A 129,016-nucleotide genomic window follows, 5' to 3' on the forward strand; every position below is an offset into this window, starting at 1 on the left:
CAGGTGCACAGTAACTGCCAGATTGATGAGTTACGGAATTTTTGATTTGGAAGCCAGAGGCAAAAAAACTATTGGTACAATCCAAACAAACAAAACAAAACACTTCACCAAACAAATCAAACTTGTGACCGTGTAGCATGACAACTCTTCACTACAGCCCTTTTGAGTTACAACACATCGGTGATGGCAGATAGGGATCTGGCCTTGGCCCTGTATTGGATAAATGTAAAAAAACAGATGAAAACAAAATAAATATGCTAAACGAATACTGTCTTATAAAAGAAACAGCTGAACAATTTTAAAATAAATGCCTTAGAAGGGAACCACACTGATATTTATGTTTGACGGAAATTATTCATTCATTCATATTCCAATCTGTTTGTTCCCTTTCGGGGTCCCTGGGCTGCCAGAGCCTGTCCTGGCCACTTGCGGGCGAAGGCAGGAGACATCCAGGACAGGTCACCAGTCTGTCAGAGGGCCACATATCACACACCAGTGCACAGTCACACTCACACCTATGGACAATTTAGAGCAGGGGTGTCAAACTCATTTCACCGAGGGCCACATCAGCATAGTGGTTGTCCTCAAAGGGCCAGATATAAGTTATACATGTAACTAAATGTAATGAAAAATAAATGTAACTACTGCTTAATGTTAAATAACTCATTATTTATTTATTATAACTTTTGAAAGTGACAATTACAGTTGCATGGAAAACATATATTTGCTTGTTACTCTAGCATAAATCCTATTAAATTTGATTCTGTCAGGTTAGGTTATATGGACAGTGTTTAAGCCCAATCTGGTATTTCAAGTCCGATTCCCCCTAAATATGAAAAAATGCACACCAAATTTTTAATTTTAAGAAATTGAAAACTTTTATGCTCTCGCGGGCCACATAAAATGACATGGCGGGCCACATTTGGGGTAACATTTAGAGTAACCAATTGATGGAAATTAGTCAGATCAAATCAAAGTCTTCTATTTACTATATTAACCTTTCTTTTCTGTGATGACCTTAAGTTTTCATGACATTTTTATAGTTACAAATGATACAACTTTGTAAATGCAGGTTAGGCTTTTTTATCTTTTCTCCCTTAAATCAACTAGTAGAATAAGGATGAACATTTTTATACATTTGAGTAAAAGCATGAATGTGAAATTCTTTGTTTTTTTTCCTTTTTGGAAAAGCATTGTTCAACTGGACTGATAGGATGTCCCACTTTGATGCAGTTGTTGTATTCTGTCATTTAATCTACAACAGTAGTCAAAATATGACACTGCATTTACTATGTGTTGAGAAAAAGGCAGCAAATAAATATGTAACCAAATTTTTTCATATTTTCTAATGTTGATGCCATTCACAGGGGCTAGCTGTTCTAATTAAATTAATTTCCATCAATTATTTGAAGGTATCAAGAACTGGAAGAGTAAAGCCTGCTCACACTGACAAGTTCAAAGCCAGGTCTGAATGCGAAGCTTATCTCCCTCTGCAGGTTGCAGAAATCTGCCATAATGAAGGCAGGAACAATCAGTGGTTGTTGACAGCTCTTAAACACCTTCCTTTAAACCTTCAGTAGTTGTTTGTACTCAAGAATTATGGGTGAGTTACAAAACTGGACAGACCTGCTGATGTCAGAAGCCTTTAAAGACAAGGTGATACCTGCAAGTCCTATCAGAACACAGAGATGGACCCAGCCACCAGAATCACGTTTACCTTGATGCTTCTCTTTCACAGTTCAATGTGTTCTGCTGAGGAAGATGAAGAAGGTTTATTCTGTCCAGAAGACCAGAGGGGCTTTGACGATGCCTGCTATGAGTTTGTTGGTTTTCAGCTTTCGTCTCAAAAAGCCCAGGCGTGGTGTGAACGAGGCGGAGGCCACCTAGCTTTCATCCTTAGCGATGAAATACAGCAGTTTTTTCAGACTCATCTGCACCCGGACAAAGACTGGTGGATTGGGCTGGCACCGGTAGCTGCAAATCTCACCTTAGACTTTTCCTCCACTGAAGGTGAGTTAGTCCACAGCTTAATAATGGACATTGTGATATAGTCTAGGTATTAAATAATAGTGTTAAATATCCTATACAGTTGGTGGTAAAATCTCTTGCAAACATTCTACAATATGGTCATTGGTGGAACACATTTTAGAATAAGATTACACCTGAAGATGGGAAGAAATAAAATCTAAAATGAACCAAGATCAAGTCAGGTGTTATCTCAGCAGTGACCTTAATTGTGCTCTTTAAATAGCTGTGATGTGTTTATTCAGTGCAATTTGTAGGCAGTGGCACATCTGGTTATCTCAAACAGCAGGTGTAGTGATAGATAAATCTTTATTTATTGAGCTTTACAACGGCGCAGCCATCAAGTGGCCTGATTTACACATGCTCTTTTATGTCCCTTCAAAGGGACTTGATATGTCAATCATTTGTCTTGTCCAATTACTTCTTTATTTTACTGTTTCTTTATTTTAAGCACATTTACTGGAAGGAAGAAATTATATTTTATTAAAAAAGGCTAAATCTGCAGTGCTTTAAGACTTGTCTGTTATTTTCAAGGCTCTTTGGCATGGTTGGATGGCTCAGATGTCAGCTATGACAACTGGGCTAATGCACCCGATGCAGGTGCAACTTGTGGACATATTCTGAGGCACTCAGGTTTCCAGTGGGAAGCCTCACAAAACTGCGGCCAGGAATTTAATTTTATTTGTCAATTTGGTGGGTACTTCTATCAAAATAAAAAATTAAAGAAAGAAATATATGTATTTTTTTCTTGCTGAATGATTTCTATCCTTTTTGTGTCATTTTCTGCAGATACTGGAAAAACTATAGCATGTGAAAACCAAAATGCCACATTAAAATGTGGCTCCGGCCAAATGATTGAAATTGAAGATGCTTTTTATGGGCGAAAAACAGTCCATTACTGCCAATCAAAGCAGAACTCAACCCCCTCACTTTCCCAGCAGGAGTGCAGCTGGATAAATGTGGTAGATTCTGTAACAGGTAAACAGTTGTTTTAGTATTTAATGTAAATGGGAATTAATGCAAAATACCTGTCAAAAATTTGGATACACTTGTTCATTCAATTGTACCAACTTGATCTTTTCTTTTTGGTGACATTTAAAAAAGAAATTGATAAAAAATGCTTGAAGACCACATATTGTGAATTTGTACTACATACCGCAAGTACTAATTCTTTAAAAATCATATCAAACCTTATTAATAAAGCACTTATCATACATAGGTAACACATAGTGCTTTATGTAATACAAAAAACCCAAAAGCAAAACAAACAAACAAAAAAAAACTACAAAAATGATTCAAAACAACTAACGAATGAAGCTCTTCATTGAGAAAGTATGAATTTTTCATTGAAGATACTAGTTAATTTTGGATGGAGAAAGGTTTTTAAAACCTATTAAAAAGCACTTGATGTATTTCCTGTTTCCTTTGATGTGTTCTTCCAGCTCACTGCCATGGACAGCAGGCGTGCCAGGTTCCAGTGGATCTGAATCTATTCAGTGAACCGTGTGCTGTCCTGGGAAGTTACCTGTCCATTGAGTACCACTGCAAACAAGGTCATGATGTGTACTTTTATTATCCATTTACAGTGGACTTTTTTTCTTTCACTTTTTCATTAAATATCCACAGGCAGTTCATTTTCAGCCTTTCAAAAGATCATTGTATTGTATCGTGTTTATTGCTTTATTGCCTCATAGTTTATCTATAAAGTTCAGAAGTAGTATGCAATAACGTCCAACTAGGTACATAACGTTTTATCATATTTTCTTATGGCTAATCTTCCTATCCTTCACCTATCCATCTCCTGGTACTCTTTAACTCAAAGCAAGTGCAGATTGAAAACATACTTTTAGTTTGCTATTGTTTGGCAGGAAATATAGTTTTGATATCCATGAATTCTCTGCAGGACTTCACTTACTGATTAGCAAACTGGCATCTATCTCTGATGATGTCACCATCACTGTGAAATGGCTCCTTCATCCATTTCAAGGAAACTTAACTTGTGCAGTAAATGCAGGAGACGGCTATATCATTGATCCATACATCCCCGAAGAGTGAGCGTTGCACTACACTTAACAAGATATTACACACGTGTCCTGAAATGCATAACAGCTTTTTATTCTTGATTGGTTCTCATAGGATGGAGAGCACAGTTATTCATAAATTTCAACATCCTGGTGTTTTCACGGTAGAGGTGGAATGTAGCACCAGTGACTGGCATGTTTCTGCTGAAAAATCAATAACCATTCAAGAGCCTGTTGGAGGTTTGAGTGTGACCAGATGCTATAGCAGGGATGTAGCAACAGATGGCACTAAATGCAATGCACTTCTCAGTATGCCTGTCTACATCCAGCTTCAGGTGGAGGCAGGTGAGTCAGTCTTGACACTTATCAGTGCATCAACACCACTAATTGTTGAGTAATCTGTAATTGCAACATGATCTGATTCCCCATTTGCTCTGCAAATAGGTACAAATGTCTCCTACACAGTTCATCATGAAGCCCACGTAATTGCAAATTTGTCCGTGGATAATGGGATTGCGCCCACCAATGCCACGCTGAATGCAAGTGTGGTGCAGAGGCTTGGACAAGGTTGCCACAACTTGTCCGTAACTGCATCAAACAGAGTTACAAGCCGTACAGCATCCTCTGGTCTGGTGCTGTGTCTGCTGGAGCCGGTGGAAGGCTTGCAGGCCTCTTTGATCACTGAAGAAGAACTGTGTCCAGACTCCACTGACCTCATCATCAGTGTCTCGCTGGAGCAGGGAACGCCCGTGGAGTTGTTATTTAATTTCTCTGGAACTGCGGACACGCTCACTGAAATGAGGCACATGTTTAATAAAAGTGGGCAGATGTATACATTCTCCAATCCACTTGAAGGTACTTTGACTTACTGTTTATAAGATACAATAGTTTAGTGCTTTACTGAATTAAGGTCTTCAAATGAATTCTCCTGCGGAACAGGGCTTTCAAAAGTGATGATTAGAGCCACAAATGCTTTTTCAAGCTCTGATGTGGAAGTAGACTTGGTGGAAGTTCTCCGGGTTTGTCAGAACCACACTGAGACTTTGCTAAGTCAAGATGGACAAAAGGTGTGTATCAGTATGGATGGCAATGATTGCTTAATGTTGTCCAACCTGTCAAAGTGAATCCAGGTTCGTTTTTCCTCCAACAGAGAAGTAATGAGAGCATCAGCGACTTGAAAATAACAACTTCTCCTGACACTTTGGTTGACTACAGTCAAAATCTTATCTTGATGGAAAGAGGAACTGAGTCACTACCCAGCAAATCACTCGCATATGAATGGAAATGCAGTAAGTTTGATTTTTCTATGCTCTGCTAAAAAAAATCATCATTATTTTAGTACAAATCGAAAGTCTTGGGATTTAAAATAACAGTGTTAAGAAGTCTGATGCTTTCATGTAAGTTTAAAGAAGCAGAATAATCAGGAACATGTTTACCCACTATCTGATTTTTGTGGTGAATTAGCCTGATGGTTGTGTTTTCACGCATTTTTTTGAATGTTTTCTTTTGACAATAGCACAGCATATATGATTGCATGTCATTCTATTACTGTGTACACTAAGGGCCCACTATTTATTTATTTTTTTGGAACAGTGCAACATTAACCAGCTGTCTTTCTTGTCCCTTCAGAAGAAAATTGCATGTGCAGAAACATAACAAAAGAAAAAACTCATGTCATTGAAAAAGATTGCCTTCCGAAGCCTTTTGAAATTGTTGAATACACCTTAACTGTGAGGAAAAGAACTTGGTTTAGGAAGTGGGTCAGCCTTGCTTCAGCATCCAAGTGCATCACTGTTACTCCCTCAAAGGTCTTAGCTGGTGTAACAATCAGGTAAGAATTTTAAACATCTGATAAATTAAGAAACATTATAAACTAAATGCATTTTGAAGCACCACTGACCTTTTATGCATTTTTTGTAGATATTTTGATTCCAAATGAGTGCAGTTACTCATATGTTTACCTTTTGTTCTTTCAGTTGTGAAAATTGTGCATCAATTAATGTAAATGACCAAGCAAAATTAAGACTCAGATGTGTAACAGTCTGTCCAGACGTGGTTTGGTTTATCGAAGACCCCAAACCTTTGAGCGTAAGTCAGATGGAACACTTCACATATTAAAACTTGGCATTTTTGACTCAAAGTATTAAGTGATCATTTTTCCTCAGGGGAGCCTTGCTGAATGTTACTTTAAAGCAGGAAGAAGGCCACCGATTGAGTCGCAGGACAGTCACACTGAATATGTTGTTCCCAGTCGATATCTAGAAGCCTCAAGAAGGATGCTGCACAACATTACTGTTATTGTTTATGGTTTGTCTTCACTGTAAATTCTGTTGTTTATTATTGTATCTAACTAATCTGTCTAATTTCTAAAGTTTTGATTTTTAATCAATTTCTTTGGAATTAGGAAAGACAGTGCCAGGCTTTGTAAACTACACTCTTCCAGTGCCAGGTTTTCACCCAGAAGTGACATTTGATCCCCCCGCCGTCCCCTCATGTAGCATCTCTCCACCTTCAGGAACTGTGCTTCAAACGTTTGACATCACCTGTGAGGCAAAATCTTTCTGTGAAGCAGGTTGTCTTTACTGCTTTAAGACCAGCACAGGTGACTATCCACTAAACTCCCATCTTTTTAAAGGTCATATAAATGACAGATCTGACTTACAAAGCAGTCATTTCAGACGCTTGTGGCTGAAAAATAATGACAAAGAACCTATTTGGTTTGATAGCTCTAAAGTAAGCATAACTTCAGTAAGCATATCATCAATAACGTGATACTTTCTCTTTGGTTTTAAAGGGAAAGATTTGTGGTGCACTAGTGCAAATAAGGTGAAATCCATTTTCCTGCCTTCTGGAGATGAGACAAATAATGACACATTGACTTTGATGGTGACTGTGAAAAATAAATACACAACTATTAATACAACTGTTGCCGCTCAGGTTAGTGACCCGCTACTTGTTTTACTTCTTAAAAAGAGATCAGAGACTGGCTGCTAAAACTCAGAATTTTTGTTCAGGTTCGAAAAGGTAACTCCAGTACCACAGTAACAGTTTTGGGGTATGCAGTGGAGAAAAGTGTGAGTCAGTTAGAAGAGCAAGGCTTGCTCTCCTCTGAGGCACTTGGACAAATATTTACCTCAGTCTCTGATATCCTGAATTCAGAGTGGGGCCAAGAACAGAAAGACAACAGGTCTAAGGTGAGAGATGCATGTTCTTTGGGCACGTGTAGAGCATCATTATTCAAATCTATTTCTATCCTTTTAGCTAAGGGAGCGAATGCTGACCAAAATGACTGGAGTTCTGTTGAAATCCCCCAGCAACACAACCCAGGAAGTGCAAGTGATGGCCAGAGCTGTGGCTGGACTCACGCAGAGCTCAGATGAGCTCAGCGATGTTGCTCAAGTACAGTACATTACCTCACAGTCAGAAACTATATCAGGGTACATACAGTACAGACCAAAAGTTTGGACACACCTTCTCAGATAGATAGATAGATCGATAGAGAGACAGACAGACAGACAGACAGACAGACAGACAGACAGACAGACAGACAGACAGACAGACAGACAGACAGACGGAAATACAATTTCTGATATTTCTGGTATTTCAATGGTAAAAATACTATTAAAATACTGGCACATTTTTCAATATTTATTGATTTTTTAATTTTTTTTATAACTTATGATACATTAATATAAACAGAAGCAGTCTGAATAATTCACATAGTTTACAAGTTAAGTTTCTGCCACCAGTCTGTCAAAGATAACCTAATCTTATAAAGCTGGTCTTGGTTTACTCACACTAAACCCAAGAGCTTCAGGCCTTTTCTTTGTTCGGTTGGCTCTGGGCTCACACTAACAAAACACATCCCAACTGAACCTAACCGAAGATAAGAAAGTTACTTGAAATAAATCAAATGCCCATCTGTTTCGGGCAGTAATAAAAACATGTATTATAAATAGTTTGTTGCTAAGAACCGATCATATTTTAAAGATCTTTGGAGTAATTATTGATATACTTTATCAGTAATGTACATAGTGTGTGCGGTAATTGGTTTGTAAATGTTTTGACTGAAATAATTGTGTTTTTTTTTCCTTGTGGTAGGTGTATGTTGTTTTACCTTTTTATTTAAAATCATTAGAAAATTGAAGGTTTAAAAACACATGCAAGAAAAAGGCACATTCTGCTTTGCATGAATATGAACTTGCGTCCAGATAAGCCAGCTATCTGTTGCTATTGTTATAAGTGTAAAGAGTATGCCAATATTTCCTTAACAGTTTTATCCTTCAATTTCTGCCTATTACTCTATAATTTTTGTGCAAATATTTATGATAATTTTATCTCAATATATCAAGACTTTAATGCCAAGCAGGTTTCATTCTCTCTGCATCTTCTCCACAGGAAAAAGCCACTTCACTGTTGGTAGACCTCAGCTCCTCCCTCAATGTTATCACTGTCAATCAGCTCGGCGGAGATGATGAAGTTTTACAGGCAGCCACGCCAATAATTGAATCAGCCAGCAATGTTTTGAATGTTTCATTGTCAAGTGTAAGGACAGAACCATCACTGATCTTTTCAAATGCCATTCTTCAATCTTCAGCTACATCTAACCAACAAGATATAATGTGTCCGCAGAGAAAAGTCTCAGATTCTCTTCTCACTGGGATCAAAAACATTCAAAGCGCTTTGCTGAATAACAGAAAGATGAATGGACAGCCAGCAATCATTGACTCTGGTCAAATCAGTGTGTACGTTAATAGGTGAGATATGAATGGCTTTTGGTGGAACGTAAACTCACACAAACACAGTTTTCTCTGAGCGTGCTTTACTTATATCTCTCCTCTGCAGAATATCTCCAGATTCTATTCAAATGCAGAATATAAATGGTGTAAGGAATAGCTCCTCCAGATTTTCCTTCCCCTCACTGCCTGCTGACATTCTCTCTGTGGAGGACCCAGTGGATGTCAGAGTAAGAGCAGCCACTACAGAGAAAAAACTCCATTTACACTTCTGTTTGGATAGATTTAGCAAACTTGATCAAATTTTTTTATGAATTTTTCCCTAGGTTTAATTAAATCGTATCATTTATTGATAAATGGCAATGGCCAAAGTCTTTGAACTTATTCCACAAAATGATCATGTATTTATTTTGAAATGTTAAAAATGAATTATTTCTTTGTCTTTTAATTATTAATATTATTTTATTCACTATTCTTATTTGGTTTAAAAATGCCAATCAATGCAGATACCTGAAACAAATTTTTAAAAATTACATTTACAGTGAAGGTCATGATAGAATTACCTGATTTTCCTACAATGTCCACTGATTTGCAGAGAGTGTTGATTATTCTACAGTTAGTGTGTTCTTGTCTTCTAGATGATAAGTTTTGAAAAAAACCCATACTCTTGGATGGAGGAAAACATCACTGGAACTGTGGGATCCTTATCCCTCACCAGAGCAAACGGAACAGTGATCCCAGTTGAAAACCTACCTGAAGAAATTGAGGTAACGTTTCATGCTTGAGATGATCGTCTTGAGATGATCGTGTATGTCATTTGCAGAATAAAGTATTCTCCCTCATCTTAGATTTTTCTACCAAGAACTGACATGGGACAAGAGAACAGTACAGTCCTTGATCTCGCCTATTTCAGCACCCTAATGATTGACGTACCATCACCTGATGTGACCCTGGTCCTTAAATTGCAACCATCTGAAGATCTTTCCTTTATCTTATTGTTGGGTTATAAGGGTTATCCAAATTACACCAACTATGTTGCCAAGACTCAGTTCCCTCTAGAGAATATAAATGAAGGTCAGTATTGAAACTGTTTTTGAGACAAACATGCATATCAGGGCTGTTATGACACTTCTTCAATCTGCAGAACCCTACAAGGTTCCTAAAACATAGTTATTTTTTCCTCAGATAAAATTTGTTACAAATATTGACAGAGCAACACACAGCCTAAGGAACAAGTCTTTTCATTCTTTATTTACAACTTACATGTTAGATAACTGCAATTGACAAGCCTAATATCAACATTTGCACTCCATCACAGCCTGTCTCCCAAAAACATAATTTAGTCATTTTGTTTATTACCATGTTTGACAGAGGAGAAATTCACCTGGGTGTTGAGGCCCAAGGACCGAACACGTGATGTTGGAGTTCACTACCTTGTCATCAAGCCCATTGTAGAGCCAGGTGTCAAATCCATCAATGCCACAGTCACTGTCATATCTGTTGCTGCTCAGTGTAAATACTGGAATGAATCAACATCCTCTTGGAGTGAAGACGGATGCAGGGTTGGGAAAAAATATCACACTAACATTGTTTTCATTTATACCTTCTTGACCTGTTACAAACCCATACCTGTGTGTTGTTGTTCTTTTTACAGGTGGGGCCACTCACCACTCCATTAGTGACTCAGTGCCTCTGTAACCACCTGACCTTCTTTGGCAGCTCTTTTTTCGTCATGCCAAACTTGGTGGATGTCTCACGCACAGCGGAGCTCTTTGCAACATTTGCTAATAATCCTGTAGTTGTGTGTTTTGTGGCGACCATTTTTGCTGCATATGTGCTTGTAGTTTTATGGGCACGCAGAAAAGACATCCAAGACTCAGCCAAGGTCATTATTCAGACACTTTTACCAGATTATAGTCGGTTTGGATCCAGACAATTGACACTTATTAAACTACTTAGTGTACATTGATTCAACTGACTGCCTTAGTTACACAGTTGCCTTGATCATTTTCCTGTCCAGTGAAGAAATATTATTTCCCTGCAGGTCAAAATAACAGATCTTGGAGACAATGACCCTCTGGCTGAGTACCGTTACATGCTGACAATTAGCACAGGGCACCGCCGTGGCGCATCCACTTCCTCACAAGTAAGTCAGGCCTGAGAACTTTTGTGTTAAGCTACATACACACACCCCTCGGCAACGCGCATTCAAGTGGCCACTCCCAATGAAAAGTCTGTGTAAACGTAAATGCGTGCGTAAATGCTCAATTTCGGTCTTTCGCATTGAAAACCATCGCATTCATGTATAGCTACACATGTTTTTACAATTGTTTTTGGGCTCTATGCACAAAATCCATTGGATGCACATTGCCTGCTAAACCAGGTCGAACTTTGACCAATCAGGTCCTCGGATTTGGTAGTGACGAATAGATGACAAACATTCCTTATAATTCACAGAGGGACCAACCGTCAAATCTGAAAATGGAGGTCTGATTATGAAGGACTTAGATCGTAATTGGCTTATCTGGTGAACTTAGACACGGCTATGAGCCTGGCGATGATGAGAAAAAGGAAAAGAAGAAGAAGCCCTTCCCTGCTTATCCAATGTGAACACTATGAGTTAATTCACGTTCAAGAAAACGTGTTTAGTTAATTCTTAGTGTCTTCTTGAACCCGCGTCAATTGCCCAGTGTGTACACAGCTTTAGATGCAAACGGGATTCAGCCAAAAAATAAAAATGTTCAATACACCCACTTTTATTCTAGGTGACCATAACTCTGCAGGGAACAGAGGGAGAAAGTGAGCCCCATCACTTGACAGATCCTGAAAAACCAGTGTTTGAAAGGGGAGGAATGGACATGTTTCTCCTAACTACACACTTTTCTCTTGGGGAGCTGCAGAGCATAAGGCTGTGGCATGACAATTCAGGAGACCACCCTGCATGGTGAGAGGAAGCAGTTTAAGCTAACTTTGAGTTTATACAGTAAAAACGAACTTAGTAAAGAGATTTTCATCCCTGTGCAGGTATGTCAATAACGTGATGGTGCAAGATCTGGAGTTAGGCCACAAATGGCACTTTCTGTGCAACTCATGGCTGGCTGTTGATGTGGCAGAGTGCACTCTCGACAAAGTCTTTCCAGTAGCTACCGAGACAGACATGAAGAGATTCAGGTAAGAGCAGCCACAGTTACAAACAACACAAGACATTCAGTTTGCTGTTGGTTTACCACAATGGCTTTCTGCAAATTTATCTCAGCAACCTGTTCTTCATGAAGACAGCAAAAGACTTCAGAGATGGCCACATCTGGTTTTCTGTCATAAGTCGGCCTCCCTGCAGCACTTTCACACGTGTGCAGCGGGTGTCCTGCTGTTTCTCCCTTTTGCTGTGCACCATGCTGACCAGCATCATGTTCTGGGGCATTCCCACAGACCCCTCTGAGCAGACCATGGATCTCGGTAGGCAACAAAATCATAATCATTAACTGTATAATAATAAATATTTTTCTGAATATTCTTTTACTTTCCACTTGTGTGCATGCAGCAATAAAATCTAATGTTTTCATGAAATAGGAAAAGGGATTTGTTATTTTATCTGATGTCAACGTTTCCTTCTTTTTTAGGACACATTGAGTTCACATGGCAGCAGGTTATTATAGGAATTCAAAGTTCAATCATCATGTTTCCCATAAATCTTCTCATTGTGAGTATATTCAGAAACTCTCGTCCTCGAGAGAAAGTCACCAAAACAGATGTGTCAAAGCAGGGAAACACTGTTCGAGTTTCTCCCTCGGAGACTTCATCTTCACAAATGGAGATGAAGAACATCACCCCAGACACTGTGATCAAGGTAAAGATATTCGAATCCTGTGTATATCTTGGATGCAGTTGCTATATAGCTTATCAGATCTAAACTGTTGGGGTTCTTATCAATAGGACATAAAAAGAATGGCTAAATCTCTATCAAAAGCAATGAAGAACCCATTCCCGCACTTGGAGCTTGGTCCTGATCAGCACGCTGACATCAACACTCTGCTCACTGTCCTGGAGAATATCATCAGACAGCAGAATGAAGCAACAGAAAGCTTCTACTCAGATACCTCCAAGACAGATAATGCTATGATCCTGACTTTAGGTTCAGTAAATCTACAAGGTACATCACATTTTTTTTCCAAAGCTTTGTTTCATCTGTTCCCCATTTTTACTGAATGAAATGCATGATTTGTTCTCTGTTACACGAACAGAAAACTCTGTTTGGAGCAGCCCAGTAAAGACTCCTAAAGACTTTCAGAAGATTAGCAACAACAGCAAATACCTCTACAGACAGCTGCATCATGTTGAGAAGGAGCTTGGTCTCTTGGGACCCTCTCGCTTTCCAAATCCCAACAACTACAACAGAGCCATGCAACAAGTTCAGGGACTGAAAAGTCATTTGGAGTCCAGCTTGGATGGAGATAAGCCCAGTCCAGAAGGAAGCATCAATGGCAGCACTAAAAAGAAGCAAATCCAAAGGGGGCTTCCGTGGTGGTTTGTGTTTGTCGGATGGATACTAGTGATTGCAACCAGTGGCGTTTCAGGATACTTTACAATGATGTACGGATTGACGTACGGGAAAGACAGATCAATAAGTTGGCTTATCTCAATGGTGGTCTCCTTCTTTGAGAGTCTATTCATCACCCAACCTTTGAAGGTAAGAAATTGCTGACGAAATCTCAAACATCCAGAAGATGTATACGTTCTTTTGAAAACTGTAAAATGTCACTACATTTCAATAAAATACTTAGTGAGAGGATGAACAAATGTCCAATTTTGCTTTTTTTTTTGGGGGGGGGGGTGAATACACTCAGTTATATATTACAATGCCACATTCAAAAGTTTTCAAACCATAATTTATTTTTCATTCGATGATTCTGAATGAATGTAATCTTGAGGTGGCTTTCTGTCACAGGTGCTCGGCTTTGCAGCATTCTTTGCTCTTGTTCTGAAGCAAGTTGACCTCGACGAATTCGGAGAACCTCAGATAGAGGAAAACTTTAAAAGAACAGGCATGGCGTTTATTTTCTCTTCTTTATTTCCCTGTTTTTTTCAATGAATTCTTACATGTTGGTTCTAAATTCCTTTCTCAGATGACCCTGAAGTGGTGCCAGCAGACAGAAGAGACAGTACATGTAGTTTTTATCAACCTCCTCCTCCTACTGACATTGAAAAGATGCGAAACAGCATGATTAAAGAGCAAAAGGTCTTTAGCCTCATTAAGGAGATTTTGGGTAAAGTTGCCACTTTGACACATTGAAATAATGGAACAAAAGCTGCAGTTTGTTGAATGTGTGTTTGTAATTCAGGTTACATGGGATTTATGTGGGTGTTGCTTCTGGTGGCATACGGGCAAAGGGATCCCAATGCATATTTTCTCACTCGACACATTCGCCAAAGCTTCAGCAAAGGAATCTCAGACACAATGAGTATCCAGGATGTGTTCACCTGGGCAAACACAACTCTCCTTAACAACCTGTTTGGAGAGTACCCTGGTCAGCTTTCATTGTCAATATTATCCCAGCGTTTGATTAGCTAAATATTAGTTTACGAAAGATTAACATTTTGTTCTTCAATCTTCCACAGGATTTATTACAGATGGGAACTCCAAGCTGGTGGGTAATGCGCGACTTCGTCAGGTGAGAATGCAGAAAGGCTCCTGTCTTGTAGCTCTGCCCATGCAGATATCTGTGCCGGACTGTCATGCTCTGTATTCATGGGAATTGGAGGACACGGGCTCCTATAGCCCAGGCTGGAGTCCCTTAAGTGGGAATAATGCCACACTGAACCCTCACAACCCATGGATTTACAAGTCTCAGCATAAACTGAGAGCCTACCCCATCTGCGGGAATGTGAAGCTCTACAGAGGAGGGGGATTTGCGACGGATCTGCTCCCGGATTTAAAGAACTCCAGCAGGTTCTGTTTCTAAATAAAAACGTCTTTGTTATTGGCATGCAGCAGTATGCACAAAAATAATCATGTTTTTATCCAAATGCTGATAGAGTCCTTCAGTACCTTTATGATAACATCTGGCTTGATGTGTACACCCAAGCACTCTTTGTGGAATTCACTGTGTATAATGCAAATGTCAACCTCTTTTGCATTGTCACCCTCATACTGGAGACCACAGCCACAGGTAAGTCATACTGATACACAGGTTGCATGAGGGAGGACCCATACGAAGTTTTCCGACTGTGACAGAGCGTTTCTTCCAGGAGCATTCCAGTTTCGCAGCGAGCTTCAGAGTGTGCGACTCTACCAATCGACCGGTGGTCTCCACATCTTTGTCATGGCCTCTGAAGTTGTCTACTTTCTGTTTATCATCTATTACATGTTTGTTCAAGTGCGTCACAGTCATTCTTACTTTAACACTACAAAGGCAATAGATAATAAAGTTGTTCCAATCGATGTATGACCCTGGCCGCTCTTTGGTTTTGACAGGGAAAGCTAATGAAGAGACAGAGACTAGCTTATTTTCAGAGCAAGTGGAATCTGCTTGAGTTGGCGATAATTTTTCTCAGCTGGAGTGCATTATCTGTCTTTATCAAGAGGACTTTACTGGGGCAGAGGGATGTAAGTCAATATGAGAACAACAAAGACCAGTGAGTACACACTAAGCTACACTAAAAATGTAGTCAAGGATTTGGATAACAAAAATAAGAGAACAGCTTAGCCTCGTGGAGCGATTTTCCTGACATTTTCCAACTTAGAGCAACAACTAATGTCATGTTTCTATGATGAGCATTAGCTTACAGTTTGAATGCAATTGAGATCAAATAAGTTGGTCCTACTTTTCTTTTGTGCTGAAAATCAGCAACTACATTTTACTTGCCTTTAGGGATCAAAACGGGCAGACTTAGGCTGAACATCCCATGACTGCAAAACTAAACAATTTCTTTAATGAAATTGGACGAGCTCTCGGTCAGCATCACAACTTGTTTTTTGATAAAACATTTTCAACACAAGTTAACCTGCAAGTCTTGAAATAGTATTAAAAAATTGAGGGAATAACAATAGCAACATTTTCTTTTAGCCTATAAGACAGCCAGCAGTTCATTTTCTGTCTCTGTGTATGGAACCAACCTTTTACACGGAGGGTAAAAACAATAATACAGTCAAACTTTCAGCTAGACAAATGGGAAAGGGAAATTGTTTCAAATGATCCGCTGTTATCTATGCAAGACAGTGTATGTTAATTTAGGTAACAGAGTTCCCCAAATGTAAATTGTACACTCTGAACATTGTAGTTTTAAACACCAACATGTTTGACTTCAGTGAACTAAACATGCTACATAGGGCAAAAACTGAACTACAGTCCAAGTTTTGATGAGCCATAAACAGATCTTTAGTGATACCGGCACGAAGCACATTTAGGTCAAACTGGCAAGACCTGAAAACACCCTCATGTGAAACTATAACCTTCTAAAAATAGATGTTGGTGGAAACATGAAATTTGGGCTTATCAGCTATTTTAAAAAATCTTTCTTCCGCTCACGAGATGTTCTGATATTTATTAAATGTTCAACATGACTTTGTTAATGTTATTTTTTTTGACATGCTGCTTCAAATATACCTGTGTTCTCCTATGTTTCATGTCCAGATTTGTCAGTTTCCATGAAACAGCCCAGGCTGATGCAGTGCTCGGGTATCTGATTGCCTTCCTTGTACTGCTGGCCACGGTCAAACTGTGGCATCTGCTGAGACTGAATCCCAAGCTGCACATGATCACAGCCACACTGCAGCGAGCTTGGACTGATATTTCAGGCTTCCTGGTGGTCATAGCCATCATGTTCCTCGCCTACTCTGTTGCTGTGAGGAGTTTCCCACACTTAACATCAACATTCAGTTGGAGTCCCTGTATATCTTTCTATTTTATTCAGAAGTATTTTTGTCCAAAAAAGAAGCTCTCCATCTTTTTTTTTCAGTCTAACCTGATGTATGGCTGGAAGCTCTACTCTTACAGGACTCTGCTTGAAGCTGCTCAAACCATAGTCAGTTTACAGCTTGGCATTTTCAATTACGAAGAGGTTAGTGGAGGCTTTTGCAAACGTAATGCAGAGGATGACAGCTGATCCTTCATCTGTGTTTTCCTTCATTCTGGTTCCTCAGGTTTTGAATTATAACCCACTGCTTGGGGCCTTCCTGATTGGCTCCTGCATTGTGTTCATGACCTTTGTGATACTGAACCTCTTCATCTCTGTCATTCTTGTGGCTTTCACTCAAGAACAGATTCATCATAAGGTAATAAGTGAAATGTCTAAATGTTGAGTCCAAATGAAGAAATTAGAAAGAATTTTAATCTTCAGAAATATAAAATGATGACTGTTCTTGTGTGCCTGCAGCCTTCTGAAGAAGAGGAGATTGTGGACCTAATGCTGATGAAACTATGCAGCTTGTTTGGATTAAAATCTAAGAAAAAAGATGATGCCCTCACTGAGGAAGCACCTATTTCATCTGCTTTAGAAACCAAACAGTTGACAATTTCTACCACTGACGTTCATGACGGATGGTCTGTTAGTCTTGTTAAATAGAAAAAGCTTAGCATACTTTGCCTAAAGCATCAAATAGCTGATGTAATGGGTTGTCATGTTGTGGCTTTGTAGCGTAAAGAAAGTGGTTGCAGTAGAATCTATAGTGTTTATCTGTTCATGAGCCAAATTGTCACTCATGTGTAGAGCGCTGCAATGCTAGCAGGCACTATCACTTGCAAACATGCATAATAGGAACAGAAACATTTCATTTAAGGTTCATAATTTTATGAAATGAATACATTTGCATATTGGTGTCAACTTCTACATGTTGCTGCTTTATTTGCACAAGTGCATTGCTTGCATCAATCTTCTACTTCCAAATTTAATTCCCTTGAAAAGGCCATCTATTATTTTAACTGCTGCATCCATTAAGGTGATAAATGTGTAAAAGCATAGGAAATGTAGGCAAATGATTTGAATTTTGCAAACAGGTGTAACAAATTGTTTCAGTTATTTAAATAAAAATGAAAATGGCTAATAGCTAAAACTCCCCCTAATCGATCAAATAATAAATAAATGTAAAGAATGACTAAGTGAAAACATTATTTTGTGGTTTTGTTTCCCTATAAATGTTACCTGTTTAATGCAACTGGACTGTGTATACAGTCAAAATATTGAGTGGTGCAAATTCCTTTCTGGAGATCAAATTGCAAAGCAATCATTATGCTCCTCAACCATCAGTTGCTACTTTACTCCTTGATCTATAGACTGTTTTTATGTTATGAAAGGAGATTCCTGTCATGCCATTGAATCTTGCAAAGAAATCTTTTGTGTAAGTGAAAAAAAAATGCACGTGTCCACACATGTTTGCTGCAGTCCCATGAATCATTTAGTCTAGATGCATTCAGGAATAATGTCTTGTTTTTGTGGATTTAAAGCTTTGTAATTTAACCATAACATAGCGCCTCTCTGCTGTTCAAGCTGAGAAATACATAAAATAATTACTTTTATGAAAAAAATTGAACACACTATTGTTTCTGCACAAGTGCAATGGGGCATGTGCCAGACTTGTGACTATATTGATTCTGCAAATATTTGTTGTTTGTTAAGAAATGGTCAAAGCATTCTGTGCAATAATAAGGCACAAATAACCAGTCAGACAACAGCAGCAAAGCACTACTGTTGGTTTGTTTAGGTGTAGAGGCTTAGCAGCAATTTAGCCGGTTTGGGCTGTATTTGAAACTTGTATGTTTATTTAAATTACATCAACGGTAAGGAAAAAAAAAATCTGTGGTCAGCAGAAGCTTGGACAGATGGCAGAATTTGAAAGATGGATGGATAATGGCAGAACAGCCATGGACACAAAACCACAATTCTCATTTAATTTTTTATCACAAGCATATAAAATATGAAACATTTTAAAGCATAAGTTCCTTTCATAACACATTCACGTTGTACATTTTACTTTTCATTTGTGTTCTATGCACTACCAACTAATGCCTTTATTTTAATTTATCACTATTTGCCTTGAATTTTATTTTTATTTTTCTGCTTACATAAACAAATTTACTTTGAAGTCCACAAACTGTTGATGAAAAAAATGCATTTTAATGCAGTGTTAAAATTATACATGCTCATCCCCTTTCCTTTACAATTATGGTTTGATTCATAATCATAAAAATATGCTTAGTTCAATTTTTGCAACTAAAACTGAAATTCTTAGTAAAAGATTAAAACTGAACTTTAAAAAATTACAATGAAAAAAGTTAGATAAAAGTAGCACAGATCCAAATAAAAAACAAAAATCAGTAGATTGTTGATATTTCAACCGCTGATACTCTTTTTTTGGTTTTCTATTTTAATAATACGCAACAATAATGGAACTTTGGCATTAGAGTCCCATTCTGATCATCATTTGACCTAATTTTAAATTGTTCCCACTGGTCTTTTAATTATGATTATGCTGTTTTTAGCCAAAATTAAAAAAAACAAAACAAAAAACATTGTTTTCTGGGACATAGTTTCTGCAGAGTGGAAGTAGTTCATTAAAAATTTGCCTCTGAGTTGTGCACAGGATTTTTGGCACGGGGTAACCCTTTCCCAACATCCTTCTGTTTACACACTCTCCCGCAAGCTTACGGCCCCTCACAGTCTCAACCTAACATCACTGCTGCGACAAAAATGGTGGACAATATTGGAGCTATCCAGCCCTCAGTTTTGAGTTAGATGCCAGCTCATATGAGGAAAACAGACGTACATGGATCTATATGTCTACAAGTGGATGCATCCGAGTGGAGCTTGTGGCCTGCCAATTGTAGCTTCTACGCCAGTGTTATAGGTTTTTTCCAACAGGATTTTTTGTGTCTGCACCTGATTCAAAACGATTTAAATAAAGAAATAATTTGAATCTTAATTTTCTTAACATACGTCCTCCATCATGATAAAAAATGCTACAAAAACATGCAAAAAATACCCAAACCATAATTTTCATTGGAGTGGGTATAAGCAATATTCAAGTTGAAAACAAAACAAAAAAATATGCATAAAGAAACCCAAGAAAGACTTTCAATTCTATATCTGAAATTTAAAAAAAAAATAGAATTTAAAAAGTTTCGAACACCAAAGGTGTTTGTTTTGGTTTTAAAAAACTGCTATTTTAAATGTTTTTTATTTAAAAATAAGTTTAAACATGCCTTTCCATAAAAATATATCCTAAAATATGCACACACAAAAATAGTAATAAGAAAAAACAAACAATAACAAAAAGAAATACCTGATGAGCTGTGAATTTGTGAGGCTCTGGTTATAATTTATTTATTTTTTTTTTTTTTATTGATGCAGAACAAAAGTGACATACAGCAAAAGAACAAGGAACAATAAACTGTACATCAAATGTTCAAAATAAACGCCAGGGGATATACAAGCAAAAAAATAAACTTACACTAAATTATACAGCTGAGCAAGGTGATACGTTTTAATAGCTTTTTTGTTTGTACTGGGGGAAATGGAATGTAAGTAACATCTAACTTGGGTTAGTAAATCAAGAAAATTAGGAGCTTTATTGCTGAATTTAGATTTGTGAATATAATACTTGGTTAATAAAATTAGAAGATTTATTAAATAAAATTGAGATAAAAAATGTCTTATCATAATTAATGTAACCAAATAAGATGTTTTTCCAGGTTAAATTAAAATGTGGATAAATTTGAGTTTTTATCAAATTTGTCTGGTTATAAATGATCTCCACGTAGGGTGTGCGTGTGACGTCATCGGTGTGGGCGTAACTCAGATCGGCGGCTGACAACAAACATGAGCCGTAGCTGATCGAAGGGGGACTCACCAGCCTAGTGGCAAAAGAGACAGTTGGCCAACAGTATCGACAGCGTCTTTATGTTTGCGTTTGAGGTGCTCAGCGCAACTTTGAAACATTTTAGTCGTCAGACAGAAACTGGAAGAGCTCCGCGTGACGCGTGCTGTGACTGAAGAAGGTGTCCGGTTTCTTCAGTCTGAGGGATTGCGATGCCCTCTGACTTTATCTCCCTCTTCAACGGGGACCTCGACCTGAATTCCCCCAGTACTTTGTACTCTAAAGGTAAACACTTCACTCAGTGTCTTTACACTTTTACCTGTTGCTTTAAAACAATGGTTTTCCTACAACTTAGTGGCAAAACTGTGCTCATGCGCGGCAGCGTTCAACCTCCTGGTGTCTGTCAAACTACCTCCTCCTGTCACATGCCTGTCTATAATCCGTAGCTAGTTTTTTTTAATGTTTAAAGCTGAAACTCATTGTAAAATGATGCTCTCAGATGCCGCGTGCGCACCGGTCAGACCTGTTTACTATCTCCCTAACGTAAAAAAAAAAAAAAAAAAACAGCGCTATCTATTTTCTATGGCTTGTTTGAATAGACAGTCAATGCCCCCACGCCCCCGCACATGCACTCATATGTATGCAGCCCAGCGCTGCCACAGTGGCGCTAGTGTGACCATTAACATTAACTGTGTAATCATCAGCGAGGGAGCCTCAGGCAACCTGTAGATAGACAAACTGAACTCCACTCAACTCACAACACCAGGTGCAAGGATGAAAAACCGCATTATTCAGCTCTGCCACGCCTTTTCCAAAATACTCCGTTTAAATGTCTTTGTAAACATACAACTGTTTGAAACTCCATCATATAGAATACATTAAAATAATTCAACATTTACTGGTCTCATTAAATGATTGAAGATATCCATGGAAAATGCAGTTGCAGAATGCAGACTTTAAAACAATTTATTTTATTGCTTCCATTTTCTACGTAAATGTGAGTGTCACGTCATTTTAAGAGTGAAAGTTTAGCCTTGGTTCAATTTAAATCAAAATTATATGACAATGCTTTTTTATAAAGAAAAAAAAAAGTTCTTCTAATGTACATTAAAAAGAGACATTTGATCGAATCGTGATGGTGTGACTCTAAAAATCAACCAAGTTTAGTATTGGAGCACTGATACTTTTATTTTGAAACATTTGTGCATATTTGTTGAAGTGTTTTTTCTTAATGATAGTAAAGTATATTGAATAGATATGCAGTATGGCTGGTTGGAGCTTGTGAACAGGTTGGTGTGGATGATTAGAAGGGCGTGAGTCCCCTTGGTGACCCCTAAAGGATCAAAGAAATATCACTGTACAAAATGACTATTTAATTGTGATATTTTAAATGTCTTTTTCACCAAATTTCCTAAAATGCCTTTGAAAGATTTTGCAAAATCCTTACCATTGAAAGGTTGTGAATGAAACTAGGCTATAGAGCGACAGGTGCACACCTTGACATTTGATACTGCTGTAATAGTTTCCTTTAAATAAAGTAGTCTGGGGGCGCTACTATCAGTTATCTGTTGGTCTAGTCTTTGTAAACGTAGTTACTAACAACAGTATCAAATAAGCAGATGGTGCAGAAAACATACCAAATCCAAAACCTTGCAAATACACAAGTTTGGGATTTCCTAACAACCACACCCAGTCAATGTTTGGAAATGACATCATAGATTGCTAGATCTCGGATTCACATTTATGCTCCAAGAGTTGAGCTTTCCCAGGGCAAGGGGTTCCGTCTAACATATTAAACCACACTTTTATACATCTTTCATAAATTTTTTTTAGCTATTCATCTGTCTCGTTTAATCTTGCCCGGAGATGTGTTGATGTTTTGACAGGCCTGAGGATCGCACTACCTCTTTGTTGGAAAATGTACATAATCAAGCAGTCACCCATGTGCTGTGCTTGTTTTGATCTTTGTTCATTCTAAATGTTTGATTATTGTTTTATCTCTGTTGCTGTCAGTAGAGGTTCAAATAATTATTGCCTCTTCTCGATTATGCTGACTTTCGAATATCTGCTGGTGGAGACTGTTACCATGGTTTGACGCTTGTTGCCAGCCATCTCCTTAAGAGTCCAGTTTTAGCCCTGAGGCTCAGGATGATCATGGAAACGCCACCAGACTGATCTGATTAACTGGTGTTACGTAAACCCACAGAGACTGCTTCAGAATCAGTGGGACATAGATTATCCTGTCTGAGTGTGTATACAACAAGTTAACCAATAAATAAATCGTCTGTATGGCTCCATGAAAACTAGCCCCCCCAACACATCACGGCAGCAGAGGTTCTTCGGCTATATTTAGTGATGATGGTGTGGCATGCTAATTTTAACATTCTGGGGTTCTGTGTGAAGCTCAGTGGGACTAGTTTCCATTCTCTGGTCAGTAATCTAAACCTTTTAACTATGACATGATTCTACTCCCCTCCCCAGTGTGTTGTATTGAAGGAATGAATGATCTGATTGTAGCAACAAACACAAAAGGATAGTCAGAAAGACGTTGCAGCAAACAAGCGCTACTAAAAAGACCTTTCTGAAATATTTACTTTGTATCGTTTATGTTGCCCCTCACTGCTGTGTCAAATAGCCCATTCTATGACTTTGCAATACTTCACCCTAATCGTTGTGATTGGAGTAGGAACGGGTCCTGTTTGATAGACGAACCGACAAAACAAAAAAGGGCATGTCAATGAAATATTGTACCTTCAAGTGTGATCCAAGGATCTCTGAAGCTTCAGGGACCTGTCAGGGATCTGTCAAGCCTTGCTCTTGGTTAGGCCTGCACAATATACCGCAAATTTATCGTTATCGACGAATATCGCAATAAATCGCAAACCCAAAATGTGTTAAAATAATCTTCTAGCAGCTTGAAGCATTTAACGAATCAAATAAATCCCTTTATGCTTTGACCAATCAGATGGACGCCTTCCCATTGTTGACCAATCAGATGGAGGCCTATTATGTTAACCCTGGTCCTGAAGAGCCTCAACCCTGCCTGTTTTCCAGCTCTCCTTAACCAGCTTGCTGTTGATTGGCTGACTCAAGTGATTTCACATCCTGATTGACTGAACACACCTGATTTTGGTTATCATTATCGAGCAGTCTAGGGAGAATTGGAAAACAGACAGGGTTGAGGCTCTTGAGGACCAGGGTTAGCCACCCTGACGTTTGTCCCCCATGTCGATGAGGGTCATTTGGAGTATAATTTTTAAACTGTTGCAGTGAAATGGGAATGATGTTTTTGTTTATTTTTCTATTTGTTTATTTACCGCAAATTTATCTTTATCGCAATATTGATCACTAATATCGCATATCGCAAGTTTTCCTCATATCGTGCAGCCCTACTCTTGGCAGTTAAACCCTTTGGAGAAATATCCTGACTGCTACTTTTATCACAGCAATCGGAAAGTGTTTGGATGAACCGTCCAAGTGCCTCACAGCATTTTTACCTGTTTTGACTCTGCAGTTTTTCATGGCACCAAAATAGGAACATACACTGCCTCACTGTCTGGTAATATTGCTTTTAAAGGAGTCATTGTATCCCCCGATAATTTGCGTATCGCTAATGACTCTTGTTCTGAGCTTCTGGTAGCCCTTGGTGCTGCATACTAGCCTTATATAATCAATGTGCAATGTTTTTGCGCTCCTGGGGCGTTGTGACATCACAACGGCTCATTAATTCAAACAAAGCGTCTTTGCGACAGTTTGATTGACAGCTATTCACACAGAAATTCACATATGAATCAAATGCTCAAAACATTTTATCGGAGAGGGACTTTAATTATATACCGGTAGTTTATTTTTGTAAATCGACCATACGTTAAGCTGTATAGTGTTTCGTCCTGTTATCGCCTGTTCTACAGTTGTTTCACATTTATGTTTTAATCTGGGCAGTCTCATCTGGACGAGAACATCATATTTTTAGCATGAGGGTCGTCCAGGGAGTAGCAAGGAAAACAACCCACCTTAACAATGGCAGTTCAGGGTAAAAGGGCATTTTTTTCTTCTGTGTTTTGTGGTCAGAATGGGATTTTGGGATAATGGATGCAATAAAAATATCTTTCAAGCTGTCTCACTGTGAAGATGAGCAGTGTTGCGGCTCTGCATCAGTAGTAGTGAGTTTGTTTTACCATTGTGAGTCCTCAGACTTCAGCATAGGTTTTTTTCTTTACATTTTTTTTATTGACACACATCAAGGCTTTGTCAGTAATTAACTGTGTCTTGCCTGTGTATAAACCTGGCTTTAAATAGCACTCTATTAATATTGACTCTGCTGTGTTAAGCAAACTTAGAGGTATGCACTGAAATACTGGACTCCCTCGAAAACTTGTTGATATGCAATGATTGGAAAAAGAGAATCATGGGAAGAACTTTTTGGACATTAATTGTGTGTTACAAAGCAGCTCCGATATTTGTTGCAACTCTGAAAAGCTATTTGGAGCATTTCAGTTTGTTACACAGTAACCCAAACCTGCTCCATATACTTCAGACTTTCACTCAGCTGTTTTGCTCTGATAGTGCTGACCTACATGAACAAATATGGATCTGTATTCCATAATACTTTTTTTCTATTTTTGATAAAAGGTTGTCATTATAATTCTGACACAATATTTAACTCATACATGGCTAAATAATCCTGCCTTGAGCGTAAATTAGTTTGTCTATCCCAAAAAATAATAAAAACCTAAACAAACAAATATGAAACCAGCGATGCATGAAAACGAAAAAAGCTGAACATCTTCAGTCAAGCACATTTTTTTGTTCACTGTAATGCGGGCTTGTTTATATGGGTTCAAAAGGTTGAAGAACGCTTTGAGCAGCACAGGGAAATACACCTCAATTCTTCGGGACTATAACCAATGATCAGTATTTTTTATTTCGGGTCATAAATGTGTTCTCACTTCTTGTTCTGCACCTTTTGTGGGCTGTGCCCAGCTCTGGTTGGGATCTCAGCATGCATTGGGCGGTGGAGCTTTTATCTGAGCACAGCAGCCTTTCTTTTGACTGAGAGAATTTTCTTTCTGACTGCTGAATCCCAATGAGACAAAATTGAGCCATAATTGTATTGGCTCCATCAGGGTCTTGTGTGGCTCCTGCCACACTTTATAGCTACGCTTTGGCTTGAATTTTTACCAGAATTGAATGTTTACATCAGAAATAAAATCCAATATAATGTGAATCTCTTATTAACTTCACTTAAGAGGCACTTGGAGCTGATGCCTGACTAAGCTCATTAAAACAGAGTATAAATAGCACGATACTTTTGAAAAAAAATGTCAGCAGTTGGATTTATAGCTCATTTGTCCTCTTTTTACCAGAGGTCCTGTTGCTATTTACTTTATAAAAGCTGTTAATCACAAGATTAAGTCCTATTTATATTGGAATTTTGAGCTCAGGGTTTTCCCTTTGTTTTTCTTACTGCTGGCAGATGTTGTCCACTTAACTTCTTCTTAGTTATGATATTGTCTGTTTCAATCCCTTTCTGGCACCAACGTCTTGTCCTAATTCAGAGGAATGTTCTCTTTTAGACTATTGGTCAGGATTACATGATTGGGCGTTAGGGTTACGGATCAACTGATCGTGGACACACGTACAGCTCACATAGATAAATGTCTGTGTGTTAGTGGGCAGAAAAGAAGATATGCTTACAAAAGCAGTGTATTTGTGGCTTGAAGAGAACACTGAGGTAGACACTTGTGAGGTCAACGGTGCAAGAAATGTGCAGAGTAAATGCAGTTCATATACCTTTAAATATCTGTCACATGAAGCATTCCGGCACTATCAAAGCGGGCAGGCTAATTCTGCATGTGGGGGAAAAAAAAGTGTTGATTTGAACGTGTGTGTTTGGACCCTTATCTTTTAGTTAAATCTGTGTAATTAATCATTAACACTAACCAAACTTCAGTAAGAAGTTTAATTGTGGTCAGGTCAAAATATCACCTCCTCTGGTATTTACTGCACACTTGTGACTTTGTTTTGGCGGCAGAAAATCAATCTTTAAGTGGTTTAACCTGTTGAAGCACCTGAACCTGATATTTTAGAGTCCTTCTTGAGTGACACGTGAGCTCTAAACTCTAAACACTTGCATGCTTACATTTTGGAATTTTCTTTTTTTTTCTTTTCTTCAAAATTCTTTTTCTAAAAATGCTTATAGCAATTTAGAATGATAGTTCATTTGTGGATCTCTGTACTTGAAAACAAAAGCTTACATCATTGGCTTGTTTAGTTTTTTAAATAGACAGATTTAAGAATTAACATTAAAATGAAGTACTGAGAAAGCTGCAATGCAAAAAAGCCAACAATGATAAAAATAAAGAGTAAACTGATAAATAAACTGTTAAAACTAGCCACAATCTTAGGCTGTTATCCGTCATGCTTTTTATTATTTAGCATTCATTCAGGCTGCATTCTTAGTCAAACAAAGAATGTTGGGCTGGTTATGTGCATTTATTGGTAAATATGCAACTTTATTGTTTTTTGTGTGTGTGCTACTGAGAACTTTCATCATTTTTTATGATCTACCATGAACACCCTCCAAAAGTATTAAAAATGTTAGGATTGACAGTTTTTTTCCCTGCTGCCACAAACGTTTAAACTTTTTAAAAGAAGAAAGAGAGACCTTTGTCTCCTCGGTCTGTTGTAGATTAGTCCTTTAACAGAGTTTATGCAATAGGTGCTGCAGTTTCAGCTTATTTTCTACACAAATGCTGCTGAAGTGCTGGGTGTCAGGTGTGTCCAAACCATTCATGTAGTCTTGTTTTTGCTCAATTCTGCAGTGTTTGTTTTGGCTTAACAGTAATGTTGTGTCCCAGCACAGAATTGAATGCATCATGGTTTTCACATCTTGCATGTAGAAGAGAAAAAAAGCTCCATTAGTTATTTTCTGTGCCTGATTGTGGACACAGTGCCAGCCTATAGTCGGAAGTGAGGATGCCCGTGACGTCCAGTGGTTTTGCTCGTGTTAACCTGGTGAGAGATTTCCCACACTTGTATAAAAAGCCAAAAGCCCCTGCGAGTTCCAACAGCCACCCCTTGTGCTTCACCTCAGAGCAAGATGATTCTGAAGTTGGACATTAAATATTAAGAGTGGTGTGTCTTGGCTAGCCACAGTTTTTCCACTGGCACCGGAGACACCGCGGTTAGGATGTCAGAAACTCATTATGCGTCCATACAAGATGCTGTTTTGCCAGGGTATTTTCTGAACTAAAATAAGAAAAAGATCATTCGAGTCCAATTATCTATGAAACGTTTTATTAAGAACAAGGACATTTTAGATCCAGGGAAGTCTATTTGCCCTGTAGAAAACATTAAAACAGTGAAGAATGCAAAGAAGTTTTGATTCTAGACAGGACCAATGGTGTTTATTGAGCAGCTTTTTGGTTTTCCAAATGGTGCAGAAGATTTAATTTGCACTCCTAGTAAATATTTCTTTAGGTCAGCAAACATTTAAAGTTGTACTCTTCAGTCAAAGGAGTTGCTGTTTTTGCTAATCTGTTCCTGCAGATCATTTCCAGTATGTGTTGAGATCCTAAGGCTTTAAACAAAACGATGTTTTATTGTCATCACAGTATGTTGATAAGTTCTTCTTTATGAGACAAGAAATGATGAATGGATCCACGTGTCAAAGGACAGGGCTTGCTTGGAAGTAATTTTAAAGCTTTCAAAAATTCAAAGCACTTTTGACTTTAGGCTGTACTTGTTATAGCTCAGATGTTTCAGTGTCCTGTCTGTTTTTGTTTTTCTTTTCTTTTTTCCATTGAGTCATTTGCTGTTTTCTGGACTGACTGGCAGGACTGGACCAAACTTGCAGTATTGAAGCGTCTGAGTTCCTGTCATTGTTTGGACTTTCTCTCACTATGTAAACTCAGGTCGGGTATAAAAAAAGCCTTTAAAAAATCCAACATTGCAAAAGGGGCTAAATGCAACAAAATAATCCCAGACATGTATGAGCAAACCAGTAAAGGTGGCTGCTCGTACTCCTGTTGTAATTCTGCACATTCTTAATATTTCACATTAGATTAGGGAAACAAAACTTTTTCAAATTCTTTAGGCTTGAGTGGCTCCGTTTTTGTCATTGATTGAGCATTATGTTGTTCTTAAAGCCTTTTAAAACCCCAGCCTGTAATTAAGTTGTATTACATTTACCTTATTACTCTTAAGTAGCTAAATCAAAATGTTTAATGCATTCATCCCATTTTCCTTCTTTTTCTCTGTTTTAACTTTGTGTTGAGTTGCTGTGGTGGGGCTGGATTTTCAAACCAAAGGTCACGTTTGCTTTCACTCCCCGCACACAGTGGAAGTGTTTGGCTGCGGACAAGTTAAGACTAGAGAAGCTAAACATAAAAGCTACTAAATAGTTTCCACATCAGTTTGTCTGCAGCAGTTTGAAGAAAAGTTTGACATTTTTGTCTTGTTTTGATCTGGGTTATTGCCTCATAGTTGTTGCTCCGTCATGTTACAGAATTTGGCAAGAGGGGACTTTTTTCTTCTTTTTTTTCGTCAAACGTGCCTAATTAGACTTTGTCAGCTGGAATGCTGACGTTCATACTATCTCAACAAGCTTAAACCTGCTCAGAAAAAAAAATAAAAATAAGAGTGACTCCACAGATTTTCTCCTTCCCTTGCCTTTAGCAACGTTGGAAAAAATATGTTGAAGCACACGAGACTGAATGGTGTATACAGCGTTCTTGTAAGGGTTACAGATGTGTATTCTTTTAAAAGAGGAGGTTTAATATTTACTTATGATCCCACCAAAAGGATTTCTTCTTTTATTTATTTTTGTTATTACAGTCCTTTAAAGCCCAGAACAGCTTTGCTGTTTCATAATTCTTCTGTTTTCCCAGACTGCGTGTTTTTTGCTCAACTAATCAGCAGACCTCCCAAATCCTCAGTTAGACTTCACAGCAAATCTCCTTAAGTAATAATAACTAAGGGTCTTGGCTTCATTTAACCCAACAACACGTCGTCACAAGTGTTTTAAAATGAAAAGTTGAAACAGAAAAGGGGATTTGCATAACGAGGGACGGACGGGCAGTATAGATGAGCTCCGACACAACAGAGGAATTTTGTAAGGCCCGAGCGGACCCAGCGGTTGTTTTTGTATGTAGCGCTGATTGTTTTGAAAGTCTTCTCAGTTTACAAAAAAATCGTGTTTGGTTTCCACATTCTTATTCTCAATTGTTCCTTTGTTTTGTGAATAACTGGGTCCCTCTGGACTCAGTCTTTGTTGGTGAACTCTTGTCGATGATCAAATGCCTTTTTGTTTTTTCTTTAATATTATTATAGTTGGCGATTTGCTTTTCCAAGCAGCTTCACTTCCATTTGTGGCTATTTTCAAATGAGGTTTATTAGATTGAAAGTGGACCCTGCACCACCTGTGGCTTCCCTGTGCAAAAAAAAGTGGCCTAAATCTGTGAGAATTGAGATATCATTTATCTTCTTTTGTAAGTCTCTCCCAGCGGAGTTTAGAAGCAGGAGCTGAGCTTCTCCTGATATTTGGGTGTTGGGTGTTGTTGGGTGGGGTCAAGACAAACTTGTTGCTGCTTGATTGCAAAATAGGATTTGGATGTCAGAAAACGTAACATGCTGGCCGGGGTTTTTTTTTGGGGTGTGGCAGCGTTGGGGAGGATGGTCTCAGAGACTGTCTGCTGGACGGGACTGGGACATCTGTCCTGCTAGTAAGGGGACACACATTTTTCTATTAACTTTTTTTATTAGTAATAATAGAAGCACTATCATTTCCCTTCATAAGCTTCATTTTTCAAGTCTTTCCCGGTACGGATTTGTGTGGAGTGACAGACTGAACCTATTACTCTATTTCTGGGGCCCAGTGATAGAATGGCCCCTCACACACAGAGCCTGCTGTGATAGATATCGATGAATGTTGTTGTTTAAACTCTAATCATTGAGTGGTTGCAATCCAACTCACTTGAATAAAAATCACAGGTCCGAATAGTAGCAGCTCTGTCCTATACCTCCATCACCTACCTGTACGTACATGTCTGCACATTCCTTGTCCAAGACAGTGAACCCCACATCGTTCTGCCAATCAATCCCTGATTTTGAACCTTTTTTTTTTAAATAAATAATCTTAGATGTATTACCCACTGAACTGCACTTCCTATTTATTTTTTGTCCTAATATCTAAGGCGCACATTTCGGTCTGCGATCATACTGGTTATAATCCTTAAAGTCCTCTATTTATTCCCCCAGCTTTTTGTTTTTCTTTATTTTATTGTGGTGATGCTCCTTAAATTGTGTAGATTGTTTTGTAGCAGTGCAGCTCTTACATTAATACACTTATACATGTTTTTGTAGCTAGTTTAAGTGATGTCACGTTGCCCATGAGTGCTTGCGTCCAATGTTGCTCTGGCTTCTTCCTGTTACCTCAGTCTGTCTTTCCTGCAAAGCAGACAGAAAGACGTTTGTTGGGCCTGCTGTTGCTGTTTTATTACAAATGGGTTTTTATGAATATGTATACACATGCAGGAGTGTATTTTTTATTCAGAGGAAAACAGGCAAATACTTTTAGACTTGATTCAAAATGTTTGGCGTGTTTTGAAATTTTCTTTCAATGTTGTTTACCTACAAACATAGGTTTTTTTCAATTTGGTGGCTGCTTATTTTCTCTCCTCTAAACAATCATCTCATTACTTGTTGATGTTGCTCCTTTTACTATGGGAAGTTTTCTAATCCTATGTTTCACTAAAGCTCTGCTAAACTCAGGGCTTTAGTGAACTTAACTTACCTGAGTGGTTAGGTACAGTGGATTGCATAATTTTATCAGAAAACGGAGGAGTCATTTTTTCATAGCAAGTCCGACCTCTGTAGTTTTTGCCATTGTCTTTTTGGGATTAGCTGCCCTGAAGCAGATACGTGGTGTACCAAAAATAAGTTGGGCGAGCACATTTGGAATGGCACAGCACCTGGAGCACACTCTGTTCTGGAATTAAAAAGATTACTGTCGGCATTTGCCATGCAATGGTGAGATAGTGTTTAAAGGTCACATGCGCTGTGATACTTGTGCCTGGCTTTTGTTTTTTTTTATTAGAACAAGTTCATTTTTTTTCTGCAGTCCAGAAGTCAGGGAAATTCTCATTCAGGTTCCCGGTACAGGTGAATTTTGTTGCTTTTCACGGCTGAATTAGTTGCTAAAAGGAAGACTCACGAGTGATGCACAAAGGAAGAAACTTAAAAAAAACTCATTAAAAATCCACGACACATATTCCATGTGAAAGAGGGCGGTGTTTTGGGGACATATATGTGTGTTTAGGATTTTAATGATTTTTACCCAATAAATCTGTATCATCGCATCAGTTTTATTCTTATTTTCCCCTTTTTGGAAATGATCAATAAAATGTAATCAAAATGTTACAAACCTGAACAATGCGGTTTATAAAAACTCACTAAGGAATCAGCCTAGATTCCGATAATAATATTTTAAAAGTTTGTGCAGTGCAAAAACAGACCCCTTAGAAATAAATCCACAAATTCTAGTCACTCAAACACGTTTTCTCAAACTAAAATTATTTTGCTGTTTAAAAACTTCTCAAGATAAGATTATTTTTCTTGAAAGACAGAAAATAAGACATTTCTCTTGAAACAAGAGTATTTGTGCATTCTGCAGTGGGAGCGGTATTTTGCTTCAAAAAGGTGCATTTGTGTCTCATAAAAATGACGGGCTCCTCACCTTCAACATTATGATTGTCATGATAAGAAGAATGTTGTTTAACTGTGGTAACAATGCGAATTATGTCGTCTAAAGGTACTCAGTAAGTAAAAACAAAAAAAACTAGCAAAATAAGGATTTAGTCGAATGGTCTGGTAAAAGCATAACGACCAATCTGCAAATATGTAATTCTTCTAATAATTCAGTGATGGTACAAAACAAATAACAGGGTAATGGGTGATTTGGACATAATCCAATGTTTAGCAGCAGAAAACCTTTATGTAATAGAAATTTGTACGGTTTGTAATGTATACTGTACATATTTTGAGGAGTGCAAAAACATAACTGTTGCAGACTGTTATCTATACTTTTGTTCACCATAATCCTGTAATTTTTCTCTGTTTAATTCTTCCTTTTTGGGTCGGCTACTTATAAACCCGGCCCCTTAAGCTGTCCAGATAAATATGTTATATTTTTTAAATAATGTTACAAAAGTTTGGGTTTTCCGAAGAATTAGGCCTTTGGAATTTTGTCATTTCATGTAATGAAAAAACCTTAACATGTACGTGCACACAGAGCGCACAGATACAGCTACGTGTTTTGACTTGTTATTTTGTCATTTACATCTGTTTCTTTATCAGAAATACATTTTGCTCTTGGTGTCATAACGCAGTCTGAGTGCAATATTGTGACTCAGGCTGTGGCTGCAGCTATTGTACTGTTGGCTGTTCATGCAACATTCTTGAGTCATCATGTCTGATAAAATCTCTTGGCATAGTTTTGGCATGCTGTCAAGCGTTGTGAAAGTTAAGCAAGTTGGTTCCCATACTCACTTGTTGTAGTATGACAAAGCGGGATATGCGTTTGTTTATGCAAAAAAATCTGAAAGATATTCGATCATACTTAGGAAATAGCACGCTCATAGCAAAGTTTAATAAAAAGCTGAATTAGTTAATTAAACTTTCCCCTTAAGTTTATTAGTTTGACTTCTAAAACATTGGTTTTGTTGGAGAGAAAATGTTTTTAACCACATAAGTAGGCCTACTTAAAGGAAGTTTTACCTTAAACAAATGCACATGCCATGTTTTGTTGTTGTTGTTTTGCATCGTGTTGACACACCCTTCTTGTACTCTACAGTAAATCTACAAGAGTAGTCCTATATTACTATGCCACAATCACAATTCAAGCTGTATGTTGCACAATTAAATCAAATTATGTTGAAAGGTAATCATTGCATCCCTGCTGCACACCAGTATGTTTATGTGGTGAGCATCATACATGTGTTGTTCTAAATTTAAGAAGAAATTAGTATTTATTCTATTACTACATTGCACCAGGCTTGGTATAAACCAACTGAATGGTTTTCTTCATTGTTTCTTGTTTTTAGCAAATAAATGATAGATTATTCCCCATTTTTAGTATTTTGTTGTTTTGTAAAACACAAATCAGAAATCAAATCAAATGATGGGAAAAGTAAACCGTTGCATTACCTTTATATACTATTAAACTAGTATGGTAAAGTTTGTAATATGCAGTTTGCATAATTAAACATTAGACATTTTTGTTAATATTATACATTTTTAGGTGGTTTTAACAATATTTTTTCTGATAGAATATAGGTTGGACTTGTTTGTTTTTGGAAAAATATATCTATATTTGGTAAAATAATTTAAAAAAAGAGGAATCAGGCCTACTACATAGTATATTTTGGAATGTTTTTACACTGTTGTATAGTCAACCTTAAAGTTTTTAATGCTATACTTGATAAAGAAGGATCATATATTAACCTTGGACTTTGAAATAATTAAAAATGTATGCCAACCTTGTAAACACACACACACACACACACACACACACACACACACACACACACACTCACACACACACATATATATATAACACACAACACTTAACAACCCTTTTTCAGTGGTTCCATTAAACTTTTACAGTAAAAACGTGCACTGTAAAATAGACCTTGAGAATGGCTTTTTTGGACCAATTCAACATACTACCAGCTATGTTAGAGCTATTTTTTACTTTTCTTGTTTGATTATTTAGTTGTGGTTACTATTGTCCCAGTTCCTTAGTAGTTATTTTAAAACATTTTGCTTTAACCTACACTGATAGCAAAAAGAGACTAACAACCGTGACATTTCTTTTTAGAGATGTTCCGGATCATCCCGGCGAGTTCTGTTTTCTTGTTGCTTACTTTGTGCTTGTTTTAGAAAAACACTGTCTTCATCTCTTCACTTTACTTGTCTTGGGTCATGAGGGACATAGAGGCTCAAAAGACTCATCCCCTGATCTGTGTTGCTATGGAGCCAGTGGCAGCCCTCGTGTAGGCTTGGCTGTAAACATTTCAGGGTTGTTGCACATGGTTTGCTGCTGGTACTTTCCCCCCTCACTGTGTTTTTTTTTTTTTTTTCTTTTCTTGGAATAGTATCTAAATGCTCTATTAGAACAATCTTAATCTTCTGCTCTTAATCCCATTTTCTATATTTTGCTTAATATAGTCAATTCATACGGTGCAAGCATTGGAGCCAGAACTCTCCAGCAACAGAAGCAGTTGTGTTTCTGCTTGACAGAATTCCACATGGCAATACCACTAACCTGTTGAACAAGATGTAGCACAGAAAAAAAGGGTCTGGAGAATAATAAACAAGACAGGGGAGAGAAGTGGGTGGAGCAGAAAGGGGGGAGGGGAGGGGGGCAAAGGGGAGTTAAGTCAGTCACTCAGCCAAAAACCAGTGCCACGCCCCAGGTGCCAGGGCTAGTAGAAGCAAGCAGCAGGAATGTGAGAGAAATGAATGGGAGCGTAAGTTCTGCCATTCACATGGTGAGTCCCTTCTTTTTACCCCCCCCCCCCCCCCTCTCTCCTTTTAGCCTGCAGCACCACCGAGCTTGTTGAAATAATGAGAAGATAATATATTTAGCATTATGCAACATGTCAACCTGGAAGCTTTGATGACAAGTGTCCGTTTGATGTCTATGTGTGTGAAGAAACAAGTTGACAAGTTGATTTGCAGGACGGCCTGAGCAGAAGTGATCCGAACTAACCACATGGTGTCAGTGTGAATGATTTTGGTCCGCTTTTTAAGCTGTTTTTATCACAGATGGCTGGAAAATGAAAGGTTTTGCTCTGAGAGGTCGGCACAACACGACTGTAATCTGAGAGTCAAATCAAAACATCACGTGCTCCATGTGAGTAAATACCGCTTATTTTCCAGCTTCTTTTTATTATTTTATTTATATTTGCTCTTGTGTGAAAGAGACTTTGTTTTTGCATGTAAATAAAGAGTCACACTCAGTCTGCTTGAACGGAAATGAACATTCACCAAAAAAAGAATTTTGTTTTCTGTCTCCAAAAACGTCACAAGGACTATGGAAACACTGAACAGTCCAGTCAGTGATTCGAGACCACTGCCCCTGGAGAAGAGTGCATATTTTCTGCCTGTGCGGTTGGCAATCTGTTTACTGGAAGAGTTTCTAACTCTGTGCACATGTTGATGCATGTGCAGTCACTCAGAGGACCCTGAGAAGACTGCAGAGTTAAAGGATAAATGCAGTGGCAGTGAGTGTTTTTGTGCGTTATGTGTGCATGTGCATGCATACGTGTCCGTGATTTTGTTTACAGAGAGCAGAAAGTAAGCGGTACAGCCTCACTCTGTGTTTGTATGGTTCAGAGGGATTCATCCAGGTTTCCTGAATCCAGTTTTTCAAGCCCTGTTTATGGGAATCGGGACCGCCTGTACCTCTAAACGTAGGCTGGAAGAGACAGGGGGGCTTTGAGAATGAAGAGTCATGGGCTGGTTTGAGTATGTCCCAGGTTCGCCTATTGTACACAGAGACTGGTAACAATGGGGAAGGGGGGGCGGAAAAGTATTTGATATACATACCAAACACTGGGACTCAGCTGCAAGTAATTAAAGCTGGCAGTTGGTAGAACAGAGTCGGGCGACTGCAACGCCCACCCCAACTTCATACCACAACACGTGGAGGATGAATCTGGCTCTTGCTAGAAATATTGACAGGCTGCTGATCCAAGGTTTCACCAAATCTGTTGTGGGAGCTTTATATTACCACATATTTTTTATATGTGTAGGGTATTTGTGATGGCAAAACTTTTGATTTGACCTCTTGAATTGGTTATATCAATTTATATTCTGCTCCCAGACCTTAAATCCTATTTCAGATTGCAAATAATGACTCTTGTTTTCATGGAAATTCTTTTCATGGACCTTTAGAGATACTGTGTGTGGTGTTGCAATGTTCATTCTCAAAAAAATTAAGAAATTATAATTTATTTTATCATTACCAAAACTAAAAATGTCAGCATGTATTAAAGTGTCTGAATTCTTAACTGAAGACCTGATGGTAAAAAAAAAAACATGGAGAAGACCTTTCATAATGACCTTAGGTATTTCAAATAAAGGGATCAGTGCCTCCTTTAGAGTTTCAGGCATTTAGTGAAAACCATGTATCTTGAGTATCGTGTGAAAATGGTTGGACACAGCCTTTGTAGCTGCAGCACAGGGGTTGTGGGAAGCCTTTTAAACTGCCCCAAGTGATGTCACTGAAAACTGCAGGTTTGCAAGTGAAAAAAATAGGGAGTGGCTACAGACAAACAAGAAAAAGACCTGCTGGACCTTTGTAGCCCTCTCATCGTATCTGTTAGAGGCCAATACCTCAAGGCTGTAAAGTCTTGTCTGAGGGTTGGTTTGTTATGTAAAGTCATGACGCTAGTACTGGAGATGTAGAGAATGGTGTGTAGACTAAACCAACTGTTAAAAAAAGAGGTTCTGCAGGAGTCTTTGGTGGGGGGTTTTTCTCATCAGGGTTTTTTTTTTCCGTTTTACAGAAATGATGAATTGTAGTTGTAATTAAGAACCAAACAGTAGTTGTTTGTGTTGCAACGGGAGCTAACAATGATCACACAAATCAAAGGGTCAATTTACTTTTTTTATGTTATGGGCAAAAGTTGAGAGATGTTGCAAGAGGAAACCTGTTTTGCATCTAAGCTAATGAAGGACACATTCTCTCCATAAAGATGTGGTTCAGTGTTTGTTGTTTTTTATCTTGTTTGTTCTGTTTTTGATGTCAACTGTGTCACAGCATTGATTTTTTTTTTTTAAATAGTTATAATTACTTTATAGACATTTACCATCAAATGTTTCCTTTTTTTGTTTCATTTAAAAAAACTATTGCTTTATCAAATACTTATTTGTTTCTGACCGTAACACTTTTTTATCCTGACTTTAAATAGTGCTGTTTTTCATTATTGTTTAGTTTATTGACGCTGTGACATGTAGAAATTTCATTCGCTTTCAATGCTCTCCTAGTGTTGGTAACAGATATTGTGATTCATAAAGACCCTCTCAAAAGAAGATTGTTTTTTTGGGGGGGGGTTGTTTTTAACATGTTCCTGTGGCATTTTTCTCATGCATGATGGAAGACATGTTTAAAGAAAATTCAGATTAAAATAGCATTTCTGATTATTTCTTTTTTTAATTGTTGCCAAAAAGGAGCAGACAAAAGAATGTAGTTGGAAAAAGCTTATAGATGTGATGTAGGACCTACAACAGCAAGCCACACACTCTCTGCTCCACTTCATTCTCATGCATCCGCTTGTAGACAAACAGATCCATGTACGTTGTTTTCCTTGTCTGAGTTAGCTTCTGGCTCCAAACTGTACGGATGGATAGCTCCAATATTTCTCGCCATTTTTGTTGCAACAGTAATGTTAGGTCGGGGTTGTGAGGGGCTTCAAGCTAGTGGGAGAGAGTGTAAAAAAGATGGATGATAGGAAATGGGGGCAGGCTTACTCTGCGCCAGCGGTCCCGCCCGCAACTCGGAGGCAAATTTCTGACGAACTCCTGCCTCTCTGCAAAAACTGTGTCTTAGAAAACGACAACGATTTTTTGATTTTGGCTAAAAGCTGCATAATCATAATTAAAAGACCACTAAGACCACTTTTGCAAAAGATCAAAATGTAATCAGATTGAGACTTTAAAGCATTACTACTACTCACTTTGGCTTTGTCAGCTCAGTCTCTTTTTCCCCCTTTTTTTCTCAATACCCTGATCAATTTTTTTCTATCAGTTTATTTATTTGTAATTTTAAACATAAACTCCAAGAAGATTATTTTGTTACATTTAAGTCTTTTAAAGAAAAACAACAAGAACAAACTTTTCTACCATCTGCTCAATGTTTAAGTTGATCGTGGCGTTGTCTTCTCTCTCCAATGTTGTGGATAAAGGGATGCTCTCACATCCAAGTAGAATTCTATTCATTTTTCTAAAACGTTTCTAAAACGTATCTTCACTTGTCGAAAGGATAGCACAACATTTTCTTCTTTTTCCAACATAAAAGGATAAAAAGGAGCACAACCTGTACATTATATCAGCCTGTGCTGAACCAGTGGATAAAAAGGGATGACTTCTGCTGGTGTAAAAATTCTACACTCGAAAAAGGAAGCAGCAGTGTCGTCTCCTGTGGAGGTTGTGTCGGGCATTCTGCACTGTTTTTTTATTTTTTGGGCCAAACCTGATCAGACTTTTCTGTAAATATGAACAGAAATTGTTGCATATTTCATTTATTCTTTTTAGGGTTTGGTCTGAAGAATAGCCGCAGTGACACAATTTCTTTTTTAAGTTTGAGTTTTTTTTAGTTTAAATTTGTTTTTTCCCTTTTATTGTGATTGAACGAATCCCAATACTACTGCTTTTATTGTCCCCCCCCCTTCCACTCTCACAACAGAATCAGTCTATGACCTTCTTCCCAGAGAGCTGCAGTTGCCTGCTTCTACTCAACAGAACCAGGAAGGCATGAGTCAAACGAGTGGCGGAGAGGCAGATCCTCTCCCTTCAGCTCCTTTAGCATCAGGTAGTATCCTTCTCATTTCTCCTCTGTGAGCCAAACTCGTCTGCCCTCTGCCCCTCCTGCCAAAAGAAACCGCACCTTACTCAGCAGTCTGTGCCCTTAGGCGAACAAACCAATTTGTGCAGCAAGAAAGCCTGTCAAACTAGCGCCCTGCTTCTCACATGTGAGGGAAAGAGGGATGACACCTGAGTCGAGTCAGTTGAACATGCCTGCTTGCCTGTATCTGCTTGTCTGTTTATTTTTTTTATATTAGTATGTTCTTTTCACTTGGAGCAGCCTATAAAAATAAGGAAAAACATGCTCAGACTGTACCATTTTCTTGTTGACATGATAACAAGGACCAATACTTGTGTATTAAACATAAATTAAATCCCTGTAATGGATTAACACAGTGGTTCTTTTGCTGTGGATTAAAGAAGTTTTAAAGTGGATAAAGAATTTACTCCGGAAATAATTCTCATTGATTGATTATTTCATCAAATGCTCAACACTAAAACCACACAGTCCTTTTAAATAATTTTGGGATGATTCATTAAACGTCAATCACAGCTAGATAACATAAAATATAACTAAAACATAGTCTAGCAGTCAAATAAACATTTTGTTTCTGTTGAAAGCAAATATATTTCTCAAGACCTCATGTTTTATAGATCTGTTTGAAGTTCTTGTTGCGTTCTTACTACTTACTTGTGTCCACATACTTTTTGTGGTAGGAATGTGCTCGGGCCACAGATAAATCAGAAACACCAAAGAGCAACTAAGCAACCAAAAGGGCAACCAGGCTTGATATCTGTCAAAAGATTGTATTTAAAAAATCCGCCATATTAAAAAGCACAACTTACCGTGTTTCCTTAGTCCTAACCCTCCAAAACCTTTTGCTCCAAACTCCTTGCAATCTACAAAAACCAAGCTACTAATTAGCAATATCTCCACAATTTTCTTTGCTTGTGAGCAATTTTATATTGAGATGTCAAAACAGTTCTTTTGTTCTTCAATATTTGATGTTTCCATTGTGTTCCTGGGTGCATTTTTAAGTCATTAAAAGTCACCCCCCTCACCAGATTCTGCGTCTTTATTCATTCTTACTGTGTGTTTTGGAAACTAATGAGTCACCAAACAATGCAGAAGGTAAACAGTACTCTAACCTTTTTGTTGTTTGCTTGCTTTTTTCTTTTTTGTAACCGTCTCCAGAATAACCTCGTGTCCCTGTAGTACTTTAGAACTTACAATTTTTCTAACGTTTTAAATTACAAAAACAGCATGTTGGAAACTTTTTACTTTTTTTTTTATTCCTCTTTCTTTTCTATCTTTTCATTTTTACTTCTTATCTTTCGGGTGGGTGGGAATAATTTACTGTTCAGCTTTTATTGCTCATCTTTTTTGTTTCATTTTTATATTCCAGGAGGTTTCTTCTGAAGCAGGGAGTGTCTGCATATAAAATCATCTGCAGTCCTCTGCTTCATAGGTCAGAAACTTGTTTTCCTTTGACTCTGTGGCTATGTCCAGTCCCCAAAATTCACCTGTGCAGCATTCAAAAAGGCATGCATCATATTGACATGAATGTCCCCCATTTTATTATGTTTGCACATTTTAGAACAACGATGAAATGCTAATAGCTAGTAATAATTCCAATAAAAATGATTGTTTGAATTTCACGTTACCTCTCATTTCTATTCTTTTTCCACCCTTTTTTTTGAAGATGCTCGTCTACTGCGCTTCAAATATTCCGTATGTTTTAAAGTCTTCTGCACCAAAGACTTTTATGTAAGATCCAGTAAGAAGAGGGACTTGTGGCTGAAAAACAAAATGCAATAGAATTACCTGGAAGTCAACAGCTCTGTGGGAAAATGACCTGTATTGACTTTATACCCGTTTACATTGTAGATGCCAAGTTCTATTCTCTGACCATGGATGGGCCACGCAGCACCTCCAGCTCCACCATCAGTTCCTCCGGTTCCCTCAGTGACCAGAAGCCTGCTCATAACAGAAATGTGGATCCAGAGGACATCAGAAGTACCCGAGTGGTCCCAGAGGTTATTGGAATTGAGGTTGGGAGTGGGAATTGCAGCAGCGCTGTTAACGGCAGATGTAATGCTGAGCTTGGAGCGGTCAGGGGTGCTACGTCTCAGGAGGCCCAAACGCACCATCAGATGACTCCATCGAAACGCCGCACCATTCTGAACATCTCTCCCCCTCCTCAAGACCTGCTGGATGATAGCCGCATGTCCTGCCAGGATGAAGCTCCGCTGGACTCTGAGCTGAGTAACAGCATCTGGATGGATGACTCTCTGTCTAATTTCAGTGTCATGAGCACGTCTTCGTACAATGACAACACCGAGGTGCCACGAAAGTCCCGCAAGCGTACCCCTCGACAGCGGCCCGGTCCTAAGGCTGCGCCTGCAGCAAATGCCAACACGGATGTGTTTGATGCTGACAGCGCTAACGGGCCCCATTTTGTCCTGTCCCAGCTCGGCCCTGACACCAAAACTGGATCAAAAGGAAGGTTTGTAGTTAGTTTGACATGTTTTCCCTCAATTATGTTTATTTATTGTTGTTCACTGTTCATGCCAGCTCAAGTAACGTTTCCAAAAATGAAAAAGGAAAATGCGCCTTATGGTGTGTGTGCAAAGTTATAAGAATTATGGAAAAATGTCATTGCATTTCAGAATTTGAAGCTTCCAAAGGAACTATGAATAATACCTGTCATAAAATGAAATAGTCTGCCCTTGGATTTGTGATCACTCTTCTCTCGTTCAACTCTTTGAATTAAATTAAGGTCACTCTGTGATCAGTTATCTCACTGGTCAGACACAAAGCTCTTCAAAGTAAGCTGAAGTTCTTAATCCTGTTGTTCTTTTAGGAGCCTTTTAAATAATCTTATTTGTCACTCAGGTATTATCTAGAAAATGTCAAGTTGACATTCACAGACGGATGGGAATCTTTAGAAGACAAAAAAAAACAAAAAACACTCTGGCTCCAGATTTCCCATCGCAGTTTGACTGAAGGAGAGCGGTTAGATCAGAGGCGAGGGGAGGGGCCGGATACTGAACTACAAACAATGGTCAGCCACGGTGAATCACAGAGCCTCTCTCAAAGACCTGGGACAAGCAAAGTAGATTAAACAAACAGATAACTGAACAATTTAAGAGCTAGGATAGAGTACGCACCGCTTATAGAGAGACTATTTGCTCTTAATTTCCCTGAGTGCCATGGCAACCCCAGTGGTTTCACTGTGGTTGCAATGAGCAGGTTTCATTGCAGTAAGCTTCATCATATACATATAAACAGAGTTTCTTATATGGGCCATGATCTGTCATTTTTGCTTGGTTTTTGCACATTCTCAGGACTTGCGAAAGATTTGATCTTCTCGGGTTGGTGTTTGTTGCAGCTCTGAAGATCCTCCGACACCAGTACAGAAAGGAGGAATTCTTTCGATGCAATTCCCACAGAAGTGTGAAGGGAAGGAGCTGAAGATCCTCGCCCAGCCTGAGACTCAGCACCGAGCCCGCTATCTGACTGAAGGCAGCAGAGGATCAGTGAAAGACCGCACCCAGCAGGGCTTTCCTACTGTCAAGGTGACTCTACCATAACACTCTTGCTATAATCTTTCTTTAAGCCCATTGTATAGATTTGGTATTTGCTTGAGGCTTCAATGTCCTAGATGGGGTATCTGGACTCATTATTTACTGTAGTTTTGTAGCTTTATTTTCTTTAAGATTTTTAATTTGCATTTTTTGGTTTTATCATATTTGCTTTTTTTTTTTTTTTAAAGGTTAAATTGTAAAATTTGGGTGGCTTTTTTTGACTGCATTAGTTAAAATACTAGATACTTGCTTTTAGCAACTATCTAAATTAACTCTCAGGGGGCTATTTATAGAATATGTTTACGCTCTTTCAAAATAAAATAATGTAAACGTGTGGGCATGCTGGAATGAAATTATAGGTCAAACTGAGTAACAGGGGTTGCAATAGAAAGGAAAAAAGGAACAAAATACCTTCCTGAAGAAGATGCATTCAGGAACAAAACTAGAGAGGAAATATCTAGGATTGAAAAGATTATATTAAAGATGAGATTTAAGTTTAAACAGCCACAGAAAAATGGAAATGGAACAAAACCATTTAGCTTTTGTCCATTTCACAATATTTTCTGCTGGTTACAAAAAAAATCTGATCTCATGTCCACTCTCTTTGTTTTTCTCTTCGCAGCTGGAGGGAGTAAATGAGCCAGTGGTCTTGCAGATTTTTGTTGGCAACGACTCCGGTCGAGTTAAGCCTCATGGATTTTACCAGGCTTGCAGGGTGACTGGTCGGAACACTACAGCATGCAAGGAGGTCAATATTGATGGCACAACTGTCATTGAGGTGGTCCTTGATCAAAGCACCAGCATGACACTGGCGTACGTACTTTATTTGGTCTGTTTATTTTTTCTGTGTATACTTTGAGAGAATTTTACGAAAAAGTTGCATTGATCTCAATGGCATTTAAGTACTTCTTTCATCTTTTTGGGTGTGTAACTGTAGCCACATGTGTTTCATGCATGCATGTAGTGACAGGTATTTATTCTGTTTAGTGCGTGGTGTAAAGTTTGTTAGGCTACAAGTTGAAACAAGTGCAAGCAACTCCAAGCTGACAGTGTGTTTTTGTTCAGGGTTGACTGTGTTGGGATCTTAAAGCTGCGTAATGCCGACGTGGAGGCCCGTATCGGTGTGGCCGGTTCCAAGAAGAAGAGCACGCGCGCTCGGCTGGTGTTTCGAGTCAACATCCCTCGTTCAGATGGATCTGTGCTCACGCTTCAGGCTCCCTCATCCCCCATTCTTTGTAGTAAGTTGAACAGAAAACAGATAATATCAAGAAATTGTTCTGTTAATCCAGCTGTAGTTGACTTTGAAACCTACCATTTCATTATTACCATTGAAATTCTTCAGGTCCTCTCTCTCAATTTTAACATAGCCAGAGGTCAGTTGATTTTCTTTTGGTGCCAGCATTTGGAGGGGGTGTGGAAAATCCCATTAGATTATTTTCAATGCTTAAAATATATGGGTGTGGTTTCTTTTACAAACAGGAAAGACGCTTAGGCCACCAGAAGGTGCCCGTCTCCACGGATCTATTCGGCAACTTCAATGACAAAAGCAAGGGGTAAAGAGAAGGAAAAGTCGACACAATGGAGGCGTGTAGACATTTATTGTTTTACAGAGTCATCATGAAATCCAAGGAAATGTCTTTCCACAAAACAACAAAAAATAGTAATCCCTTATGGCGTGTATGCAGAGGAGATGTGATCATGCACTTCAGGATGCTCTGAGTTAGACAAAGCCAAAAGGAGAAAATTGTAAGCCCTACAGACTTGCAAACAGTCCATGTGTTTTACCAGTCCAGGCTGATCCTGTTTCAGCCAGGAGAGCCTTAAAGTCAGCAGTTTCTGTCACAGGGAAAGGAAGCAAATGGAAGTAGACAGTAATTTTAACTCAGCAGATGCTGGTTCTGCTTACATGGGACAGCATTATATCACTCCATCAACGCTGGAAGGAAGAATCTAATGCAAACACTGAAGATTGCAACATTTTTATTGTATTTTCATTTCTACAGCTCAGCCTGCGGGATTACCTGAAATACTGAAGAAGTCCCTTCACAGTGCTTCAGTGAGGGGTGGAGAGGAAGTCTTCATCATTGGCAAAAACTTTCTGAAAGACACCAAAGTCATTTTTCATGAAAACAGTTCCGGTGAGAAATCAAACGATTAAAACATGTACAGACCTTTTTGTTGAAAAATGTATTTCAAGGCTGTACTTCCTTGCTGTTATCCAGATGAGAAATCTTGGAAGGCAGAAGCTGAAATTGACATGGAGCTGTTTCACCAGGTAAAAAAAAGCAGGGTTTTTTGTTGTATCAATACATGATTATTGTTAACTCTCAGAGTCAGGAGTTGATGGATAAGTTAAGTGTTGTAGATTTAATTATCCTAAATGGCTGGTTATCCATAGTATTGAGTAGTTTCAATGTGTTGTGATTTAATTAAACTCACTCTCATGGGGCAGTAGGGGTTAAACCTTTGACCCCTTATTGATGCAAATATGCATCAAACCGCTTTGGTTCCAAAATTGCCTTAATTTAACATCAACTTAAAAGCAAAAACATTAGAAAGTTGTTTTTTTTTCATAGCTCGGGAAGAAATGTAGGCATCAAGGGGTTCAAACTACAAACCTTTAAAGACCCACTCCAATGAAAATGTTTTTTATTTAACATGTTACTAAAGCATTTTACTCAAGATTGGATGACGCATTTAAAAAAATTTAAGGTTAAAACTCATTTCCTGAGTAGTTCTTTATTCAAATCAGGTTGAATCAGGAGCAGATAAAAACCTGCGGTCTGAAAAAGCTCAGGTTTGTGACGCAGCAACTGCGATGGGGGGGGCAGTCTCCCTGCTCGCCTCCAATTCTGATGTGTCCACTGTCCTATTCAAATGTCTATTTGTCCACAGACAAATAGATCCATTAATGTCCCCATTTTCTGGCTAAAAGCTGTACGGCTGCATTGCTCAAATATGGCTCGCCCTGTTTTCTTTTTGCTACGCTAATGTTAGCTTGAAGGGCCAACAGTCCCGCCCACAACCTGGAAGCAAATTTCTGATGAACTCCTGCTGCTCTACAGAAATGTCTTAAAAAGCGATACAGGCTTTTAGATTTGAGCTAAAACTGCATAATCATAATTGAAAGACCACTGGGAATTATTTTTGAATGGATAAAAATATAGGGGGACTTTAAATAGTCAGAAATTACTGAACTGGTTGGTGCAAAGTTTTAGTCTCATTTATGTGAACCCTTAAATTGCTTCTTAACATAACTTCTTGATGAAGAATTTCAACAGGGACACGTCAAAAACCTTTTTATGAAACATTTTATCTGTAGTTTTACCATGAATCCTGAGCCCTGACCAGCTGTTAGCAGGTGTCTGAGACACAATACTGCTCAATTTACTGTCAGGGATCAAAGGGTTAGTCATTTTTTAATGTAGAAATATACCTTCACCGAGTGATGCCTAATTTAGATTTTTCCATCATGTGCTAGTCAAAATTCTCTATACCCATGCCCAAAGAATGTTAGATTAGACTTAAAAAAAAAATCACTTCTTCTTTTGCATTTTGTTTGATAGATTTTTCTTTTTTGAGAGCAATTCATAATTAAGAACACTAGCAGTTTTTGGGGCCTGATTTCTTTTAATTTTTCATCAACTTGGTGCCCTTGTTATTGTTTTGTTTTTTGTTTGCTGACGGTTTTGTTTCTTTGCATGGTCATGTGAAAGAATCATCTGATAGTCAAGGTGCCTCCATACCAGAACCAAGCCATAACCTCCTCGGTGTGTGTGGGAGTTTATGTGGTGACAAACGCTGGGAGGTCTCATGACGTTCAGCCGTTTACCTACAGTCCAGATCCAGGTTAGTCTAAATCGGCCCCTGTCTGTTGCTCTTGATCTGACTGGATGAATGCTATAAAGACATCTGGTAGATAACTATCTATGGAAGCGATTCTGTAGCATAATTAAATGTAACAGTCAAAACCAGAAATGCTTTTTCCTTATCAAAATGAAGCTGCATTTTTTGACTCAGAATTAAAATGAAAAAGCAATCAGCCGAAATGCTTTTTCATTTTCTACTTCAACAACGCTTATTCTGTCACTTAATTAAAATGATAATGAAAATAGTATTTGACATTTCTTTTCCAAAAGTTCTCTGGTAAATGTGTAGCTAAATTCATTTAGAAATGTATAATTTGACAATTAAAATGGATTAACAGAAATGCTTTTTCATTTTCAAAATGAAGCTGCATCAAATGACTCAAAATTAAAATGAAAAATCAATACTTCAAAATAATTTTTCATTTTCTACTTAAAAATCGCTTATTCTGTGTCATAATTAATACCAAAATGCAAAGAGGGGATTGCATTTTCATTTTAACATCCACCCTGCGAACATTGTCGTTTATCTCAATTTGACGTAACATTTCCAGCGGGGAGGCCAAGAATTTTATGTTTGTGTGACATATTACTTCATCAAAATTTAGAGATTTTTTGCTCTTTGTTTTTCCTAAGACAATACTTTCCATAAAGTTGTCAGTGTTAGTCATCACTACCATCTACAGTTCTTTGAAATAATTGCAGCCCTTGGTTTAAAAAAAAAGCAACACTTTGGCATTTCTTGAAATGGGATGTTTACTGAGGAACTTTTTTTTTTTTTTTAATCAACACTTTGAAAAAACAAAATATTTGCAAGTCTCATAAACTCACTTAAAAACAGCAGTGATGAAAGTGTAAACAAAAATCAAGACCATCTTAGCCTAGATTTTGCATAAGTGTGGTTGATGCAGTCCAGATAAACATTTGTTGTCTTGCTTTGCAGACAATCTTGCAGTGAAAAATGATGTAGCTGTAAAGACAGAGATGCCCTCCCCGGTGACCACTTGCTCTTTTGATGAGCAAATCAAAGGTATTTAAGAAACTCTGCTTTTATAAATATAATGGATATAATAATATGTTTTAGAAGCCTTTTTGCTTAGAGAACTTGTTGGTCTTTCTTAGATCATGATTTTTTATTTTTTTTATCATCTTGACATAAGGCATCGTTTTAGCCATGTTCTTGTCTCTACATCTGTAGATGGTGCCTTAATGCCTCCCATATTGCCTTTAGTGAAGAGAGAAGATTTCACTCCGATGGAGGTGACGAGTAACCTTCAATCTTCTGGAGTGTTTAAGGTGATTTTACGGGTCGATGCTGTCTCAGCCTTTGATTTTACCCCATGAAAACTGCTTTGCTTGATTGCATATTTTCTCTGTTGCCAATCTTTTTTAGCAGATTGATTAACAGAATTTTCTTTTGTAATAGAGTTTTGTAAAAATTTAAACCAAGGATTTTACACATTTCATCCTCTCTTTTTCTGTTTCTTCAGCAGAGTGTTGATCTTTGTTCAACGCAGCAGAATTCAGACATGACGGCTGGACAACTCAACAATAGCATCGCGTTTAGTAGTAACCTGGCTAATCAAGCCGGTGAACCGGATAATGGCAAGGCAGCTGCGTACACCAACCCTGAGCCTTTAAGTACCATCCAGAAGCAGGACATTGCCCCAAGTTGTGCATTCTCTTTATCTGCTGAGTCCCTGCTCCCACAGGCCCCACAGCAGTTCCTGGTGGAGTCCAGAGATGGTCTTCAGCAGGACATGTCAGTCAGTAGCTCTGAGCCTGTAGGGAGGCTCTGTGCTGAACCTGCACCCCAGCAGCAGCAGCAGCATCTGCCGCTGTTTCCTCAGGATGAAGTAGCTCAGCTGGAGGAGGCAGTGAGACAGCTTAAAGCTAAAGGATACTGTAGTTTGCCGCTTCAGTCTGACAACTCGATAGCTAAACAGCATCAGCAACAGCACATCCAGCACCAACAGCAGATCCAAAACCAGCAACTTCAGCAGCAACAGATCCAGCAACGGCAGATCCAAAATCAGCAAATTCAGCAGCAACAAATTCAGCAACAGCAGATCCAAAACCAGCAAATCCAACAGCAGCAAATTCAGCAGCAACAGATCCAGCAACAACATATCCAAAACCAGCAAATTCAGCAGCAACAGATTCAGCAACAGCAGATTCAGCAGCAGCAGGCTCTAGAGAATTTACAGCAGCAGATTTTGCAGACTCAGATCCAGATGCAGTGTGGATTATTTCAGGACGCCCCACAGGGCGAAACTGCAGAACCCTCTCAAACGCTTGTGACAAACCAGGGATCGCTTTTCCAGTCGGATCAACAGCAGCAGCAGAATCAGTCTGAGCAACAACAAGCAGCTCTTTTTCAGCAGGCAAATGACCTTTGCTCCATGCAGACCAGCTTTCTCCAGCAGACTCCTTCTCATTCATCCCCATCCATGTTCCACAATCCCACTTCTTTGGCCGAAACGCAAGATCCACAGGGGTCTCTTTATCAGAAGGCCTCCCAGGAGCAGGTCCAGGCTGCTCTTTTCCAGAGCACCATGACAGTGCTACAGTCTCAAGAGCAACAACCTGCAACCACTGGACTTTTCCTCCCTCAGAGCTCCCTTCCCACCCAGCTTTCAACTAATAGTTCTCCACAGCAACAGCAGCAGCTGGCCTTCCTCACTGCTCTACAATCCTCTTCACCTGAGCAACAGCCAGTATTTCAGACCCAGGCCCCAATGTCAGCTATCCAGCAAAGAAGCCCTATGGAGCAGCAGCAGGCCTCCCAGCATCAGCCTCTCACACAGCCCACCCAACAAACATCTCTGTTTCAGACTATATCCCCGCACTCGTCTCCCAACAGCCTGTCACCAGGCCAGCAGCAGCAGCAGCAGGCAGGGTTACTGTTTTGCACCAATGGTTTGTCCCCACAGCCTCCAGCATCCAACATTATGTACACCAACCAAGGGCAGATGCCCCCCCTTACCAGCAGCAATTTGGAGCCACAGAAGTCCCAAAACCCATCTCTACCGTTTTCCCAAACCAGCATGGTGACAGTGAATCAACAGAATGGACCAGAGCCCATGTCTTTAGGGAATCCAGCTAATCCCCAACAGCAAGTCCTGTTTCAGGAGCAGCAGCCCATGCAGCTGGGTGGCAACCCCAACAACCAACAGGAGCAGCCCGTGGGCCTCTTCATGCCCCAGTCCAACATCCAATCTCTGCAAGGGGAACTAGCTGCACAGGAGCTTGCACAAACGGCCATGTTTGCCTCTCAGAACGGTGTGACCAGCCTTCAAACGACGACTTCCTCTTCAGTTCAACAACCAGGAAACCTGTTTCAAAACGCGGTGAATCCGCCCAGCCAAACCCAGCAGGCAGGCCTGTTCCTTTTCAGTATTCAAAATGGTAAGAACCTCATCATCCAGCTGCACACTCATTATGGTTGTTGGCATTAGTGTCAAGAAAGGTCACTCAACTTATTTTTTTGGTTTAAAAGAGAAAGGTCGCCGCCACAAGTAGTACTCAGCTTTGATTTTGTTAAATGATTAAAACCTCTGCTTTAAAAAATTATTGCCTGCTTAAAATTGACGATTGCTTAAAAAAATTAGGAATTACTTAACAGCTTTCAGTCTCATAAAAGCGGAAATCTTTAGATTTTCTTTCTCTTTTATCTTCTTTGACCCTTTTTGACTTTAGCTTTAGGCTAGTTCTACACACTTTTGCTGATTTGAGTATTTTGATTTTCTTGTTTGTCAACTCACCTTGCCTTCTTCTTTTGGATTCCTGCAGAATGTGACCAGTTGATGAACACTCCTGGGAACACACTTACAGATCAGATAATAGCAATCAGCCAGTCTGGTCAGAACCAACGAGAGAGTGACGCCCGCATTCAGTCGCTGCTCAGCCAATCCCTGTCTCAGCCTGTGACTGTGCAAAGCAGCATGTCAGCCTCCCAGAACATGGAGAAGATTGATGACCTACTAGTCAGCCTGCAGGAGTCCAATAGCAACTTGACACGATCATTTTAACAGATCTAGTTGTTTGGAGATTAGTTTTCTTATTTTTTACTGTAAACATTGGAAATTGTTTAGAAATTCCCAAAGAAAAACCCCTTCAAACTGTATGTGATATGAATGACATGCAGGTAAACATCTGCAAGACTATTTGATGACCTAATGTTCTGTTTTTTCGATGATTTAGGAGGAAGTGTCCACAGATGGAGATCTGCTGGTCCTTATCAGTCAGACTTTTTGGCCACATAGCTGACATACGTTCAGGTGTAGAAATCATGTCTGAAGTTTCTGGCTCAACAGGTTGACCTTAAAAATAATTCATCTGACGACAGACTCCCTTCTTGTGATTAAAACTTATACCAAAATAGATGCATACTTTCCCTCTGGAAAAAACTAGTCAGCGAGTTTGAAGCCCATCATGTGTTTGTGCTGAAGATGGCGTGGGCAGGTGAGCTTGAAGGATTGGGTGGTGTGTGTGGCTGAACTGTAAGTAGACATGGTGGATAAAAGGTCCAGGCAGGTTAGCAGGATGCAAATAAACATGCAGTTAAAGAATAGTAAAAAGGAGTCAGAAAGGATTTACCGTCAATGCATCTGACTAGTGTGAATGCGTAAGGCAGATTTATTGAATTTCAGTAAGTGTGCTACATAGAAGTTTAAAAATCTATAAATATTCAGATATTTTTCTACAAGTTTGGTTAAAATTGTCTGATGTAGGCTGAAAAATATGGAAAAATGTTGGATTTTTTTATTATTTTTTTTTTTAGTGATGCATGTTTATTTTCCTCTGAGACCTCTCATTTGATAGCAGAGTTTTAATGTACATAAATAGACATTTAAGAAGACAATCAAAATTAATTTCATTCAGATAAGATATTTTTACATAGGTATAGTCAAATTTTCAGTCAATGTGTCAATAAGATGAATTTTATTGTAATATTTTGTACAAAACATGAATAAAAAAACAGAGGCAAGATTGAGATCCTTGTAGCCAAAACAACCCATCTTTGGAATAGCATAAAAATACTGGACACTGAAAAATCTTTCTCTTTCAGTTAAAAACAACTTTTCATTGAATAATTTTTAAAAGATGGTGTAGGGTTATTAGGATATTTGACTCATCCGGTAGTCGAGTTTGTTGTTCTGTCATAGTGAAATGATTGTTTTTCTGTCATTTCTTTTGCATCACTGTCAGGCGAGTGGGAACTGGAAAGCTATCCAGCAGCAAAAAGAAAAAGCTATCTTACTGGTTTTGTAAATGTGAAGGATTTGAAGAGGAGAAGCAACAAATTGTTTGGTTGTAACTCTGCCCGTTAGAAGAGGAGCTCATTTTACATGTTTAAGTTTGACAGATAAAATGCTCTTGTCAGATAGAAGCCAGCGAGGATGAAGACAAAAATTTGACTCAAGTCTTGCTTTTTATAACCCCTTATACCAGGCCAGTTTTATGGCTCACAGCTTCTTTTTTTTTTTAATTAGTTCTGATTTGCAGTTTGAGATTGACATTTTAAAAAAATCTTTTAGCCTGTTGAAAAAGGTTTGTTTCCTGTTTGTTTTTCTGTGCTGTTGGTTCTTTGTTTTCTTTTTTGAGCAAAGCCAAACTGTGTGTGACGTGTTGTTCCATTGTGTGTAGTGAGTGTGTGTGTGTGTGTGTGTGTGTGTGTGTGTGTGTGTGCGTGTGCATAAACACAGGGCTGGTCTCTGATGGTAAAAGAAATGAACTCTGTGTTTGCCTTTACTGGTTTAATGCTTTCAATGTTTCTTAGAAAATACTTTAACACCGTTACAGTTTATATTCACTTTATAGTCACACGTTTTTTTTTTTTATAAAGAAAATTTGTAAAGCTGACAAATGTGATGCATGTGATGATGATTGTGTGGGCAGCCTGGACAGTTTGAGTGTCTTTTTGTTTTTTGATCAGAACCCAACTCCTGAAGGAAACCTGACTTTTGAGAGGAGAGCTATCTGACACAGGCTTTCTACTTGTGAAAAAGAAAAACAAATTGTGTCTTTGTTTAGTATTTATGATTTCTAATGTTTTTGAATGGAGAAATGTACATTTACTTTTTTTTATCTGTAAAAGTGCCTATGCTTTTTTTTTTTTTTTTTTAAACTATATCTAATTTATTTGTGCAATGTTTTTTGTTGTTTTTCTTTTCCCATCAAATTATTTTCCTATAATCAGAATCATAGTAATGTTTCTAGCTCTGCTCCTATTCAACTGCTGGTTCTTTCCTCACCTCCAGCCGGTAGGGCCCTGCCCTGGGACCAAGTCACCAGTGAAGTGGCTCCCTCCTCCTGTTATGACTAAAATGAATGTAGCATTATTGTGCTTCAATTCTGTTGCGTCGAACCAATTGAGAATCTTCCAGGAAAACCCAACAAAAAGAAGTAAAAAAAAACTGTTTACTCACCCATAGTATGTTATTTGCAGTCTGGTTTAAAACAAATTATGTTTGGATTTTGTTCTTCTGATTTGCTTTGTGAAAAGTTTTTTTTTTTTTTTTTGGGAGCTCTTTTTCCAACTGAAATAAATTCTAATTGCAACTTTTTTTTTAAATCCCTCTTTATCATGTTGTGGAATCTCGACGTTTTCATTGTTGCCCCACGGTTTTGCAGCTGTTACTAGACCTGTTCACACTTTCTTTTTTTTTGTGGACAGATCTCCTGATGTTTTGTGGAGCTTGTATAATGACATATGGTATGAATCAATTGCAAATGAATGTGCAGGGTTATTTCTGTAGATTAACCACAATAATGTGACCTTGACCTAATGTTATCAGTAAAATGGCTCCACACTGTCAAACCAACTGAATTCCAGTATTTGTTAACTCAATGTGATTAAAAATGGGGAATGTTGAAATGTCCTTGTTGATTTTTATTTTTTATTTTGCGTTTGGTGATGCACTTAATGGGGAGGTAATTACTTTTTGTAGTTACAGTGTCCTCATCTGTGTTTGTATGTACAGTGTAAACGGAAGTCGGAGATGAATGACTCAATTTATAATCAGAACTGTGAGGAAAAGACGGAGATTTTGTACAAGTTCTCATATTTTTTTCCTGTTAATTACACTTTCTTTATTATTATTTTTACATTGATGGCCAATATGGTACCAATGTGGTAAGTTACTAGAACAATGTTTAGGGCACAAGTGCATGCTGGGTGCACCAACGGTCATCAACTGGAATGTTTTAGGCCTTAATGCAGCAGGTGAGCTTTAACTGCTGAATAACGATAGCTGCAGAGATGAGTTTTAGATGGATGAATAAATGTTAATGTTAGCCATTGTCTTTAATGCATCTAATCGGTTTGTGTTCTAGTGTCTTTAGCGTGTATGTTATTTAATGTAGATGCGGACTGTTGGTTTTCCAAAACTGCTATGCAGGTGATATACTTTATTGTTGTTTTCAAGATTTTTTTATTAAGAGCCTCACTGTTTTCTTCATAATGACTAAGCCAAATAGGTATTTTTCCTTTTTCTTGATGTCTGTTCTTGGGAGAAAACTATGCTTATTCTTAAAATGTATTTTTTTTCAACTTTTTCTTTAGAAAACATAAAAACACATATTTGAACACTTTTTTTTACCATGTAAACAACTTGAAAATTATAATAAAAACAATAAAAAAATAAAGCTTAAATGCAGTTTGTGAACTTGGTTGGGATACTTTTATTTTCCTGTCAAGTGTCTGTAAAGTTGCTACAATCTTTAAACTAGTATACCTGAAGTTAAGTTTAGTTTTATTTCTTGTTTTTGATGGAAGCTGTTGCGTGTGAGGAAGAGCTGTGCTTGCGTGTGTGCGTGACCCATAAGAGCAGCAACTTCCTGTTTCAGTATAAAATAATCATAATATTCCGCTGTATATGCCATTGCTTTCTTAGTACTATACAAACTTTATTTTAATGTGATTTTTTTATTAAAATGATAAAAGGAAAATTGATTATCAATTCAATGTTAGTTATTTTTACTATTGAACAAAATAAAAAAGGAGAATAATATTTTGCCCATCATTTTTATTGGATAAAAAACGTAATTGACTGCTAATAGACTGTTAGGCTATTTGTTGGAAAATATTTGATAGGAACTAAAAACACACAGGTTCTGAAATTACTAGACTTCACAGTCCGCAAATATTTTTATAAAACAAACTGTAGCTACCTTATCAGTTATAGTCTTTGTAGCTCACTGTGCTTGGTCTGTGCCTTTTTGTTTCAGCACATTGCCAAGTGCCATCTCCATAAATACTCAGGTTACTCTGCAGTTTAGAATGGTTTGTTTTTTCAAGCAGGATAAGAGCACAGAGAGCTGGATGACTGCCTTTGTGGTATGAAGTTTAAACAATGAATTGATTGTGAATGTGAACATGAGAAAGAGAAATACTTTGTTCTGATATGATTTTATGTTTTATACCTTTAAGGATATACAACACAGTTCTTCAGCTCTGGTGCAACAATTATTGATGCAGAGGGTGAATTTTGTCTACCACATGTACTTTCAAACATCACCCCGAATCAATGTTTTTGTTATATCTTGTTTTTATTTCTATTATTATTTTCCCACCAGAATCACTCTTTACCTCTGGTTAGATGGTTTCCCACCGTCCACAAACGCACCATGAACCTCATGTGCTTGTTGCGCATGCGTTGCTTGCCCTTTCCGAGCGCAGCATCAAGAACATGGCTGACGTGACTGTGGCGGACGACGGGAAACTCAGCAAAAAGTAAGCTAGTTCATTCTACACATAGCTTTTATTTCTCCACCGTCGCGTTTGCAGGGGTCTTAGAACCACAGTCGCTGCTCCTGTGACCGTAATGACCCCTTCAGCAAAGCCTGCGACAGGATGGGGTCAAGTGGTGCATGAGTCAAATGATGAAAGCGGAGTGAAAGGTCCCATATGGAAGAACTCTACATACTACACGTCCCATCATTCTGTTCGTGTAACCTGCCGGATCTTGTAGTCTGTTTCATCAACCAAGCCCATTTTCTGCGCCGTTTTTGAACTACAACACCCAGAGTACACGAAATCTAATATTCTTGCCACGCTAAACCATTAAAGCACACTTTTCCCTTTGTTATAAATATTGGTTAACCAAAACATTATGTAATAGTTGCATTTTTTCTATCGTGTGGTGGTTCGCAAATAAAGGATTTTACAAGTATATAAAAAAATCGCGTTTTACATTAAAAAACGGAAGCTAATACAAACAGTCATTAGTTCATAGTTATTTGATCCCTCAACAGCTTTCTCCTGTAATCCAGGAAGCCCGTGATGGTCTCTACAATGTGTTTGTACATATGTCTGTTTCTTAGGTCTGTCTGCTGACTGTCGTAGTTCAGCATGCTGTCTCTGGTCAGGCTAGCCAGACGGCAGGTGTGGCAAGCCTTTGGGGTCAGGGGAGAGTGGTTAAAATGTTCTCCGCCATATACTGCTGCAGTCTCATCTCAGTTTCTTGGGAACCGTTGGAAAGGTGACAAAAGGTTGGTGGCTTTTCCATTACTGTGTGAAAAACAGCCAACTTTTTGTCACCAGAGTAGATCTGTATATTTCTGTTTGGTCGTTGTGGTGTTGTTTTTTTAATGGACTTTTGTCTTGTTCACTCTGCTTCTTTTCTTTCTTTCTTCTTTTTTATTTTTATTTACAGTTGTGATACCTGAGTACAGTATTTAGTGTGTTGATGTGGGAGATTACACAGGGTTGTGTTCAATCATTTTTGAACGCTCGCTACAATTTGTTTTGGCAAAAATAGATCAATTTGATAACATTCGACTCATTGTGGATTTCTTCTTTTCTTTCCGACCAGTGAGCTGAAGAGACGAATGAAAGCAGAGAAGAAGGCGGCCGAGAAAGAAGCGAAAATCAAAGAGCATGTGGAGCCCAAGAAGGAAGCCAATGATCAGGGAGATCAGAATGCCTCTGGGTTGGATGAAGAAACACTTGACCCCAACGTGAGTTTTCAGGATAGTCAACATCTATCTGTCTATATCTCTTATCTATGTATGTGAACGTATGTATGCATACATGTACATATGTATATACATATGTGTATAAACACAAACTTGTTTTCTTTTATATCAGCAATACTACAAGATCCGTACCCAGGCCATTCAGGAGCTGAAGGGCACAGCAGAAGACCCATACCCACACAAATACCATGTAGACTTGTCTCTTACAGAGTTCATTGAGAAATACAATCATCTACAGCCTGGAGACCAGCTTACCAATGTTGTCCTCAACCTGTCAGGTACTCAAAGTGTTCATGTATGGCCACTAAAACTTGCATTAGTCCAGTGGAAGACCCTCTGTTCAACTTCAACCATATCTGACAGGTCGCATCCATGCCAAGAGGGCCTCTGGTGCCAAGCTGCTCTTCTATGATTTACGAGGGGAAGGCGTCAAGCTGCAAGTCATGGCAAACTCAAGGTATTAAACCACAACCTGGATTAAACTCCCACTTTAATCATGTTTTGATCTATTTTAAAAAGCGTTCCCAGTGGTCTTTTAATTATAATTATGCTGTTAACAACCCCCCACACACACACACTCTATGACATAGTTTCTGCAGAGCGGCAGTAGTTCACTAGTAGTAGTAGTAGTTCCCTCAGAGTTTTACAGCTGGCTGGGGAGAGTGGGGATCGATCCGTCAGCCCTTCAGTTGTTGGACGACCTGCTCTACCGCCTGAGCTAAACTGCCGGATGTAAAGGCCCGTACACACCGGGACGAATATTCGCCAGGCGTTATTCGCCACGTTTTTTGTGTTCACACCCAGGCGATTTTCGCTGACGATGAGCCGAGCGAACATGCAATTTCATTCCCTGACATTAGATGGCGCTTAATGTAAAACAGGAATACTCCTGTACACAAGGTGGCGCTGCGCAACTTTAGGCTTCTTAAAGTCGCTTTTCACTCAGAAGAAGAGAGCAAGTATTTACACTCTTGTCCGAATAATACAAAGAAAACATGAATATGTCAAGCATCAGTAGCTCCAACTGGTACTTGGTTCGGGGATATTTTAGAATGTCCGTCATTATTTCTTCGCGGCAGTGTAGACGCTACTTGGCGTCTATCTTCTTCGCTGGTATGTGTGCTCAGCAAGGCAGTTTGATGTTTGAGCGCCCCCAAGTTGTGTTTTAATGTAACTTCAGAAGCTCCAGACACGTGTGCAAAAGCGCCATTCTCATTGGTCGTATAGTTTTCGACGCTGCGCGTCAAACCAAAAAAACGAACCCGAGGCGTTTTTTAAAAAAGTGACGCTTTGACGCGTGGCGTTTTTTCGCGTCTGTGTGCACACTCACATTGGTGCCCTTTGTTTAGTCACGAGGCGTTAAACGTCGGCGAAAATCGCGCGCGATATTCGTCCCGGTGTGTACGGGCCTTAAAGCTTAAAAAAAAATACTGACAGAACTTGTGTCACCTGAATTTTTTTAAAGTGTTCCCCTGATGATTATAATAGACTTCATTTGTATAGCACCTTTCAAGATAAAAATCACAAAGGGCTTCACGGTAAAATACAGTAAAACACAGAATACAGAGAAAATTAAGAAAATGCTATTTTAAAAAGATAGGTTTTGGATGTTGCACTTCTTCTTTTCTTGTAGACATTTAGCATTTTCCTGTCCCCTTTTTTTCTCGTCACAGGAACTACAAGTCTGAGGAGGCCTTTGCAGCCATCAACAACAAACTGCGCCGAGGCGACATCATTGGCGTCCGCGGAAACCCAGGCAAGACAAAGAAAGGGGAGCTGAGCATCATTCCCATTGAGATGACCCTGTTGTCCCCATGTTTGCACATGTTGCCCCACCTGCACTATGGCCTCAAAGACAAGGTACCTTTTCTTCGCAGTAGCAGTAGCTCAAGCAGCTGATGGTCCACCCACATTTTTCTCTTTATCCAAACCAATTAAGTCACTTATGGTGCACACACACAACAATACCAGATCATAAATGAGAGAATCACCTTTTGAGTTCTACCAGTAGTAGTTAGATAGAGAAACAGATTATATATTTAAAAACATTTATAAAGACAAGAAATTACTCCATCTTCTGCCTCGTATACAAATTTAAAAAAAGGGCTAGGAAAAGTTTGCTTTCATTAAATATGAAACCTGACTTCTTAAATGCACAAGCCTGTTCAAGGAGTCACATGTTAGTTTTAGAAAATCAAGGCAACGTTTCATTTTATCTGACACCATGAGAACAAAATTCAGATTTGTTTTTACAGCGCTTTGGTTTTTTCTGTTCTTTCAAATGGATCAGAACAACCAGACTGTTACAGTACTGAATGGATTTAACTGTTTGCTCTTAAATTGTTTCACCTGCAGGAAACAAGGTTCCGCCAGCGGTACCTGGATCTGATCCTCAATGACTTTGTGAGACAGAAGTTTATAATTCGGGCCAAAATCATCACATACCTGCGCAGCTTTCTGGATCAGATGGGGTTTTTAGAGGTAACCAGCTGCACTTTTAACCTTTTTAGAATAAAAAACAAAGCAAACTGTAGCAGAAAAATGACTGAAACACATTTGCTTCTGTTTGAAACAGATCGAAACACCAATGATGAACATTATTCCGGGCGGAGCTGTGGCCCGACCATTCATCACGCACCACAACGAGCTTGACATGAAACTCTACATGAGGGTCGCCCCAGAGCTCTACCATAAGGTCTGCTGCTTTCAAAGCATACAACACTTTAGCTAATATGTACTCTATCTAATGTGTGGAAACTGTCCCTGAAGATGCTTGTGGTCGGTGGAATAGACAGAGTGTATGAGGTTGGTCGTCAGTTCAGGAACGAAGGCATCGACCTGACCCATAATCCCGAGTTCACTACCTGCGAATTCTACATGGCGTATGCAGACTACACCGATTTGATGGAGATCACAGAAAAACTGCTGTCAGGTGAGGAATATTTCATCCAAAAGGACTCCAAACATTTTGTTGTTGATTTTCTACAATGCAGATTTTGAGTTTTAAAGGCACAGGGGTGTCATTTATGAGCCTATAATTTTCATTCCCAAGTTTGCTGTTGAAACTGATTCTCCGGTTGTGTTAGGAATGGTGAAGCACATTACTGGGGGGTACAAGGTGACTTATCACCCTGATGGTCCAGAGGGACAGGCCTATGAGATTGACTTCACTCCACCGTTCAGAAAAGTCAGCATGACGCACGACTTGGAGAAAGCCATGGGAGTCAAATTCCCTCCTACTGACAGCTATGACTCTGATGGTAAAGGAGAGCTTCTGGAATAGATTAGCCATTTTTATACTGATCATCTACTATTTTGTCAATGACTTCATGTAACCTTTTTTTTGTTTTGTTTGTATTTCTTAGAGACTCGTAAGTTCTTTGATGACTTGTGTGTCCAAAAAGGTGTTGAATGTCCTCCACCAAGAACCACTGCCCGCCTTCTGGACAAGGTACCATCATTAGAAGCTTTTGTGTTTAGCTTTCAAGTATTCATTTGTTAAATATGTATACTTTTGGCTTTGATAGTTGGTTGGAGATTTCCTTGAGGTCACATGTATCAACCCAACATTCATCATTGACCACCCTCAAATCATGAGCCCTCTGGCAAAATGGTAAAAATAAAACATTCTTGATGTTCATTTATTTGTTTGTTTTTAAAGTTATATTGCATATTTTCTGTGAAATGGAAAGACTCACTGACAGTGTATGTAATGTTACAGGCACAGATCCAAGAAAGGTCTAACAGAGCGCTTTGAGCTCTTTGTGATGAAGAAGGAAATCTGCAACGCCTATACGGAGTTGAATGACCCCATTAGACAGCGGGAGCTTTTCGAGCAGCAAGCCAAGGTGTGCCAGAAGACTCATCTGGTTTTATTTCTTGACTCTGTACACCGTTAGTGCTCATCCAGGACCAAGAAAGGAAAAAAAGAAAAGAAATGTTTGTCCATAATCAATATTTGCAGGCCAAAGCTGAAGGCGATGATGAAGCCATGTTCATCGATGAAACCTTCTGCACAGCACTGGAATATGGTCTGCCGCCTACTGCAGGCTGGGGGATGGGCATCGACCGCCTCACCATGTTCCTCACCGACTCCAATAACATCAAGGTAAAACTGTCAATGGAGTTGAAGTGTTGGTAGGAGCAGCTTTGTTAAAGCCCATTACATCTGATTGGATTTGTGATAAAGAAGCAAAAGGTTCTGTAGTGGGAAGTTACCATTAACAACAAATGGAGAATATTGGAAGCACTTTGACTTCGGTTCCTTTTGCGTCATGCAGGATTATTTTTGCTTTGAGTGTCTTTGGCTTCTAATTTTAAAAACATTCACTATTTTAACTCTAACATTTATAAACATGTAAATGGTTATATTTCCGACTTAAACACATTTCAAGACTGAAACTGCAGAATTATGCTTAAACGTAGGACTGAGCTTTCAGTTCTGTCTTTAAATTAGTTATGTTTTCCTCAAATTCATCAAAATAGGAGCCGCAGTATAACAATCATACCAAAATGGGTTGATGAGTAGCTTGAGTAATTGTCCTTCTAAAACAAACTACTTTTTTCAGTTGAGAAATCTTTTCATTGAGTAGATTTCTCAATGTTTTTCTTCTCTTGTTTCCAGTTAATAGTTGTTCCAGACAGAATAAAAGCTGAATTTCATTTATTTATTTGTCTTATTTTTGTACATGGTGATAGATTTCTAATGCATAAAGAAGTATTTAAGTTGTCTTATGATTATAATTCGGATTTATTCTGTATTCTCCTAAGTCACACCGGAGTATAAGTCGCAGGAGCCAAGAATGCATAATAAAGGAGAAAAAAACAAATACGTGTCGCACCTTTGGGTGGAAAGTGCCACACTTTTGAACAGATCCACCACGCCGGCGTAATGCTGCATTCACACTGAACCAGATTCAGGCGACAAATTAGCGTCTCCTGCCTCATTTTTGGCACCTGTCAGATTCGATTCTTAGTGCTTGTCCAAAAATGTTTTCATAAACGAAGCGGTCTCACCGCGAATGGGAAAAGTTACTGTCAGGTTTTTAGCCTCATTACTATGGAAGCTCTGTCTCCATATGTCAATTACAATGCATGAAAAACACTGATGACATTGAGAGATCAGCTTTATTTCTTTGTAAAGAGCTCTGCAAAAGCATCAGTAAACACGTCTCCATGTCTGGGTTCATGAGATCATTCAGTCTTTTTTTTAATTTTTTCCATCTATCTTTACGTTCTCTACTGCAGGAGCTCCGTCTGAATGGCGGCGCTTTCTGTAACCCAGTTTCATGACTTGCTGTCCTGCATTAGTCCGAGGAAGGAAAAAATGAAGAACAAGAATATTAATGTTTTGATGTAAATTGGAAAAATATAATAAAGTTGAGGTGGGGAACGATGAGGTTCTCTTCCTAAACAAATACTAATACATCTACAGTTCCCTCTAGCGGTTGTTGGTGTGAAACAACCGCAATTGTTAGTTGGCAAACAAAAATAATAGCCAAATAAGAAACTATGCAAAAAGAACAGCTTACACTGGTCATCCTTAATGCTAACAGTCAATATTGGAGGGTTTCCTATTGGTTTCTTTTCAGCATTTTAACAGGTCTGTTGTTGTTTTTCTTTTATAGGAGGTATTGTTGTTTCCAGCCATGAAGCCTGATGATAATAAGCCAACCGCCCCTCCAGACAGTTCCCCTGCCTTGTAAGGCCTGTAGCAGCTTCTGCGGCTCCTCTCTGCAGAAGGCTTTACCTCACTGTGCTCATCGGTGGAGGATGCAGGTCTAGTTTTTGTTGGTGGGGTTCTCAGGAGAAATCCTTGTTCCAACTTGACTGACTGGTGAACAAAATGTTTTTCTTTTGTATTTCCTATATTTCTGTGCCCACGTTTGCACCATACGGTTTTGGCTAAATCAGATGTTTTAATCCACTCTGTCTCCCCGATAATGTTTTTTATCACAAACTGATAAAACTGCTGTTATGGCCAAAGCTTCATCTACTTTGAACTACTTAGGAGTTTCCTTGCTTTGGCTATCAAATACCACACATGGATCCATATTTACTGAAACAACTCTGGTTCTAGTATTTTAAATCTTCTTTGGAAACCTTTTTTTCTCTTTTTACTGGATCTGCATGTAAAACCCCGTCTGCTGTTTTCCATCAAAAACTCACTCAAGTCATTGTTTTTCTGAAGTTCGAACATGGGTTTGTCCAAATAAAATGCATTTATGTCTACTTGTTTTGTCTTTTTTTATGAATTTGCTCATTAGAGAAATATCAGTAAATTACTGAAGACTACATTCTATTTTAGGTCTATATTAAGAACTGCGTAGAAATAGGTAACACATTTCTAAATGTGTGGACTTTAAGAAATGTGTGAATTACTCTCCTTATCTGAGGAGTGTCATCGCTCAGATGATCAATATTATTCTTAGCTCAGTTGAAGACAGATGTTATTTATTCACTATTGCATAAATATAGACTAAAAAAAACTATGGTTGACTTGTACCAAAAACATCCATAGGTCTACAATGGAGACTCAAATTATGATTGAAATTTTACTGAAAATGTCAGTTGTAATTAGTTTGATTCATTTAGACAATTTGATTCATAAAGTTGCTGTAAACCTCAATGACCGTGCTGTATTTAGACAACTGTATTAAAATCTGAAAAAGCACTTTAGAACATGTAACAATAATTACTCATTATTTAAAAGCAAATTACAACAATTGCCTCCAAATGTTTTAATTTTTAATTAAAAAATAATTGATATTTATATTAAACTGACAATACCTCAAAAAAAAAATAAAACTACGAAGATGCCTCCTTGTGAAAGGCATTGATTCATGTAACCATGTAATTGCAGTGTCGGCAAAAAGAAAGAAACACATTTAAACATGTTGGTATAATCACATTTGATAACCAAAGCCAAATTGAGTAATTCACTATAGGCTACTAAAAATATTACAAACAAAAGGGTTTTAGGTCTTATATTAAATTTAAATAATTTGATGTGTTGAATGACGTATTATTGTTGTTTTTATATTCTATTTTCAAATGTTATGACTTTTTAAACTAAAACTGACAGTGTATTAAACTTGAAGATCAATATAAATGCATTACTTGAGCTTTTTTCTTCTTTTTTGCCATCTTTTCATTTACTTAACTGGTATAATTTTATTATTTTTTTTATTTAAAAATTCAATTAAATTAGGCTAAATTGTAGCCAAAAAGGCCAAAACTTAACTAATTTTAATATAAAACTTCAGAAACGGATTGTTAGAAATGACACATTGCATATTTATTTATTTTATTTTTATTTTATTTGACAAAGCCTTTGAATAAGAGGTGAAACGTTCTCAACTTTAAAAACCAAGTCCAGATGACAACTTTCAAACCTTCTACTACTACTGATGAACGGCAGTCTTCACAGACATTTTTATTTTCTTTATGTTTTAAGTTCCCTCCTCTGTCATTCTGCACTCTGCCGGCGCGAGCGCGCTGACAGCGCGGTGGTGCGCGCCCCCGCCTGGCGAGTCAACTGTGCATAGGGAAAACCAGCGCGGCTGCTGCTGCTCACATACACGAACACACATACACACAGTGAGTGAGTGAAGATGGCGATGAGAGCGACGCTGCGGTGCCTCTCTGCAAACTTTTCGCCCAGGCTGCCTCTCCTGTCGTCCGCCGGGCGGGATAACCGCGCGGCTCGGTTGCGGTGGGTGAGCGGCACGCGGCGGACATTCAGCTCGTGCTCAGTACTGTCAACAGGTAAAGGGTTTGAAAACAATCAGAAACTACAGTAAAATCAAGTCACTTTGAACTTTTTTCTGTCAGAGTTATAATTAAAAAACTGCACATGCAGAAAAAGCCCTTGATTTCTTTTTTGTTCCCTTCTTAGTCTTGCATAAGATATGTGGTCCATAGTGCAGCTCTCTGTTCTTTGGACATGCATTTTGGCTTCACTGATTTAACCTCTCACTTGAAGCCTGGAAATGGGGAACATTTTCAAAGACTCATTGTAGCTTCACATTATTTTCGTCTTGCACCTCATTCTTCTAGAGTCCCCTTGTTTATATAAAATAAGTTGTCTGTGGATGTTTCTCTTCTTTTTGCAGCCCTGAAGTTCACTGAGAAACATGAGTGGGTGCAGGTGGAGGGTGGAATTGGTACAGTTGGAATTAGCAGTTATGCTCAGGTAGGTTTGGGGCAGGAATTTGTGTATAGTTGTTCATCTTTTTTTGCTCTTTGTGCAGAGTTGCCCTGATGCCTATCTGAAAACACCCTAAAACTGCCCTTTGCTCTTAGCAGCTCTACTTTTTCAGGGCCATTTACTGCTTAATTACTATTGTTTGAGATGAGTGATGTGTTTATTATCCTTCTATTAGTGAGCAAGACAAAGCTGTGAATGAAGGCAAAAGTTTATTATATCCACTCCATGGTATTGTGGAGCGACTGTTTTGATTACTTTACTGTACATACGAGATGCAGTTGTAAACAAGAAATAATAAATCGTTGAATTTCCTCAATTGGTAAACGTTAACATGGTTTTGCTCACATTTGGTTCTCTTTAGTTAAAGATTTAGTGGGTTTTAGTGAGAGCTAAATAAGTGAAAATTGTAAATTAAAAACACCTTGGCCTTAAGTGCATAGGAGATATCAATTAGAATGAAAATAAACATCATACACATTTTCCTCTTGCTCTTGGTTAGATATTCCATTTAATCTGTTACTAATATTCCTTTTCAGATTTTGCATAAAAATACTCAAATAGTTTGGAAAATGATGTTAAATATAGATCTATAAGGAATAAAATAGGTCAAGCTGGTATCCAGGTGTCTATCTAAAGGTTTTTGCTTGTTGGTGCATTTCCAGTTACCATAAATAATGTGTATCCATAAAAAGGACAAATCTATGTACTTATGTTAAAGTAAAAGCAGTGTTGTTTTAGATCATGTGAATAAAAGCACATATATAACTTGTTTAAAAACTTTACTAAGATAGTTGGATGGGATGTTAGATGATGTTCATTGCAGACTTTCCCATCAAAAGATTAGTCTTGGTCCTCACCTAAATCAGGAATTTCCAAAGACTTTACTGATTCTAAGTTCAATGAGGGTAGACGTAATAATAATAATAATAATAATAATAATAATAATATAAAGCTTTTATTATATCAAATTGCCTTTAAACACTATTTAACAGCTCTGGGGGGAAAACATCTATGTTAAATATGAGCTCACAATTTGTACATTATAATTATGAAAACATATTTGGCACGAACGTACCTGTTGTCACTGAATGCAACTTATTAAGATTATAAGATGTCTTCAGTCAGCTATATGAGACATTTTTAAGTTTTTAAGCATTTTTCACATCCGTACACACTGAATTGGGTTTCATCGAGTCCCTGTTAAATCATCTCAGCCTCAAATAAACAGCATTATGTTGGGTGATACGTGGTGTCAGCACTTGTGGTATAGAAAACTGAGGCAAAATCATGTAGCGAACAAAATTCTCAGTAAACCTCATTCCCTAAAAGGCTCTGTCAGTAACTTGGATAAATGATCTGCTCTAAGTCAGATATTCTTAAAAAAAAAAAATGAATGCCTTTATAGTGATGCTTCAGCTCATTGTAGAGTTCTAAATGTCCAATCACAACTTTTTCATTAACTTTCAATCTGGACTTTGACTTTTTCAATGCAGTACCACCTTTTTTTTCACTTCGATGAATTCTGTTCAAGATTAGCCGCTGTGTGAGAAACATCACACATCCCTTTTGGACTTTCACCCATGTGAACAATAGTCCCCACTGTAACATGGTGGAATCCCAAGTTGTTATGCTTTCAGATTGATAAAAAGTTGTTTTCATCGTTTGAAGGAAACAGGAAGCATGAAATAAAATCATAAAGTGTGAAAATTAACCTAATCAGAGCATACAAAATAATGCCAAAGAATGATATTTTTTCTCTTGTGTCATATGTGTAAAGCTGTTTCCTGCTTTGTCAGTTAAACAGGATCCTGTATATTTTTGTAAAGCAATCACACAAGAACATGCAAGACTAAATCATTTATTTAACGCTTTAAGTGAGTTGTGTTTTATCATTTCAGGATGCATTAGGTGATGTGGTTTACTGTGGACTGCCTGAAGTTGGCCAAAGACTTGAACAGATGGGTACGACCCTGACATTCACCTGCAAAGCTTATTACTACTTTGTCTTGAACTGTTTGTCTTTTTGCATTCCGGCTGCTCTTGTAGATGAGTTTGGTGCCTTGGAAAGCGTAAAGGCTGCCAGTGAGCTCTATTCGCCGTTAACAGGAGAAGTGACTGCAATCAACACACAGCTGGCAGAAAATCCTGGACTGGTGAATAAGGATTGCTACGCAGAAGGTATCTGTCTTGGCAATTTTCTCTTCATACCAAGTATAGAGTCTGGTAAATTTATCAAGTTAATAATTAATAAGTTCATGGTTATTAAAGTAGTACTTGTTTGTCTATTTTCAGGATGGCTCATCAAAATGACCATTGAAAAGCCTGAAGAAGTTGATGCCCTCATGGATCAAGCTGCATATGATAAATTTATTAAGTCATTAGAAGAATGAAAAACAAAATGACTGGATGATAAAAAAGACATGGAGGTTAAAACCACACTGCCTTCTTTGTGGTATTTATTCCAAGACTAATCACGGAGTCGTATACATTTGGAAGTAAAAGTTCCCCTTAAAAAGTTAGGATTTTTCTTGATGTAATACAATTTTTAAGGGTTCTTAATCTCAAGATTTGTCGGCACTTATGGGTCTTGATTGTGCTTCTTCACTTAGATGAACTGGGCTATGGGAAATATACCCCTCAACTGGTTTGATATTCCTCTGTTTGTTGATTTATTTTTAAAAATCAAAGTTTGAAATAAAGTTGATGACACTCTTGTCAGTTATATTAAATCTGTACCAGTGTATTGTCTTGCACATATTCAGTACATGAAGTGAAAGGGCCTTCTGATGATTTATTATTATAATTCTGCACACCTCGACCATTGCCCTTAGTTTAAGATAAACTGAGATTGCAAATACTAGTTTATTAATGATTAATTTGTCAGTGTTTTTACAAACACTGACTAAATAAAAATTTTACTTGCTTTTTGTAGTTGTTGTGTTTTGCCATTATTATTATAAGTAAATTCTTTGAAATTTATTTTGCAGCCGATATTATTATAATTTTTTTGTGCTTGTCACATGTTTGGACACCAATTTGTCCCCTTTCAAATAAACACTTTAAAACTTTATTAGAACTCAATTTTACATATTTATTGAAATGTTCCTGCTTTTAAAATTTTGCTCTTTTCATGCCCCAAAAACGCATTAGTAATTAACAAACTGGAAAAATCACAAATTTTTAAGTAAACTCAAACAGAAATCTTTCAATAGGGTCACTATTGCTTGCAGCAGTCTTTTAAAATAGTATGCTAAAAACTTGAAGTTGAATTATTTTGAACCCTTTCATTTTGTAAGCATCTTCTGAATGCATAGATAGATAGATAGATAGATAGATAGATAGATAGATAGATAGATAGATAGATAGATAGATAGATAGATAGATAGATAGATAGATAGATAGATAGATAGATAGATAGATAGATAGATAGATAGATAGATAGATAGATAGATAGATAGATAGATAGATAGATAGATAGATAGATAGATAGATAGATAGATAGATAGATAGATAGATAGATAGATAGATAGATAGATAGATAGATAGATAGATAGATAGATAGATAGATAGATAGATAGATAGATAGATAGATAGATAGATAGATAGATAGATAGATAGATAGATAGATAGATAGACTTTTCCCATGAAATCATTTTTCTAATTACTCTAATTGATTGATTTCACATTTACAAAAAGTGCAATTTCAGTTACTTCTCCACATCAAGACAAGCTCTGTGGGGATTGGGCCTCTCTCTTTCCGTTAGTCCCTGGACACCTCCCTAGGTGGTCCTGCCACGTACCACTTGGTGGAGGCCCCAGAAATGACCCAGAAGGGGCTGGGGGGACAATGTCTCTTGGCTGGTGACTTTAAGTCCCTCTAGCAGAACTGAAGGAAGTTTCTGTGGAGAAGAAGGACCAAGGCATTTCTGCTTAGACTGGTGCCCCTTTAACCAGACAAAGATAAGCAGGAGATTGTGGATGGATGGATGGATGGATGGATGGATGTTTTTATGACAGAATGTTATAAATTGTAGGAGAGCCCATTACCATTACCAACCCAATACCATTTTCAAAATGTTTTAGACATTGTTCAAAATAAAAACAAAAAACAAAAAAACAAACAAACAAATATCCAAATTTCAAGTGTCTTTATTGTCTTAACAAAGAGAACACAAGGCAACTTGAAATTATATCTTAGGCATTCAACCAAAGGGTAATGGTAATAAATATTTGATCTTAATACTGTATGTGTATATATTATGTTTATATGCCAAACAATTCCCTAGCATCTTAAACATTCTGTAGGTTATGTAAAATCATTCATCTTTCCACTTTTTTATAGATATTATATCAAAATAATTCCACTTTTATGGCAGACTTATTTTTTGTTTGTTTGTTTGTTTCCGTTTTTGCTCATTTAAATGTCGGAGTGATACGTCAAAACAAAATTGAAAGCTTCGCATTAATGGGAGTAATTTTGTAAAATTATGTAAATGGAGCTAGTGAACAGATTTTTTTGTTTTATATTTCTGTAATGAAGCAAGGACAAGAGAACTCCCAATCTCCGCGTTTCCTTCAGACGTGTTTTGTAAATTGTGGAAAGAGTGAAAACTCTCATTCACGCACTCTTTGCTCTACCACCCATTGGCTGGTTCTTTCATATCCCACAATCCACCGCTTCTCAACTTCCTTTTTCCTTTCGGCCATTTTCCTCCCTCGTAGGTACGTTTAGTTATCCTGAGAACATTTTTAGCAATCTGCATCAATCCTCGATTATTAAAAATAATATATCAAATTGGATCATACACGGAAAACTATGTTTTGTCAACTTTTAAATTATGTGACTATTACTTTCCATATACACCTTAAAGCAAATGATTTGGTGGAGATGCTAAGTCTAGTTGCGGCTGTTAGCATTTCCAGACCAAACTCACCCCTTTAGCCTCACGGTTAAACAGTAAATGAATGAACGTCAGCAATAAAAAAGCGTATTTTATCATGTATGACTTAAATGCGGCTTTGTCGATCATGTTGTTTTCGACCAAGACGCGTTTACTGACGTTAGCATGTCAGTTAGCCTAGCATGGAGTGTCGGTATGCCGGTGTGAACTTGCCACGCTGTGTTGCAGAGAGGTAAGCAGCCATGGCCCCCAGCCGGAATGGAATGATCTTGAACCCCCATTTCCACAAAGACTGGCAAAGAAGAGTCCGCACTTGGTTCAACCAGCCTGCCAGAAAGATCCGTAGGTAAGAACCATTCACAGTTGGCTCGTGCTAACTTCATCCAAGTAGCTGCCTGGCTGGAGGGATCAGCCATGTTACAAGGTCCAGATAAAGTAACGTTACTAAAAACTCAGTTTTTCCATGTTGAATTACCATCATCTGTAAAAAGTTACTTGAATGCAGCAATGCTCAAGCGGGTTCATCTGCACAATGACTGATGTTTGGCTTTCTGACTGACGTCACTTGTATTTGCTGCCCAGTCTGTATGGTTAAAGTACAATTGTAGAGTGTTTTATAGTAGCTCGATAAGTAATTTGTGAACCTTAATGGTCTTCAAAATATTTACCACTGCATTACGATAAAATATCTCACCTAAAGGACATTTTTGTTCATTCTTATCAAAATGCCTTTGCTGTGACTTTAAAATGTAATATAAACTTATTTATTCGTTGTCAAGCAATTGTTGGATTAAAATAAGGTTTTATTTCAAGGCAAGTGCATTGTTAGTGATTTGCTTACAAGATTAAATTAACTTGTAGTGTTTTGAAATACAGAAGTTTAAAATATAATCTGTACTGAAGCGTTCCAAATTTGTCTGTTTTTCTTCGCGAGCATGGAACTGTTATTAACAAGAACTTTCCTTCTCAGGCGAAAGGCTCGTCAAGCCAAAGCGCGCCGTATTGCACCTCGTCCTATTGCTGGACCCCTCAGGCCACAGGTCAGGTGTCCCACAATCAGGTACCACACCAAGGTTCGCTCCGGACGTGGCTTCACTCTTGAAGAACTTAAGGTAAAACATTTCTTCTACATGTGTAATGCCAAACAGGATTTTTAAACAGTTGTCCTAGTTTAAAAAAAATAAATATATATAAGCAGACTCGGATATAAGTCTAATAGTGTGAAGCACATGAACTCTCATTCTAGTTTATTTGTTTAAAATGTTCCCAAAAATTATGTATTTGTGAATATTTGTTAAAATTGCCATTAATTTGTTTTGCTTCAACTGACTTGTCTGTTTGACGACATTTCAAATATTTCATAAGAAATTCCTGCTTTACTATGGCTGAATCTGAATTGCTTTCCTACCCTACGGTTTCTCCATGTCCATACATTTAATCGTCTTAGTGGAGGGATAAGAAAAAAAGTGGCTTGTCCGAATTCCCACCCTAATCTTCAACTACTAAAATCGAAATAGTGCGGGACTATGTAGCGTCCTGGATTTTAAAAGCAATTCGTACATCATGCTCACTATTTTTTTTCTAATGGCGAGTATGACGTCATTCATTTCTCGTAGTTAAGTTTTGCGATGATTATTTATAAATCCACTGTTTTTTGAAGATAAAAACGTTGATGGTTTATTAAAAAAAATACATTTACTTTTTTCTGTGGCAAAAATTGTTCCGTCTCGATGCATTGTGGTCTTTTCACCGATCTAGTGGGCATCAGTGCACACTGGGTAGGGTTGGGCGATGTCCCTTAAATTGGCAGTTGACGATGTTTGCAGTAAACCATCGGGATGGACAATGATATGGGGGGGGGGGGGGGGGGGGGGTTCTATTTTTAATTTTTCATTTTTATATAATAATTATTCGTTATTTTACTAAATACATTTATTTTATTTCCCAACTAATGACTCATCCGCGATGATCCAGTCTAAACTGAGGGAAGTGACTTTAACAAAAATAAATAAACAAAATAGAAAAGAAGTAGTCCGCTCCTGCACTTGATTAGTCAGGTGGACTGAGCGCTCGTGTCTCTGAGCAGAACAGTCAGACTTTGTGTTTGAGGGGGAGGGAGGATGCTTTGTTACGGGAGACTTCAGACTGCGATTCGTCCCGCAGCTTTGGGTGAACGAGCTTACGAACTCAGGAGAACCGGGTCTTCCGTTAAAAGTCTGTGTCCGGGCAGAGCTCGGACCGCCAGCTCACACAGCGGCTTTGGGGCGGTGTGTAGCAGAAAGGTCACTCAGTCCTTGGGGGGGGCGTGGCATCACGATGGTGTCTCTCCATTGTGAGGTCAGTCACTCATCACGATGGACGATGGTATCATCCATCGGCACAACCCTAACACTGGGTTTTCGCAGAGATTTCTAGGACCCTCGATTTTGGAATGTAGATTCGGATTATAAAATAGCGAATCCAGTATGTAGTGAGTAGTGAATGAATTTGGACCCAACTAATGTCTTCAAATACGGGCGTTACTACTGTTTGATGATGTCATCCATAGTTGCCAGTCATCTAGGTTAGCGCATAGCTGCCAGCTCTCAGAAATTTCCTAAAAAACATTGGTTTCATAACTTAAAAAGTCATGCAAAAACAAAAACTCCATACTTGCATTTAAATGTAAACATCTGTGCTTCAGAGTACACCTACATGAAGTGTTAGGCTGAATCCGAACTGCTTCCCCATCCTCCTGGCTCCTCCCTGTTTCTCCAATTGTAGGGTAATAATTTGGATTCAGCCTTGTACTGTATTTAAAGTTTATAAAGGGTTGTAGATTAAGGGTAGTAAAAGTTGAAAAAGCACATCATTTAGAAGTTTGGCAAACAAAATGACACATGATGTTCACTTTTTCTGTCTCATGATATGCGGCTACAGCAACAAACAAATGTGTAGTGGGTTAACTTAGTAGTCATTGTGCTTGGTGCTTGGACTCATAGGTTGTATGTTTCAGTGGCAGTCAGATGATGACAAATCTCCGGAATCTCTGTAATGATTTGATGAACACTTTGAACCTATTTTCTGATGACTGCGTTTGATGAAAATGATGTCCCTTTCATGATTCATTCATCAGTGAATGTACCAGATGAGTGGCTTCATTTCTCTTTGTTCTATCATCTACAGGCAGCAGGCATCCACAAAAAGACAGCCCGCACCATTGGCATTGCTGTTGACCCCCGCCGTCGCAACAGATCCACAGAATCTCTTCAAGCCAACGTGCAGCGCCTGAAGGAGTACCGCTCCAAACTCATCCTGTTCCCAAGGAAGGCCTCTGCACCCAAGAAGGGCGACAGCTCTGTAAGTTTGTTTATAATGTAGAAGAAAAACCCAAGGTTCAAATGGTTTTTGAATGTTTTGTTAAATACACATGTATATGCCATTATTTTAACAAACTTAAACCAGGCGTCTGCAACCTTTAGCACTAAAAGAGCCTTTTTTCCCAGTTTTACAGCCCAAAATGCAACTAGAGCCGCAAAGTCCCACTGTACTGTTTAGAAAAATACAGTTTATGTTTTTGTGGCCATTAAGTAATTTACTTATAAGCTTTGAAAATTAAATCGGGTGCAATAGTGTTATATTTATATTACATAGCTTTTGCCAGCAGCACATAAGTTATTTTTCAAATGAAATGTCAACAATTACACTTTAAAAACTTTGTCTTTTAACAGCAGCTAGAGATAAGATGAGTTTAAGCTTACCCTAATTGTAAACCACCAACACTAACTCAAACCTTAAACCATCATTTTGCTTAGTTATCTAATGTGCACATTTCTGAGGAATGGCAAAGATATCTATACTTCTTGATTTAGTGTAATCGTCAGCAGTGGAAAAATTGGTTTATAAAAAGTCAATTTTTACTGTTGTAAGATTACCTTAGTTAAAAAATCTAAGTGTAAATTACAAAATTTGACTAACAAAGCTGTTATTCAAATTTGCATTCAATTCCAAAGGGTCACAATGCATGAATCAGAGCTGCATGCGGCTCTGAAGCCTGAATTTGCAGACCCCTGACTTAACCAGAGCTATTCTAATTGTCTGATCAATGGACTGAACATCTCCATCAAGTCTCGACCAGCAGACCCCAAACGATTATGATGAACAAAAAACAAGCATGTGCATTTCTTTTTTGTCTTATTTTGAAAATATCAGTTGCAGGTGTGTCTGAATTCTCTAAAAAATATCCACCCTATCTAGGTTCTCTTGTTTGATGCTGTCGGCAGATGTCACGGGTCATAGAGACCTGAGGTCTTTCTTTAAAACTCATTAGTTCAGTCCAACTTTTCTTACACTTGTAATTTAAGTACAGAAAGTAGCTTGTATGGGTTTTTTTATTTTTTTATTTTTTATTCCCTGCTTTAAACCCCAACCGTTGGCACTCCTTTTTTAACTGGACAGTTTTTTTCTGTCCAGCTACAAATTTAAAACTGTTTGAATGATCCTGCCAAGACATGCAAATATATATTTTGTCCATCTTTGGATTTAAGTTCCTCTATTAGTAATGACAAGGTACAGACTGACCACCACAGCTTGTTTACCAAATGTTTCAGTGACATGACTCCCATCATTATTTTAATGTTTTCAAAGTTTATTGCTGTAGTTCCATATATGAGAGAATATGAGAGTCAATATGTTCCAGTTTCCTTAAACAGTGGAATAAGTGGAGATCTGTGGTAGTTGCACACAGCTGATGTTCTGTTGGCTTTATCTGTTTCAGGAGGAGGAACTGAAGATGGCTACTCAGCTCAGTGGTCCTGTCATGCCCATCAAAACTGTAAGTTCCTCGTATCACATCCAGGTTTCAATTTATTTTGGCTGTGTGGACCATTTAGGAACATTTGTGTTTTGCTTCTATCACATTTGAGCTAATTAACAGCTTGGTATAGAACTATGTATTGAAGCGTAAAACTGTTGGGTTAGCAGTCATGTGATGACACATCTCCGGAATCTCTGTAGTTCTTTGATGAAAAACTTGAACCTTTTTCTGATGACTGCTCTGAAAATCTCTGAAACGTTTTTACAAATCTAAAACAACTGACACCTGAATGTGTCCATCATTATTGGTAATGGGGTGGAACTGTTTGTCTTTTTAGGTGTACAAGAAGGAGAAGGCGCGCATCATCTCTGAAGACGAGAAGAACTTTAAGGCTTTCGCCAGCCTGCGTATGGCTCGCGCCAATGCTCGTCTCTTCGGCATTCGTGCCAAGAGAGCCAAAGAGGCTGCCGAGCAAGACGTGGAGAAGAAGAAGTAAAAAGCAGTGTGAAACCTGGCAAAATAAAGTCTTTAAAAAGAGTGTGACTGTCATGATCTGAGTATGGTCCTGGTTCTTAACTTTGCCAATCCCTCAAGAGAAGTTCAAAATCTTAGTCCAGTCTTGTTCAGTCAGACGGACCAGAAACGCTTCAGATGAAGATCGTTGTGTTGAAGACTTCCCAGAAGGGTTGAATAGCTGTGGAAAGGGGAAGTAGAGCAGAAGATGCAGCTTCTCTTCCCTTGTGTCATCTTGTGGGGTCCAGATGACCCCACTCCCAAAGAGGCACTTCAACATTCGGAGTGGGGTCATCTGGACCCCACAAGACGGTACGCTGAAGCTTTTTTCTTTAATTGGTGATCTTCAATGGTGTCCATGGATTACATGAAATCTTCACCTTTAGCCACCTTTGTCATGTTAGGGAGAACACGTCAATGTAAGGGTGGGGTCATCTGTACCTCATGTCTGACGACAGCAGAGATCCTCAGTCTGCATTCATCACTGTAGGTAGATGGTTCTGATCCCACACTGAGGATCTGCCAAAGTACGTTTTTCCAATCGAATTCCTTACTAATCCTATTCATAGGAGCAGCAGTAATAATCTGTCAATAAGAAAAACAAAAGTTGACACTAAATATAAAAGTACTTCAGCATTTTAAAATATTTAAAGTCGATGGAGCGTAATTGGACAGTTTTGTGCTATTGCGTTTTATATTTCAATTACAAGGTCCATATGTGACTTGTATTATGCCAACTTTTTAATTCAAAACCTTTGAACAAAGTTTGTCCCTTCAAACTATATACTGAATTCAAACCTACTTGCGTTTGAACAGTGGTAAGGCAGTTGACCTCTGATAGGAAGATTGCAGGTTTGATTCTCTCCTTGCCCACCCATATGTCAATGGGACTGTGACTGTAAAGTGCTTTGGGCTTTTGAGGAAGCTAGAAAAGCGCTATGCAAGTATTAATTTACTTGTATTCTTTATTTTCATTTACCATAAGCATCACAGGTGTGTGAAAAAAATTGTCAATATTACTGAAGTTTTTTTAAGTAAAGCAAAATCCTTTACTTAAGGTTTTTTATATGAGAAAAAATAGACACTGAACTTGTATTGGCAGTGAAAGCTGGAAGGGGAACCTGAAATATAAGAATAACTGCTCTAAGCTGTATTTACCACCAGTAGGGGGCATCAGAGGCCCAAAAATATTTCCTCATAACTAAGACATCCAGGTTTTTTTGGGTGTGTTAAAGGTATACTTCTGACTCTGCTGTAAATGTTTGGAAGTGTATACAAATCTCCAAAATGACAGGATTGATGATTAAGTCAACTGAAAGGGTGTAACTGACGCATGCAGTTTTTAGCCCGATTAGCAAAAGAGCTAGTGTTTTCTTTGTTTTTTAATGGATATATTTAAAAAAAAAAAAATAAGTTGATTATCCTCAGTATTCTGATTAAAAAGTATTAGAAGATGGAGGCCAGGAGAGGTGGATGGTAAAAAAGAAATCCCAGTGGTGCAGTCCAAATGCCTTTTGTTCCGGCAGACCAAAACAAAAACTAAGGTGAAGGTTCTGGACTTTATGAAGAGATATTTACAAGACGGTGTTGTTTATTTTTCCCCGTTTATGGAATAAATCACATAGCATTACATAAATAGGTAAGGGAGTTGCAAAATCTACAATATTAGTCTAGCAAAACAACCCAGAGTGAGACTTTGTGTCCTGTGTTTCTGATTGTCAGCAATATCAGTCGGGACTTTAAGATTTAATAAACATAAAGGACGTGTATGTTTTTTTTTGTTTGTTTTTACCAAAGGGACGGTCAAAAACAAAAATTAATACATGTTCTAAAAAAAATTCAAAGCAAGTTGCTGAGAATTTACATTTGAACGCCTTGAGGATCCCATCACCTTCTTACAGTTTATTTCTCTAAAAGAAAAGCTAAGACAACATTTGGTTCTAGATTTCTAAAAAGTAATACTGTTTGTACAGAATCACCTTCCCTCTGGTGATCATGCTGCAAAAATGCACTGACTGAGTAAACAAAAAAGTGGGTGCTTCAGGCAAATCAAGAGACCCTTCATCTTTGGTTGTTGTTTACTCCGTGTGGTCAGCAGCACAAAGGCAACAGGGAATGTGACTGGGGAAAGAAAGGCAGAAGGATGGGGGACTATGAATAGATAATCCATGTGTAAACGCGTGGAATGTCCTGCGAGGTGCTGAACCGACAGCAGCAGCAGATGGTCGTTGTTTGGAGCTGTGGCGTAACAGGGCTCAGGTGTGTGCACCACAGCAGTCGCCTCCCACTGAAGAAGAGGCAGTGAGGGTGAAAACTGCTGGAAAGACACGACTGAAGGCGATGCTAAATAGTGTGTGCAGATCCCGGGATTCATTTAATTGTTTTCTTGAAAGAATCTTGTTTGCAATCAAACTGTAAGGCAGTCTTTATGTTCTGAGTCACAAAGTGATCAGCGCAACAGATGAACTAATTAAAAAGCAGCAAGCTGAGCTCTGTTTTTTTCTTTTTGTCTTGTTGGAAGACAGTGTTTAAATGGACTTTACATGTCTGGATTCTTCTTTTCCTTCTAAAAAAGTCAAAAAGTGAGATAAAAAAAGGATACATTCTGTTTTCTTATTAAAAACTAGTCCACAGCTAACTACTCAAAGATGCTCTAACTGTATTGAATGAACCTTTTCTTCTCTTTTATTCGGTTTTTTTGAAGGCAGACAGTTTCATGATGTTTTCTTCTTTTCATTTTTAAAAGCTTTGTCTTTCATGGCCTTGTTTTCTATGTTTTCCCAATTTGAAAGCTGCTGTTTTTTCAGTGCATTTTAGGAAAATGTTACGCAATGTCTGGAGTTACATTGATGAAAATAATACATTTGTGGGTGGACTGAGAAAGGGTGCACGGTATAAACATCACAGAGAAACAATACAATGTACAAGGCACATACAGTTAAGAGAAAAAAGTGATTGGAAATCTACTGCTAAGTCATGGATTTCTGTGCAAAATGCATTTGTGCAGCTTCTGCGATATGGCAGAGCATAAATAGGCTTTAAACTCAATGAATTGAATCCAACGGGGATTTTAAACCCTGAAGCTCAATATGTGGATGTGTTTTGGGTCTGTTTGGAGGTTCCACATTAAGAATTGGTTTTGATGTAATTCTGTTGTTTTTTGCTTATTATTTGGATTTGACACACCTCCTTTGTGCTACTTGGAGCACCCTGGTTAGATAATGCATCTTTACCAAGACAGACTGACATGATAGATTCTTTAAAATGTCCATCATTTTTTTATTTTTCTTGGTAAAATTCTGAGTTATCTTGAGATTTTGCACAGCAAAGAGTAAAGAGGGTTATAAGAAAGTGTTCATAGTTTAAGATAATAAATTCTCACCTGCATGCCATTCTAAATCTATATTTAAAAGCCTTTCTGGGAACAGATTAACACTAACCCTTAAAGAGAAAGGATAAGAAAAAAAATGATATGCTTATCTGTTTAACTCAATTCTATGGATTTATTTATGGGGCACAGTTGAAATCACACAAACGCATGTGTGCATATTTCCTAGCATCTCTCTGGGGTTTAGTGCTTTGTGTGAGCTGTCAGATTCCATCCTCTGTAGCAGCACTTCAGCTCTGGCGGTCCCCCTTTCTTTTATAGAGTCGGTTCTGAATTGAGATAATCTCATCCCAGTGAAAAAGCCCCCCCTTGCCTGAGCAGCTGGACTCTCTCTGCTCTCACAAGCAGAGCCTCCTCCTCCTCCCTCCTCCCTTGTCTAGTTTCGGCAACCAAATATTCCAATATTATTAAAGAAAGACACCAAGCAGCGTGCTATGGGAGTGGATTTAACAAGTCTTTTTGGAGCAAGGAGAAACAGCAGGTAGGGAGAGTTTACTGCTTTCCATTGGACTTTCAGCTCAGTTTATTATTTCAACCATGAGCTTCTGCTTTTGAGGAACAAGTGGTGTTAAGAACTGCTTAAATTGTTGTCCTTTTCCTATCAAAACAATCAAAGATGAAGGGGTCTCTTGATAAATCTTCTTAGGTCATTTGGCGTCATGGACCTACAAAGATTTATTGACAGTTATAACTGATTAGTGTTAAATTATTAACTGAACTCTCATGAGCTTTGCCGGCTGCATGCAGGTCTTCTAATGTTGCTTTCACCTCTAGATATGAAGTTTTGTCTAATAGAATAGATGAAGATGCGTTTGGAATCTCGGGGTTTCGTGCAAACAGCTGCGTTTGGCTGACATGTGGTTTCCGCGCTCTCAGCTAGGGAGCAGCGGCGCGGGCGCTGTCCGCGGTGCTGAAACCGTAACAGCCTTTTGTTTTTTTGTTTTTTAATGTGTTTCGCCTATTGCTGAATGAGAAGAACAATGCCCCATCCAGATGAATGTTTACTATTTAATTTTTAGGTGACAATGCTGTACAAATGTTTAGTTTCAAGTTAAAAATATGTGTCATTCCAGTTCATCTACCTGAACAAATCTTTGCAGGCATCTGACCTACACTTCTAAAGGCACATGTCTGTCACTTTTGTTTCCCATCTTTTTAGAGGTGAGATGACACCCCTCACAAGGCAATAGCTCTGACAGCCTGTGCATCAGCTTGGGTTTGCTTCACTCCCCAAGGACTCCACAAGAATCTCTGTTTTTTTCTTTTTCCCTTTTTTTTTGGTGACATCTGTACCAAGTCAAAAAAAAAAAAAAAAAGCCAGTCTCCTGTGAGCGAGCCAAGTCTTTACTGAGATTCCAGAACCAAGCACTTGAGTTTTTTTTCTTCACTCTCATTGCCTGGAGCTGTACCAGCAGCCTCACATCACACTGCTTTGCAAGTTGGCAGCTCTTCTCACTTTGAGTCAAGATGAATGATGTTGATGAGGCCACCTCCCCTGCGACCAGCCTAAGCGGCCCGGCTACATGTGTCTCCAAAGTGGAACTGCGTGTGTCTTGCAAATCCCTCCTGGATCGAGACACTCTGAATAAGTCTGACCCCTGCGTTGTACTAATGGTTCAGAACAATGGGCAGTGGATAGAGGTGAGGCTCTTTCTCTCTTAAATGTGATAAACATGCTGCTGAAACTTTTACAGCAAAGTGCTGCAGATATTTTCATTCAGTCAGGAAGATCTGATATACTATTTTGAAAATCCTTTCACCATTTTATTACCCATGTTCTTTTTAAAGAGTGATTTTAGCCACACCCGAAGAGAGCTACAGAATGTTGAGGTGATCTAAAGATGTTTTTCAGTGTTTTCATGTGCATAGACAGGCACACGATTATTAATGATGATTTCCATCTCCTCTTCCCCCATAAAATTCTAAATTTTTTAGAGATCAGAATCTTGTTTTTCTTCTTTATTGACTAACAAATAAAAAGTGGGCAATGTTTTCTTTACCATTTCAGCTTCCGTGTTATTGCACTTCTGCCATATTTGTAAAACACTGCTTAAAGATATCAATATTGGTCATGAATATAGTTGAAAGGTATAAAATCAGCGTTCTTTTACTTTCAGTATATACGTACACTCCTAAATGTCGAAAAAGAAATCTCTCCTTTCTTCGTTATTTTTATTTTGTTTATCAGTTTAGTCCAAAACACAAATCTTTGTTTATTGAAGGATGTGTTCATGTGGAGAGGATGTCGAATGATATGGATTTCTTTTTAACTTCAACTCTTAATCTGACAGTAACCAGTTGATTTCATGGAAATATGATCTAATCATTTTATAAAGCTCTGCCAAACACCTGTCACACTGGAGTCATATGAATCTTGAAATACTATTTTGTGCAGACACGGTAAATGCAGCTTGCTAATGGAGGTCTCTCTCTTTTTTTGCCTTCTTATGGTGGGAGGTTGTAACATGAGCTGACTGACCTAAGTTCAACGTAGCATGAGTGTATTACTGGCTATTTTTAGCTTTACTTAGTGACGCAAATTCATATGGAGTAACTCACACAATGCAGCATTTCATTTGCAGTGTGCACATAGATCTTTTAACACACCTTTTGTCCATGCAAGTAATCTAAAGGCAGCATTTTTTATTCCTCTGAAGTGAATGAAACAAAACCCCAAAGTTTATTCTGAGAATGATCACACTGAAAAGAGTCATACTGGCTCCAAACAAGAGTGATTACATGTTTGTACGGCTAAATTAGGGTTATTTTACAGATAAACTGAAAAAAACAAAGATGAAAAATCTGTGGCTGAATTAATGTGTTCTTTTTTCTAATGAGATTTTTTGTGCCTGAAAAACTAAACTTTCCCACATCATTATGCCCCCACCATCCTGGTCTTCTCCCTTTCCTCTGACAAACCAAACTGTCAAAAATGCTTGAGAGGAGTTTCCAAAATGAAATTTTAAATACTTTCATAAGCTACTTTTTCAGAGACAAAGATTTTAATAGATTTGGACCTTTCAAACCTCAATAATGATAAGCCCTGGAGCACTTTTCTATTACACAAAATTTCCTTAAAAAGATGTTTTAGCAACCATCCTCTTGCAGACCTCTATATGTTTTTCTTTAACTACTTGAGAATTTGTCTTTCTCTAAAGTTTTGGAAGTCTTGTACTTTTTACACTTGATTTCATGTTCTTCACATTTAAACAATCTAAAGTTGGTTTAGACCAAATTAAAAGCTCAAAATGACAATCAAGTTCTCCTTAAACTCTTGACGTATTTTTTTCTTGTCAGCATTGTGGTATCCCTTCTTCGCAAGGAGTTTATAGTCTTTCCCAATTAAGTTATTTGACTAAAGCACAGCTTATTTGAGTCTTTCAATCAATGTTTCCTCACCTACTAACCATGTAGATGTGGTTTTTAAAGATAAATGATTGACTTAGGACTAATATTGACCTTACTTAAAATGCATTAGCCCTTTCCATTCACTCACACATCTATCCATCTATCTTTCCATCCATCAATCTCTTGACAGCAAACCCCAAAGCCGGGAGGCTCCTCTGCTTGAGCAAATCATTTGCTTGTGCCAATGGTTGATAAGGAGGCAGAGCCCACTCATAGCAACAACATATCTACCTCTCTTTTGTTTCCAAATGTGCTTTACTGAAACCTGTGACTTGCAGGCTTTCTCATCAGTAGCATGAATCCTAAAACAAGGTTGAGATGAAATGACATTTTCTGCTGCCCACAAGCTTGTATCTTGTGGACTATGCTTTTTAAATGCTCCTTTGTTGAGGAGTTCACCCAAACCCAATCTTTTTGTTGATATTTTAAAAGGTGATTATGCCTGTTATGAAGGTACATCACAAGAAAATGCAGCACTCAACAGCAGGTAATGCTAATAGAGAATGATTTCTGAGGGAAGTCCAAAGCTCTAACCCCACATCACTGAGCAGGCTTCACAGATTTAACTCAATCTATTCTATATGACTCTGATCAGCTTTCATCAACAAACAGACTCATCCCAAATCTGTCCATGCAGATGGCACAAAGAGTGGGAGAGACAGCAAAAAGACAGCAGAAGAAAAGCAGGGTGGTTGCTTATTCATTTCCTCTTTTTTCCATCTTTTGTTTTTCTGCACATTAAACTATTTTATTGTTATGTCATATATACTTTCTTTAATTTTCCGTACAATTGTGCTGTGTTCTAACTCATAACTGGATCTCAAAGAGATAATAAGAAAGTAAAATGTCAAGATTGCCTTGCATTATTATGAAATTAACATGTGTGGGTGTATATAAACAGTGGTAATGAAATTATTAGAAACAGGGGCTCATCTAAACACAATCATATTTGCACAAGAGTATGTTGAACCACCGCCTCTACTTGGCACTAAAATGGAGAATGACAATATAAAAAATAAAATACAGTTAAAAGTACACATCACATTAACACAGAAAGTGAAAAAGAGCTTGATTTTCAGAGCTTTGCAGTTGGATTTTGGAGAGGTTAGAAGAACAGAGCATGTGCAGATGCTTCCATGCAGGTGGGAGGCTTTTTGTTTTATGGTCCCTGTAGAGGGACGGCTCTGCACAAGCAAATGCAGTTACTCTGAGTCATTGCCATCATTCCAAAATAAAAATCCTCATTTGTTTTTCATAACCAGGGCTGATGTGGATACAGCATGGTGTTCAGAAAGACATTTTTTAAAGCATCCACATTAACCCATTAAGCCATCCATCCTGTATACTAGTGCTCTGTCCTGTCCAGGGTGAGAGAGTCTGTTCTAACCACCCCGAGGTGAAAGGCGGAGAACAGGACAGCGGTCCATCAGCACACTAACAAGGAGGAAAACAAGCTCACACCCATTTCAGTTTCAAATAATAATCTGGGGCAAGCATGTATTCTGACCTGGAAAGTAAGCTGGAGTGCACAGAAAAACCCAAACAGGGCAAACTGTGAATCCGAAAAGTGCAGATGATCATCAGTCCAGATGAAAACTGCAAGCGTTCAACTATGTGAGACAAAGTACTGTCCTCCAAATCCACTGACTTAACAAGTAACAGTTTGTATGCAATGAATGTAATATATGCTATAGGAACTATGACTCCATGTGACAGATAAGGGGCCTCAAGAAACTCTGTGAAATCAGGATGTTGATTGAATTAAAACCAAGCTAATAATTACTTTGTCACTGAATTTTTGAAATCACTCAAATTCATTCTGATTTTTTAAAAGAATTTAATGTGTTCATAAATAGATATTTAGACAGTGTCCTAAGAAAATAAAACACTATCTAAATATCTATTTATGAACATTTTAAATAGATATTTTATATAGAAGTAAAAAGTGTAACCCATGACTTTTACAAGTTGGTTACATATTTTGCCACAAAGATGACCGGTTTCGATTAAATTTAGTCAATATGTAGTCACAAAATGTGGTCAGCTAGAAAAATCTGAGACTTATACCCAAATTAAACACCATAAAAAATGTTTTTTTCCTCATTACAATTTTATTTAGAAATGTCTTTGTTGTGATTTATTGCTTCATTTTCAGAAGACCATAGGAGAGACTGTTGTCTAAAAAAATTATAATACTCTAACTTCTATTACTGTATTGGAATGTATGTCAAATGCATAAATGTATGCTAAACAAAATGCAAATACACATCACAGACAAAGAAAAAAAACTCTGATATGTTCTTATTCCTATATTTGTGTGTGCATTTAAAAGACCTACAGAAGACTTTTGTTGAGATGATAGGAAACTAAAGTAAGTCCTTTGTCTGCCATCTGTTAAAAAGAAAAACGAGTCAACTTTGCTTTGTCGTGCAGTTCAAAGTCAGGATGACACGCAGTTTGATCCAAATCTGACAAAAGTAACATAATGACGAATCAGGTTCTCTCAATTTCATCTAATAAATCCTCCAGGTGGGCTTTTTTTCATCTTTGGCAAAAAGCTGGTTACATTTATCTATATAATATTAATCAAACACACATTAAAAAAATTCACTGCTGTAGAGAATCGCTCATTTCAAAATTCGCATTTTGAAATTAAATAAAATGGAAAGCATATGACTGCAGGTGATGTGTGCGAGGGCAAATCCAATATCAGAGAGGGCTTGAGGGAATTTCCCTTCCCGACAAACATGGCTTGTTTCTCCAGAATGACTGCCGAATCACTCCAATCGTCTTTCACATCCTCCCATGGATGTTTGCTCTGCAAAGAACACTGGTTTTCTCAAACACTCGGAAAAGTGTAGCTTACAAAAAATGAACTACATGAAAATGGTGTGACTTTAAATATTTAAAAATAATAATCTGTGACTCTGTGGATGTGTGTTCCCTCTCAGCTGGACAGGACAGAAGTGATCAAGAGCAACTTGCATCCAATTTTTGGGAAGGTTTTCTCTCTGGATTACTACTTTGAAGAGGTTCAGAAGCTGCGGTTTGAAGTCTATGACATCCATGGCACTCACAGTATTGGGACTCGTGACGATGACTTTCTTGGGGGAATGGAGTGCACTCTTGGACAGGTACTTAAATGTTACACTCCTCGTTACATTTGCTGAAATTGCTTAAAATGTAACAAACCCTGATCAAAGAACATGCAGAAGCAAGCTCTCTGTGTTTATGATGTTTGAAACAAAATGCTTGACAGTGAGCATTTACGTCTATGAGAGTCAGAGGAACTGACTGATAATGATCGCTGCTCTTGATGACTCATACCCCGTGTACGCCTCTTTTCAGCAGAGGGCTTGAGACCTGCGTTTTGCTTCTCTTGCAGATTGTAGCCCAAAAGAAGATGGTGAAACCTTTGTTGCTGAAATACGGGAAATATGCTGGCAAATCTACTATCACAGTAGGTGTCTTGCATTGTGCTTATCCCCTTTGCTCTGGTGAAGGAAACTGTGTGCATCAGAGAACTAATGGATGACCAACTGTTTGAAAGCAGCATAGGATTTTTTTTCCATCCTTTTTTTGTGTGCTACATTTGAATACACTCAGACACACACATGCACACTTATCCTATCTTTATCGCACTTGTACTCAGTTTAAAATAATAAACCATCACACTTAATCAAGTCTTAATTAAAAACTTACCTAGTTGTAAGTTCAAACCCTTCCAATAATTTGACAGTTTTAGAAGACCAGGCTGGATGATGTAAAAATGGTTTTGTGGTAATAGCATATCACTGTTTGTTGTGAAGATGTCACTATTGGTGCCATGTCGATTGTGGGAAAAGGAGAACAAAGGAGAAGAAAACATGTTGGTCACCTAGGGCTATGCTTTCTTTTTCTTTAACTCAGTGGGATTATGTGATTAAATTATTCTTCTCTTTGCAATTATTCTAGTTTTTGCTGGTAGGGTCCTGGAGAGCCCAGGGACTAGAATTTGACAAGCCACATTTTAGAACTTCTCAAACTTGGGGTTTAACCTGAATCTCTTAACCTCCATAATTACAAATGTAATATAATTTTTGAGAGTTTGAACTTTGTGTTATTGCTTGGGTCAGGAAAATTAGATTAAAGACCCACTGATTAAAATGCTGTTTAACATTTTCTTTCAGCACGTTCTAATGATGGAGGACAAATACTATCAAGACAATATAGGAAAACTAAGCTTAAAATTGCATTTCTGAGCGTTTATTTTCAAATTGTTGTAAACCAGGAACAGACAAAAAAAAAAAAAGAAATTTGTAAGCGTCACAAGTACAGGCAGACGACTGGATCGAAATGCTGCAGGTTTAGTAGCACAGCTAAAAGTCCACAAAGCTAAATCAGGGTCAGGCAGGCAAAGGTCAATCACAAGCATGAGAGCATAGGAGAAGTAACAGGGGTAATAAGGATCCAGGCGAGAGTTGGGGCAGGCGGCAGGCAGGCTGCAGAAAGGCAGGCAGGCAGGCAGGCGGGCGGGCGGGCAGGCAGGCAGGCAGGCAGGCAGGCAGGCAGGCAGGCAGGCAGGCAGGCAGGCAGGCTCAGGGGTCAGGGGTCAGGGGTCAGGGGTCAGGGGTCAGGGGTCAGGGGTCAGGGGTCAGGAGCCGGGGTCTCAATACAACACAGAGTGGCACAAACAATACTTTGTACTGAGCTTCACTCAGTGCAGTGTTTAAGTATGATGTGCTTGATGAAATAAATGAGAATCAGGTGTGCGGCATCCAGGAAGGGTGTCCTGAGGTTGCTGGGAACTGTAATGTGGTTAGAACTCTGGAGACAATTCCTGCCGGTGACCAGAAGGGTAGACAGAGTTTTTACTTCTGACAGGAAAAGATATGATGTAGAAAATATGCTGGGCGGACCACAAGATCCCTGCTCCGCAATGTTGAGGGGAAGGGAGGGCAACAGTCCCCTCCACAACTCAGAGGTGAATTAAAAAAAAAAAACTCCTGTCGCTCTGCAGAAGCAATGTCCTAGAAAATGACACTGGTTTACTGATTTAGTCTAAAAATGACAATAATAATTAAAAGACCACTGGGGACACTTTTACAATAGATCAAAAATGATCAGAGTGGGACGATAAGGAAACAAATGTGGTTATGGATTACGTTTCGATGGTTCTGAGTAGAAAATATGAGTTCAGAAAGCATTTCGTAAACAAATAATCTGATGAAGATGATGCTGAGACAAGAATATGCATGTGAGTGTCAGTGAATATTTGTATATCTGCAAAAAAAAAACCTTGCATGATCCAGTAGACCAGTATTAAATGATAGAATGTAAAATGGGCTACAGACAATTACTGGACATTTCGGGGAATGATGATCCTTCCTGAGAGAGAAAACAGGCAATTAGAGGATGTAAATGGGAAGGAAACTTTTGCGAGATAGTTAGTGAGCTGTGCTTTGTGCTGCAGTTCAGCTCGAATAATGAATCCCCTATTGCTGTGAACACGAAAACAAAACTACTCGAGGGGGGAAAAAAAACTCCCAAACAAACAGAACTTTATAAAGATGTCCTATCAGGGAATGAAACTAGGAACAATTGTATCTTGCAAGTTGATGATTTGGGAAATTCTCTGCCAAATGGGAAAGCCCTCACCTCCCAAATCACTAACTCATATACAAATGGGGGTGGTAGGATAATATGGGGGATGAGCAGCGCATGGTTAATATTGCTAATTAGGCACCGAGAAGCAAAGCATTTACCGAGTGTGATTATTAGAAAAGGTGACTAAAGAGAAAAATTGTTCCAGTACTTTTGTGACTTATGTTTTAGGATAAACTGCATTTTCTAAATAAGAAAATCATGTATTACTACTAAAAATAAGTAATTTTGACTTTTGTGGAGACAGCGAAGCTCGACAAAAAGTGATTTGAACTCCCACCACCTCCAGCTATTACTTACATATATTGTGCTCCTGCACTGAGTCTAAAAGGAAGGTTTGCAATCTGCGTTCTACCAATTTCTATTTATTTTTGTATTCCCCCTTTGAATTTGTATTTAATTGCATTGTGAAGTAAAGTTAATTTGTGTTTTGGTGAGTGTCTAAAATTTATCAAGAACTTTTACCTGTTTATGTTACTTTTTTTCTAAAGACGACCCAACATTTGTGTATTTTACAGCAAAAAACCACAATTCTTTTAAACTAACAGTACACTTTTTCCCCACACAAAAAATACCAAATTTTAACTAGGCTTCTTAGACACAAGCACAGGTTCAGCTGAAGATGATGAAAGTACTACAATCCAAACCTTCATCCTAACGAGGGTACAAACTGTACAGTGCCTCCATGGATGCTAACATCCTCCTTCTTTCACCTTCTATAAAGATTTTTACTTTCCTCTGCTTCAAAACAAGGCAAGCTGTCTTGTAAATCCCACAGGTTTCCCCACTTTGCCAGCCATCAATGTCATGCTTTGTTTGGCCGTGGCCTTGCTCGCTTTACAGCCACAGTTCTGGGAGTTTGATGTGAGGTTTTCTCGTGTATCACTGAGGAGGGCAACCTTGGATTCTGAGGCTGGGAGATGGCAAGGCAAGAGAAGAGAATGTAAAAAGATTTTTCAAAGATTTTTTAAACTTTTCATGTTAAAGTAAATCACAAGTTTAAAAAAAAAACATTTAGAAACATTTGTGGACCCTTCTATAACCCTGCTTGGTATCTGGTGACTAAAAAAACGTCACTCTATAAGTTTAAAACGCAGTTTGTGACAAAACTGGGGCCTCCAATTGTCAGCCAGCCTCTCAGTCTCCAGTAATCTTAGCAAAGGCATTTTTAAAGTAAAATATAAAACAATATTTAAGGTTTGATGAAAAGGAGCCAAAAAAATAAAGTGTTTTAATTGAGTGTCTCTGCAAAATACAGTTTAATTAGTTTTCCCCAAAGTACAGTGTTTTTAAAATGTGTTTTCTGCTCATACATTTGAGTTTTTTTTAATAAATGTAAATCACAATATTTATGAGCTGCAACTAGATGAGTTTTTTTTTTAAATCAAGTAAATTGTTTCAAAAAGTTTATCTGAATGTTTATTTTTTAGATTCATCTGAAAGCTAAACTGTTCAGTGGGCTCTGCCAGCTGTCTTCCACTGAACATTTTTATAAATGACATTTCTTTTCTCTGGAGTTTTTGAGTCAAAGCAACAGTTTTAGGCTTTAATAATGTATCTCTGTCAGATGAAATCTTATTGAAATATCTGTTCTTCTTCTTCTAGGTGCACGCTGAAGAAATTTCTGGCAATAATGGCTATGTGGAGCTCTTTTTCTGTGCCAAGAAGCTTGATGATAAGGTGAGGCCTGTGATTTATTTAATCGTTTAACAAAACTACACAAGTAGTTGGGAGGTAGAGATAACATGATGCTCCTCATGTTGTCGTGGTTACAGGCTGGTTTCATCACTTCCATGAACACAGGAGGTTTCCTTTGGCACAGATATGTAAAAAAATAAAACATTATCGTCTTATATATATAAAAAAAAAAAAAAATATTCACTACATAACATCTTAAAGGAAATATGTACCACCGCTTCCACTTCAAGGCAGGAAACATCTGACCCCAGCTGCTCTTACATGTTCAAACTTTGCCCGAGGCGTAGTTCAATCAAAAAGACAGCAGGAGCTTACATCCACTTACAGTTCTGATGATCTGAGTCATACTGGGTTCTCGGCAGCAAGCTTTTAGAGTCCAGATTCAAGGGTTGACCTTGATTCTCAACGTCACACACAGCATGTGCATTTGCTTTTAAAATTACAGTTTGACATTTACAGAAATTTTAACTATGAATCCCTGTGTGTTCTGCACTGATAATAAATTTTAAAAAAATAAACAAAAACACAAGTACATAAAGACACAAAATAAAATTAATTTTTGTTACAATTATTATTGTATACTCAATTTATACTCAAAATATTGAACTTTTGAAATTCTGAATATTCCTCTGTTTATTTTTTCTTAAAGTGAACCTGATTAACTTACAGGTGCTGAAAAATGCTTAACAATGTGTTGGATTTTTTTTCCAATCCTAATTACTCAACAGATTAAACAGCAAATTTAAAAAGAAAAAAAGTGTTAAAATCATATTAGAATACATATTTACAGGTTTTTACATACGGAAACTAACTTTTTTATTTATGCTGTTTAACAAACGTCTCTGGTAGGAATGTATTTATGATGGAGAATAATCTGGGTTGTTCTAAATTATCTTTTAATATAGTTTGGGTTATGCTTTACATGGAAATTCTACTTTGTGTTGGGTCTGAGTTTCAAGTTCAGTTGAGTCTGATGCATTGTAGCTGTTTATGTCCCTGTCGGCTCTTTTTAGTACGTGTTCTGTGTTCGTTTGAATGTCTCACCCCTGAGATCTTTCTGAGATGACTCACCTCCTCAGAGTTTGTCGTCCTTGATGGTGTTTCATGTCAGATTATCTTTGTAATTGAGTGTAAAACTTTCCACGAGCTAGTTTCTCTTCTTTGTGTGCTTCTTCACTTTTTATTTTCTCCATCCAATCTTGGGTAACTCTGTTTTGCATCTGAATCTCTGACAGTCTAGACTGCCTTCTGATTGTGTGCTTTTTTAGATGCCTGTTTGCTGTCTGGTTCATTTAAAACCAAATTTCCTTTGAGTCTTGAGTTTTTCCAAATAAGCTACTCTATTTCAAATTTTGTTGAGTCTTTCCTTGTCCTTGAACCTGCCACTGCTGTAGAATTATAGAATAAATAACCCACCAGGAAGAAAATTAAATTAAAAAACTGATGTTAGAAAAAAAAATTCCTTCTCCTTGAAAGATGAGAAGTTTAGCTTTTCACACTGTTTTGCAGTTTTAATAAAACCTTAGATGGGAAAAGAGGTGAATTAAAGCAATACCATAATATTATTATGGGGATGTAAATTATTTCCACTGTGCACATAAGACAGAAACTTTCCACCTATGATGACTACAACCCATATAATCTTTCACTGTAATTTATTTACTTAGTTTTACATTTGTGCAACATTTACCAGTTATGTGAATAAGTGCATGTGAAATTTTTTCCACTCAATATTTTCAAATTTTGAACATTAAAAATGAATTTTAAAACTTGAATTTAGATGAAAAAGTGAACCGAAAACAACAAAAACAGATTCATATCTATCACCCAGTTGGGGACTGTAGTTTTTTTTGCGCAAATAATTAGCTCTAAGATCCACTTCCATATAACGAGTACTGACTGAGACAACGTGAAGTTTCAAGCAGGCTGCTTGTCCATCATGTCTCCAACCTGCAGTATTCATTCACAGAGCATGTCTGCAGGTGAACAGAGGCTTTTAATGTGACAGATTGTGGTATCTGGTAATGATGCCACAATTAATGTCATTGTTAGCCAAAGATTAAATCTTGACACGAGTACCTCATTAGTCCATGGAGCTGATGCCACAGGCCAGCAGTTGCCATAGCAACAAAAAGAGGATGCTACAGCTCTTTTTAAAAATTGTTTTTTCTTTCTTTTTTTTTTTCTTGCTGCTATCCCTCAGGAGACTTATCTGGCTAATGTGGCGGGAAATGCACCCTTAATTGTCTCATCTCATGTACACAAAGCCCCCTCACCCACCCAACTGCAACATCCACAGACTTACACAACAGTAATTATTTGTTTTCCTCCCTGAAGAATCAATTGACCTAAATAGTTAGCGCCGCCTCTGCTCCCAGACGCCTCTACTGGAGCTGATGTAAGGCAGCCACAAATAACTGCATGGGATGCCAAATGTTTTGTATGTTTATGTTTAAACACTGTGTGTGTGTTTTCCCCCTAAACACTGAGGGTGTAAATGAATGGGAACAGTTCCTAATTCGTGCATCTGCATGGAAAGACACGCACTGTGAAAGAAATCCGTTTTCTCAAGTAAACATATTGGCAGCAGAATTCACTTGGGGTTTTTCAGGACTTTATAAAACCTGTTTGGAAAGAAAATTCCATTAAAGACGTACTCAGATGAAAATCGTGTTTTTGGTGTTTTTAACATGTTTGGTGGCATTTTTCTGATGATGGAGGACATATATAAAGAAAACTAAGATTAGAATTGCATTTCTGAGTATTTCTTTGTTCAAATCATTGTGAATGAGAAATAGACGTAAAAAAAAAAGGTGTTTGAAAAAGTTTGGTGCTGTGATGAAGAAGCTACAATCGGCAGGCTCCCCTCAATTCTGATGCATTCATTTGCAGACAAATAGATGTCTTTGTTTTCCTTGTCCGAGTTGGCATCTGGCTCAAAGCTGTACGGCTCCAATATTGCTCGCCATTTCTGTTGAGCCGCTAATGTTAGGTTGAGGGTGTGAGGGGCTGCAAGCTAGTGGGAGAGAGTGTAAACAGATTGATGACAGGAAGTGTAACCCTTAATAAAGGTTGCAACTAACAGGTTTTTTTAAGGGATGCAAATATGTAATAGACATTGCTTTGCTCATTTTTTCCCTTTGTTTCTGCAGGACCTCTTTAGCAAGTCAGACCCTTTTTTGGAAATATTTAAAATCAATGATGATGGAACCGAGCAGCTCGTCCACAGAACTGAGGTAAAGTCTTTGGATTTTCCTTTCAATAGCTTGATTAGCAGTAGGCCTTGCTAACAGTGTGGGGCTAATCCAACAGGTAATCAAAAACAACCTGAATCCAGTGTGGGAGCCATTCAAAGTCTCGCTCATGTCTCTGTGCAGCTGTAATGAGGACCGGAAGCTCAAGGTTTGCTTTTGCACTACTGTTTTTCCTTTTGTTTAGAGGGAACTATCACTATAGATTCTAGGACTCAAGTGAGATCCAATTAGCAATTCAGCGGGAGTAAGCAGTGTTTTCTGTGTGTGGCACAGTGCCTAGTGTGGGATTATGACTCCAGAGGGAAGCACGATTTCATCGGCGAGTTCTACGCCACTTTCAGGGAAATGCAGAAAATTTCCAGTGGAAATAAGGTCAGTAAATATTTAAAGGTGAGACAAAGTGGAGGCTAGGCATCAATATATCTGCTTCATCCATTTTCAATATATATGGCTTTTATTGAATTCTGTTCCCTTTTGGATTTTTCTGTTGGGTTTGACTGGGTCCTCTGGTGTCCTCACACAGTCCAAGAACATGAATGTCAGGTTAAGTGGTGATTTGAAATTGGCTGTAGAAGTGTCTCTGAATGTGTCTGTGGTTGTTTGTCTTGATAACGCCTCAGTGACCCTGTAACCCATTTCCCCACCTAATAAGGATTTAGGATAATCTGCTGATAGAATACATGGTCCAGAACACCTTTCTCTGCTGTTTCTGATTTCTGACTTTTTCCACTGAAGGTGACATGGGACTGTGTGAACCCCAAATACAAGCAGAAGAAGAGGAATTATAAAAATTCAGGGGTTGTCATCCTCAACGACCTCAAGGTAAAAATCTTCTCTGGTTACACATCAACTGCACAGAACATGAGTTGTAGTCAAAGTCGCATCAGTTGTCACACACCTGGGTGTATGAAATTTGTTCTCTGCATGTGAACCATCCCCTGGGGGGAGCAGTGAGGTGCAGTTACAGGAACCGTTTGGGGGTTTAACCCAGGAATCCAATCCTTTAGCACTGAGTGTCAAGCAGGGAAACATTGGCCCTCATTTTCAACAGTTTTTGGTGGATTTGAACTTGCAACATCCCATTTTTAGATTGTAGTTTACTCTGTGAAACTAAATTATATGGCTTTTAAATCAAACTTTATCTTTACAGAAGCAGGACCATAAAGATTTCTGGAAATAACTTGGTGACATTGACTTTAGGATTTATTTTAAATGAGATTTGGCCTGAATAAAATTGCATATTTTTGTTTTTCCTGCAGCTCCACAGAGTGTACTCCTTCTTAGATTACATCATGGGAGGATGCCAGATTCATTTTACGGTAAACTGAACAATTTATTATACATTCAAAGTTTTTTTTCTGATTATGTTGTCTCAAATCGAGGTGAGTTCAGTTGTCTTATGTCTAAGTGTAATTATTTTTATTGCATGTAGGACGCTTCATGGAACATGTAGAAATTTTATTCAGTATGCAACCTTTGGTCTGCTCTCTGTGGTGTTAACTTCCATTTTTACTGGATCACAGAAGCGCTGAATAATAATCATGAGGAAAGCTGCCACAGAGCATGTGAGCTCTAACTTTCAAACTGATGTGGGTGTAAAAGAATGCAAGTTTCTTTCTTCGATCATATGAATTACTTGACCATTAGACATTTTCAGCCTCCTCATAAGGTGATAAGAGCCCAAGTGAAAGTCTTTGCTGCAGACAAGGAGCAATAAGAAGAATTGATTTTGTTGTATTGTTCACAGTTTCCTTTTTTCATTTTCTTCCTACCAGGTTGCTATTGACTTCACAGCCTCCAACGGAGACCCAAGGAACAGCTGCTCATTGCACTACATCAACCCCTACCAGCCTAACGAGTACCTGAAGGCGCTGATAGCCGTTGGTGAGATCTGTCAAGACTATGACAGGTGTGTCAATCTTCTGTTTCTCAGAAAAGGCTCTGTGGAGCCTGCGGGAACTGTGAGTGTCTCTTTTGATGCAGAGTACAGTTACAGAGTGCTCCACGTTTGCCATTTCGCTGGACTCTCTTCTCACTGAAATGAGCCACTCCATCCATACCACAGCAAAAGGACCATAATGGGAAATGTGGAGTGCAAATACAGACTCCTGCAGCATATTGCATTTCGGCTTGCCAGGTTGTTATGAAGCTAATGGAAGTGGGATACAGACCACTTTTCCCTCACATTTAGTTTTTCACAGAAATGTATTTAGCACCTGACATACTCTGTAATGTTTTAGGAGAAGGCATCACTTACAGCTCAAATGAGATGCGGCTCAGTAAAATGTGAAAATGCTGTCACAGATGATGAAAGCGTGCCATGTTTAGTGTCTGCTTGCATTATTGAAATCTGTTGCCGACATTATTCATTTCTAACCTGATCCCGGAAGTGATACATGCTTTATTTTAGAGAGAATAATGTGCAAAAGAACTCGTTAAGAGAAAGAAGGACTGAGTTGCAGTCTAAATTCACAAAAACAAGTCAGCGTTTGAGCCAAACAGAGCAAGTTGAGATGTTTTCACATGAAAAAGTGGTGTATTCTTCATGCCTTTGTCACTACATTCACCTATGAGTTGAATAACAACTTTTTCCAAGCACATGACTTGAGATATCCATTGTAGCTTCAGGTTCAAAGGAGGTCCTTTTTGTTTCCTTTTGAAATTTTGAATTTTTTGTCCTGCAAAGCACAAAGCTGTGCCTAATTGGCATGTCAGTTGTGGTGCACTGTTTTGATTGGATGTCATAGTAACAGTGGTGATTCGGAGCATCTTTTGCACAGACTTGTTCTTTTGATTCTTCAAAGGCTCATTACAAAGAATTTGAGGCAAACTCGTGCAGAGATGGGGTCTCCACCAAGATGGCAGACACTTCCAAATAAAGTGGAGAGCATAATGGCTTTGGAAGAAACAGCAGGGGGTAGAATTTGCTGCATGAGGCAACACAGAACATTTCTTTCATGGGGAAATTCTTGTCACTGTGAGTGAACGTGCTGGTAAAGGCTATGAATTTTGTGGAAAATATCACTTAATTATAGGAAAATTTGAGCTTGGCGCACTTCAGAGAAAGATGCTCTCATCTGTTGAAATTAAGCCAGATGAGGATTAACACTCTGACTCCTGATTTATGCAGATTCTTCTATTGAATGTCAGGGGAGCGCTGTATAGCTAATTATAGCATTCAGGGCATTCTGTAGCTCCAAAGACACACAAAAAAATTAGCGCCTCATCCTTACAGCTTAGGCCTTTTATTTTCTCATTGAGTCATGAAAGGGGAACATATGTAAAGCCAGCAAAGTTAGGACATTCATACTATTGTTTTTTGTATTTGACCAAAACTGAACAGAAGCTGTGTAAAAAAAAAAAAAAAAAGTGCACATCTAACAAACTTTAGTCACATAATCTTAAGGAATTTTTTCTCACTCCGATTATCATTTGATCTATTGTAAAAGTGTTCCCAGTGATTTTTTTATTGTGATTATGCCGTTTTAGGATCATTTTCTAGGACATAGTTTCTGCAGAGTGGCAGTAGTTCATTTGAAATTCACTTCAGAGTTGTTAACACGGAGTAAGCCCCCCAAATTCCCATGATCCATCTTTTTGCGGTTACCTTCACACTAGCTTACAGCCCCTCACAACCCCAACCTAACATTACTAGTGCAACAAAAATGGTGACCAATATTGGAGCTATGCAGCTGTACAGTTTTGAGCCAGATGCCAGCTCAGACGTGAAAGTTGAAGACGTATGGATCTGTTTGTCTGGAAGTGGATGCATCAGAATGGGAAGGGTTTGTGACCCATCGGCTGTAGCTGCTATGTCACTGCTCAAGCTTTTTCCAACTACATTTTTTCATCTGCTCCTGATTTATCACAATTTGAATAAAGAAATACTCAGAAAAGCAAATGTAATCTTTTCTTTATAAATGTCCTCCATCATGAGAAAAATACTACAAGAACGTGATAAAAAAAACAACACATTTTTATATTCTTTAAGTCTCTGGAATTATACTGTTATTTTTTTGTCATGGAACATCTCTCTTTATAGTGTCTTGACACTTGAAACCTCATTGAAAGGATGTTTTCTTTCTTTTGCACATGACTGCATGGACTCGGCAGCACCATGCACGGAAACGTGCCTAAGGGCAAACAGCGGCTGCAAGTGTAGGCAGTCTTCACCTCTCCTCTTGGTATTTTTGTTGGGGTGTAAAGTGTGGGCAAGCAAACCTTTTAGCCTTTAGTAAATACAGGTGATGTGGGTTTTTGGAGTCCTTGCAGAGGAGTGATTTACAAAGTTTGAGTGACGAGCTTTTGTCTGCGTGGGTGGAGACTCGTTCACTTCTCTAAAGATGGCTGTTACATCAGGCATATTTTGCTGTCGCTCCTAACATCCCTGCATGTGCTGACAAAGTGAGCAGGATCACAATGCACTTGACAGCAAAACTGGGGGGAAAAACTACAATTTCATTTTTTCTGTGGTTTACGCTGGTTATATGAAACGTTTTTTAAATCCACTGAGCTACTGAAAAGAAAATATATAATTGAAGATTCAAGGTAGTTTCAATCACAGAAGCTCAAAGCTGTTACAATTAACATGTGAGTTGATGGAAAAAGTCACATTTCACCTCAGGGACAATTAGTTAAGCTTGACTGAATTCTATTTGTGGGGACGATTATACTTATCTCTGCTCACAAAACCAATAGCAGTTGTTCATAATTCTAGTTATGCATTCACTCAGGTTGCCTCGCTGTGTTTAAAAGGTCATGCTGGTAGGAGTGAGGCCTCTATTAAATTGGTTATTTAGATGAAAATGCAAAAAAAACCTCAGGCGGATAACACAAATAAATGCAATGAACAGGAAATCCTATATTTCTTTTTTATTTTTATTCAGGACACATTATACCATAAAAGCCAAGCCATGCATAGAGGATCTATGAAAGAGAAATACTGGAGTCACTCTTGCCTGTCCTTTAGAGAATATTGATTGTAATTGAATATTTTGTGCAAAATACTCTTCTGTGCTGCATTATTTTACTGAGCCATGTTTGTAAGGAAGAGAAATAGAAAGCACACTGCAATAATTTCTGGATGCATGGTTTACGACAAAAAAGTGAGATCTTTATCTAAGAACTAAAAAATAACCTTTTTCAACGTATGAGAGATGGTTTCACGTAAATCTGCTTTTTAAAGGGGGAGAACCTTAATTTACCACCTATTTTATCTTCTCTCTTCCAATTTGTTAACTTTGGTGCCGAGTTAGGATCACAATCACATATTGCAAATGTTTATAATCTGTCCTTGTAGCATTTTCTCAAGATGGAGGACATGTATATAGAGAATATTAAACTTGAAACTGCATCTCCCCTATATGGAAGCATTTCTATACCATAATTAAAAATAAAAGTAAATACCTGAAATGCTTTTTATTTTCAAAATAAAGCTGCATTTTTGTACTCAAAATTAAATAGAAAAAGCAATCCGCCAAAATGCTTTTTCCTTTTTCTTCTAGAACACCGCTCATTCTGTCACTTCGTTAAAATGATAAAGAAAATGGTATTTTACACTTTATTTTCAAAAAGTTCTTTAGTAAATTTGTAGCAAAATTCAATTACAAATATCTAATTTCACAATTAACATGGATTAACAGAAATGCTTTTTCCTTTTCACAATGTAAATGCATCAAATGACTCATAATTAAAATTAGAAATCAATCCTCCAAAATGCTTTTTCATTTTCTTATTTAACACCGCTTATTCTGTGACAAAATTAAAGCAAAAACGCAAAGAGGGGATTGCATTTTTGTTTTCACATCAACCATGGCAAAAGTGTAGCATGATTCATTTCCAGTAAGCTTTTATTAGGAGGGAGGAATGAAAATAATTCCACTTACTTTTACTCCAAATCTATGGAAAAAAAATATGAAGGGCACCTTCCCATGCATTGTCACTGAGGAACTTATATATAATTAAAATGGTGGGAGAACGGCCTGAATAATAATAAAGTAACACCAAAACTGGGGTCAGGACAAAGAAATGACTTTCCTGTGTTTTGACAAGAATGAGAAAGGACTGAAATAAACAAGAAAAACATAAACTCGGTGAACAAAATAAATGGAGGAGGAACCCCCCCCCCCCCCCAAAAATAATTATAAGAGCTTAAAATAATATAGAAAAAAAAAACAACAACAACAAAATTAACGTCATTAAACTACATTTATATTAACAAGGAGTTCAAATGACGAGACATGGCGTCATGAGGATCCTGCACACGAAAAACGTAATTTGGAAATCTGGAAAACCAATCCATAAAAAAAAAACAAAAACTGGGAAATCACACGTTTAAAGATGGGACAAGATGGGACAAGAGCAGAGTGTAAATTACAAAGAAGAAAAGATAGATGTAACTTTTGAATTGAATATGTAACTCAGGCTACTGTCTGAGACCTTTACACTATTGATGGAATAGTTTTAAATGATGGAAACAATGCTGTTGAATCTTTCGCTTGATTGATTTGATGAAGATTCCTGCTTCCGACGTGTCCAGATTTTTCTCTGTACAAAATAATTCCCAGTTGAGCTAAAAGTAGAACCAAACAAATTATAAATGAAGCATTTTTTTTTGCTTTATTATTCATGCAGAGTGAAAACAAATCTTACAGAAAACATGAATTGGAAAACCAAATACAGTAAATCATACTGTCAAATGGACTTGTCTATCCGATTCATTCTGTTCAGAGTTGCAGGCCAAAACCTACTCCTACAAAAGCACAGATCAATCTGGTGGATGTTTCTGGACTGTGGGTTGATGCTGGAGTGCAGGGAAGCATACACCAAAAAACAAGATTAACAGAAGCATAAAGAGTCTGATTCTCTCTCATGCTGTTTAGATCCGAATTTAACAGAGGCATCGGGAACTCATGGAAAACACTTGGAGATATTGTGTACCTGTATTTGTCAATTGTCAAGTGAATGTCTCTTAAACATTGCCACTGAAGTGAATGTTGCAGACAGGTGGCCCATACTTTTCTCTGAAACTCGGGTGCAAACAATGAAGGCATCACAGAATAGAAGGAAAAAACAGGGATTTGTAAACACAAATGGTGTGTTCCTGCTTAGACAAGAGCCTGAGCTTTGACAGGGAGCAGCCGGTGGAACAAAACAGCAGGATCTACTCTTCTAAATGGTGTGGTGAAAAATGGAGAGATTAAAGACTGTCTGAAGCTCTTTGAACAGGTGCAAATGCCATCTGAAAATGGAATCATGGGACAGATTTCAAACTGTTATTAAAGCTTTTAGCTTGTTATGAAATGCAAACAAGCTGATAGCCTGCACCGTTGGAAATGAGAGCAGATGGTTAAGCCATCAATGATTTTCATTTAAAGACTGTCGTCACTATTTCACTAAGTCAACTATTCAACTGATTTATTTGCTTATTATTTCAGTGATAAGAGATTTTCAGCTTTGGGATTTGGTGCCAGAATTCCTCCAAATTATGAGGTGAGTGGTAGGTAAGCATTTGATGTTTTGCATTATCATTTCTCTGTGGACCAAATATATTTCTCTACCATGGCAAGAAAGTGTTTTGATCCCGCATCTATGTTCAGGGACCAGTTTTTTTCCAGTGGTTTTAGGTTACACATCATTTCTCTGACACAATATTTCATTCTGCCAAATTTCACATTTAAAACCAATTACTGTGGATATTTGTATTTATAAGGTCTTGTCTTCAAATATCAACTTGTTAGATAAAATAGAATCTTCTGCTTAAAATTGGGTTGATGTTCATTTTACACGTAAAATTCATAGTCTGGGAGGATTTTTCTAAGCAAATTGGATATAAAGACTTTGAAGCACACTTTTTATTTTATTTCTTTTTGAAATAGTTGATTTCAAGCAATCAAATAAGAATAATACACAAAAACAGTACAATCATCAGTTATATATTCATACAATTATGAATCAAACTTAGGATAATCAAACATAAAATTAAATATTGTTTGAAAGGGAGTGGAAGGAAGCAAACTTATACAATCCCACCCCTGTTCTACCGTAACAATTTTATTACTAGCTTTTATCAGACAGAATTAATAATCCTGAAGTATCAATAAAGCACATGAAAAAGATGAATTACTGAAATTGTTATGTACAAAATAACTATTTTAGAAATCAACATGGCAAATGCAGATCAGTTATCTAAAATATATGCAGATTGAGAAAATCTACTTTTAAATCACTTGAAGATAGTTGTATAGCCGCCGTGAGCCACACACGTCCGTGCTGTAACCCAGGACCGGAAGCCACACTGGGATTTTTACAAGCACCCTGCATGAGGAGATGCCATAGATGTGAGGAGTGGTTGTGTGAGGGAGTGTGCACACACACACTTTAACTCCAAGCTTTGATGATATGTCAAACATGAGTGGCTGGTGATGTTTTTTTTTTTTTAAATAAAACTCTAATAGACTGTGAGTCAAATACTATTAATTGTTGTCAAAAAGATTTCTGCAAAGTGCTAAGTGCACATAAACTACTTTTCCCTAGAAACAATCGGTTCTTTTGGCCACCCATGATGGACAGGTGAATGATGCCCTTCACGTCTGTTGTTGTAAATGTATTTTTACATCATTTATTTATGAAAGAACAGATTTTGTCAACACTTACACAGGAATAAAGGAATTGTATTTTTAACACAATTAAAAGTGGAAGCTTGTTGCACCCCAAGTTTTTTGAGTAGAATTTTCATAACTTTTTTGTGTTGTCTCATCATAAATCATCATTTCTTTTAGTAGAATTTACTTTTTGTGTTATTTCAACACTGAAACGACTGTATTTTCAATAATTGAATTGTTAAATTTACAGTTCTAGCACAAGCCATTAAAAACCTACCATTTTCTGTCTTTATCCTCTTTTTAACCTGTTAATGTGTAATCCCCATCCCAAGTAAATATGCTTTCTTTCTGCCACTAAACCATTTAAAATCTATACCTGTGACATTGGTTTTTCACCTCAGACTGAACTTGATGATGGACTGAAGGGGAAGTATTTTGAAAGGGCTCTTGATAGTAACAGGCAACTGCCCAACCACTCCTGCTAATAGAAACTGTGGCTTAAAAATTAACTTTCTTTTGGCCCAATTGACATTTTTATAGTGCAGAGCAAGAAAACAAGCAGGGTAAAAAAACCAAAAAACGCATGAATAAAATATTGTTTTTGTGCTAAACCCAAACACTTGGTCTCTGGTAAAATTCTTCAGCATGTACTTTTTCATTAACCCACATTTTGTGGCGGTAGTTGTCAATAAAAAAAGAATTGGTTTGGGGAGATGTTTACACATTTCAATATGTTTCAAAACTGAATGGTAAATTAAATTCTGTTTGCTGAGTTGACTGCTGCTAGGTATATAATATCAGAATTTCAGCTGCTGTAATATCCATCTGCTCACTGCAGGCTGCTAACAGAATGATGTACTGAATCCACTTATGCAAATCATTTGGTGACCATGGCAACGCAAATGCACCAGGTGCATTAATTTCCCTGATCAAATGGACAATCACAAACAGTTAACACAGTGCGGCGTTTTAGTTTTCTCTTAGCTCTTAAGCACATGGTGTGCTTAGTGTGGTATGACCGATGCTGCAGTAAAACGGGTCAAACTCATAATGTTATCAGCGCTCGCGGGTGTGTGAAAGCCGTTCCAGTGAGACAGAATCTTAACCATCTCAGAATTACTTATGAAAACACAAATGTGCTAGTGTGTTTTACGGTTATGTAGTCAGGTCAGAGGTGTGATGTGCTTCTTTATCATTACAAGTTGAGACCAAGTGCTTTCTGTTATCTTTGATTGGTCAATGCACGGTCTCTTATTAAAGAAAGGTAAAGTTTGCCAGATTGTAACAGTCATCTGTTATCAATCTGACTACTGGTTAGAGCCTGTTTCTTTTTGACTATAATCTGATCAGCTCTCAGAAAAGCAAAGTGACATTGGTCATTGATGCTTTTTGTTTCCTTTCTTATTGCAACTGTTGTTCAAATCCGGGGCTGTTTATGGGCCACAGTTTGTTGTTCTACCTACCTTTTTCTATTCCTGTTTTCTTTTTTGTTTTTTTTTGTTTTCTTGTTGTTGTAGTTAATAACATGCAGAGCTCTCAGAGTGAAATCAAACTCAGTAATAAACTTTTGGGGAGAAATGCAGTGCGTTTTTTTTCTCAACTGCTTCCTGTTTTCTCACTGTTGCAATGACTAACTTGTAATTTTTAAATTACACCTTGTTTGGATGCTGGTAGTAAATAAATCAAATAAAAACATTTGTTTATGGAATTAATTTTGGATTTTGCTTAATTCATCACAACAAAAAACAAAAGCAGTATTTTACATTTTTCCACTTCCATTCACAGGTATCACATGATTTTGCGATCAATTTCAACCCAGAGGATGATGAATGTGAAGGTAAGGGGGATGATTCATTAAAGTCCAACTCTGATCATATTTTGATCTATTTTTAAAGAGTTCTCAGTGGTCTTTTAACCATGATTATGCCAGTCTTAGCCAAAATCATTAACCTGTCGTTTTTTTAGGACATAGTTTCTGCAGAGCAGCAGTAATTCATTAAAATCAACCTCTGAGTTGTGGGCGAGACTTTTGGTGTGGAGCAACCCCACCCCCCTTTCCCTTCATGTTGCAGAGAGCTCAGAGCGTGGAGCTTGTGGCTCGCCCAGTATATTTTCTTTATGTCACAAATAAGCTCTTTTTCCAACAGCATTTTTTCACCTGCTCCTGATTCACGACGATTTGAATAAAGAAATAGTCAGAAATTTAAATTTAAGCATGATTTCTTTATAAATGTTAACATGTTAAAAACACCCCAAACATATTTTCATGGGAGTTGGTCTTTAAGCTGTAGTTTTCCAATTTGGCTGTCTTTTTTCCACACAACTGTTTGGGTTGGGACTTTTACATTTTATTCAAATAAGTACAAAATATGATTTTCTACAGAATAATCACCGATTGTTTGTGCAGATTCTTTGTAATTTTGACCAAAATTGTTTGGACTAATTTTCAATGGATTAATGCATCAATAAATCCATGTCTGTATTCATGGATATCAAAATGATCCAATTAAGTGAACTTTAACATATTTCGTCAAAGCTTTACATCTTTTAAAGGTATTTCTTAATTTTAGAATAAAATGTGTTCATTAATTTTTTCTTGTCCTTGTGCTTTTGTTGATCAGAGATCCAGGGCGTGGTTGAGGCTTACCAGAACTGCCTTCCAAAAATCCAACTCTATGGTCCCACAAATGTTGCTCCCATCATTAACAGAATAGCCAAGGTGGCAGCAGGCGATGGCAACATCAAGGATGCTTCTGTAAGTCTTTATACTAAGGTTTTGTGGATATTAAACTGTCTTTGTCGTTGTGCCTCCCACAGAGTCCCCTGAAGGAGCAGCCTGTGGTTCTGCTCTGTGCTTCGTAGGCAAATGATGCTGTGTGGTACCCACAGAACTGTTCTTCATTACAATCCATTTCCCCCCCCAGAAATTAAATTTAAAATAGATCCCGTGGAGCTTTTCTGTATCTTTCTTCAGCACAACAATAGCCTAACCACTTGGTTTATATCACCAAGAATGAATTGATCATTTGTGGAGACTTGTTCTAAGAGAGGTCACCGTCAAATAAAAATATCCCCCTTTAAGCCTTTTTTTTTTTTTTTTGCAGTGTTACCACATCCTGCTCATCCTCACTGATGGTGTGGTGACAGACATGGCAGACACACGTGAGGCAATTGTTCGAGCCTCCTACCAGCCTCTCTCCATTATCATCGTTGGTGTGGGGAATGCCGACTTCACAGACATGCAGATTTTGGATGGTGATGACGGAGTGCTCCGCTCACCAAAGGGCGAGCCGGTTCTAAGGGACATTGTTCAGTTTGTGCCCTTTCGAGACTTCAAAACGGTTTGTATTTGGTCATTTATCGATCATCACTTGTTGACTTTCAGTTGTCTATTCCACCTACAGCATCTCCATCTGCTGCTGCATCTGATTTTAGTAGTTTCATGGCAGTATTTTGTTGTTTTTAACATGTCATAGCTGCTAAGATGTTGAATGTTGTTTTTTGGCTGCAGTTTTGTGTTTTGTGTGTTTTTTTTTTTACTTGAACACTTTTTAAAGTTAATGTACTTTCGTTCCACTTTTTCAGTTTTATCTGACATAGCTCAACAGTATCTTCCTTTTCTTTAAATGACCCAAACAAACTAAATCTTAATATTTCTGCTATGGCTCTGATGGTTTTGTTTTATTTTTGTGGCCTTAAGGCAGCCCATTTTCCCCTGTATGCTGGGTACCTCTGACTGCATGTTGTGGATTCTCAGTGGCTCTTGTTAACTGTAGATGCCTCACTTTGAATTAACTCTGGGGGGCAGATGCATGCTGTAGTTTTGCTGTAATACTGTATGTGGGGAAAAAGCAAAAAAACAAAGCAAAAACAAACAAACAAAAAAACACATACATACTTTTTCTCCGATTTCTGATGTCGGTCATAGGTGTGAGTCTTTCTGTTTTTGAAAACACAATAAGATTTTAATGGATGCAGTCACCCTTAAGTAATTTACAAACAAAAGCAATGTGTGCTCCAAATTCTAAATAGACATGACAGGAAAGTAAAAAGCAGGGAAGAGACACAATTTGAACAACTAGGAAACGGGAGTAACAGCGTGAGGTGAGTCTGTTCTTACATCATCTTCTGCTCTTATGAATATCAATATGTATGCAGGGCAAGGTATATGCGAGGTTATGGCACGTATGCTATAATTATGCATTTGACCCCAGAGCATTTATCCACTCATATGAAGTAAAAAAAAACATAAAATGTGTTATTTAACTGTTACAGCAGTCTGGGATCAAATTTTGATCACTGAATTAATTAGTTTCCATCAAATTGCCAACCTCCTCGTTGATGAAACCCGATTCAACCTCTGACCCATTGCTATCCACGTGTAGCTGTTTGTGTCATAACATTGGCACACCTTATTTTATTGTCATAAAGCAAAAATGTGTGCAAAATGTCTTTTAGATTCTTCTGAGTATGCTGGAAAGACTTTTGTAACTCAGTTTTTTCATGTTTTGCCTTGTCTCAATGTTTGTAAGTCATGATAATCAGATTTGTCCCATAACAAATTCTGCTCATAGTTCAATATAGTTGCAAGAGCTGAATAAAAGTAAATAGATTGGTTTTTAGTTTATTGAACCCCCATTCTGAGTCAGAATGTTCTATTTTTTTGTTATTAGATACAGAAAAAATTGTGAACACCTCTTATGGTGAAACCAAGCTGTGATGGTGCCTGGGCTTAGACTTTTAACTTGCTGACAGGTTCAGTGAGGTTACCAGTGTGTCATCTCCCGGCATGTGTATTGTTGAGACGTGATTCCCTGTCTTAGGACGTCTCAACAGAGTTATTTTTAGTCGAGGAAGAACAATCAAACAGGTCAAACAATTTTTATTTGCAGATAGATGAGAAACTTACAAAGCTATGGTGACCATTCCTCGTAACCCTTGTGCTATCTTGGATGACCCCACCCTTACATTGACGTGTTCTTCCTACCATAACAAAGGTGGATAAAGGTGGAAAGATTTCATGTAATCCATGGACACCAGTGAAGATCACAAATCATTGAAAAAAAAAAAGGTTCAGCGCACTGTTTAGTGGGTCTAGATGAACCAACTCCCAATGTCAAAATGCCTAGGATAGCACAAGGGGTTACAAAACGGTCTGACTTCATCCCCCCGCTCCATCCATGCAGGGGCATTTCCTGGATTCTCACACTTACAGGTCATTGGTTTTCATGACTCATCCTATTGCTCCTATGGCCTCCTTTCCCCACATCCGCTGCACTCCTGACTCCTGCATGCCTCAGGCCTCGCCCAAAAGACGAATGAGTAAAAACTATGAAACACACTTTAATAGTAATAACAAGTAAATAAAAAGCAAAAAGTTATTGAAAAGGAAGTAATTAAACAACAGTGATTGAACATGTAAAAAAATAAAATTTGTATGAAAAACCTTTATGAAAATGTATGAAAAGCTTTTATAAAAATAAAATCCTTCTGTATTTACTTTCAGAAAATAAAAAACAACAATGTGTGCATATTGAAACCTAAGACAAAAAAGTTATACTTTGTTGAAGTCTGTTTCAGTTGTTTTACCTTTTATTTTTCAGGTGTTTGCCATGATTATGGTCACGTTCAACCACCTGGTGGAATCTCTCTCTTTAATCCAGTTTTAGCTTAAATAGTGAACCTTAAATTCCAGAACAGGGCGTGGATTTGATGGGGGAGATATGATTTTTATTGTAAATGTATCTATTGATAGACCATAGATCTTAAGACTGGGAGGTAATGGGTTAAAATCCACCATCAAGTTTTACCAAAGAGTTAAAAAAACTAGGACCCAGTGCCTCTCTGCTTGACACTGCATTAAAGGCTGAAATGGAGGTTTTGAACCACCAAGCACAGCTGTGACTGCAGCTCATTGCTCCCCTATGAAAAAGGGGAAAAATGCAGAAAACAAATTTCACACAGTCAGGTGTGTGATACTAATAAACTAATGGGACTCTACCTTTAACAAACCATAGATAGAGATAGGAAGGACCTCCAAAATGTTACGCTTTTTCCTTCTAAAAACCAGACTTTTTGCTGCGTAAATGTAGTTTGCTGTCTCAATCTCCCTATTTTCTTTGTTGACTTCTGTCAACATACAGAACATGGTCTTAAATAAGAACATGTTTTTATTTTTTATTTTATTTTGTTGCCTACAACAATCCACCACCTCTCTAAAAGGAACTGGCAACCTGTTGAGAATTCCTTTTCTCAAATAATTCTCTTTTTTTCTTTCTGTGACAGGCTTCACCTGCAGCCTTGGCCAAGTGTGTTCTGGCAGAAGTGCCTGGCCAGGTAGTCGAGTACTTCAGCCATAAGGCTATCTCCCCTATGAGTCCGATGAGGGAATTACTGAGCCCCATCCTCAGCCCACTTGCCACCACTCCAACAGAATAACTGCCTGCCCTGCTTTTGTGACCAAGCTTTTGAGCCTACTGCCAGTCCAGTGGACTGAAAGTGGGAGAGGATGTATGCCTCACTTCTTTGGACAAGCACTGAAGAGAAAATCCCTGTAAATGTGTCGTTACTGATTTCATTTTTCACTCGAAGCAAAAATGTTTACACAGCGATGGGATTGCAGAGATTGTTAGGTGTCTTTTTGCGCTCAGTGTCGATTCAGCACGTCCCCCCTTCAGCCGGATTCTCTAGATAGTTCAGCATCTCGTAGAGAATGAGGTCTTAAAGCTCCCCTTACCCATTCATTTTTGATGCACACCAATTTGCTTTGTGCTGATCTACTGATTTGACGCAGGTTTATTTTTGAAGATTTGGCACTTCACCTACATATTACTTCTCCCTCTCGTTATGGAAATTGTACCGATAATTTCTAAGTATGCTGCAATTAGATTGTTTGAGCTCACATAATTTAGTCAAGACAATTTAATTACAGAGATGCCACAAGTTAATGATCAGACCTAAAAATATAATCACATATCCCCTTCCTGTCAGAATCTTTCTGTCTAAGGGAATGGCCTTTTTTTAGACGCAACTTGTCTAAATCCTTTTTAATCATCACCTCAAAGCCAACATAAAGGAGTTCATGGCTGTAAATTTGTAGTTAAATGTGTCAGATGTCACTGATTCCTAAAACTTAAATGGAACGCTTCTGCTTTTGTTATAAAATAATAGCCTGACTTTGCAAACTGCTGTGCCTGACTGCTTTCCCACTCAACAGCAGAGGCAAACAGGGGGTTGATTGCAATATGTGAGGGCTGTGGAAAAAGAAACTGCAGTCTGTTCAACAATATTATTTAAATAACACTGATGAATCGGTGCCAAGGTAATCAGTGGAGTAAAAAGAGACACATCTTGTGTGCAGATCATCATGTCACCCTTCTATTACTCTCATACTGCCACCAGTCTGCACCGTTTTTTATGTAGCTGGAGGCTAAGAAGTTTTGAGCTACAAAACAAAGCAAACAAAAAAAAAGAAGCTGAAACAACGAAAATCTATGATAAGTGATTCATTTCCAGTCCTTTGTCGAGTGGCAATGGTGTAAGCAGTGAAAATCATGCCTCATGTAAGTCCCTCAACCAGCCATCATGCAGGTGAAGCCGCTTGTTCTTTCTGCTGTAAATTTAATTTCTGTAGATATTCTGAATTTTTATGTTTATTGCTTTTATATGCAAAACAATTGTATGAGGTATTTTACGAGACCTTCGTTCTGGGAGAAGATTAAAAAACAAGGGGAAAGCACAGTTCATGCTGTAACAAACATGGCAAACATTGAACCACATTTACATTAGACTTTTTCAGTGGGATTGTTGTCATATTTCCCATTTTTTCTTAGAACCAAATGACAACTAAAACTTTTCCCAAGAACATAATGCTCTGTAAATACATTCATTTTCAAGTATCTCTTGACTGAAGGATGTCTGTGTACTAGTGAATAAATAGAGATATCCTGGATTGGGCTCTTCTGTCTGTGTAACATAAGCCAGAAATATCTATACTGCTCTTTTATATTGTATAAATTTAAGTGAATGTTGGCATCTAAGTTAACTAGTGCAGAGATTTTGTTTTTGAACTATACTTAACTGCATTTTTTACAGAATGTGGGCAAAGACTACAAAAACAAGAAAGAAAAAGCCAAGTAAAATGTTTCTATTGCAACGTTCTCAAAGCCCAGACAGCTATTTAAATGTGTGTCACTGCTTAAGTGGAAACCAAAACCTTTTTTTTTTCTTCTGGCACAAATATTTCCTGAAAACAAAATGTATAAATGACCACTTTTTTAATTTTGTATTAACATTTACAAATATTAATTGAAAGAGGACAATGATGACATAAATTTTCTGTTGCTTGATTTTTCTTGCACTCTATTATGGTATATGCAAAATTATTTATTGTAGTGCAAAGTATAAAAGAATATATAATTCTCAAACCTTTAAGATGAGAATGAACATCTTTTTAAGAATTCCAACGGCTCTTTGTTTAGCACAACCCAATTTTAGTTTTCTGTTATAAATCTAGCAGTTTACTAATTCATCTAAACCTACAATAAAATACAAACTGCTCTTGTAACTCAGTTTGTTACATATAAAATTTCCTTTGTACTACAAGCGACTTTGGACTATAACCAAGACACTTGACGCTTTCACTGCCAGTAAACACACAGGAAAAGTATCATGTTTACCATCAGCTGCAAACCTTTCTATGACTGTGAGTTTTCCTCTGGTCTTTCCCGGCCCAAACATTGACCCTTACTGACTGCACCAAAACACAGCTGCCTCTGCTGTCTAAACCCCTTCAACGATCCACTGAGGAAAGTTCCTCACTGAAGTCTATTGATTTAGCAGACCTACATTGGAAGCCATATAGTGTTTCACAAACATAAATATTCCTGGAAGGAGACTTGTTTCATCTGAGCTCAGGCCCACATTTGAGCTGAGCAGGAATGACCCAAGAACAAAAATCACTAATCTGACACCCTGCCTGGGTCAGTATTTTGTTAATATGTACTGTACATTACTTCCCTTTAAACATTTACAATGCAAACCCGTGCAAACTCAATACTGTTATAACAACAAAAATGCAATTTATAATTCAGTTTCATGCAATTTCTTAATTTGGTTGCAAGCATTATTTAAACATCTGCAAGTATTCATTTAGGGGGGGAAAACTCATTTAAGCAGTCAGTGTCTAAAGAGCATTAGCACCCTGTGTGCACATTGTGCCTTGCACTGTTTCATCATGTCACCCATCTATCATTCATATTGCTTTACCAACTTGCCTCAGGTCAGAATCTGCAGCTGCTCAAAATGTCCATTATTTTACTGATTTAGAATTTTTTCACAAGATCTGATTGCTAAACTGAGGGATCTCTGACTTTAAAGCATTTAAAATTGTTTTTCTATGTCAATCTAACAATCCTACATTTTACATAATAATAATAATAATAATAGGCATAATCTCCTTTAAATTTGATCTTTAACAAAAAATACTTTTTTCAGCTAATTTCAGTGCTTTTTTACCCCAAACGTTCAAGTCTTCACACTTGTTTCTATGCTAAATGAACAATATATTGGTGATTTATAAAATCCATAAATAATTAATCTAATTAACTGAAACTTTAATGCATTTAATGCAATTAAATAACAAATGCATCTTTTTCTCCAGTGTAATCTAGTGTTTTCTAGTGCAATTTAAAATAAGTAACTGCAATTATTGTCAGAGCCTATCCTTGGTGCCATAGCAGTGCAAGAAAAAGTAAGCTAAAAACACAGTGGAGTCCATAGTTCATGAGACCATTTTATTAAAAAAAAAAGAAGAATCCACTGAGATACTTATTGTTGCTCATCCTTTTATGCGTGACATCCTTTTTCAAGGTTTTCCACTAACTTTTGTGCACACAGGTTCCCTCTGTATTTCTGTTGGGCCATTCATTGGTAACCAAAATGAGGCTGTAAGTCAATACCCCTTTATGCATCTGGCATAGCCGCAAGCTGTGTGGGTAAAAAAGAAGCCCATGCATCGTTTGACTTCTTCTAACAGAAGAATGGGATTTATTGCATGCTTATTTTGATTGTTAAGCTGTGCTGTGCAGTCACTCCTTTGGATTTTATGATATGCTAATATGCACGCCTGCATTTGCACAAAACTCTGCTCCTGTAGTTTCAGCTTTCTGTCTTGCAATGGGGTAAATAAATCTTATCATTAAACTTAAAGTGTGTGCATTGTTTCTTATATTTTTTGCGGTGTACATAGAAAAATACAGTTTTAATACAAATATAGATATATATGCATATATACACTTTTCTGAAGTCTACTTTCTTTTCATTTGTATCCTTTTTGTTAGTTTGCACACCAGCTGCACTGGAAGACAAATGTAAAACTTATGTTGAGTTGTTTTGCAATGCTATCATGTACACATTTGCATTTTACAGTTTGCTAATGTTGTGCCTATTCTGCTTCGGAGGGGAACTGAGCCTACTCTTTAATTCCATCAGACAGCTCCTTTCATTTGTCGAGAGCTCTGAATAATCGCTGTTTCCATGGGGACATGTACTTGTGAGAGGACACAGACCTTCACTTTTGTTTAATTCAGGGACAAAACTGTGTGCCGTGGTGAGAATTGAGGGAGAAGATCATCCAAACGTCAATGTGAAGAAAGCATGTTTTGAGTGCACCTAATGCTGCCTCTTACAAAGCCATTGATTGTCCAGAGGCTACAATCCTCACGTGAGCTTTACAGACATTTAAGCTCTATCCTCTACAACCTTTTATATCTTTGGTCTTCTGATTCATAGCTCTAATTAAAGAACCCTCACTGTGCTCAATATTCATTGGTAATAAGACCAAGAGTAGATTTCCACTTTGGGATAACTTGCACTTTCCTAGAATCACTAAAATCACTGCACTGCTTCCGTGTAATAAGCCCACTTTTATTCTTTCTTTTTAGCTAGTACTGCTATGGATGAGGTGCTGTATAAACCCTTATTTTCACTGACTGCTTGTCATCCTAGGAAAAGACTAATGAGTATTGGAAAATGGCATATCTAGGTGGCGATCTAGGTTGCCAATCTCCTCCTTCCACAATTGTTACAAGTACAGACCTTGGTAATGTTTCCATTTGGCTCCCCTGTTGCTGCTTCTCAGATATTTCCCCAGTTACCTACACATATACTGTGCTTTGCAATTATGCACATTATTACGGAGACTCACCAAACACTTAGAGCTGTGTGGTGTTGCTGAGCATGGAGCGGGGTTCATCTTTTCGTAACAAGTAAGAAGAAAAAGATCCCCACTTTGATATCTTGTTTTCAAGGAAGCCTCAAGGCATCCTTGGTTGATTGTGCATGGAACAGATTGATTAAAATTCCAACGGATGAGTGATTAGGAATCAAGATCCACACGATTGACAAACCTCTGCAGACAGCCGATTTTTTGGTTAGGTTTATACAATTGCACTGGCAAAGTCTGATTAATTTTCTGTCTCTCTTTCCTGCCCCCTCATGCACTCACTGACATGCATTGCTGTTCCTTTTTTATGTATATTTTCTTATACTCTGATGACAACAGCCATTGTCACTGCTTTTTTTTTAAAAAACCCTCATCTTTCATTATAAGCATTTAACAAAGGTCCTCCCACGGGTATTTTAGGACAATCCATCAGTTTGTGAGACTGTGAGTCTAAGATAATAGCTCATGTCAAAGTGTTTTCTCTGTGCTGTAATGTGCTGCAGCAGGTAAAGTTAAGACTGCATTCAGTAAACACTGAAAGAAAATAATGCTCTGCAGGGGAGAGACACTGGAATTGGTTTCATTTAAGTGAAGGAACTTTGTTTTCCCCTGTGGAATCAGTGGAAATGTGCTATTTTAGCAAAAGTTCTAAACCTTTACCTACTGAAAAACAACAACAACTTTACGTTAATGATGACGACTAAGGAATTTGGTCTTATGAGTAGCTACAACATTAGGGAAAATGGAAGACACAAGGACATAAACCTTTTTCTTTTCTTAATTTATTTTGGCTTTTTTTTTCCTTGAAATTTAAAGCAAATGTTCAAATTTGATGGTTTGGATCAATTAAAACAGAGCTAACATAAAAAACAACAAAAGATATCTGGTTGGTTATAAAGATTATGATATTGCACAACTCCAAATCTCCAAAAGATTTCATGCTGCCTTATATTTCTTCCATTTACATAATAATGTGGTTTAGCAATCAATATAGTCTGATAGCATCTTCTAAAATTCCAAATCAGTTTGCATTCATAAATAAAGAATTCCATCCTTCACACTCTGAGGTCATTGCAGCCCAATAAAGGCATAAACCGTTTATGTAGCAGCTGTTGCAGGAAATATCAACTGTAACGTTTTACATTTTATTTTTACATATTTTATTCTGGTGAATAATTGCACAAACACTAAATTACATTAAAAAAAATTTTTAAAAAGGAAAAAAAGCTTTTAAAATACTTTCTGTAATTCCTTTGGATCTTTTCGATCCAAATTACTACAGCCTTTAACAAAATTCTCACATAGCATTTCTTAAAATAAGAATTAAAATAAAAACCCAGATTGGATGCTTTTTATGTAATAATTTACCTCTACTTCTGGACAAAAACCCAGAACAAGTATTTTGCAATAAAAAGTAATTAATCTTCTAATCCATTTTTTCCCATTTTGGGGTCAGGCGGCTGCCGGTGCCTATCCCGACGAAAGCAGGAGACATCCTGGACAGGATGACAAATTGGGCTTTGCGAAGACCTCCTCTTTCCCTGCTCCAATAAAATCCTGCTAATGCCATGGCTTTTAGTTCATTATTTTCTTTTGAGTTATCTCATCAAATTACTTTTAAGACAAAAGTGTCATGGCTGACGAGACTGTGGCAGACCCAGATGCTGAAACCCGGAAGGAATACTCGGCAGGCGAGGCGGATGAGTAGTAAAGGATTTAATGGAGGAATGACAGGGTTCCAAGAGAGGATGTTTTGTGGATGGTTGGAGGGTCTTGGCGGCGAACACCGTGTTTCCAGAAGGATGTCCAGAGGGGCGACGAGGAGGGACCAGAGCGAAGGTGAGTCGGAGTCCAGAACGTGACAGGCGTGATCGTGATCCTAGGCAGGCAGAGACAAGACAAGGTTAGGCGAGGCAGATAATACATGGACTAGAATAGCGAGCAAGGCCAGAGAGTGCACCGTGGAGTACAACGAACTAGCGTCGAGTACGGGTCCTGGTTCTCCTTAAGAGTCCCCCGGCTGATGAAGATGATGAAGCGCAGCTGGAGTCCTCAGGTGAACCTGATGAGGAGGCGGGGCCAGCAGGGGGTACCATGACAAAAAGTTTGCCTTATGCCCATCAATGCTGCATGTAGAACTTCCACAACAATGTACATGACAGCATCCTCTTATTCAATTCAATTCAATTCAATTTTATTTAAATAGCCCGACATTACAACAATAGTTGTCTCATGGGCTTCATAGAGATAATTACCGTATATAATTAACATAAAATCTTAGAGAACATGAAGTCATATTCAATAGGTAATGTCTAAACTAAGCTAAACGGGGCATCCCTGCCCTAAGACCTTCCTTCTCTGTAAGGAAAAACACCTAAAAAAACGGATTTCGGAGAAAAAAAAGAGGGAACCTCAGGGATGTCCACATGAAGGAGGGATCCTGTCCCAGGACGGACAGGTGATTTACCAGAGAAGAATGACCTTATCTAACTCTACAACTACATGTTTAAATTGTGCAGCAGATGGGCTTCATCCAGATGGAGTTGGGGGGATGGCTGGGGCCATGAGACGAGCCTGAGGCAGGATCCACAACCAAGTGTAGGAGCAGGAGCAGAAACAAGCCATAGACGAGGTACATGGCCAGGTACAGGAGCCAACTGGAATCTGGAATCACTCCCGCTCCCCCGGAAGGGAGTAGGAAAGAGGGACAACGCATGAATCGCACTACACCAAAAAGTGGCATGTAGAACTAATAAAACTTATAAAACACTTACACAGCTTGATTGTGGTACTGCCTCATCAGAGCTCTCGCTGGACTCTCCTTGTGTTTGGTATGACACAACAACAAATTCACATCTATTTTCTTCCAGTAAATTTAAGAGGTAAAACCAGTGCAGACGGCACATCTGGAAATGTCTCAAACATTGAGTTTCTTGTGAGATTTTCTACTTTGTGCTCACAACACCCCTCCTCGTCTGTCATTTAGTGCATTGCAGCAACAAAACGTTTGCACCTTGGGTGCTCTGGAGGCAGAACTAATTGTGGAAGTCTATGAGTGGACTGCACACATGCCCACATTTGCACAGTAATTTTGATGCATGTAATGGAGAGGTGAGTCTGCTGTGCACTTCAACATTTGGGCATCATGGTTGGAGCACAATGCATTATAGATAATTGTCTCCAACGGTCAGCATGACTTTGTAACAGATTCAACTAAATTTACAGACTAATTTTCTGTTTTTTCCATAATACACATTAACAGTCCCATTTTAGTTAACTTGGTTTATAAAGTGTGAGGCTCATCTGACATTTTTTTACCCCTAAGGTTTGAGGACATCAGTAACAGTTCCTTTAAATACAGGAAAGAAAAAATAATGTTGATGTTGTCGTTCTGTATGATTGAGTAGTGGCTAGCACTTTCACCTCACAGCAAAAAAGCTCTGGTTTGAATCCAGGCTGGGTCCTTTATGAAATTTGCATGTTTGCTTGTACGTGTTAAGGTTTGTTCCTGGCACTCCAACATCCTTCAACAGTCCAAAAACAAGCTTCATTGGTTAATTGATGACTCTAGATTGTACTTAGTGTGTGTATGTGGTTTTCTGTCTCCATGTTGCCCTGCCTGGTGAATCATCTGGGGCAGTGGTCCCCAACCTTTTTCAGGCCACCAACCGGTTTTATGTCACACAATATTTTGTCCTCACTTTTTTTTTTCTAGCTTCCAGTTTCCCTTGACTTTGAGGGTAGCATTTACCTTTATCCTTTGTAAAATACTGTATTTGTACACTAGATTTTGTGTAGGAACCATTGCAATGTTATATCAATTTTTTCTTAACCCATTTCTGTCAATGCGGGAAGCAAAAAAATTGCACAGACTCCAGCTTCGTCTAACTTTGTTTCTTTTTATTATTATTTTTACATAAAAATACATAAAAAATAAATCACAAAAATAATATTGTTTAAAAAATAAAAATTGTGAATCCACCATCTGAGCAACTTTATTAGCAGCATCATTGTAACATTAGACAATCAGTTGCTGAATATTGTGCATTATTATTATGGTGTGTGTGAAAAATTGTTGCAATAAATCATATTTGGAGTAGACTCCTGGTTTTTGTCTGTTAAATGTAGATTTCTTTTTTTCATTGAAGTCAAAGACTCTTCTGTTTTCTAACTGTCTCCTTTTCATCACCTGCAAAATATTGAAGTCATAACTTTCTTGAGGTATACCAGAAAATTATGTGTCCCCCTGTATTGATTTGATTGTGTGTTCCTTATCTTATTATGCTAAATCTCATGTGGCTGTGCTCACTTTTGTTTTGTAAGATTGAGTGTGAGACACAGTTAAGAAATTCAGAAGCAGTGTTATAGCCACCTCCTGAGCATGAGCATGCTACTGCAAAGAAACGCAAGAGAGGGGAGGGCATCATAAACCTGTTAGCCGCAGCTACAGCACAAAAATCACATTGGGGCTGTATCATGAATTTAATTTGCCCCACTTGTCTTCCTGCAGATTACCAAAACTGAATCATATTCAATCAATCAATAAAGTTTAAGGCCCCACAGTGGGTCAAGCTTAGAATTATAGGTAAGTAGAAGTAGTTTCCAAAAAAATGTATAACCACAGGGCAGAACATTCAGCTGACCACTAAGAACTTTTACATCTCAGCAAAATGTCTAATGACTGCAATACTTTCCTAAAGTCCTTGTATCATTTATATGTTGCTGATTTGCTAAAGCATTCAATGTTATCCTCCCTGTGTAGAACTTAGAATTCAAATAGTGCAAAGGTGGAATAGTTTTAACACGATGAAATGCAGTAAAAACCGATGCCGTCAGAATTGTAAGACCACATGTAACACCTAAATGCATCAAAACGAGTGTCCTGAAGAAACCCTGCTCTGACATGGTCCAAATTCAAGGTTGTGTCTGAAACTGTCCCCTATTCCCCAAATATTAAATCTCTTTGCAGGGAGTAAAAATCCAGAGCACTATATATAGAACTCTTAATGACGCAGATTTCAGAAACAAGATGATTAATATCGAAAAAGTCATTGCACAGGCATTGCTTAATGATCAGCTCAATGAAGAATAATTCCCATTGAACTTAGTTCAAGTACAAAAACTCAACTGCACTCCACTGTGGTCCTCTCTTACTGAGAATATGTAAGCAGAGTTCAAGGTTAAAATCCATGGTTGGAAATCCAATAGTCTGGATGAGCTGGAATCATCTGGCATGGAAGAAAAAGATGTGGTGCCTACAGATAACTTAGGATATTGTGAGTTGTACATTTGGGTTTGTTGGCATCTCTCACAAAACAACAGCCTCCACTGTCCTGGTGCAGTGTATTGCAACTGGATAAATGTTATTGCTTTTGTCAAGTTTAAAAAATGTATTTACATGTAATTAACCTATTTTCCTGTAAATGTACTCTTGATGAGTAGGGTTTTGGGTTTGCTGTGGCTTTGCATTCCTCTCTGCAGTGGCCACAAACAGCAGCTCACATTTTTTTGATTTGCTAGTAAGCTTAGTTTGTTCATGTGTCTCCAGCAATGTAACCATGATCCACATATTCCATTAGTTTCAGAGCAGCAGCACAGTTAACAAGCCTGGGGTGTAAACCCCTGCAAAGCTACTGGTGCACCAAAAAAGCCAAGTATAATTTCCCAGGCTGCAAGGGGAAATAAATGATAAAACCTCACAGAAAAAGGTTTTTAAAGCTGGATTTTTGCAGAACTTACATTTTGACACTTCTATATTTTTCACAGTTACATCTACAGCTTTTTTTTATCTGAAAAAAAAGGAGTATAAGCACACAAGTGTAATTTTATAATATTATCACAATGATTTTCACAAACTGGGACCATATCACTGCATCAGATGGGAACAAACCACTGAAAACTGCACAGCTGCAGTCAGTTAAAAATATTTGGGATGAAAAGAGGTTTACCTTGCTAAATTACACTTGTAGAAAAAAATCTGTGTTTAATAAACTAAATGTTTGTAAAATATACAGTGGGGTTTGAACAGTAGTGGAGCTTGAACATTATATATGGAGAGAGGGAGACGGGAGGGGCAGAAGACTTTGGAAGGGTGGAAATGGGAACAACAGAATAGATAACCATTAACAATGAAAAGATCAAAAATACGTATTTCAGTTTTATTATTGATGAATTATTATTTTTGTTGAGTTTACCAAAATAAAGAATTTCCTTTTGCCATAGCATGGAAACAGCATGGATTTTGTCTAAAGCCAGGGTGCTAATGGCCCAGATGGGCCAGTATAAATACAGGGGCGAACCAAAAAATTTAAAAGGGGCAAGATTTCATTTAAAAATGAGACCTTTGTTATTTTTGCAGTGGTTAAAGATGCGTGTATTAATGGTTTCTCGGTCTTTGATCATAATTAGACTATTATTGACTCAAAAATATGGGAACAATGGGTGGGGGGGTTATTGGGGGGCAGCTGCCCCCCTTTTGTCACCTGTAGTTTCACCCCTGGCTTCATGGCTATTTACATTCAATAAAAATTAAAGTTATAGTAAAAATCTTGCTTGTATTGTAGAAAATCTCTTGTGTAATTGGATCCATAGCTATTAGATTTCCTTCTGTGTGCCTTCAGATCCAATTACAGTTTATTTGTACACTGATTAAAGATTCAGTCTAAAGTGACTGAAAAGTACTCAGATTATGAGGTCGAAAAAAAATCTGTGGTTATCACACCTTGTTCTTGACTGTTGGTATAAGGAACTTTTGCTACTTGATTTTTGACACTTGGGACAGTTTATAGAGTCAAATCTCATTACTTGGTTGTATACCAGACTCTGGTGTTTTGTGACTTTATTTGCATAATTAGTCGCATCCTGTCAAAAAAAAACCTTGAAGGTAAAAAAGGCTTTGTTCACAAAACTGTCTGCTTCATTTGGCGCTGATCATCGATCTAGTCTGCCCCACCTAACTGTATTCTGATACCCCACTGCTATCACAACGATGTCTGTTGCCCCCTCCTCCTGAGGGGCTGTTATGACCTTAGGATCACATTTCAAATCCAGATCCTTCTCATTTATTGATCTAAAATTGCATTTGCTTGAGGGGGAAAGCTGTGAGAGGAATCCCAAAACAATACAAAAGTGTGCGTAACCAACAAATTTGTATTGACTGGTGGCAAAATTAAGCAGTAAAGAACACCTCTCTCTAGTCTTTCCATGATTGTCTCTTTTATCAGATGGTGAAATTTTCGTTATCTCACCCCATTCAGGAGACAGGTTCTATTGATTGGCAATGTCATTTGAAAGCTTTCACCATCAGAACTATTCAACTCCAACCCTTTCTTATTTATCCTCTCCATCCACAGAATATATCAAATCCGAAAAACTTTATTCGTAATCTCACTCAAGAGTTTCTTTTTGAAAGATCTGCAAGGGGAAAAAAAGTTGAATGAATGTCAATGTAGAATGCTATTTACATCCATTTTTAATGTGCTGACATGTTTCTTGTATTAAACAATAAGAGCAAATGAGTAACGGAAAACATAAAGGTATTCAAAAGTAATGTTACAATTTATGTAAGTTCATGAAGAAGCTAACGTTGAGGCAGTGGTAAAATACTGTCTCTGTTGATGATAAACGAGCCTCATTTTGGTCAGCACTCAGACTGCATGGCTCTGGCTCTGAACCAGCTGCAGCAGCAAACAAAACAGGAACCAAGAAGTGCTGATCACTCCATTTCTCATGGATATAAAAGGCTTTTTTCTTCCAAACCTTTCAAGCTAATGTTCTCCTTTTCACTGAAATTCCTTCACAACAACACACACTCTTAAATTTGTGTCAATCCTGTCATGATTTTATACTGAAAACTGCAGGTTGTTTTAGGTAAAGTAGCATAAAAACATTTGTATATTCATGGCTGTTTTGTTTATTGTGAATATTAACATAAATGGACAGCAAAAACAAATGTGATGGTTAAAACTAAATTCTAACTTTTTACTACCTCTGTTTCTAACTTTGTTAAGAGTGATCCTAACAGAGTCTTCTTAATCTGGTTTTGCCCGAGCCTCCAGTTACCAGACGTTGCTTCTGGGTGGACTGACTCCAGCAGGTCTGCTATGCTTGGTCAATTAAAAAAAAAGAAAAAAAATTCTTTAACCACAGAACGCACGTTTGAACTCGAGGGCGTGTCGTGGGGAGTAGTAAAAAGTGAATTAATTAGACTAAAGTTATCAGCATTAATCACAACTGACAGTTTCCAAGATTTTAGTGGAAACAGATTCTCTGTTACATTTGTGAAACATCTGTCCAATAAAAACTGCAGTTTTATATCTTCTGAAATCTAAAATTCTTAATGTCACCCTCGTGTGTCCAGAGTTGGCATAAGATGTCAAGCTATGATTATGCGTAAGTATATTCTAGCTATTTTTCATAAAAACACGGCATTTCAGAATGTACTTTTAGCAGAACATACCAATCCATTTGTGGCCAGCCTTCCTTCGGACCCCACTTCCACATGTTTTCTGTCCTGTTCTTTTCGGACATCTAGGAGTTGGGGAAGATGGAAATATAGACTCTTGAGTTAATATTTTACAAGTTCAATAAATAAAGTGTATGGATATAAAAACAAAGCAGAAAATTTTACCAGACAAAAAAAAGAAAGGAAGTCCACAGTAGGTATTTTCTGACAAAGATTTAAATCTATGTACTTTATGATCCTACTGGTTTATTTATCATATCCATCTTGACAGGATGCTGTTTGCGTTGTCAGTTTACCTCTATTAAAAACTATTACAAAGTTGTCACTAAAACATTGTTTGGACAAATGATTCTCAGCCGAAGGCTGATAAAATTTATGGAGAGCTGTTAGTAAGATCGAGCTGTCTGACTTCCCCAAACATTCATTCCAAGAGCAATACATCACCTCTATTTTTATTCATTGTCTTAGGGTAATACCCTATCATTGTTTGAATGACCACACGCCTCTGACAGCAGAACCATCCATTAGAACTGACAAAGTGGACAAACACATTTATCAGCATGTTTAATACCAGTGTCTCTATTCCTCTCATGAGCTTGTTTTGTTGTAGCAGATTCTATTTAGTGCTGTTCTACAGCATTAAAAGAAAATGTTGAAGCTGTATGAGAAATTATTTCAATCTCGTGTTAGAGAAGCCCACAGAATAGAATAGCTAAACACGTGGTTGAATTTGTAATAAGCTATGCAGGATAAAATGAGATGAAGCATGGTTTTGGTGGCTGGCACTGTCTCCTCCAATAAAAAACATGCTCGAGGAGTGAACAATAACCTGACACTGACATTATAGGCAGAAGAGTGTGTGTTTTCTTTAGTGGAATGACTGGCACACATTTAGTTTTTTCTTGTCAGCTGAATGTGAAGAAAGAAGAGGAAAGCATGAGGAATGGCTGCAAAAGGAAGTTCATAACTTTTCATAACTTTCCTGATGTTAACTGTGGGTGCTTGGGGTAAAGACCAAGGATACAGGCTGTCTTTGGGTGGAAAATGGGCAGAACTGTACGAGGCACATAGGTGACCTACACGAATTTTTGAGATCGTACACACCACATGAATTTGACAGTTTCATTGATGTGGATTAATGAATTTGCCAAAACGTTTTGCTTCTTTCTTTCCTGTCAGTGTGCAAAAGGCAAAAAAAAAAATTGGGTTGAGTGATTCAACATTGGAATATGAATTTAATCTTTTTGTAATTTGTAAAAAAATGGGGTTTGATAATATTTATTTTTGTCCAAATTTTTTTTTTTTTAACCAAGATTTGGTGTCAATGATGGGCGAGCTGAAATTCATTCTAAAATCTTGTGCAAACAAAAAATGTGTACCGTCATTTAATGTGCTGGGATTGACCACCAGGCTGTGGTAAACAATGCTTCTGTAAAAATGTGTGTGTGAAAACATGAAACATTTTTCACATTATCTGTGGCTTTTCTTCAACCCTGTCATTCAGATCACATGGCCTTTTCTGTTGCTCCAGTGTCTTCTAACTTCCTGACAAAATAAAGCTAACCCCTAATCATTGTTTATCTTCTTGCAGACTCACACAACTGCAGCACCTCAATGTCGCAGCCACAGCAAGAGATGTTTACCACTGTTTCCAGTCTCTGTGTGAATTGCACATGTATGATGCTGCCACTATTCCTAGTCTGAGTCTTGACAAATAATAAAACAAATACAGAAGATCAGGCCACATTTTTTAAACGTCTAAATGAAAAACTAAACCTGATGTATAAAGAACAAGAATTGAAAGTAAAATGTCATCAAACAAACAAAAAGAAAGGAAAACTGATGGAAGAAATGTGATGTCCTTGAGAACTCTTCTTCTTACTCCTGCCTTGCAGAACTCATCACTTATATGCCCCCCCCCCCAGTCATTTCAGTGAGAATAGACAGCTCTAGATTTAAAAACTGTATTTCTGGGAAAATCCCAAACTTAAAAAAGAAAAACAACAAGGACAGAACATTTAATCAAACATGCATTCCTTAAAGAGTTGATGCAAGTTAAATGACAGATGCAAAGACTCAGGAGCAGCACGTTCAATATAAAGTACTGAAGATCCATGCAGCTTTTAGTTGTGTGAGCTAAATATTTTTAACTTTCTGCTATGTATCAAGATTGTTTTTGCTGTAATTATCACCAATCATTTCTCTATATATTGACATTGGCTGCTGTTTTTGAGCTCCTGTGCTTTTTTATGTAAGTCTGTCCTTTACTGTACTGTGCTGTAATAGTATTGGACAAGGACTGAAAAGCAGTGGGTGGGCAACAACAAAGCTCTGCAACAGAGGTTATTGTAAAAGGTCAAGGAAATGAAGCATTTTGTAAAAAATAAATAAATAAACAAATTGGGCCAAAATGCATCCTCGATCATGTCAGAAACTCAAAAATAATGGACAGAAAAGCAAGTTCCTTCAGGTTGTTGTGGCTCAAACTAGTTCAAAGAAAACTTTGATGTGTGTGTATGTTGTGTATATTCATTGACACGTAGGTTATATGGGGTTAAGGAAGTCAAAGGCACAAAACAGAAGCCATCTGGAAGGATGCTGACCCCCAGTCAGAAAAATCAGCAGCTCACATTCTGTGCATCCTGCTGTGAATATTAACTTCATGCTTGTTTTCTTGGAAGCAAAGGTGATGTCTGATATGGTTCTTTGAAATTATTTGGATTTATGTGGTTTAATAAGTCCTCTATGTCATGGTACCTCTGGGAGAGCTCTCCTCCCCCTTCACTTCTCTGCCTCTTCCTCCACAGATTGGACCCAGCTGTCGGCACTTCCCTCATCAACCTCCAGTAGATAAGATGGCCTGGCTCCGGTATTCATCGCCAGTTCGTTGCTTACTATGAAAAACCTCATCCACCAAGTGCCGACCTGGGTTCATCTCAAGCTCCTGACCATTAATGCCACCATGACGTCAAGACCTCCAGCCACGCCACCCGTCCACGCCACGCTTCGCTACCTGCCAGCTTTATCCTCATCCGCTTCGTCACTAAAGAGTCCACATCACGCAAGGGATACTTACCTTCTGGTCCACTACTCGACTCAGCCTCCTCAAGTGACTGTCTCCACGGAGCTCCTCGCCAACATCCAAGAACAATTAACTCTTTCTCTGCCAAGTCCTCGTGCGTCATCTTTCTGGGTTTAAGCGATTGGGTCTGTTCTAGTCATGCTCAATCTTGACACTATTGACCTTTGAAGATCCTCATACACCTCTCTGTTATAAAACACGTTCTTCATCATAGGCACAGACAAAACATTTTAACAATAAAATAAGAAAATAGAGGAAAATTAATATTTGTTCGTGACATATGAATTATCCAGACCCCAGAGCCTGATACTTTAGTTCATGATTGATAATAAAATCATCAATATGTCTCTAGGCTAATCATTTATGATCTGTATGTAAGGGAACAAAAAACAATTTTTTAATATATTTTAAAGTTTTTCACATTTACTACGTTGAAGGAATTAATATATTAGCTTCAACATTGCACAAAAGTCCTTTAACTTAACACATCTAAATTTGCTCTTTGCTGTTTCTTTGCTCTTAACCAGAACTCAAAGGTTGTTTGGTCACATATCTCATCAAATGCTGAAGACATGTCTACCAACATATAAAGGTGGCTCTGCAAAAATGTATAAATGTAGTTGTGCCATCAATGCTCTAATATTCTCATAAACAAATTCAAGCTTCATATACCTATTTATACTACTGTGAGGATTTTCTTTTTGCAAGCAGAGATACAAGTTCCATTAAAGATCTCATTAAATGTTTATAACTAGTGGAAAATAGAGACTGGCCTGATATTTATGTGTCTGAAATATTGCTGCAGGTTTATTTCCAACAGTGTGATACAGATTTCATGTTTTGAAGCACATCTATGACATAAAGGACAAAACAAATTAAAGTGTATAGAATACTGAAAAAGGGAGAAGACAAAATGGAACATAAGCATTGTGGGAAAACAGCTTTAGAAGTAATTTTCTTTTATGGTGTATGTCATTACAGCATGAAAGTAGACCGCAGACAGCGAGAGCTGTGGTGTAAGCATTATTACCTCCGTTTGTCTTTCTTTGTAGCTGTCTATTTATCTGCAGGATAACAGAAAAATTGAATTTCATGAAACTTGAAAGAGAAGTGTAGCATGGACACCACAAGAACCCATTAAATCACAGAGTGGATTCCAATTGTTCTTTTTTTTTTTTTTTTTTTTAAATAGAGCGGGGCAGTGGATTCAGTAGGAGAAATGTTTCCAGTTGAGCTTTGTAGCTTCACCAGCAATGAACTCAAACGAAAAAGAAGGTGATGGAGGAAAAACGTCTATTGCCACTTGCCATTTTTATTAGGAATAATTCTACTATTCTACTTGAATGCTTAAAATGAAATGTATCTACGCTCCCTAACCAAAAATGTGCACAAAATATGTCTAAGCATAGAAACATTGAGTAACGGATAAAGTCACAATATTATTTAAGATAAGATAAGATAAAGATCAAGATACAAACATACAACAATGGGTGGCAACAGAGAAACAGAACAATCAATCAGATAGAAACATCAGTGAAAACAGTAGTATTGCCAGACAGCTCTGGAGAAAAAACAGACAGACATTAAATGAGTTTATCTATTGCAAATGGATGACGAGTTGTAGACTCCTATGGAGTGAGGCATGAAAGATCTCCTGTAGCGGTTTGTGTGACTGCGAAACTGCCTTAGCCTATTGGAAAAAGTGTCTGATGTCAACATAGTAGCCAGCTCAAGAACTACTATCTGGGACTGTGAAGAAAGCTTGGTGGGAACTTAATACTCAGAATTGCTGCAGCAACTCAACTGACGAGGAAGGGGTTTTTCACCAAGATGTTTCAAGAAAACAACTCAGCATTGGAAAATAAGCCCCAGGAGGAGGTCAAGACCAAGCAGAAGGTGCTCAAACAGCTAAATCCCTGAGAGGTTATTGAGGCTCTTAAATGTTGTTTGATATAGTCGGGAGTCCCTGCTGCACCCTGATCTGAAAGCTGTCCAATGCTCACTAACACGATTGGGACCCACATTTTTGTTAGTCCTGAAGACAGACTTCTGATTGTCAAAATTAATTTTCATGATGTGAAGATCTAAAATGCACTGGTGGTTCCATTTGCATAAAGCTACCTTCACTAATGTGTTGAAATAAAGGCCAGTCTTTAATTGCCCCCTTTAATGGATGAAATAATGTGACTGTGACATTTTAAAAAGTTAGACAATTTGATGTTGCTAAGGTTTTTCTTTTTGCAATACACTGCAATGATGTTTGCTTTTTGTTGACAGCTTTTCAAGGTGTTCTGATGTGAATCCAGCAGCTGAAAAATCTATTCTTTAAGTTCCATCTGTGTGGATTCTTCTCTGGCACAAACAAACCACCACCCACGCTTTACTTCAAATCAGTGCCTGACATTTTACAGTGTTTGACTGGTGATTTATCGCTGCCACAGATTCTGTCTGGAGGGATGGCATCAGGATTATGCCGACTTTCTATCTTCTGCCAGGACGCTAAACGATGGATATTTTTAGAAGGAGAAGATAAATTTATCAGACTTCAATGGATCCTGAATGAAAAAGTTGGGGCTGAGAAGGGGAAGGGTAATTTAAATATGTATCATCATACATTTTCTGTGTACATTTCCACAACATGTCCTGCAAACAAGTCATAGTAGATGTTTGATAGTTTAAAGGTGTCCTAAGGAGGTATGAGCAACTAGTAATCCATACAATTTAAAGCACCCATACATAGTCTCATGCCCTCGTTCGGGGTTTGATCCATACAGGTTTTTGGGCTGTTAGACAGCATGATTGAGAAAATGGGATTTGACATTTCATTTTTCCAAAAGTTCTCTAGTAAATGTGTACCAAAATTCAAATAGAAAATATCTAATTTGACAAATAAAGTGAATTAACAGAAATGCTTTATCATTTTCACTATGTAACTGCATCAATTAACTCAAAAATAAAATAAAAAATCAACCCTCCAAAAGCATTTTCCAGTATTAACTTTTATTTTGAAATATGAGACACATATGCTTCCATAAGTGCGTACTTATCACCTGAACAGCACTACCCGGCTCCCTGTGCAGCTTGCAGGTCTCAGGGGTGTTGAAAAATGAAATATATGTACAACTTTCCTGCATCTCTCCTGCTTCACCCTTACTTACTTGTGCATGCAAACAGAAAGAAATGGGCATGAGCATTTTCGCTCTATAGACTCACCAAGAGGTTTACAATCTTCATTATTTGTGCAAACCAATTATGTGTCCTTTACAGATTTGCCCATTTTTCACCAGTAGACAGTCCATATCTATCTGTAAGGGCAGTTGTGAATATGGCGTTACAGGATGTGAATCAAATTGTTTAAGAACAACAAGTTTCAAATCTAGACTTGGCAGAGTTAAGCTCATTTAGACAATGTATTTGAAAACATATAAGTTCAGGAGGTCGAACAAGATAAGTAATGTTTGAAAAAAACCATTCTTGCCTTTAAAAACAGCAAAGACAGAGAGCTTGGTGATATCAGTTGAGAAATTTTTCTTCCTTTTCTCTGTGTTACTATACTATAAGTATACACTAGTGCTATCAAAGTCCCCAACCTACACTAAAGCTTAACTGGTGATAAAAAATTATGTTTTTGGTTTTAAACTGCAATAGGCTGACAGCCTCTCAGGGTTGTCCTGCCTTAACCTTTCACAAGAATTTTTTTTTAAACTTAGAAATTAAAAGAATGAACAAAAACCACGAAGAAAGCTTTTTAAACGAACAAAAATAAAGCAAGTGTGTTTTTCATTTAATAATGCAAATAAAAATGTCCTTATTGAGGAAGTCTTTCCACTATTCTTCAAGCACTTCTTGCCTTTAAGTTGCTGAATTCAAGAGAAACCCACCACTTTCTTTTACAGCAAATATGAGCCCTGCAACAAGTTGCTTTGAAATCCATCTTTGCTATTTTCTTAGAGCACGGAGATTCCATAGATGACGGTACATAAGGATGAAGTAAACATCACTGTCAACTAAACCATTAATCAATGCTACATCAGTCAGTGCCTTCATTTTTTTCAACTGTTTATCTGATCATTTGCAGATAAAAATGACTTTCCATTCACACGATCTTACTAAATAAATGTAATTTGTTGACAAAAATACCACGCTGCTTTGCACCTGTGCCACTCCAAAAATGAATTGTTGTTGCATTTAAAGACAAATGTCTGTGTGGCAGACAGCAGTGGCCTATTTTGACATCATTCATTTGGTTATAATAGACCCTCATTAGAGACATGCTGTAAATCAGAGCACTGACGGTCTTAAATTGTTGGGTCCTGGATCATTTGTTAGGTGTTTCTACATTAGTCTACAGTCATAAACAGAATATTATCTATGTGCTTTAAAGGAATGGTTAAAACAATTAAAAGGCTCTGATTTTTCATTTTGTTTGACAGATTCTAGGAGGGGTCAGATAAAAGTGTGTCTGACACTGTGTTAGACTTTTGTTTGTGTGACATAAACTACACTGCGGATGCAGCAGATGTTTTTTTTCCGGTTGTCGTGAATCATCCTGACAGACTAAATGAGCTGTCTGATAATTAGAGTTTCTGCATCAACAGGCAGTCATCGGTCAGTGGGGGAAAGCTAAAACTCTTACATTTCTTTCTCATTACTATTCGAGACTGCTTCCAAATTCATTCCGAAATCCACATTATTCCTTTCTGTTTAGATCAGGAACTGTTTTGACATACTTAATTCCAGCATTCAGCACAACAATGATGAAATAAACTTTTTTTATTTTGTCATACCTTACCTACAGTGGTCATGGAAAAATCTGATCTGTCAGGAGAAGTTATGAACCTGTTTTCACTTTAGTGTAGAGTTTTTATTCTCTATCTAGCTGCTGCATAAATGCATGTATAATTTTGTTTGTCTCATTAGTTTGCCTTTTACAAGGTGGGCTCTACTACAGCTAGCAAATTCACTGGTGCTGAGGAACTAAAAGTGACATAAAGCAGAAAAAGAGTTAAATCAAGTCACTGACACATGAGATATCAGCCAAAAAAACACTTGTTTCTGTCTGTTTGCCAGTATCCCTATGTGGAGATCTCTATTTGACAGGAGTGATGCTGCCAACTCCCAAAGTTGTTGCTGCCAAAGTAATGATTCAAAGTACATTCATAGCTATAATGTTGGCATAAGAGAACATGAACATGACTGTTAAATAAAAAAACGATA

The 129,016-nt window shown here is 37.9% G+C and overlaps 6 protein-coding genes and 2 non-coding genes across 17 annotated transcripts; all 8 read left to right on the plus strand.

Annotated features, from left to right (window-relative positions):
* Positions 1–1,171: 1,171 nt before the first annotated feature.
* pkd1l2 (polycystin 1 like 2) lies at positions 1,172–17,824 on the plus strand. The gene is made up of 38 exons (XM_023951098.1): positions 1,172–2,010; positions 2,560–2,718; positions 2,815–3,003; positions 3,468–3,578; positions 3,929–4,076; positions 4,162–4,391; positions 4,491–4,901; positions 4,986–5,113; positions 6,212–6,353; positions 6,451–6,648; positions 6,841–6,983; positions 7,061–7,240; positions 7,308–7,508; positions 8,409–8,591; positions 8,679–8,803; positions 8,892–9,012; positions 9,421–9,549; positions 9,631–9,856; positions 10,154–10,344; positions 10,437–10,667; positions 10,827–10,928; positions 11,548–11,726; positions 11,807–11,953; positions 12,039–12,238; positions 12,403–12,629; positions 12,716–12,932; positions 13,024–13,469; positions 13,728–13,824; positions 13,906–14,046; positions 14,122–14,307; positions 14,399–14,729; positions 14,816–14,949; positions 15,029–15,156; positions 15,255–15,415; positions 16,414–16,624; positions 16,739–16,840; positions 16,923–17,054; positions 17,156–17,824. Exons 1-38 carry the CDS (start codon positions 1,689–1,691, stop codon positions 17,342–17,344), a joined length of 7,098 nt encoding a protein of 2,365 aa, XP_023806866.1. The 5' UTR covers positions 1,172–1,688; the 3' UTR covers positions 17,345–17,824.
* Positions 17,825–20,154: 2,330 nt separating this feature from the next.
* Positions 20,155–54,649, plus strand: LOC101161962 (nuclear factor of activated T-cells 5). Of its 8 annotated transcripts, none has more exons than XM_011489068.3 (13): positions 20,155–20,876; positions 39,064–39,189; positions 41,071–41,689; positions 42,575–42,761; positions 43,393–43,583; positions 43,836–44,008; positions 44,774–44,908; positions 44,993–45,045; positions 46,487–46,619; positions 47,580–47,666; positions 47,835–47,932; positions 48,127–50,044; positions 50,429–54,649. In XM_011489068.3, the coding sequence occupies exons 1-13, from the start codon at positions 20,804–20,806 to the stop codon at positions 50,665–50,667; spliced, it is 4,032 nt and encodes a 1,343-aa protein (XP_011487370.1). In that variant the 5' UTR covers positions 20,155–20,803; the 3' UTR covers positions 50,668–54,649. The 8 variants fall into 8 exon arrangements, with proteins under 8 accessions (XP_011487370.1, XP_011487371.1, XP_011487375.1 ...); XM_011489069.3 differs by having other exon boundaries at positions 48,130–50,044; XM_011489073.3 differs by having other exon boundaries at positions 47,868–47,932.
* A 600-nt stretch (positions 54,650–55,249) lies between these two features.
* Positions 55,250–62,848, plus strand: kars (lysyl-tRNA synthetase). 2 transcript variants are annotated; one of them, XM_011489107.3, is made up of 15 exons: positions 55,281–55,373; positions 55,964–56,131; positions 56,455–56,599; positions 56,730–56,895; positions 56,981–57,074; positions 58,291–58,477; positions 58,973–59,098; positions 59,193–59,312; positions 59,387–59,549; positions 59,704–59,877; positions 59,983–60,068; positions 60,145–60,230; positions 60,339–60,465; positions 60,582–60,725; positions 62,245–62,848. In XM_011489107.3, exons 2-15 carry the CDS (start codon positions 55,992–55,994, stop codon positions 62,320–62,322), a joined length of 1,836 nt encoding a protein of 611 aa, XP_011487409.1. In that variant the 5' UTR covers positions 55,281–55,373; positions 55,964–55,991; the 3' UTR covers positions 62,323–62,848. The 2 variants fall into 2 exon arrangements, with proteins under 2 accessions (XP_004067040.1, XP_011487409.1); XM_004066992.4 differs by lacking the exon at positions 55,964–56,131 and having other exon boundaries at positions 55,250–55,373.
* A 1,270-nt stretch (positions 62,849–64,118) lies between these two features.
* Positions 64,119–67,757, plus strand: LOC101156637 (glycine cleavage system H protein, mitochondrial). Its single transcript, XM_004066991.4, has 5 exons — positions 64,119–64,384; positions 64,732–64,811; positions 66,725–66,788; positions 66,873–67,004; positions 67,119–67,757. Exons 1-5 carry the CDS (start codon positions 64,231–64,233, stop codon positions 67,214–67,216), a joined length of 528 nt encoding a protein of 175 aa, XP_004067039.1. The 5' UTR covers positions 64,119–64,230; the 3' UTR covers positions 67,217–67,757.
* Positions 67,758–69,445: 1,688 nt separating this feature from the next.
* rpl13 (ribosomal protein L13) lies at positions 69,446–75,069 on the plus strand. 2 transcript variants are annotated; one of them, XM_004066989.4, is made up of 6 exons: positions 69,446–69,548; positions 69,956–70,073; positions 70,698–70,839; positions 72,893–73,066; positions 74,484–74,540; positions 74,860–75,069. In XM_004066989.4, exons 2-6 carry the CDS (start codon positions 69,970–69,972, stop codon positions 75,016–75,018), a joined length of 636 nt encoding a protein of 211 aa, XP_004067037.1. In that variant the 5' UTR covers positions 69,446–69,548; positions 69,956–69,969; the 3' UTR covers positions 75,019–75,069. The 2 variants fall into 2 exon arrangements, with proteins under 2 accessions (XP_004067037.1, XP_011487357.1); XM_011489055.3 differs by having other exon boundaries at positions 69,498–69,544.
* On the plus strand, positions 72,734–72,808 carry LOC111947253. Its single transcript, XR_002873073.1, has one exon. It is a non-coding gene; the product is annotated as a small nucleolar RNA MBII-202 (small nucleolar RNA).
* Positions 74,695–74,774, plus strand: LOC111947252. Its single transcript, XR_002873072.1, has one exon. It is a non-coding gene; the product is annotated as a small nucleolar RNA MBII-202 (small nucleolar RNA).
* A 3,595-nt stretch (positions 75,070–78,664) lies between the features above and the next one.
* Positions 78,665–111,238, plus strand: cpne7 (copine 7). The gene is made up of 16 exons (XM_004067100.4): positions 78,665–78,904; positions 79,583–80,064; positions 84,783–84,965; positions 85,217–85,291; positions 89,080–89,154; positions 92,325–92,408; positions 92,485–92,574; positions 92,700–92,798; positions 93,162–93,248; positions 93,686–93,745; positions 94,202–94,335; positions 99,863–99,917; positions 102,815–102,866; positions 103,651–103,784; positions 104,134–104,370; positions 107,315–111,238. The coding sequence occupies exons 2-16, from the start codon at positions 79,891–79,893 to the stop codon at positions 107,465–107,467; spliced, it is 1,692 nt and encodes a 563-aa protein (XP_004067148.1). The 5' UTR covers positions 78,665–78,904; positions 79,583–79,890; the 3' UTR covers positions 107,468–111,238.
* The last annotated feature ends 17,778 nt before the right edge of the window (positions 111,239–129,016 follow it).

The sequence above is a fragment of the Oryzias latipes genome, chromosome 3 (assembly GCF_002234675.1).
Source record: "Oryzias latipes chromosome 3, ASM223467v1".
Taxonomy (NCBI): domain Eukaryota; kingdom Metazoa; phylum Chordata; class Actinopteri; order Beloniformes; family Adrianichthyidae; genus Oryzias; species Oryzias latipes.

What these genes read in the sequence shown, in the direction of transcription:
- LOC101161962 (XM_011489068.3), top strand. Translation starts at nt 20,804, where the DNA reads ATGCCCTCTGACTTTATCTCCCTCTTCAACGGGGACCTCGACCTGAAT. An exon ending in AGGGCTTTCCTACTGTCAAG is followed by an intron (nt 42,762 to 43,392) that starts GTGACTCTACCA and finishes TTCTCTTCGCAG; the next exon opens with CTGGAGGGAGTAAATGAGCC. An exon ending in AATCTTCTGGAGTGTTTAAG is followed by an intron (nt 47,933 to 48,126) that starts GTGATTTTACGG and finishes CTGTTTCTTCAG; the next exon opens with CAGAGTGTTGATCTTTGTTC.
- LOC101156637 (XM_004066991.4), top strand. Translation starts at nt 64,231, where the DNA reads ATGGCGATGAGAGCGACGCTGCGGTGCCTCTCTGCAAACTTTTCGCCC. An exon ending in GAATTAGCAGTTATGCTCAG is followed by an intron (nt 64,812 to 66,724) that starts GTAGGTTTGGGG and finishes TTATCATTTCAG; the next exon opens with GATGCATTAGGTGATGTGGT. An exon ending in TAAGGATTGCTACGCAGAAG is followed by an intron (nt 67,005 to 67,118) that starts GTATCTGTCTTG and finishes GTCTATTTTCAG; the next exon opens with GATGGCTCATCAAAATGACC.
- pkd1l2 (XM_023951098.1), top strand. Translation starts at nt 1,689, where the DNA reads ATGGACCCAGCCACCAGAATCACGTTTACCTTGATGCTTCTCTTTCAC. An exon ending in CCAGCTTCAGGTGGAGGCAG is followed by an intron (nt 4,392 to 4,490) that starts GTGAGTCAGTCT and finishes CTCTGCAAATAG; the next exon opens with GTACAAATGTCTCCTACACA. An exon ending in TCCTCGCCTACTCTGTTGCT is followed by an intron (nt 16,625 to 16,738) that starts GTGAGGAGTTTC and finishes TTTTTTTTTCAG; the next exon opens with TCTAACCTGATGTATGGCTG.
- rpl13 (XM_004066989.4), top strand. Translation starts at nt 69,970, where the DNA reads ATGGCCCCCAGCCGGAATGGAATGATCTTGAACCCCCATTTCCACAAA. An exon ending in TCACTCTTGAAGAACTTAAG is followed by an intron (nt 70,840 to 72,892) that starts GTAAAACATTTC and finishes TATCATCTACAG; the next exon opens with GCAGCAGGCATCCACAAAAA. An exon ending in CTGTCATGCCCATCAAAACT is followed by an intron (nt 74,541 to 74,859) that starts GTAAGTTCCTCG and finishes TTGTCTTTTTAG; the next exon opens with GTGTACAAGAAGGAGAAGGC.
- cpne7 (XM_004067100.4), top strand. Translation starts at nt 79,891, where the DNA reads ATGAATGATGTTGATGAGGCCACCTCCCCTGCGACCAGCCTAAGCGGC. An exon ending in CCAAGAAGCTTGATGATAAG is followed by an intron (nt 89,155 to 92,324) that starts GTGAGGCCTGTG and finishes TTGTTTCTGCAG; the next exon opens with GACCTCTTTAGCAAGTCAGA. An exon ending in CCTTTCGAGACTTCAAAACG is followed by an intron (nt 104,371 to 107,314) that starts GTTTGTATTTGG and finishes TTTCTGTGACAG; the next exon opens with GCTTCACCTGCAGCCTTGGC.
- kars (XM_011489107.3), top strand. Translation starts at nt 55,992, where the DNA reads ATGCTGTCTCTGGTCAGGCTAGCCAGACGGCAGGTGTGGCAAGCCTTT. An exon ending in TGACAGCTATGACTCTGATG is followed by an intron (nt 59,878 to 59,982) that starts GTAAAGGAGAGC and finishes TGTATTTCTTAG; the next exon opens with AGACTCGTAAGTTCTTTGAT. An exon ending in ATGAGCCCTCTGGCAAAATG is followed by an intron (nt 60,231 to 60,338) that starts GTAAAAATAAAA and finishes GTAATGTTACAG; the next exon opens with GCACAGATCCAAGAAAGGTC.